Source organism: Vigna angularis, chromosome 2, assembly GCF_016808095.1.
Source record: "Vigna angularis cultivar LongXiaoDou No.4 chromosome 2, ASM1680809v1, whole genome shotgun sequence".
NCBI lineage: Eukaryota > Viridiplantae > Streptophyta > Magnoliopsida > Fabales > Fabaceae > Vigna > Vigna angularis.
The window spans coordinates 50101900-50246078 of NC_068971.1; the positions used below are offsets into that span (position 1 = coordinate 50101900).

At 32.2% G+C, this 144179-nt stretch overlaps 15 protein-coding genes and 1 non-coding gene across 22 annotated transcripts; 7 read left to right on the top strand and 9 right to left on the bottom strand.

Annotated features, from left to right (window-relative positions):
- Nucleotides 1–7521: 7521 nt before the first annotated feature.
- Nucleotides 7522–12142, top strand: LOC108328946 (lipid phosphate phosphatase delta). The gene is made up of 8 exons (XM_017562863.2): nt 7522–7953; nt 8073–8168; nt 8246–8320; nt 8424–8554; nt 8864–8967; nt 9064–9192; nt 9482–9597; nt 11614–12142. Exons 1-8 carry the CDS (start codon nt 7786–7788, stop codon nt 12019–12021), a joined length of 1227 nt encoding a protein of 408 aa, XP_017418352.2. The 5' UTR covers nt 7522–7785; the 3' UTR covers nt 12022–12142.
- Nucleotides 12143–12650: 508 nt separating this feature from the next.
- LOC108328947 (serine/threonine-protein phosphatase PP2A catalytic subunit) lies at nt 12651–24653 on the bottom strand. The gene is made up of 11 exons (XM_017562864.2): nt 24409–24653; nt 23230–23286; nt 22797–22880; nt 22414–22485; nt 15340–15411; nt 15098–15138; nt 14447–14513; nt 13626–13817; nt 13423–13512; nt 13224–13331; nt 12651–13136 (listed from the first exon to the last, which is right to left on the bottom strand). The coding sequence occupies exons 1-11, from the start codon at nt 24499–24501 to the stop codon at nt 13071–13073; spliced, it is 942 nt and encodes a 313-aa protein (XP_017418353.1). The 5' UTR covers nt 24502–24653; the 3' UTR covers nt 12651–13070.
- Nucleotides 24654–27007: 2354 nt separating this feature from the next.
- On the bottom strand, nt 27008–28196 carry LOC108327644 (strigolactone esterase D14-like). The gene is given in 3 exon segments (XM_052873922.1): nt 27008–27286; nt 27288–27632; nt 27781–28196. Coding segments are annotated over 3 exon segments (813 nt in total). The 5' UTR covers nt 28161–28196; the 3' UTR covers nt 27008–27198.
- Nucleotides 28197–34844: 6648 nt separating this feature from the next.
- On the bottom strand, nt 34845–50568 carry LOC108328991 (uncharacterized). Of its 3 annotated transcripts, XM_052873925.1 has the most exons (17): nt 50153–50568; nt 49793–49927; nt 49561–49640; nt 48977–49060; nt 44995–45079; nt 44486–44646; nt 42414–44358; nt 41292–41415; nt 41105–41207; nt 39754–40069; nt 39443–39598; nt 38856–38994; nt 38191–38267; nt 37303–37442; nt 35724–35832; nt 35279–35431; nt 34845–35193 (listed from the first exon to the last, which is right to left on the bottom strand). In XM_052873925.1, the coding sequence occupies exons 1-17, from the start codon at nt 50318–50320 to the stop codon at nt 35116–35118; spliced, it is 4053 nt and encodes a 1350-aa protein (XP_052729885.1). In that variant the 5' UTR covers nt 50321–50568; the 3' UTR covers nt 34845–35115. The 3 variants fall into 3 exon arrangements, with proteins under 3 accessions (XP_052729885.1, XP_052729884.1, XP_017418430.1); XM_052873924.1 differs by having other exon boundaries at nt 41105–41415; XM_017562941.2 differs by having other exon boundaries at nt 34845–35431; nt 41105–41415.
- Nucleotides 50569–54119: 3551 nt separating this feature from the next.
- LOC108327645 (uncharacterized) lies at nt 54120–57389 on the top strand. The gene is made up of 2 exons (XM_017561330.1): nt 54120–55049; nt 56745–57389. Exons 1-2 carry the CDS (start codon nt 54120–54122, stop codon nt 57387–57389), a joined length of 1575 nt encoding a protein of 524 aa, XP_017416819.1.
- A 2154-nt stretch (nt 57390–59543) lies between these two features.
- Nucleotides 59544–63532, bottom strand: LOC108329137 (eukaryotic translation initiation factor 3 subunit C). Its single transcript, XM_017563196.2, has 4 exons — nt 63408–63532; nt 63214–63265; nt 61304–63106; nt 59544–60664 (listed from the first exon to the last, which is right to left on the bottom strand). Exons 2-4 carry the CDS (start codon nt 63235–63237, stop codon nt 59669–59671), a joined length of 2823 nt encoding a protein of 940 aa, XP_017418685.1. The 5' UTR covers nt 63238–63265; nt 63408–63532; the 3' UTR covers nt 59544–59668.
- A 3060-nt stretch (nt 63533–66592) lies between these two features.
- On the top strand, nt 66593–75829 carry LOC108326799 (rhomboid-like protein 15). Its single transcript, XM_017560364.2, has 13 exons — nt 66593–66896; nt 67253–67418; nt 68976–69279; nt 69658–69690; nt 69776–69867; nt 69967–70040; nt 71344–71435; nt 71532–71601; nt 72824–73002; nt 74758–74806; nt 74904–74960; nt 75406–75480; nt 75582–75829. Exons 1-13 carry the CDS (start codon nt 66855–66857, stop codon nt 75585–75587), a joined length of 1239 nt encoding a protein of 412 aa, XP_017415853.1. The 5' UTR covers nt 66593–66854; the 3' UTR covers nt 75588–75829.
- Nucleotides 75830–77732: 1903 nt separating this feature from the next.
- LOC108328341 (MATH domain and coiled-coil domain-containing protein At3g58270) lies at nt 77733–79637 on the top strand. Its single transcript, XM_017562199.2, has 3 exons — nt 77733–78067; nt 78173–78327; nt 78547–79637. Exons 1-3 carry the CDS (start codon nt 77928–77930, stop codon nt 79395–79397), a joined length of 1146 nt encoding a protein of 381 aa, XP_017417688.1. The 5' UTR covers nt 77733–77927; the 3' UTR covers nt 79398–79637.
- Nucleotides 79638–81281: 1644 nt separating this feature from the next.
- On the bottom strand, nt 81282–84826 carry LOC108329251 (uncharacterized). 2 transcript variants are annotated; one of them, XM_017563385.2, is made up of 9 exons: nt 84390–84826; nt 84109–84309; nt 83866–84004; nt 83464–83534; nt 83202–83232; nt 83032–83099; nt 82830–82909; nt 81884–81983; nt 81282–81721 (listed from the first exon to the last, which is right to left on the bottom strand). In XM_017563385.2, the coding sequence occupies exons 1-9, from the start codon at nt 84529–84531 to the stop codon at nt 81627–81629; spliced, it is 927 nt and encodes a 308-aa protein (XP_017418874.2). In that variant the 5' UTR covers nt 84532–84826; the 3' UTR covers nt 81282–81626. The 2 variants fall into 2 exon arrangements, with proteins under 2 accessions (XP_017418874.2, XP_017418873.2); XM_017563384.2 differs by having other exon boundaries at nt 82830–82942.
- On the top strand, nt 84646–84718 carry TRNAR-CCU (transfer RNA arginine (anticodon CCU)). The gene has a single exon. It is a non-coding gene; the product is annotated as a tRNA-Arg (tRNA).
- Nucleotides 84827–84961: 135 nt separating the features above from the next.
- LOC108329250 (probable glutamate carboxypeptidase AMP1) lies at nt 84962–89963 on the bottom strand. Its single transcript, XM_017563383.2, has 10 exons — nt 88843–89963; nt 88108–88350; nt 87557–87709; nt 87316–87414; nt 86995–87082; nt 86751–86834; nt 86550–86638; nt 85749–85862; nt 85499–85630; nt 84962–85413 (listed from the first exon to the last, which is right to left on the bottom strand). The coding sequence occupies exons 1-10, from the start codon at nt 89773–89775 to the stop codon at nt 85234–85236; spliced, it is 2115 nt and encodes a 704-aa protein (XP_017418872.1). The 5' UTR covers nt 89776–89963; the 3' UTR covers nt 84962–85233.
- Nucleotides 89964–91799: 1836 nt separating this feature from the next.
- Nucleotides 91800–97044, bottom strand: LOC108329370 (uncharacterized). Its single transcript, XM_017563543.2, has 4 exons — nt 96894–97044; nt 94446–95533; nt 93319–93596; nt 91800–92832 (listed from the first exon to the last, which is right to left on the bottom strand). The coding sequence occupies exons 2-4, from the start codon at nt 95489–95491 to the stop codon at nt 92045–92047; spliced, it is 2112 nt and encodes a 703-aa protein (XP_017419032.1). The 5' UTR covers nt 95492–95533; nt 96894–97044; the 3' UTR covers nt 91800–92044.
- A 1427-nt stretch (nt 97045–98471) lies between these two features.
- On the top strand, nt 98472–99877 carry LOC108328206 (40S ribosomal protein S28). Its single transcript, XM_017562035.2, has 2 exons — nt 98472–98607; nt 99478–99877. The coding sequence occupies exon 2, from the start codon at nt 99479–99481 to the stop codon at nt 99674–99676; it is 198 nt and encodes a 65-aa protein (XP_017417524.1). The 5' UTR covers nt 98472–98607; nt 99478; the 3' UTR covers nt 99677–99877.
- Nucleotides 99878–101475: 1598 nt separating this feature from the next.
- Nucleotides 101476–104115, bottom strand: LOC108326820 (amino acid transporter ANT1). The gene is made up of 3 exons (XM_017560395.2): nt 103527–104115; nt 102453–103100; nt 101476–101885 (listed from the first exon to the last, which is right to left on the bottom strand). Exons 1-3 carry the CDS (start codon nt 103740–103742, stop codon nt 101502–101504), a joined length of 1248 nt encoding a protein of 415 aa, XP_017415884.1. The 5' UTR covers nt 103743–104115; the 3' UTR covers nt 101476–101501.
- A 6093-nt stretch (nt 104116–110208) lies between these two features.
- On the bottom strand, nt 110209–112267 carry LOC108327978 (uncharacterized). 3 transcript variants are annotated; one of them, XM_017561733.2, is made up of 3 exons: nt 112110–112267; nt 111872–111925; nt 110209–111136 (listed from the first exon to the last, which is right to left on the bottom strand). In XM_017561733.2, exon 3 carries the CDS (start codon nt 111134–111136, stop codon nt 110351–110353), a length of 786 nt encoding a protein of 261 aa, XP_017417222.1. In that variant the 5' UTR covers nt 111872–111925; nt 112110–112267; the 3' UTR covers nt 110209–110350. The 3 variants fall into 3 exon arrangements, with proteins under 3 accessions (XP_017417222.1, XP_017417224.1, XP_017417223.1); XM_017561735.2 differs by having other exon boundaries at nt 111872–111907; nt 112110–112260; XM_017561734.2 differs by lacking the exon at nt 111872–111925.
- Nucleotides 112268–119489: 7222 nt separating this feature from the next.
- On the top strand, nt 119490–122719 carry LOC108328013 (probable E3 ubiquitin-protein ligase BAH1-like). 2 transcript variants are annotated; one of them, XM_017561780.2, is made up of 7 exons: nt 119490–119784; nt 119859–120069; nt 120877–121121; nt 121223–121471; nt 121586–121723; nt 122221–122279; nt 122359–122719. In XM_017561780.2, exons 2-7 carry the CDS (start codon nt 119901–119903, stop codon nt 122465–122467), a joined length of 969 nt encoding a protein of 322 aa, XP_017417269.1. In that variant the 5' UTR covers nt 119490–119784; nt 119859–119900; the 3' UTR covers nt 122468–122719. The 2 variants fall into 2 exon arrangements, with proteins under 2 accessions (XP_017417269.1, XP_017417268.1); XM_017561779.2 differs by having other exon boundaries at nt 119491–119784; nt 119876–120069.
- Nucleotides 122720–144179: the final 21460 nt, after the last annotated feature.

Below are 144179 nucleotides of genomic sequence, written 5' to 3' on the forward strand. Positions count from 1 at the left end.
TGACCAGGTCTGCCACCGCACCAGAGAACGAAAGAGGCTTGTCCATGACAGAACGAAGAAAGCGACGCGGCTCCATCGTAAGCGACGAACGCAAGCAAGTCGCCAGCCCACCTAAACCGCAAAACAGAGTCGCGGCTTTACGCATCTCGCCGTCGTCGAACCAGATTGAGGGAAGAGGAAGAAGGACGAAGACCAAAGACCGCCGCTGAAGGAATAAACCAGAAGCTCCGTCCTTCGCCGGCGACGAACCAGGTCGAAGAAGTCGAACCAGAAACACAGAAAGCCCCAAATCTCTTCGCACCAGAAACCCGCGACTTCGCTCATCTTCCAAATTTAATCCCAAATTGAATCCTAATACTTTAAATCCCAAATTTCTCTCAGATTTTTAATCCTAAATTGAATCCCAAATTCAGTTTTATTGAACCCTAAATCCCTTTTCAGAAAACCATATTTTTTTTCAACTTAAAAAAGAGCCTAGTCATGTTTTCTCGGTGCCAACCACAACTTCAAGCACGAGTGGCTTGTAATCAGCAGATTTGTAGTTTTTGACATTGTGATATAAGCGAGAGTTACTGTGAGCAGCACTCGTGGTTCTTTGGAAAAGATGAAGAATTTGGCACGAAGAGACCATTTAGATTAGAATTGAATTTTTTTTTGAAGTTAAGAAAAAATATGTTGTTGGCCTCTCTAAAAACTTTAGTTTTAGTCTTGCAATTTTTTTTCAAAAATTCATATTATTATAATTTTACAAGTTGCCAAATTCCACGTCTCATCATGTCACGTGTTCAAAAATTGACATATCACTCTCTCATTTGTGCAAAAACTTAACCCCGTTAACTAAATTTAACGGCAGGGGGTTAATTGACTTAAATTAGCACTTTTAAGGACTCAATTGGGGGATTCTAATAAGTTGGGGATCAAACTGAGAAAAACCCACATAAATAGTGATAACTAAAATGTTTAAACCTAAAAGTTTAAAAGTTTTTATGTAATTTTGTTTGGTTAGAAATAAGAACATTAAAATTAGTTTTTTTTTTTAAATTTTGGTTTAATTTGGTCTTTTAATTTTATAAATACGTAAATTTAATTTTTTTTAACCAAATTTTAGTTATATATTTAATATATTTCTGTTTTAATATTAACAGAAAAAATATGTTTAAAATGTTAAATAAATTTAATAATATTTGATTAAAAAATTAAATTCTTAAAAAATTAAATAGAATCAAAATTTGAAAAAGAATTAATTTCAATTTTCAGTTAATCTAATTTAGAAATCAATATATATTTAATCTTTTATATATATATATATATATATATATATATATATATATATATATATATTTGAAATTTAAATATTTTAAATTTTGACGATTTAAATTAAAACACATCAAATCATAAATCATTCAAATATCATCATAAAATATTGTTTAGTACGTCAAAAACATTTAACATATGCAAATTATAATAATTATATCTATTCAATTTTAAATTTTGAAATCAAAATATAATAAAATAAAAAATAATTTTAACATAAGAATTACAAATATATTAAAGTTATATATTAAACAATTTTTTTTAGAGATCAATTGGATTTAAACCTACCATCTTAATAACACTACTACATATTGAAAATGTTGAGATCGTGATCAATCAGTCGGTTGATCAAATTCAGTTCTGCAAAGTGACGTTTTAAGTGCGTTTTAAAGCGATTTTAGTTTTGAATTTGGCTTTATTGAAACATGTAGTCAAGATGTTAGAAGGAGAAAATTGATTTCATTGAAACGTACATTTTAGTTAAAATGTATTTTTAATTAAACACATGATTATTTATGAAATGTCAGATGATACCACAACACTACTGATATGACAAATATAAAACGAAAACATCATATTAACATATCCTAAATGTATCTTTGTGTTACAATTACGATCGATGGTCCTATCTTACATCAAGTCAAGCCAATGTTTTTATAAATTGTATAAAAGGATATAAAATAATATTCAGCTATAACGTTTGAATTTAAATTATTTAAAACTAAAATTTAACGGATCAATCTATTTAGATAAATATTAATATTATTCTTTTGCTAGATTTTTTTTCAAAATATAAAAATTGCATATTCATTCATCTTTATTAATATTGAAAATGTTTAATTTATGTAAACAAAGGTCAAAATTTTAGTTTATTGAAAGATAAATTTGCATTATATATTATTATTATAAAATATACTTTTAACTTCTTACTATAAAGGTCTATTGAAGTTTAAAAATAAGTTTATATTACATATGAACAATGTACACTTAACCTTATAAAGTGTAAACTATCTATTTTTTCACTGTCCCCATACTCAGGACTGGGTATCGTTAACTAAATTATACTAAACTATAGTTAACTATATTTTTAATAAACTAAATAAACTAAACTACTTAGTATAATATTTAACTGTACTGTTTAATAGTTCAGTTTTGAAAAACTAAACTTATATCAATTACCTACTAACTGAATTGGATTTTGTATTTAAAAGTTAAGTCTATTATTAACTACAGAGGTAAATAAAATATATAATGATAAACTCTTGAACCATGAAATCAAAGAAAATTGAGAAGATGATAGTGTTCCAGTCCATATCTATGTCTAGTTAATTTTTGTTTAGATACAAAATAAGGAATATATACAATTTATTAAAAGGTAATGTTTATTTAAAATAATAATATAAAAACTTTAAAATAAAGTATAAAACAAAGTTCCTGTATTTGTTGACAAAAATACATTGATTAATTAAATTATACATCAAAACATAATTAAATTATCTTAATTTAACTTTTATTTTAATTATAATAATTGATACTTTTTATTTTAATTTTAAAATAAAAATAACTAAGGATCATATTTAAAAATATTAAAAATGTTAAATATTTTAAAATATTAATTTTTATACTGAATCAATATTTTTTAGCCAGAATTTATTTATTTTAAGTTGAGTTAGATTAGTTGAGAATGAAATGATACAGTATCTCCAAAAAGCGACTGATTTGCGTGAATATGAATTTAAATAAATAAAAACTAAGTATTTAAAAATGAATAAAAAAATAAGTATTTAAAAATGAGATAAGATTAATACTGCACGTAACTAGGTTGGTTTTCCATTGAATTATCCATCTAACTTACAGTTGTAGAACAAAATGAAAGTAGAAGTGATAGGAACTCACTAAACACAAATAAAAATCCAGTTTTCAGTTAACTGCACTAAAAATATAATAAGTTCAGTTTTTCTAAACTGAACTAGATATTAGTATAATTAATTTTTAGTTAAAATAGATTAGTTTTTTTTAGTATAAAATAGTAAAGTTAACTATAGTTTAGTATAGTTAAGTTATTTTTGCCCGGCCCCTACCCATACTTGTAGTGGTAATAGTTATAATTTTCATAATTTATAACTAGTTTTCAAAAAATTTTTACGATTGACTTATTGGTTGACCAATTAGTCTTTGAATTTGTTAAAAGAGGAGCCACTGTATTTAGAAAAAGCAAAAGTCAAACACGAATATCAATCCACAGAACATAAAAGCAGTTTTTATTTTATTTTTATGCAACAGTGAAAAAGTTAATACAGCAAGGTTAATTCACAAATTGCTATACAATACATGGATAATTTAGATTTTTTTTTTCATACCTGTGAAAAAGTGGGAAGAAGGTATCAAAGTTCTAAAAAAGTTTTCTCAAATATTATATGTTAAATTGAACGATACAATACAAACCAATTATTCATAAATAGATATACATAGATACAATCCAATAAAGTGATGCAAACTAACTTCGGGCCATGAAGTCAACAATGGCCATACATGGATACTGGTAGTGGGCTTCCTCCTACACCCCCATTGTTTTCTTCGTGCACCTTCAAAGTTTCAATATGACAAAATCCGGTTAATTGTGAGGGGTGGAGCACCGGATTATAAACTCTGGTCATATGAACTGCGCAGCTACTAATGCTGGTAAATGGCTACTGTTAGCTCTTTGACCAACATACAAAATAATACAAATAGTAAAATGGAAATATGAGGATTGTCTTTTTAAGAAACTTTATGTAATACTAAATAATCGCATAATCAATAACTAGACTAAATAATAATTTTATAATTTGAAGTTATGTGTAAGAAAGTAAATTGATATAATATAAAGTAAAGGTAAACTTTGGAAGTTAAGCATTAGATGATAGAAAATATTAGCAACATGGAATGATATTGTTGGAGTTAAATTTCATTCCTTCACTTATGCATGTAAACATATAACTTCTCTTCATTAAAATGTTAAAATTAATTCATAAGTTTACCCAAACCATAATCTCTTAATAAAATGAGTCTCGGTTTCTTTATTTAGAATCAATTCCTAATAAACAAACCTACTATGTGAATTAGAGTTTAAGAAAACTAATGAATCAAACTTCATTTCTATATACAAGCTTCATAGTATCTTGTTTTAGTTATAACTTTCAAAATATATTTTCCAACACCTAATAAAGAGAGTATCAATTGAGTGGTCAAACCAAGCAAAAATACAATAATACTAACATTTAATGGACAAGGCATATATATATAATTTAGGGAACCAATGTTACAATATGATTTTTGTTTATACACTTCACAATCACTAAAAATTGTTAATCTTTTGATCCTTGTAGATCTTCTTAATGTTGTTTTACTATCTTGATGAGAAACTTGTTGTTCAATTGGTTTCTCAACAACTTGATCTATCTCCAACAATTTGTGAACACACGAATAACTAGCTTCTTAACATGCTATTGAACTAAAGAAGCATGGATGACTATCAGTCTATCATTTGATTAAGAGGATTAAACTTCATTACGATTATTCTCAATTAAATCACTTCCCTTAATCAAGTCATTTATAAGAGACTTTATATTTATTGATTCCACAATTATAGTGTTATGAGATGGATAATAAAAAATTACAACATTTTGTACTTTTCAACATATCTAATGAAATGTTAACTAAAAGTCTTAGGTTCTAGTGTCTTCTTTTATAGATTATAAAACGTCACTTCAGACGAGCATCCATAAATGCGTATATGTTGTAAGTTGGGTTTCCAACCTTTGAGTAATAGAGAAAGTGTTCTTAAAACATCTTGGTTAGAACTCAGTTCACTATATACACAATTTAAGTGTTTCAATCCACAATAATTTAGGAAGTTTTGCATGACTCCTCATGTTTCTCACCATATCCCTTAAAATACGATTTCTTCTTTCTACCACAAGATTATGATCTAGAGAACCATACATAGTGTATTGACAACAATCCCATGTTCTTGATTTTATTTTTTGCAAATGGACCAAGTTCATGTGCACTCATAATGTATCTACCATAATACTCTCCACGTATATCCAATCTCTTGATCTTAAGTTGCTTTTGGGACTACAACTCTACTTCGGCTTTAAAAACTTTAAAGACATATAAGTTTTTATCTTTGGAATAAAATAAGTAAAGATACAAATATTGTGAATAATGATATATTAAGGTGATGAAATATATCGAATTATTTTTAATAGATTTGAATTCCCTAAGCACTTTTTTCTTTCTAGGGTGGCTAGTTTCCTTATCCTTAATACAATCCATATAAGTTTCAAAATTAGAAAAATATAAAGTGCTAAGTAATCAATTATTTATTAATTGTTTGATTCTTTTAATGGAGACATATCTTAATATCTTATGTCATAAATGAGAAATACTCATTTATAATACATCTTTTTAACCCAATAGAAACATATATTGAACAATAAACAACATAATTTGTAATTTAATATAAATAAACATCATCACAAAATTCACCAAAACTAACAACTTTTAATTTATTCAATTAAGTAGAACCATATTCCATTAAATTAAAGGAAAATGAAAATCGCAAAATAAAAATTAAGTTATTACCAAAAACTAGAAAAAAAAAAACTTTTCTAAACACAAAATAAAGCCACTCTTTAAATAGACTCTTCACCCCTGTCGTACTAACTTGAGTGATTTTATAAAAAGAAAAAAGAAAAAAAAATGCCAATTGGTGTGCATAATATTATTGTTGAGGAAATTTCCAATATTTGATTAGATTTTGAGTGGCCTAACAGAAGGAGGAAACAAAGTTTGAATGCATTTATTGCATCCTATCTGTCATCCAATATGAACTAACTAACCCTATTACTTGGAGCCTCTCAATTAGTTATCCATCACAATCGACAATCTCATATTCTCTCTATTTTTTCCTATCACCAAAACTTTAGGAAATTTATAATTAAAGCTACTAAATTATAACAAAAATATAAATTGGATATTAGTTAATTAATATTTAAAATAAAATTAAATTGTAGATCTATTGTTGAAACCATAAAAATGATATAAAATTTTGCATGTGGGAAATTTTACATCATACGTAATATTAAAAGACCCACACAAATATAATACAAGATTTTAAAATAAGATGTTACACTCTCAATATTAAAAGAACTTGAGTTTGAAAAGATTAATATATATATTTTTTTATCAATGTTAGTCATTCATTAAATAAATCATAATCATAACGATAGTACAAGTTCTATCCTCTTCACATATATTAAGAAATAAATAATCTAGTCACCTTGTTTTATTAAAATATTTTACCCTCTCCTGCAGTAATAATGAACACATTAAGTTATTGTTCCACTTAGTTAATTTGTAACTTATGATACACGTGATCATTAAGCAATATTTTTCTAGTTTATGACTGATAATAAAATAGCGTAGATTAATGTAAATATTTATTTAAGATGATATTTAAATAAAATTATAATAATCAATTAAAAAAATTAAGAAGAAAAAAACTCAAACAAATGAGCGAAATTTCAAAATAAAAAATCCCATGGCATAAATTTCTCACCTATAGGGTGGACTATCTTAATTTATGGCTCATCGGTTGTCCATCACAATGACCTCTAATAGAAGGTATGATTGCATTTTTTTGAGGATTTCTTTTAACATAATCATGTGTTGTTCCAAAATTTCATTTGTAATTGTGTTTTATTATTGTGTCTATCAAGGTTGTTTGGTTTCTAAGAAAGAATAGAAAAAAACAAAAATCAGTTTGGTTTCAAATGCTGAGTCATGTTCAACTGTTTTATCAAGAAAAACGAATTTGCAGATACACCCCACATCTCAATCTCATACTAGGACTCAAATATAATTTACTGAAATGATATTAACATGCATGAAATAAACAAATCTTAGCTGTTCATTATTTTGTTAATATATCTAACGGTAAATTTTAATGTCTCACGATTTCACTGCTTCACAGGATCCATGACCTTTTTCACTTAAAAGAATTTCCAAGAAATGAAAAAGAACAAAGAAGATTTTTCTACCATTAACGCGTTGGAATATGAAGCTTCTTCACTGTTCTCCGCCAGCCAAATTCCACCGAATCCGTGGACTATAGTCCAAAGAATATAAAAATTCATGGCTCACAAATATCTTCCCTGTTTCTCATTATTCAAAAGCAAATAGAAAATAAATAGAAATAAAAATTTTCACCCTTTTCTCCTTATTTTTGGAGCGATGTAAAGAAATAAATAAAGTTGAATTGTATGAAGAATAGTTTCCTCTAACTTCCACGCTCCAATTTTGATTCAGCCATTCATTTTCTTGCGAGTCTCCTTTGTTTTTCTTTCTGGGTTCTTGGGTTCCTCTCTTCTTCTCTTTCCCCAAACCAACACCCAGAAAGAGGGAGGGAGAAGAAGAAGAAGAAAAATGGAGGGTGAGGGTGCGGCAGTGTGGCAAGGTGCGGTTTTGGGTGGAATACTTTTCTGGATTGTTTTTGCTTCATACCTCGACGTTACTCGCAAGCTTAGATCTTTCTTTCAACCTTGGGTTTCTCATCATGTTGAAACTCAAACCTCTGTTGTCCTTAAGATCCAGGTAATTCTCAAATTCCACCTTAATTGCCTTCGATTTAAACATAGTTTTTTATTCTCTCAAAGCTCTGAGCTTTTTTAACTTTTTGGTGTACGAGTTGAATTTTTCTTTCTGGGGTGCAGAGTTACGGGTTTGGGTTCCTGGATGCACTTTTCTCAGGGTTGTCTTGCGTTGTTTCTGTGCCCTTCTACACTGGTTTTCTCCCTCTGCTGTTCTGGGTACGAACTACATGTTATGTTGGTGATGTCAGACATCTGAGAATTTGGCTTTGAAGAATTATATTTTGTTTGTGTAGAGTGGACATGGCAAACTGGCGAGGCAGATGACGTTGTTGATGGCGTTTTGTGATTATCTTGGTAACTGCATAAAGGTATTTGTTGTTTGTTCGCTTGTATTTAATGATTCAATTCAACATTGGATTCGGCCATTTGTTATATTATTAAATGCTTCTGGTATTATTTGTCACTCAACAGGATGTGGTTTCAGCTCCAAGACCTGCTTCTCCACCTGTCAAGAGAGTAACTGCCACAAAAGATGAAGAAGAGAATGCGTTAGAATATGGATTGCCTTCTTCTCACACCCTCAACACAGTTTGCTTATCTGGGTATTTATTATTCTTTCTTTTTATTTTCTTTTATTTCTATACCATATTCTGAGGCATGTCCTTAAAGTGAGGAAGTGTTTATGTCATGTTATAAAGGTTCCTAGTCTGTGGCAAGGTGGCTGTTGAACTTACTTTTCTTCTTATGTATTTTCTAGTTCAAGGAAAGAAAGTAAAAATTAAATGAAAAAGTAAAGAGGTGGAAATGTGTTTGCAATGTTAGATTATCTGTTGAGAGAGATGAAACTTTTGCTTTCAACTCTTTGTGGTTGTCATTAATGGATTACTTTCCTTGGAACGGATGTTTGTCAGCTACCTTCTGCACTATGTTCTGACTCATACTCAAATTCAAGGTGCCTATATTACTTATCTTGGAATTTCTCTTGCCTTCATGCTGGTGCTTCTCATTGGTTTGGGTAGGTCTTCTATCGCTTTATTTACAATCATTAGCAGCTTCCTCTTGTTGGTCTATTTCACTGCAAAACAATGATATTTTTTTGGTATTTTTGCAGGAAGAATTTATCTTGGCATGCATAGTGTGGTTGATGTTCTTGCTGGCCTTCTTGTTGGATTGGTGATCCTTGCTTTCTGGCTTACGGTTCATGAACACATAGACAGTTTTGTGATCTCAGGACAAAATGGTATTCTTACTTCTAATCAATAAATTCAGCAGATGATAACTTCGCACTTTATTATAATCACAGCACTTGATGGTGTTCAGATTGTAGAAACTACATTATTTTTTTTACATTAAAAAACTATATTCTCAAGGTATTAAAGATTTCCCCCATGATTTCTTAAGCATTTTTTGCTTATAAAATGATTAAAACTATGTAATTTTTTATGTAGAACTTTCTCCACCTTTTAGTTTCTGCGATCTTGACAATTAGTCTTCGTATTCTATCTCGATTTAATCTGTTTTTTCTGCAGTTACATCCTTTTGGGCTGTCTTGAGCTTCCTCTTGCTTTTTGCTTATCCTACACCTGAACTTCCAACTCCAAGCTTCGAGTTTCACACTGCATTCAATGGTGTTGCACTGGGAATTGTAAGCACTTAGCTCACCCTTAGACATCATCTAAATTTGTTTCATTTTTCTTCCTTTATTGTAAATGAATCTACACAAGATCAAGTAACATCTTCATAGTATGAGGATAAAACAGTTAGAACATAATTAATGAAAACAGGATTTTGGAATATAACACTCATTTAAAGTCATAGACCTAAAGATGCCCTTGTCTAGACAACTTTCAACATTAACAGCAACACCAGATCAGAATTTAAAATCTAAGTGGGACTCTATCTGATTGGTTTGGATGGTGACTTCACTGAATTGACATAAACCAGCCACCTTAAATCTGACATTATTCCTCTAATGGCATATAGTAGTAATGTTTAGGTGGAAATGCTTCATATCAATTTATGCAAAGTAGCTAGAACAGTGTCTTTGAACGTTTGATTTGGTCAGGGATAAATGCCAAGTTGATCAGGTTCTTGACCATGATCAAATTGTACACAAGACTTGACAATGTTATTGAAGGAAAAATAGGGAACCCTTAAACAGTGTCTGAGTAAGCCGTTACTTAGGAATTGTAGCAGTCTTTAGAAAGTGAAGTAAGGGAGCCAAATGGGGAACTAAGAGTAATGATACCATGACACACTTTGACATTCATTTGACATAGGCTACAAGGGTAAAATGGTCAAAAAAGTGTAAACTTTTGTATTGTTTCAATAAAAAAGAGAATAAAAAGTAAGTAAGGGTAATGTCAAATTAATGTTAAATATTTAGGTGTGTCAAAGAATCTTTAGTCGGGAACTAAAGAGTTATTGTTAGTTAGTTTGGTCAGAAAGCTATATCGGTAGAGCTTAGGCTGTAGGGGTATTTGGGGAAGTTAGGATCATGTTCTTTCTCAGGATTTGTTTTGATAGTTCTCCAATGTCAACTCAACATGCAAAGGGCCACAGAAGGGTTGTGCTATGTTTTTTTTTTGATTGAATTACTATTCCCTTTAAATTTATACATTCTGATTTGAATAAAATAAAAATACTTAATTTATAATGATTAAAAAAGCTAGTCAGTAACATTTAATTGTACTAATTTCATTTAGAAAATAAATGTTTTTCTTATTTTGTTCTTCTTTGAACTTGTACTTGATTTATATAGCCTAGAATAAAAGAGTTATCGGGAATAAAACCCTAAATAAGCGAACGTCATTTAGAGATTGTCTCATAAAATAAGATAAAAATAGTTTATATTTGTTCAATAAAATTAAAATAAATTGGAAATATTTATCCAAAGTAAAAGATGACAAATTTTATAATTAATTATAAAAATACTTAGATTTTAATATTTTTATAATTTATTACATATATTATTCATTTTAGTATAATTTGATTATTTACTTTGGCAATTATAATTTTATATTTTAGAAAATTGTAGAATGAATAAAATAAATAATAAAAACTGTGATAAATGAAGATATATAACATTTGCGATATATATTATGTAATGACAAGAAAGAGAACTAATTGTGCCTTAAATATGGTTGTAACCGCACTATTGGTAGAATTCAGAATAAAATAATTCTATAAAATTTTATTGGTTCTTGTCCCAATTGGATAAATCCTCAAATTGTTTGGACTTTCTTCATTGTTACAGTTTAATATTTGGAATACCATCTTTTCACATGTTTTTTGAATGTGCCTTTGTTCAGATTCTTTCCTTGTTAAATTATCTATTTTTTCTTGCATAGTTTTTTCATAGTTTTGGAAATTTTAAATTGTGCATCACTGTCATTGGAAGTGAGGAAAAAGTTATCTTCTCGATCATTTTAGTTTCTACGGGAGGAAAATTAAAATGTTCCGTGAATTGACATTAGAATGGTAATAGAAACATTTAGTAGAAGAATAACCCCTTGTAAGAGTGGTATGGGTTCTTGCGAACGAAATGGTGTAAGCTTGAATAGCTTGACACCTGTAATTTGTTCTTGAAGATTTTGACAAATATATTTGATCCTAGCGTTGTTTTGTACTGTATGGTTTTATAAATGCTGGTGTTCTTCAGGTGGCTGGAGTACAGCAAACATACCATCAATTTCACCATGGCGACGTTCCTCGTTTGTTCTCTTCAGAACTGAGTGTGCTTGTATTTGCGGGAAGGATGCTGGTGGGCATACCTACAATTCTAACCGTGAAATTCTGCAGTAAGGCTCTCGCAAAATGGACCATTCCTATGGTAGCAAACACCTTGGGCATCCCAATAAAATCAACCAGCTACATACCCACATTGAATGGATCCGCTGCAGTGAAAAAGTCTGATAAGCTCAAACAAGGTTACTTGCAAAAGCTTCTTTTCCGGTATAAGTATAAGGCATTCGATGTTGATACCGGAATTAGATTTCTTCAGTATGCAGGTCTCGCCTGGTCTGTAGTTGATCTAGTGCCGTCGCTTTTTTCATACATGAGTTTGTGATCACACGCTTACAAATTTTGGAAAACTTCTGTATAGCCAGATGTCATGTCATTGAAGAACATAACAGTAGTCCCCCACACGGTTTAATTTTAACGTGAGAATCCGTTCCGGATGTTTACAATTTTTGCGCAAAAATGTAAAGATTTTCCTCATACATATTAATTCGCCTTCAGATTACTTTTTCTTGCAACTAACTCCATGCCCATAGCACGGAAATAAAAAGGCCTTGCTACTCCTATTCTTGTCCGGAACAATACCTTTGAAGTTGTAGTCTTGCATCCTATCTTCCGATAAAACTAGAGACAGAAACCACCAAATAGATGTAGCAAATTCAATTTTATTTTACTTTTACCATAGCCCCACATCATACACAGCGACAGTTATATTTTACAAAAGCTCCCTAATTTAATTAATATCAATATAAACGACAAACACATCGTGGCAACAAGTCTATCTAGGTGAGCGGAGCTAACCTCAATAAGAACCCAAGAATCGTATATTAACAGCAAAATATCACGAAAAATATATTGAGAAAGATGAAAGATAGCAGTGGTAAGTGGAGGCTAACTTCAGATAAGCGTTAATGATAAGTTGAACATAAGAACAAAACTGAATCACTATCATGCAACTTAAACTGAAAAATGATAGAACTTAGCAAAAACATCCACGAGACAAAAAAAGTCCAGTCATATAGCCTGTAAAGCCTTGAATTAGAGTTACTGAACATGAAAAAAAAAAAAAATAAAGAGGGGAAAACAAACAAAAAATATCCACATTTTTGCTGGAACAATATGAATTCTGACATAGTCATCATCTTGGCGACGTATCCAGACAAGGTGCCCCAGCAAGTTCTCGAGTGTAACAGATCAGTGGAAAGTTACCTGCCTATTATACATCAAAGCAGTCTTTGGACAACCCCAAACGGACGGATGTGTATATCAATGGAGATAAATGCTTACAGCAATCTCATGATGAGGAAGCGCGCAACTACCTGAAATTAGTGCAGTAGAGGTAACAATGATATACCGGTATGACATTCAACAGCTACCTTATAAGAAATAATCAGGCGTTCTACGAGTCACATCAGGTTCTCCTCTCCTAGGCGCAGGTTCAAACTGCAAGAAATTCAGACAATCCAACGGTCAAGACTAAGTTCACAATATGTCACCACATAAATTATATTTTGAATGGCCGAAAAAGACCTGAATAAATGTGTGTCCCTTGCAGTCATCAACCTCCAATATGGAAGCCATGTTCCCACATCGGTAACAGTAGTTTGGCGCACTAAAAATGGTAACCACCTTTTGTTCCTGTTCCAAAATAAACAATGCACATCCAAGATTTTACACCTATAATTCTAAAAAGAGCAAATGGAAGGGAATACATCAGAACAACAATTACATGAGCCCAGTTAAATCCATCCATAACCAGCTGATGAGCTCTAGCAATCAACTTGAGGCTGTTTGTGTGATTAAATTGTTCTGATATATCCTGAAAGAAATAATGTCAATTCGAATAAAAATCAAAATAATAATAATAGATCTCTAAATGCTTCAAAGTAAGAAATTCAATAATGTAGAGTACGAAAATAAAGCTATGTTTACCTGGCCAAAAGTATATCCAGCACCTCGAGGAGAAATTCCCCAGCCGCATCTGTCATCTGGGTCAGACCACAATAGATCACACATGGGGCCTTCATGAGGAACTTCTTGAACACGATCAAAGTTCCGTATGTTATCAAGGGTCTCAATTGAAGGTGAAAGTCCACCATGCAAGCAGAATATTTCTGATTCAACCTGGAAGGAAATATATTAAAATAGCACCCGGATGATCAAAAGCCTCCAACTAAAATTTTAAGTAACAATGTCTAATCTCAGCTAAATGAGAGTTGTTCAATAGTCAGTCTACATTTTAGAGCGTAATAAAGACAAATTATATCCGTTGAGAGAAATTACTAGATAATCATGTCTAGTTTTGAAAATTAGAAAGATCTTTTGACGGAAACAGGGTTAAAAAACTTGCATATCTAGAAATATAATATTATCGCATTTATGCTTCACCAACTACATGTATTTGTTAAAAAACTTATCACTTCATATAATATCCCACGAAAATTGAAACATTTTGTACACCAATGTAGGAAAGTCTATTGGTTGTGAGAAAAGTACAGCTCAGATAAGGCGCACGACATGACAATATAAGGAGCAATGTTAGCATAACGTTGATTTTAACTTCTTGAGGAAGCAGCCATGCCATGTTTAAAGATAAATGTCACATGTAAAACAAGTGGACATCTGAGTTCTTTGAACCTTTTGATAAAAAGGCAAATACTAACATCTATGATATCACAAAAAAATGATGCAATGCATTCAAAAAATTCCCCCAAGTTTTAAATTTTCAACAGGGTAGGGAAAAGAATACTAACCAACGCTGTCAATGGGAAAAAATCAAAAAGATCTGTAAAGGTCTTCCAAACATTAGCATTACCATACCTGCACATAAATAATAAAAAACAGTAACTGTCACGAAAGTGAAAAAAGAAACACGAAATCATATTGTATATAAGCTAGAAGCGAAGTATCTTATTCTGTTCTCTCATTACCAATGTTAACAAGAACATAGCACATTAGCCATCAATATGATATCTTATACCAAACAACCACTATCACATCACCACTACGTACTAAGGTAATCAGATGCCCCATTGTCACACATCCATCAATATGTAAAACAGAATTAACATAAAAATTACAGCTTAACAAGTTACATGACACCAAATCAACAGCAAGATTCAGATGCTCATCCCAGAATTACAATTCAGTACATTAAACTAACAAGAAACTAGTTAAACAAGTTCTCAAGTTGGTATTCAAAAAGAGCCTATTGCAGGGAAACGAAAAAGAATTCCTGTACGGTTGTCATCCAAAATGAAATCTGAGTGACTCCATCATGGTAAAAGTAGTAAAATTGAATCAACTAAAAGATCGTACACAAACAAATCTTTCTCTAGATAAAAATATCTCATGTTTGTAACTTTTGCTCCATAGAACCTATAATGAAGGTGTTGAAAACTCACTTTCGAAGGCATTCATCATAAAATCCATACACTTGAGTAATCTGCATTAACCACCGATAGAAGGAAAAATTAGTTCAACAGATAATGAACATCAAACGCCCATACAAGTCTTCAATCACAGATAAAAAAGTTTAGAAACAATTTATCATCAAATATACAAGCCTAGCTAATTTCTGTGCCATTCACAAATAACTACGAGATCAAAAAAGTTATTTTAGTTTGGAAAGAGTTCAAGCACAAACCTGACGGCTCTCATGGTTCCCTCTAAGAATAGTAATCCGCTGAGGATACCGCACTTTCAGTGCCACAAGGAGCTGTATAGAATAACTAATTAGCATGTCTAACATACACTGTCAATAAAAATGAATTAGAAACAACAATATCAAACAAAAGTAAATATCAATGTAACTTCATCTCACTCTGCATCCCAACTTAAAAGGAAAATTACGTGATCTAAAATTATCACAGCATGACTACATAAGTAAACATGGAGAAACTCTTGAATGCTGTAAACAAGTGAGCCTCTTTCTAATAACTGAAAAGAAAGTTACTAGATGAAATATCAAGATTCAGAAAATTCTTATGTTGCTACAACTATCAACAAATGTCAAAATCAGTAAAGTTAGAAGATGAATCCCGAAACATCTACTGTAAGAAATTCAACCGCATGTATTAGTTGCAGGTTTGAGATTTCATCAAAATATGACCTTTTTCAAAACCACTACAATGCCTAAAATTGTATGTGAAACTACTTAATATGTTATTCACAAGTTGAAAAAACTAATCCTGAAAAATGATTTTAGAATAATGCAAACTTTATACAATTTTAATGCATATTGTTAGATATATTAGACTATTAGATAACTTATCTTTATCTTTTATTTGTAAGTAGTTTGTTTTATTATTTCTTATTTGTATTTTGGATTTAGCCCATATTTCTTTTATTATAAATACAATACTTGTATGTATATTCATCCCAATGAGAGACTAATCTCATATGTAGTTTTTTACTATATTGAACATGGTATCTAGAGCCTGGTTCTTTTAGGAAAAAATTTCATCGCCCTTGCCCACTAAAACCACCGCCATCGTTGTAGTTATAGCCACCGCTCGCCACCGTCACCAGAGCATCAGTTTCGATTGTCTCGGCCAGGCGATCATCGTACCATCAACGACTCCTACAACGTAGCTTCTACGTGCTCTCACGCGTCTCTCGAAATTGCATATCTGCTCCCTTTTCTGCCGCGCGTGGTTGTGCGTCCCATCTCCTCTCGGGCAACTATTCAAAGAGCTGAGCTCGCCTCTTTCTCCTCTTTCAAGATTTGTGCTTGGAGAATCTTAGATTTTTAGGGTTTTTCTCTCTCCTGTTGGTCCATGGCTTCTTTCGCTGCGGTCTCTTCTGTCACTGGTGTGTCGTCCATATATACTTTTTCTCCAATGACAAAGATGATTTTTGTTAGTTTATTTATAGTCACGGCGGCTCTTCAACAATGGTCTCTTTATCAACTAAATGTCAACCATGTGTTCCTCAACGGTAATTTGCAAGAGATTTATATGAAACAACCTTTCGAGTTTGTTGCTCAGGGAGAGTCTTTGTTAGAATAATTACTGTTATATATCATCATTAAGGCTTGTCTGCTAGACCACTAATGAGTCGTACCTAGAGGTCTAGTGCAGACTCTTGATGTTCCATGTACTCTTGTGTTTTCAATATATATAGAAGATAATGAGAGGGATCTGTGAAGCCCTCAAGAATATATTTTCTCAATTTTAATCTCAAGTTGGTATCAGAGCAGGTTCATCCTGCTCTGGTTTCTGTCCTGGGTTGTCCACCAGCATTGTCATTGTTGTTCGCATCTGTCCGGTGCCCTTTGTCGTTGTCCGCGGTTGTCTTGTCACTATCTGCAGCTGTCAATTGCAGTTTGAAGCTCTTCAACTTGGTTCTCTGCGCTCTCGCATCTGTCCACCGCTGTTCACCGCCGTCCGCCGTCACTGTTTCGTCCGGCGACCACTGGATCTGATTCGTCTCTTCACGCGACGACCACCCCCATCGATGCCGGAGTCTGATTCTCCTCCACGCTCCACCACGCGCAGCTTCTTTGTGCGCTGCGAACAGGTGCGTACTGTTCACGCACCGCCCTCTGCCCGTCGAAAAGTCACCGTGACACCTCCATAGCTGTCGCCTGAGCCTCCTCTCTTTGTTCTGACCCTCAAAACCTTACTTCAGTGAAGTCCAGAAGCTCCCCTTGAAGAAAACTGTAAGAAACCCTTAGGGTTTTCTAGTTCCTCACTGTCGCGCTTTTCCTTCTCCTATTTTTATCAAGAATGGCGTCTGGAAGTGTTCTTTCTTTCTCTGGAAGTCCCTCAATTACTTCCGAAAAGCTAAATTGAAAGAATTATCTGTCTTGGTCTGCTGCCGTGGAAATGTGGTTCCTCGGTCAAGGACATTATGACCACCTTGAGCAGGATGTAAGCCAAGTACCTTCTGAAAAAGTTGAACAATGGAAACAAGCAGATTTCCAATTGTGTGCCCTATTGTGGCAATCTGTGGAACCCCGACTTTTGATATCTCTTAGAGCCTTCAAAACGTGTCACTCTTTTTGGAAGAAAGCTCAAAGCATTTATGCTAATGATATTCAACGTCTCTATGATACAGCAAATAAGCTTGCATGTCTCAAAATGACAGACCATGATATGGTCTCCTTCATGACTGAAGCCCAAGCAGTTGTGGAAGAGTTGAGAATGTTCTTGGAAGTGGAATCTTCGGAAGACATCAAGAAGAAGCTTGAAAAGTATTATATGGTGATGATCCTACGTGCTTTACATCCAGATTTGAATCATATCAGAGATCAGCTTCTGACAAGTCATGAGGTCCCTTCCTTGGAAGCCTTGACCACACGTCTTCTTCGTGTTCCAGTGCCTCAATCTCAGGAAGCTCATGAAACAATGGAACCATCTGTCATGGTTGCCACGCGAGGAAGAGGAGGACGTGGCACTAGAGGAGGAGGACGTGGAGGTCGGGGACGTCCACAGTGCACTTACTGTAAGAGGGTGGGTCATACCCAAGAAAACTGCTACTCCTTGCATGGTTTTCCTTCAAAAACAGCCAATATCTCTAAGGCTGAAACTCCCACTTCCAACTCCAAGTTCACTGAGGAAGAGTATCAAGAGTATCCGCGATTAAAGTCTAACAGCTTGGCACAATCATCTCAATCCCCAAGTACATCCACAGCTTGCATTTCTCAATCCATGGAAGGTCAAAATTCATGGGTAATTGACTCAGATGCTTCTGATCACATCTCTGGTAATACCTCATTGTTCTCAACCCTTTCCCTCCAAGAAAAACCTCATTTCATTACCCTTGCAAATGGCTCTAAAACTTGTTCAAAGGGAGTCGGTCAAGTCTCCCTGTCTCCCTCTCTAACTCTGAAATCTGTTCTTTTTGTCCCTTAACTGTCCATTCAATTTAATTTCCTTAAGTCAATTAACCAAAATGTTACATTGTTCAATAACTTTTGATTCAAAATCTTTTGTTATACAGGAGTGTGGCTCGGGGAGACAGATTGGAGAAGGATATGAAGCTAGAGGTTTATACCATTTTAGATCTCGTCCACGGGTATCCTGTGTTGCAACTCTTCCCCCTAAAGTGTTACATGACCGATTTGGCCATCCTCACCTATCAAAGTTAAAAAAGATGTGTCCTGAACTTAGTGGTCTTCAGACTTTAGAATGTGAGTCTTGTCAACTAGGAAAACATGTTAGATCTGTCTTTCCTAAAAGGTCTCAATCAATGTGTAATTCTAGTTTTTCTATTATTCATTCTGATGTCTTGAGACCTAGTCGCGTCTCTTCTTTTGGTTTTAGGTATTTTGTTACATTTATTGATGAGTATTCTAGATGTACTTGGGTTTATCTAATGAAAGATCGCTCTGAATTATTACCCATCTTCACATCCTTTTTGAATGAAATCAAGAACCAATTTGGTCAAGTAATTAAAATCTTAAGAAGTGATAATGCTAAAGAGTATTTCTCATCCACTTTGTCTGCAATCCTTAGCTCCCATGGTATTTTGCATCAGTCCACTTGTCCTCATACACCCCAGCAAAATGGTATAGCCGAAAGAAAAAATAAACACTTGGTTAAAACTGCTCGTACCCTTTTGCTTGGTGCCCATATTCCTGTTCATCACTGGGGGATGCCATCTTAACTGCATGTTTTCTTATTAATAGGATGCCCTCCTCTCTCAATAATAAAGTCCCTTTCTCCATTCTCTTTCCCAATGATCCTCTCTTACACACCCCTCCTCGAGTTTTTGGTTGTGTATGTTTTGTTCACGACATGTCTCCGGGGCTAGACAAGCTCTCCGCTCGTGCGATCAAATGTGTCTTTTTAGGCTATTCTCGGCTTCAAAAAGGGTACCGGTGTTACTCTCCTGAAACCAAGAAGTACTACATGTCTGCCTATGTTACATTCTTTGAACAAACACCTTTCTTCTCTCCATCTATTCAAGATGTTCATATCCTCCAACAGGTCCTTCCTCTTCCAGTGGTTGAGTCCAATATCTCCAATGTCTCAGTCAATCCAAGTCATGCTCAAGGTCCTCCCGAACCTTCCTCTCCACATATTGATATCTTCCAATACAGTACCCCGATGGGTAGTCCTCTTCCAGAAAATGGTGGATCTCCTCCTTCAGATTCTTCTCCCTCACCGCCTCCTGCCACGCCTCCTGGTGAAGATGATTCTGGTTGGCCCATTGCTCTCAGAAAAGGTACTCGTTCCACTCGAAACCCTCATCTCATTTATAATTTTCTTAGCTATCACAGATTGTCGCCCTCCTTTTATTCCCTTTTATCCTCACTATCTTCTGTGGTTATACCCAAAAATGTGAAAGAAGCACTTGATCATCCTGTATGGCGACAAGCCATGATTGCAGAAATGCAGGCTCTTGACCACAGTAATACTTGGGAGCTTGTGCCACTTCCCCCGGGCAAAAAGGCTGTTGGTTGTCGATGGATATATGCAATTAAAGTCGGCCCTAATGGTGACATTGATAGGCTAAAAGCCTGACTAGTTGCAAAAGGATACACTCAGGTTTATGGCCTTGATTATTGTGACACCTTTTCTCCCGTGGCCAAGATGACTACCATTCGTCTTTTCTTCGCAATGGCAGCAATTCGTCATTAGCCACTTCATCAATTGGATATCAAAAATGCCTATCTCCATGGTGATCTTGAGGAAGAAGTTTATATGGAGCAACCTCCTGGGTTTGTTGCTCAGGGGGAGTCTGGTATGGTTTGCAAATTGCACCGATCTCTATATGGGCTCAAGCAATCACCACATGCTTGGTTTGGAAAATTAAGCTCCATTGTTCAAAAATTTGGGCTAAAATGCAGTGAAGCAGATCATTCAGTCTTTTATTATCATTCGTCTCTCGGGAAATGTGTTTACTTAATAGTATATGTTGATGATATAGTCATTACAGGAAATGATACTGCTGGAATATCTCAATTGAAGGAGTACTTGTGTAGACATTTCCAAACCAAGGATCTTGGAAGCCTCAAATACTTCTTAGGCATTGAAGTAGCTCAGTCAAAAGATGGAGTTGTAATCTCCCAAAGGAAGGAAGTATGCTCTGGATATTTTGCAAGAAACAGGCATGATTGATTGTAGACCGGTTGACACTCCTATGGACCCAAATCAAAAATTAACAACAGAAGAAGGTGAGTTATTCTCCGACCCGGAGAGATATAGGAGGCTAGTTGGAAAACTAATCTATCTCATTATTACAAGGCCGGATCTATATTTTGCAGTTGGAGTGGTTAGTCAGTTCATGCAAGCTCCATGTGTTGGCCATTGGAATGCTATCATTCACATTCTAAGGTATGTCAAAAAGGCTCTCGGGCAAGGGCTGTTATATGAAGGAAAAGGAAGCCTTCAGGTATCAGGATATTGTGATGCCGATTGGGCAGGTTCTCCTATTGATAGACGATCTACTACTGGATATTGTGTTTTCCTTGGAGGAAACATTATCTCATGGAAAAGTAAGAAACTGAATGTAGTGGCTCGATCAACCGCTGAAGCTGAATATAGGGCAATGGCGTCACTAACATGTGAACTTATATGGGTGAAGCAGTTCCTTCAAGAGCTTAGCTTCTGTGACATCTAGAGTATGAAGATGTATTGTGGTAACCAAGTTGCTCTTCACAATGCATCAAATCCAGTGTTTCACAAGAGAACTAAACATATAGAAATTGATTGTCATTTTGTTCGGGAAAAGTTATTGTCAAAAGAAATATGTACCGAGTTTGTTGGATCAAATGACCAACTCGCAGATGTGTTGACTAAGTCATTAAGGGGACCTCGGATTGAGTTTATTTGTTCCAAGCTTGGTACATACAATCTGTATGCTCCAGCTTGAGGGGGAGTGTTAGAATAATTACTATTATATATCATCATTAAGACTTGTCTGCTAAACCATTAATGAGTCGTACCTAGTTCTGTACCTAGAGGTCTAGTGCAGACTCTTGATGTTCCATGTACTCTTGTGTTTTCAATATATATAGAAGATAATGAAGGGATCTGTGAAGCCCTCAAGAATATATTTTCTCAGTTTTAATCTCAAGTGTCTTCTAGGTTGGTATGTCATCTTCTATATTGTCTTTGTAAATTATTAACAATTTGGTATCACTCGAGTGCAAAAACAAATATTTTCACTAAGTTTTTATGGGGAGCGAAAATTAACTATATTTGTAACAAGTTTGGTACATACGATTTGTATGCATCAACTTGCGGAGAGTGTTATATATATTAGATTATTAGATATCATATCTTTATCTTTTATCTTAAGTTAGTTTGTTATTATTTCTTATTTATATTTTGAATTTAGTTCATATTTCTTTTATTATAAATACAATATTCTATGTATATATTCAACACAATGAGAGATTAATCCCACATAGTTTTTTACCATATTGAACACATATAATTCACCTTTCATCTTAGTGAGCCTTCTAAATACTGACATGTTGAAAAACATTTGCTACTCAATTATCAGGTGCCTTTGCCGCACATTCTAAACCCTGAACTATTAGCTATTTGGGAATAGTTTCATTTTCTGTTTTCAACATTATATAGAAAGAGCTATCCAAACTTCATTGAATACCACACGAGAACAAAATTCCCAACCTAGTGCATGAATTAAAAAAATGACTACCCCACAGAGAGGCTTGGGGATAAAGAGTGAATACCAAATTTTCAATAAAATTAACCATCCAAAAGTTAAGAAAAACAAACAAGTTTATCTTGGTTGTACTTACAGTTACAGTCTCAACTGAATAGTAACCGCGGTCCACATAATCACCCATAAACAAGTAGTTAGTGTCTGGACACTGTAAACAAAACAGGTATATTTAGAATCCATGCCTAAATAATCGGCAAAATATACTATCCAGAAGCTGACAAAAATATATCCACAATGCATTTCAAAAATTAAAATGTTACGGAACTTTTAACAAAGTAATAGGGCCACAAAGGAGTTAATTGTAGTTCCTGAATTTTACAATTTACTCTTCTATACCTCTGATGCACTTCAATCTTCAAAAGCTTTTTCTTTGACAGGTCTCAATTAGTTTATTTAAGACATTCCCCAGCTGAAACAGAAGATTGAAAACAGAACCAAATTTATAGTCAGAAATTATACCTTCCCTCCAATTCGAAACAGTTCAGCAAGATCATGAAACTGCCCATGAATATCGCCACAAATTGTCACCGGGCTTTTAACAGGCTGCAATACAGGAGAGGCATACACAAAAAATAATTAGTGTTCTCTCTCTATAACACAATAAACTAGTAATTAACAGGTGCACAGAAATACAGTGACGTAAAACATCTATACAAGACAAGAAAATTAGATCCTCCTCCAGAAACAGGCATTAAAATAGAAATGACATCAGATGAATGAATGGACGAACCCACACACAGGAAGAAAATCATAAAACTGAAAATAACAAACTTCAATAGCTCATTTATGACTTAAAAAATACATGCAAATCAACGTTTAAGAAATAAGAAATAGAAAATGACATCATTGTAAATGAAGACATAAGTTAAAAGACGGGAAGATAGGGTTGCACCTGAACATTACTTTCATCCATTAAAATCTCCTTGGCCTTCTCACATAAAACTCTGACCTACAGGCAGAGCAGAAAACACAATCATTATTTCTTATTTTATATCTATTTCCCCCAGTGCAATAATACCACAAGAAGTAGTTGAAAATTGAGATAGTTCCCCAAAGAAGGACACGACTGCTTAAAACAAGATATAATGAAATGATGGCAAAACCTTTCCTAACACACCTCACTCAGGTAGCAATCAAATCCAGCAATTTTACTATCTCAGTACAGTTAACAAACTTAGTGAGATAAGATCCTTTGTAAGGAAAGAAAAATGAAACAATCTTGCTGCAAAAGACAGACAATCTAGAAAATACCATTAAAGTAATACCTATACAATGCATCAAGCACCAGCATTCCTTTCCATTAATCTAATACTTCAACCGTAATCAGTGTTAAGTTTCATTCGAAACAAAAAGCCATAGCAAGCCAACACTCATTCCATTAGCATGCCAACAGAGCCATGTCTCTCTTTAAAAATCCCTCACCAACATGCTACTCTATTAAAAAAGGGACAAGTACATTACCGTAGGTGTCTTTGGTATTGTTGTATAATCATTACTGAAATTTCACTCTGATAACCTACGGTGACCTATAAAGCAAACCGTTGTCATACTCATCATCAAGATGAAACTTCAATTCTAACTAGAGAACAGCCCTAATTGCACAAAAATAACTGTCTAAGTTTTGTTCTTCTTGAATTTACCTAACGTTATATTAGGTAAGTAGCAACAGTTCACTTAAAAACAAATTTTTAGTGTCAAACAGTTTCAAGTACATATACGTTTTAGCTATGGCTAGCCTCCAAACGCCTAACAAAACATCCATATACCCTGTAAGAGGACACCGAATAATCTTCAGCAAACGAAACTCGTTAACAACATGCTAAAACGCCTAAAAGCAGATTCCAAATCCGAAAATCGTTTTCCAGTGAACAAACACCACTAATCTCCTAATCGTCCCACATCGCATCAAAACGTAACGAATCATGGCATCTGACGTGAAATCAACACACGCGCTGTTAACAGCCCTCCTATTGAGCGTGAAAAGGTAACAAGTATACAAATCAAGGAAATTTGAATACGTGAGTGGCGTTTTTGTAGGTAAATGAGACAGATCGAAGGAATGGAAAGGAACCTGTTGCTCGGAGAGTGGCTTGCACTGCATTAGCTGGGAGATCTGATCGTCGACATCGTGAGAGGATTCGGAGAGCATGGAATTGGCGCCCATCGCGGCGGTGGAGAATAGGAGCGACGAATCTCCGGCGCCGTTGCAGTGAGTGAGCAAGAGAAGGTCCAAACGAAGAGAGAGGGCGCGTGAAATAACAAACAACTAAATGCTTGATTTGCACGGTGTCCAACAATCCCTTTTTTCTTTTTCTTTTTCAGATCTTTTTCTTTCTCAATTTACCTGTGGAGAGAAGGACTTCACCCCTCCCAATCACGAACGGCCACGTTGTGCTTTTTCTACTTAAAACGAAGTTTATTTTTATATTATTTAATTTCAATATTGGTAATTTTTTTCAACAATTCACTTATATTTTATTATTAAATTTTAAAAACTGTCTAATAAATAAGTAGCATTTTTTAAAATTTCTATAAAGCCAACAAATTTATTATCATATAGTTCTTGTAATATATCATATTTAATTTAAAGGTATAAACTTGTTTTAGAAAATATGTTTAAGTATTTATTCTAAAATGACTTTACGAAATATTACAAAATATATATATATATATATATATATATATATTAGTTACTTTTATATAATTCCAATAATTATTAGATCAAAATTATTTATGAAAAAAGTGGTTAATGAAACTTAAATAGTTTAAAAATATAAAAAAAAATATTTTCGTAATGGAGATAATTTTTTTTATTGATTAGAAAATAATATAAAAATTATGTATGGTCAACATATTCCAATTAATATATTAAACGATAATAACATAAATTGCATTATTAGAAAATCCTTAATCAATAATTATTTATATCTTGTTGTCATATATTTAAATCAAGACGATTATATTATTGAAATATAATAAAAATTAATTCAATGACGTGTTGAAACTAAATTGAAAGTATATAAACTTGATCAAATGCAAGAATAATAATGATTTGTAATTTTTATAATTATTAATTATTTCAAAAGAAAAGTATTATGTGATATTTTAACGTAAAAGTTGATAGTAAAACATTTAATTATTAGATTAAATATGTTTGTATCTTCTAAATTTGAATGCAAAATTATAATTTATTTTCTTAAATTTTGATAAGTCTCAATAACTTAATAATATTATTATTTTTACTTATTAAATGACGATAAAATAATATATTTATTAAAATAAAAGTGGAATAAAATTTAAAATAATAATAAATTTCAATTTTATTTTAAGTTTACAAATTAGAAACATATTTATCTCTTTGTATTTTATTAAAAAGAAATTAAGTAAATTTTTTTGTTAAGCAAAAATAAAAAGGTACAACCATCTTTAATATAAATTAAAAATAAATATATTTCTTAAGTTATATATTCAATGGTTGAACTTAATACCAATGATATAAGAATATAAGAGGAATAATCATGAAAACAAAGTTATGCTTAGAAAATATGAATCTAGTTTATGTAATTGTTTGATCTTAGATGATTATTTATGATAATTTTAAAAAAATTATAATAATTGTTTTAAAATTGTATTGATGAAGTTTTTTTTATTAATTAGTAGTATTCTATAACTTTAATAAATCACCTCTAAATTAGTTAATTACTGTATTAATCTATGTTAAAGTTATTAAATTCTCGTACAGGCAACTTAAATTAACAAAAGTACTTAGTTAGCCTACAATCCAGTATTTATTATAAACAATTTAAATTATTAAATGTAGAGATTTCATTAAATAAAATTAAAAGTTTAGTTTATTTTGTTGTGCTGAGAATAAGTAGGCTATGCCTATCTCCTTCCTTCCTTAATTATTTAGTATTGCCCCTTTTTTTAAGAGGCCAAAATTTCGGACAGACAACGCATGTGAATTACAGTACCATGTAGTTACTTTTTAGTGTAAGTAATTTATATTTAATTTAAAACTAATTAATAATAAAAATATTATATATATATATATATATATATATATATATATATATATTAAAATGAGGTTATATATTTTTATAGTTAAAAAATCTAAGATTAATCTGGCTTATTAACTTTTTCTGTGAAACATAGGAATGTCGTTCTGAGATGCCAAACAGAGATATATCAATATTATGAGCGTGGGAATAGTCAGAACAAAACCCAGTATTATTTTTTTTTTACTCACTCTATTTAGTAGTTGTCAGTTTCTTCTTCCACCTTCCTATTTTGAATTATCAGTTGATTTTCTTAAACGTTTTATTTACTAATCGAATTAACTTAAAATTAAATTTATTCAAAGACCGAAAAAGTGAGTCAACTTTTAATCAACTTTATTTTATTCTATTTTTCTCTTTAATATAAATAAATTGTACATATATTTATCAAATTATAGTATTTTTTTCATCCTTTCATTCTGAAAAACAAGTCATCTAATTTAAGTTAAAAAATACATTCAATATTAAAAAACGAGCTAATAAATAACAATTATAAATAACATAAAGTAACACGGCATCTATTAATCGAACAGTTGCAGTTAATTGTATACTTACATCTAACTTTTTTATTATTAATTAGAATTTGAAGATATAAAAAAGTGACAACAGAATAAGACTACAACATAATATTTTAATTAAAGGTATTTTAAGAAGAAATAAAAAGAAATGACAATAAATTGTAGTAATAATAAATAACTAAACTGCTAGAGACTCCATGTTCCCTAATTAATAGGATTATTCTATTATCATATTTTGTTAACTTTTTAATATTAGGTATCGAAATCATATATCAGACTTTTATGTCACTTGAGAGAGAGTGTATCCTTAAGAACTTGCAGCAACAAAGTAGAAGCTGTCAACTGAGGAAAATGACCTGGTACTTCTAGAATTGAGTTTGGAAGGAGTGCCCAGTTTTTTGTTCATGTAGAAAGAAACATTTACAGGAACAATAGGGTCTTTTCTGGTATGAATTATGGTGCAATGAGGCACACGAACTCGTGACAGAACCCATCTGAGGTCACTTAGAAACACTGTTTTAGCCACACTCAGTGCAACTTCTGGTTTCATTCTTAGCAGACTCTCTTCAAATTCTGCTACTGCAGAAGGATCGTTTGCGCTGATAGCGTATGGAGCGAATCCGTGTGCCCAACCTGAAAAGTTCTTTTGCATTGATTCAAAGATTGTCTGCAGTTCTGATGCAGTGAAGCCTCCTTTGTACCCTTCTTCGTTCAGATACCTAAACAAAGTTTCAACAAAACGGAAAAAAGATATTTGGCATACTATTTTCGAAACTTAACTGAAATTTATCAGAAAAATTGGTTTTTCTGGAAAAATTCACTGAATAAAAAAATTGTTATTGAAAGAAAAAGCAGGAGAGAAACTACCTTGGAGAAGCACCTAGGAGGACTAGATGTTGAAAGAGTTGTGGTCTCTTTGTTGCAGCTAAGGCTCCAATCATGGCTGACATGGAATGGCCGACGTAAATAGTTTTCTTCAAATTGAGCTGATCGAGAAGGCACACCAAGTCATCAGCATATGCATCGAAAGTTGAATACTTGTTTGGATTATAAAGGGAAGAACTTGCATTTGGGGTGAAAGGCAAATCGAAAAGTAGGATCTTGAAGTAGCATGCAAGGAAGGGAATAAGATAATGCCACACAGTTTGGTCTGTGCCAAATCCGTGAGCCAGAACCAAAGTTTGAGTGCCATTTCCACTGAGATTAGCATTTAGAGCATCGACTATGCCTCGGCACACTGTTCCCATGTTTGTTTAGCAATGGAACAGTTAAGGAAGAAATTAATAGAGACATGGTTGTCTGGAGGCTAAATATATAAGACAACCTTATAGAAAAAAAATGGGAAAAAATAGTTCGAAAAAGTGCTCAATTGACAGTATTATGCACGTCACTTTCTATACAACTAAGCAACTTTATATAATTATGAGACGGATGACTTTGCTCGCGCATCCTTTTCACATTAATTTCAATAGTTTTGTTATTTTTGGGAGAAAGATTCTAACAAATAACTCTTATATCAGAAGTAGATTTTAAATTTAATTTATTTGAGAAATAAAATTTATATTATTTATATATTATAAATTGGTATTAATTAATATCTAATGGATGAGAGAGTTTCAATACCTACTATTATTACAAAGTTAGATATAATATTCTTTAGTTCAATCCAACTAATATACAGTCACCAATTGATCTTAATAGAAATAAGATAGTTTTGGTATCCCACTTTGACATCGGATCTACAAACGTTTCTTCTTCAAAGAAATTAGACATTAAAAGTGTGTTTAGTTTGAAAATAATATTTTAATCCTTTAAAATTGTTATTTCAGTCAACAAATAACTGTCATAATAAATAAACTATGCAGAAAATATGATTGTTAAATTCAAGTATTAGTTTTAAAGTTTCATGTTAAATAAAAATAAAAAGTAATTTATTATATAAGGAAAAAAGACTTATAAATATTTTGTATTAAAACTGACGTCAGATTTTTTATATAATAACTTATATATTATATTGGTGGTAAATCTTTTGAATCCACCTCAGTTAATTTTTTTTTCAAGTGATATTTGGTATTAGACTCAAACAATTAACAATAAAAGAAAAAAAATTGAGTAGCATATAAAAAAATCATAAACATTAGTGGTGCAGCTATGTTATATGACAACTCATATAACTTATGGGTAAATATGCCTAATCTATCTCATTTAAAATTTCACAACAATTAAACTATTTTTTCTTGTTTTTAGTTGTACGAATACATTAAAATAAATCGTATCAATTTTACAGTAAAACACTATTTTTTTTTACATATTTTTATTCATAATTCTATTTTTCTTTTTTCTCTGTATTATCCTTAATTAAAACTTATAAATTTTATTTATTTTTTATTTCCATTCATTAGTTTCTGTATTGTATCCAATTTATTTAACTCCTTTTGAACAGAGATATCATTGCATTAAAAATGTTGACAAATGACACAAATATTTATCCATATGAATGAATGATTTAGAGCACAGCATGAATGAATCCCTTCAAATTCAAAGTCCAAGATATTGGCAAAAAAGGAAAAGGTTGCTCAGCCATCACAACCACTTCACAGAATTTGCAGATTTTCATATTAATTACGAACAATCTATCTAGCAATAAAAAAAGAATCGCAATTTTTTTGGTGATTTTTCTTAATGTTTTAAAAAAATTATAGAATGCTTTTTATTTACATTTAATAAGCTATTATAAAACTAAATGTTAATTAATATTTCAGAAAGTATATTCATATATTGTTATTATAGTACGTTTAGTAAAATTGACTTAATTTCAAGTAATGTTATATTTAAATAGTTCAGACACTTTAATATGTATTTTATCTCCTTCAAATTTTTCAATAAGTGTATTAATTGATTACTGATTTAATAAATAAATTGCAAATTTAATCTTTACAAATTTATGATATGTATAGTTAGCGATCGCAAAGATGAACATAACATCTTGTTTAATAATATAAATTATGAAATAAAATATTATAAAATTAATAATGCAAAAATAGATAATTAAAATATATATAATATCAATGCAGTTATCTTAATACAATAATCATAATAATAAATATATATTAAAAAATTAAACAAAGTTAAATTCTTTCAAATGATTTATAAAAAACTAATGTTGTCTAAAGTTTTTTAAAAACTTCTGTACATAAGAATCACTGTCAACAAAAAAAAGTTACAAAATAGCATAGCCATCTTCTTCCAAAGGTGTATTATCGCCTATATCTTTACACTAGTAGTGATCATTGCAAAAGTGATAAACAAACACACAAATACTTAAAACACACGAAAAGGTAAGCTAATGTACAAAAGAGTTATCTAATACCAAATAAGTCATGTTATAGATACAATTTAAGCATAGATAGACACAATATAAGAATATGCACATAAGTAAGATATTCTAAATTAAATTATATGGATACATATATTAACATCAGACTCATTGGAGGCGTGCACTTGTGATTATCTCTACTACTATGCAAAATTATTATCAATGAATTTCACACACAAGGTTAATCTCCTTTACACATTATGCCAAACAAAGCCAATAGACTAGAACCTCTTGATACTATTCACCACATAAAACATTATACTCTATTTAAGTGTGAATGGTTATTAAAGTACAAGAATATACCTCCTTACTTGATTATATACATTAATGCATACATAATGAATGTCACTATTAGAATTTTCCCACAAGATTCCTAGAATTATACTAAACTCATACATTCTCATATTCAATAACAAGCCCATAATAACATTTTCACATTATATATATTAAATCCATGAACATGAATATTATCAACCATTAAAACCACCAAAAACAGTTAAGGAGAAAATTAGAACAACCATTGAAATTGTTCTCAATGACAATGCTCTTCATAAAACTAGTGCTCAAGGCGCTCAAAGCCTGGAGCTAAATTTCTCCTAAGCTTGCACAAGGAAACTAACACTCTGTATCGAAAAAACATGTTATGATTGAGAGAATTTGCCATGTTCAATGGCTCAATTTGGTACTTTTCCCTTAATGCTTTGGTTCAAAATAATTTTTAAAATATTAGAATTTGTACCAATTTACTCAAGTGTTCATATTTTAATTCTCTCGTTCAAACAAAAGATCAACTCAATCAAGCACAATCATTTTAACATCTATTTATCATTGAATCATATAAAATAACCTTAACAATACATACTAAATCAGATTAATAAAAAAAAGTCATTTTATACCCAATTTGATCTAACAGCAAAAATGCATTTGTCAAATTAACAAAACATACCAAGACTAGTTTCAATTACTCAACTAAACTTGTTTAAATAGTTATAAGACAACATCTCCAAACTTACAGGAGATTCTATCTACGCATAGATTTTATATATATATATATATATATATATATATATATATAGATATATATATATATAGATATATATATATATAGATATATATATATATAGATATATATATATATATATAATATCATTTTTTTAACCTTATTTATTTAACATGACACTTAACATTTCAAATAATTATGCATCTTTGTTAACTTTCAATAACTAGATGGTTAAGAGAAAAACAAATATTTTAGTCTATTAATGATTTTCTTTTTCTAACATGATCGACTAAAATTTTTTCTTAACATTTTAAAGAACTGTGAAATATTACTTAACCAGGATAAAAACCATGATACAATTTTAATTTAATTTACAGTAATTTCTTTTTAGTACACTGGCCTTTAAACATGACCAGTTGACTTAATAACAAAGAGTGTGGGTAACTTGACAATCAAGTTTTTCACTCAATATTTTTATCATTATATGCACACGTAAAAGTACTATAACTATAGAAAAGTTTGAGTAAAATACTAATCTTGTATAGCCATAAATGAGTAGATAAATATTAAAAAAATACATTATTTATTAAGAAAATCTAGATATATTATTCCTAAATTATATATATATATATATATATATATATATATATATATATATATATATATATATATATATATATATATATATATATATATATATGTATGTGTGTGTTTTTTTATGGCCGCCTGGTGAAGGTATAATAAAACATTTTTTGTCAATTTTAGAAAAAGAATAATTCCACTTACTTTACTATATTGCTATGTTAAAATAATACCATTTAAAAAAATAAATAATTTTATGATTTGAAATAAATGTATGTGGTCATTATTTTTAAATAGAGATATTATATAATTATTTTAGAGAGATTGTGTAATTACATATTTTATTAAATAAAAAATGTTTCATATGTTAAAAAATAGAATTATTCAATAAAAAAATGTCAAAAAATAGAAAATAAAACAATTATATTTTAAGTTATAATTATTGACATGATAATTTTATTTTACATAAGTAAAAAATCAAATAACACATTTTTTACCAAATAAATTGTGCAGAAAGTGTAAAAAAGTATAAATAAGACGCGTGAACCCGTATTCACAAGTAATTAAATATAACTCAACTTAATTTCATAAAATATATATAATTAACTACTATTTAATAAATAAATTATACATTTTCATATAATAAATATAATTATCCCTTGTCTATTGAAATCTTTTATTTTATGAAATTACAGTTTTTCAACTTCTTAATAACTAATCCTAATTATTGTTACATTGTGTTGTTAAACAAAATTCAACTCACAGAGTATTTAACTAAACTCGATTAACTCACATTAATTACACTTTTATGTTATAAGCATGCATTAAATATTTGTTTTATTTTAATATACAAGGACTAACTTTTATGGTTAAGGTTCTTTGCAGTGATTGTAGAAGCAATAATCATATTGGTTTGAGTTTTTATTCATTTAGCTTCAATCTGCAACCTTTATTGGTTATTATTTTTTATAATAAAATATATTTAAATTTCTTTAAAATATTCAAAGATTAGTTTAATATATTTTTTTAAAATTCTGTTTACTTTATATTCTTTTAATTTGAAATGTGTGATTTGAATTTTTTTTTCCTCATAAATCACTTAAAGAATAAAAAAAATGTGATTTTCAAAATGAAAAAAAAACACAAGAGATTTTATTTCCCCGTACATCACGGTAAGCATAAAGTCAACAGTTGACTTGCAAACCCAATAAAAGCAGCATCAATGCAGCCACCATACTTGCTACACAATTTATTACACCACATTCGTAATTATCTTATAATATATATTTTTTTATAAATTGCATTAATTAATTTTAAAAATTTGCTAATATATATATTAATTACGGATGACAATACACGTTTAGATTGAAATTTTAATCGGTCAATTCGTTATGATTTGCTATTTCATATTTTTAGATAGAAGTTAAAATAAAAAATAGTTTAAGAAAATTATTTTTTGTGTATTATTTGAAAGATGCAAACATATATTATAATTTTTGAATTATTAATTATAATGTAATAAGTTAGCATATAGAAACAATAATTATTTTAATTTATTTGATAAAAAATATCAATCAATCAATTAAAACTTAAAAAATATTCACAACATATTTTAATATATATTTATATATAATTAAAAAAAAACTAGTGAATCAACTTGTTTTTTAATAGGACGAGTCGGAATTTTTAGTCTGTTTTTACATATTAAGCCAAAACTAACTAAACTGTTTACACCATTCATATATATAATTTGTTTTTGTTCTTTGCAATTTGAATGAAACATGACATATTTTGTCGGCTTCAAACATTAAATAGACTATTATTATGTTTTTATTTGGAAGACTGTTTGTACAAGCAAGAGTCATTTAAGTGAAAAAGGCTATTTTAGTGTTACCAAAGAAAGTATGCAAGTGTGAAAAGGTAGCATTGAAGAATATGTTGAAGATTCTCTATGAGATGAATAAAGAAAGTGAAATATAATAATTGAGTTTTTAGAATTGACTTTATAGTTAAAAGCAACTAAGACCTTTGTACTAAGGAAAGGTTTTATCTTTATGAAAGAAGGAATGTTTTAATGATTTGTGGGATTTATAAGGTAAGGATGCTATAGATTCGTTAGACTCAACTTTCTTATTGTGAACTTTGACATTTTGTTATGCCAAACATTTTCAATATATTTTATTCACTTTGATTGTGAATGTAAAACACAACCATAAGTTTTTTCAAGTCAAACATAATACAACGGTAAAATGTGTACACTATCCAAACCTCTCAAATGGTTTGACCATTTTCTTTATGAAAAAAAAAAAGGAAAAATATTTGTTAGTGCTAAGGAAATATCCACCGACTTTTTGTTAGTTGCATCGAATTGTTTAGAATGAACTAAACTTGAAACTTTAATTGGATCGTATCCCATAAAAAAAAACTAGTCTACATTTCACAATATATGTTAAAATTAGTATTTTATGTTTTTTTTATCAATATCGATTATTTTCTCAGCTTACATACTTTATAACTAGAATTCCAATTAAATACAGAATTATGATCTCACTTTTTTATTTGTCTCAGGCATTAATTTTAAATTTTAATCAAATTTAATTTTTACCGACTTCAAATTAATTAAACCTTCTTAGTTTGCATAAACACTTTAGTTTTAGTTTCTCTTTAGTGAGAGAATTCTTTTAGAGGGATTTAGGATTTCATATTTGAGCACAGATTGAGTTTTCGTTGTATTCCTTTGCTCTGTATACTTTTCTCTTTTGTCTATCTCTTCTCTTATTGTGTGTGTGGAGAAAGAGACGGTATAGTATGACATCTTTAAGTGGAACAATCATTCTACAAACTTGTGCCAATACAGTCTACAGATACGACCAATTGCAGATCCAACTACAGATAAAACAACCTTACTTTAAGCAGCAGCACTCTAAAGACAAAATCTCTGGGAATAATGAATAACTACACAAGAACAAGGTCTAAGAAAAAAACTCACAAAAATGATTTTATTTAATATACATGAATTCTAAAACTTGAACATAATAGCTAAGGAAAAAAACTGTTCTCCTCACTAACTAATATACAATTTATGGTGCCAAAGATATTTTCCTACAGTATAGGTTCATGAAAAGTACAACAGATACAGAGACAGAGACCAAGTGATGCCGATGCCGATGCAGAGAGTGCACCTGACGTTGAGGACCAGGAATCTTACCACCTGATTTTTGGCTTCACAGACTTGAGGTCTATATCAGCAACACTTTGAGAGGCAGGCACGCAACTGTTGACGAAAAATATTGTTTGGAACTGCATATACATGTTCCGATTTCTGCGTGCCGTTGTAAAAAAACAGTTGGAAAGTGGAAGGTGAATTAGTTCAGAGCATAATGAACTCGTTCAAGAAGTTGAACCACCTGATTTACAGAAACATTGGGGGGTAGGAGTGGCTTCAAACTTGGTTTTGCTATATCAGGTGGCTCGGAAGACAAAATCATCTTTTGCTGCATACTTGTCAGCTCCAGAAACTGGGTTAACACGTCACCATCAAGTATCTTGGGTACTCCACCCTAATATGAATTAGATGTAAGAAAACATGCTTGGCAACATATTATTTTCAATAGTTGTGTTCCTTTTAAAAATGCTTTATCAGGAAGCTAGTAAAAGGAATTTCCTTCAAATATGCTAAATCAAACATGAATTAAAGGAAAAATAGCACGAATCAAGGATATGAACGGCAAAATCTATTCTATGTAATGATTGAGTCAACCATATTCAATTAGTGAGCAATATTTATTCTAAGAGGAAAATTGAAATGAAAATGAATCATCACATGATAATAAACTGAAGTGAACTACTTACTCGGATTTCACGACGGCGAAACTCGTTATGATCATTTCCTAGAACAGGTGCGGTCAACTGGTGGACAACGAGTCTTTCTTGCACAGCTTCTAATAACTCATATTCTTCCCTGTACACAGGATAAATGGTGTTTCTCATACATATAAAAAACTAATGCCTAAGTAAAAAGCACAAGAGCATCGCCTCCCAAAACTCGTCAAATCCGCTGAAAGGTGCTAATTATATATGTTAATAAACAGCATCTAAAATTTTCACTAGTGCTGAAATTATGGGTTTTTGGTACTGGGCATAGAGACTTCGTATATTCTATAATCCTAAAGGATACTCCAAGATACGGTTCATATATTCTAACAAACAGAATACCATTACAAGTATTCTGTAATGCTAAAAACATTTTTAACATTCACATCTTCAAAACAAAGCAACACGCTCGTAAATGACACTCTACCAACAAAAATTTCCATTCCACAATCCCTCATCAATGGGGGAATAAATATTAACAGCTAATGTATTATCTTTTTATCCGTACATTCAGTTTAACTGAATCCTCAGAGGGCAATCTTATTCTCAGCAGATAACTGGCGCAAATGAAAATTTAGATGGAACTCAATGTTTCTACTTACTGTTTCATGTAATTATCAAGGCTAAAACACTAAATGCAGTAAAGTTAAAAAAGAAAAAGCTCCTATATTGGAACACATGGTCAACCATATCATCATCAAGACAATAAAATATCTTAGTACAAGGATCATCCACATTCCACCCCATGTAAATTGGACTGCAGTTGCAAAAGATTGTGTCAGAAATTAGGGTGAAACTGTATGCACGCAATTATTTTCTATAATGATATACCAGTGTCAATGAGACGAAAATTTACAGATAAAATAGCAATTAAACAGAATTGTAGATTCAAGGTCTGAAGCATAATTTAAGTTGTTATTATTTTTTATCTTCTAAGTCAGAATATTGTTCATTCCAGGAACTATGGTTCCCTTCCCTTCTATTATTCTCTGCCTCTAATTGATTCGCCACTTCTCAGTCTTGAGGCTCTTGTACATATGCAGGTAGTTATGCCTACATTACATGCAAGTCATGCCATTCAGGGTCTATATCCCTGCTCCTCGAAGTATTTAGAAGGTGGCGAAAAAGTCTGTGCAGATTTACAATGGCAATTTAATTGCCATAACATCAACAAGGAATAACTCAATTTAAGAAATAAGAAAAGGTTCTGGTACAATACCAAAAATACAGCTTTAGAAATGGGCATGATACGCAAAAAAACATAGAAGAGTACCATATTTTGGCTTAATTATCTTAATATCACAACTTCTGAGAAAAGCTCTTGGTTTGACTCAAAAAAGTAATAAATGAATTTCTTTTTAATAAAACTCATCCATTCTTTTCAAATGGACCAAGGACCACAAAATGTTTGAAGTCCTTACTTGGTCAGACCAGGAAAGCTATAATAAATCTATCTCTACCAACATCATGCAAGATAAAAAGTTCCAGAATGACCAAACTGAACCCAACTAATGTTCAACTGGATATTTATTGAGTTACTGACAGCATATTTTGGTACCTTGATAAAGGGATGAAGATCATTATGCTTCCTAACAGGGTACTGGCAATAATAGTATTTTGTAGTGAATCAACATTTGTCTTGGGGCCATTGCCGCCTTGCAAAACATCATCAGCTGGAAGTCTGTATGAATATGAGCCCTGAGTAATAAAACATATAAATTACCGAAAAAGCAAATTAAAATAAGAGAGGGGATGAGTACAAGCAAATTGACAAGTTACAGAACAAGTCATCAATAAATCCAACAACAAAATTATCAATATGAAACATAGCAGAGCCCTTCTGGTTTAGGTAGTGCTATTAGTTGCACCAATCACAAAACATATATAAACCATAAAGTATGAGCTACTGCACCAAGACACTTGATGAGTCATTGGAAATACTTTTTTTGGAACACTTCTAAGAGAGATTAACTTTTTTTTATATTATATTTATAAATCACAGTGTAAAATAATGCTTTGTAAGCAATAATTCTAGGATTCAAGTCCATGTATCTGTCTTTATTGGTGAATAGCATTATTTCCATTATCATAGAATCAGAATGCCAGAGAACATTCACCTTTGGTGCATATATCAGACAAAGAAGAAAGGACTATAATTGAAAGAATAAAAACAAAAAGGTTTGTTTGGTATTTTGAGTCACGTATGAAGACATGCTCTAGCACAGTTCACAGTTGGATAGCAGACAATTATCATTGAACAAGTGCTTAAGGAGTAGAATCTCATGTGATATAAAAATTATCTCTTGAAGTGTAATTCACATCACCATTGCAGTGATCGATTACAGCACTGGGCAACCTCTGCTTCAAACAAATCAAATTTTCTATAAAAGTTACGAGATTTAAGGCATATTAATACCCATTCTTCCAGGACATTTAAAGAATATACCTTCTGGACGCTCAAGGCAATCTCAGCCATGAAATAAGCACAGCTTAGTGTCATGTTGCATTCAGTACTTGCATTATCTGATGCAGGTAACCAATAACAAAATATGGTTAGAATCTTACTTTCAGGGGGAATATAAAAAAAAAAAAAAGAACAAATAGCTTTAAGCTTGCTAAAAGGATAAAAATAGGCCGTTTTTTTTTTCAAAATCTTAACCAGCATTGCAACTTGACATGGGCAATATTAACATATCACATTCTATTAAAGATAAAGTCATTTACACCATTAAGCATGGTCCAAACAGCACAATCCAGTCACACCATAAAAGCTGGGTGGTACTGAAGCTTTGAAAAAAACTTGTTACCATACACAAACTACAAGGTCTTACACTCTTATTCGTATTTTCAAATGAAAATGCATTGATTCCACCATTCATTAGGAAGACCACTATGTATGTTACATGAGCAGGCAAAATATTTAATAGAAATTAATATGATGTTCTTCTATTTCATTCATACATAATCAGAAGTAATAGAAATGGGATATTTTGATTAGTAGCAACTGGCAAAACATTATAGATTACATTTTGAAAACCCAGGTACAAGAGAAAACAAAATTTTAAAGATGAAAGTAAACCCTAGAATTGAATTGCACAAGGAAAAGCATACCTTCCAAATGATTTGAACATAAAATAGCAATGCCTCCTTTTCGATCCGAAACAACAGCTGTATCAGCATCCATCAAAATGCAATCAGCAACTAACCTTCGTGATGGATCACAGCAAAGTTGCTCCAATTTTCTAGCTTCCTAGCATAGAACATAGAAACTAAACAAGTTCAGCAGCACTCTGACTTTTCTAAATGAAGAAACGTTATAAAAATAAAAAAATATCAATCATAAACTATTAAACATACAAGATAACTTCTCTTTTGTAAACAAAGATTTCATTAAGATGAAAGACAAAGATAGAATTGAAAGAGGGGATCCTCAAAACTGAAGAAATTGCAGCTGAAAAACCAGAAAGACGGGTTCATAACATGAAAATGCAATGCATACCGATGAGTACTTCTCATTTTGCACCTCAACCATAACACAACAATTTTAATACAAATGGAAATGAAGACAGGTATAAGAGGCACAAAAAATACAAATTCTTTAAGAAGGAAAGGAGTACAAAGGATAACCCTAATTTTTAGTTTAGTCCTTTAATTTAGTTTGAAAAATAAATACACTGAAGACCGCCATCACCACTCACCTCATGATAAGAAAATAAAATGATTCCATCACGACAATCCCCAACTGCAATTCTTGTAAAATGTGCACTCAAAGATGTTATCATGTGGTGCGTCCTTCCCATAGCATACCTTCTCACTCTTTGAGGATTGTCATTAGGGAAACCACAAACATAGAACTGAATAGGAAGAAATTAACGTGATGAGAAGACTGTATAAAGCAAATGAAGATAACAGATACAAAACCTTCTGATTTGGAACCCTTTTGGGAAAGTTAGGAAAGTAAGCAAGTAACAGAACGAATGGAGAAAAAGGCAAGAGATTTGCTACTTACAGCATTGCCAGCAGATGCCAAGAAGTAACGATCAAGATAAGGACAGATTTTAAAAACCACCCCCTGCCATTTTGTTGCATAAGCCAATCGGAACTGCCATACTTCATTTTCATCAAGTTTGATGCCATCAGAACTATTATCATCAGGACTGCTGCCCAGGCTGCTGCTTGATAACTGTTCAGGAGCATATGAAACAATTTCATGGAATGGCGAAGTTTTTTGAGATGATGACCCTCCCTTTGAACAGAATGTCATCGAACCACTATCTGAATTTTGCACATGAACAAGACAAAGAACAAGAAGACGACCCTTGCAACTGCAAAAGAAGCAACCTATTAGAATATGGTAATCAATATGAAGCAACCTATTAGAATATGGTAATCAATATGAAGCGCATAAATTTCAAGAACGGATGCACATATTAACCTTTCAACACCATACATGCAATACAGGGTTATCGAAGTAAATATAAGCAATGTTTTACACTCCCACACTCCCTTTCTTCATGCAAAACTATACATGACATGGGACCTGATATTTTCTTTCTCATGGAGAAAATTCTAAACAAAAGCTAATTGGTTCAGCATTCGCCAGCTCTTAATCAGAAGAATGAAGACATTCTGACCAAACCCCTCTCCTCTCAGACTTTTACATTAAGCCTACATACTTCTTGGTAAAGCTACTAGGTTCAATGCATCTTGGGAAATATCAGTATCTTAATTTCTCTCTTGTAAATTCTTTACGCATTAATTATCTTTGTAATACTCCTGAAAAGACCATTCTGCTGGGTGCTAAATACACTCGAGCATAATCAGAAAATTGCATCTCATTCTGCCACATAAAGATTCCAGGAGCCCACCTGTTTAAATCTCTGTGGAAAGAAGGAGGACCGTTCAGAAGATTACAGTGTACTCTTAAGAAAATTTACATTTGAGACTTCAATGAACAAAAAGTTCAACTGAGTCCCAAACTGGTTGATTTAAGGGCAGTAAGGTAGGTGATGGAACTGGTGTTTACTGGTTATTACCTGAAGCTTCATTAATCAATTATACTACTTATCTTTTATTCATGGCATTATTGCACACTAGTAGGACTCAGTTGTCACTGCAGCATGAATCAAACTCTTCTTTTCGAGAGTTGAGATGTGTACACTCCTTGAGAAGGAACTTGCACGAAGCTCACCAGCAGCTCTGCTCGTTTAAAGTCATAAAAGCCATGTGCAGTTCAGGGAAAATTGGTAGCTAGCAGTTTCACAATTTGATAGTACAAAGGAAAGAAATTCCTACCAATGAGCTTGTGAATTTAGAACAAAGAAGGAATTTCAAAATACAAGGAAACCTAAATGTCATACCTTTCAGCTTCACCACTGGGCATTATGGCTGGACCAGAAGACAGACTAGTTCCAACAACAAGCACTTGCTCACTTCCAACTCTTATTAATTCCATGCACTTTCCTGTTTCACCAAGTTCAAGTCTAAAAGTCGACACTACTGATCCACTTAGGGGATCCACACAACATATGTCAGACAGACATGTACCACAATTCAGGTCAGTCCTCATTACTAGCAACATTTTGCTTTCATCGTGATACAGGACCTTCCTAGGAGTGCCCTCTAAATGAAACTTCTGCATATTAAGTCTCTTGCTGTGAACCATCTCCACCTAAAGTATCAAGTCATAAATACAGTACAAGTCAAAACAGCAAAACAATAAGAACCACACAAAGCATAAAACAAGAAATGAAAACAGTGGTTATTTCTTGGTGAGCAAAAAAGCTATATGTTTCTCATTTTGAATTGAGTATGTAATCTAAACCTAAATCATATTAATTAACGGAACTTATCTGTTTTGGACTGAAAATCAACTAATAATATTTGGAAGACAAGATCATAGAATGAAGCAGGGTCCTCTGGTTTATGGGAATTCAAATGCAGAAAACCATAGAGAAGATAACTCACAACACAATGGTTTCTCCAGACCAATGTGCATCTAATTTTACAACAATGAGAAAGAGAGAAACGAGAGAAATTTGTGATGAAATGAGCGATCCAATGGAGATAGAAAGAAAAAATGTTTTATAAACTGTATGAACTACAACTTTTACCTAACAATTTCCTCCCCTCACTCGGCCCCCACCCATTTCTCATCCCCCCTCCCACACTTGCAAATCTTTCCCGATTATTGCTATCCACTCTCCTGTTACCAGCTGTCCATTTGCATAACTAATTTCTCATCTGACTTTCCCCAACCATTCATTCATAATTTGGTTACTACTTTTACACTAACCAAAATCATTGTAATATGCACCCTTTTCCATCTCAAACCTCCTATATATTTTGACGGTGAGCCCCAAGGGAGTGACATTATTCTCCCTACACTCAAAAATATGAACAATACTTACTAGACACCATTAAGAAACAGGACCAGCAAAAATTAAGAAATGAAATGAGACAATCTAATAAAATTATGGTATATTCACCACCACACAAGTTATATAATTGATAGTAATCACAACAAATATATCTCAGATTTCTCTGTGCATTTAAATATACCATCTACAAGTATCTTCAATGCAATAAGTTACAAAAGAAAGTGCAAACACAAAAATAAAGGAACAAAAAAATATGGCAGCAAGGGATGCTGTCATATGATTTTCTTACCAGATGTAAACAGTTTTCTGCAACAAACAATATTCCTTTTGGACACTCAACAGAGCAAACAGGAGTCACATGTGTGGAAGGTTGAAATGAGATAGAAGTATACGAAAGGCTATGTCTTGCACTATGCAACAACCAAGGCCTATCACTAAGAGCAATTATATCAGCATCCAGTGTGTCACCTAGTGGCACCAAGAAAACTGGAGTAATGCCAATGCGTCGAATGGCAATCAATTGAAGTGTTGAAGGAGGGTCGTTTCTCTTGCCTAAAACATTGCTTGCAGAATTTACCAAATTTATAGAAGATAAAGCAGTATCCACCATATTTATTGGTGATGATGGACATGGTTCCACCGGCCACTCAAAGCGGAGAAGCATTCCATTCCTCAATCCAGCAAGAACATAATACTTATCAACAAATACAAGTCGTACATCTTGAGGTACACAACCACTGATGGCAGTACCTATTGTATTAGTCAATGAAATTGTCCCACAAGCCACTACTGTAATTCCTCCACCTGGTGCGAAAAACCAAATTTCCACAGAGGGCCTGTGTGTACCAATAACAAAGGTTTTACTGATGTCCACTCCACTTTGGAAAGAAGAGATGTTACTATTATTTGCTGAAATGGATGAATTTGATGGTTTTTGCTCAATTTCTTGTCCAGGGATGGAAATGCATGATAATTCATTCTGCAGTACCAAATGTTGCATTTCATAAATTTCATATTGATAAGCTGATAGCAATCTAACCCCAAGGATAAACAAAAAGCATGGGTTAGAGGTTGACACAACTATGAAATTATGCCCAACTGCCCCCAAACTGATACTCACATTGTCTGGAGACCAAGATGTGGAAATAGGAGAGGGCAAAGGGATACCTTCAGAATGAGCAGCTTTAGTGGGCAAACAAAGCTTAACAGTACAGTGGTGGATCTGAACAAGTACACCATCAGTCACAAGGCCACATGCCAGAGTACAGACATTAGGTTCGAAACCAACTGAATCAGTCACATCAGTAAAACTTAACCCAACTGACAATATTCTGGTTTCCTCAACAAACGATAGAACTAGAAAAGAATGATGTGAATCAGTAATTTTCATTCTGACAGTCCAAGTACCAGTTACCCCTTGATATATAGAAGCAGTCCTGTGTAGATTTTCCACATTAATACCATTTCGAATTATCCTTAATGACCCCTCTGGAGCCACACCACAGCAAGCAAACATTTGATCATGCTTCTCATCACGATAATCTACAACTGCCATATCCAAGATTGGTGCAATGTTTTGAATAGGGTTTGTATAGCATAGCCTTCCATCTTCCAATTTCAGAACCACACCATCCCCCATTTCCACAAGGGCAGCTACATATCCACCTTCAACCCACAAAAGTGCTTTACACGGCAGACCTTTATAGAGACACTCAGACAGATTAACTTTAGGGCCTTCAGAATCAAAAAGAACTTCAATCATAAAAAATTCCCCAGTATCTACACAGAAGATCATCCTAGGATCTCTATTATTTTCAGGTGCCCAACTCCATGAGCATATGTATTTGTAGCCTGAATTAGCACCACCACTGTCACTGTCTATGGACATAGGATCATAATCGCTCAGTTCCAACAAAGCACAGGCAGCAACATTAAAGCGTTCATCGTCAACATCGTGTAATTTACAAGAGTCATCCACATAAGTCTGCTCTTCCATGGCATTTGGCAAAATGTTCAAGTTAGTCTTATAGACACAGAATGGGTTGCGGGGATCTCTAAGATCCATTAAGAGAACATCACCAGTCCTGAACAGGAATGCAAGTCCCCCGGAGTTAGGAACTTCAGCAATGTCATATGCCAGAGGCCCAGCTTCAGCATACTGAGAAATAACAAATATTTTGTGTGCTTCAACATTCCATTCCAATAATAGCAATTCATTTTGAAGGGCTCCCCTCCTGTAGTGCAAAAAAATTGCATGCTTCAGTGAGTACACAGCAGAAACAGAAGATAACTTCCATCACAGAGGTGTATTCAAGGCAGAATAAACTTGTGAGTGGCCAACATTGTATCACCTCACCATACCTATTTATAATAACAGCAAGTACAGGATTATGCTCCTTGCTTGGTTGTCTGGAATCTTGTGAAATGAAGCAGATGCTCCAAATGGTACCACGCATACTGGTTCTTTGGATGCTTCTGGAAGAGCTTGCAGTTCCTTCACTTTCCGAAGGATATAGAATTCTCTAGAATTAAGCCAAAAAAATCACAAGCATATTTCTTCAGACATTAATCAAATTATCAAAATTAGACAAAATAAAAAATACAAATAAGATAACAATATATACTGTTACAACATGAAAAGAAAAAGAAAAGAAAGGTTAGTAAAACAAGCCGATACGTTGAACCTTCAAAATTCAATCTCTTCAAAGATCCACCAAAAATCATGCCCTATATGTATGTCTAGTTTATAGCCAATACCACCTTTAAAATAAAACAGCTCTCTCATGTTCATATACAGATTTTGCTGACACACATAAAGCACACTGACATGCAGCGTTTCAAAAATGAAGAATGGTATAGTAATTTTGGACCTCATCAATGATATCACCACTGGACATCGACATAGAAAACATAACCAGCCGATCTTCGTATGCACTAGAAGCAATAAAACAACCACTGCAGAAAGAAAAACATAGGCATTAGTAATATTCACCAAAAGGCTTACCATGCTTTTTTCCGTTTGTCATTGGACAATAAGTATAAAACTATTCATGAGCCTTCATCCAACAACTTAAGATTTTAGATGAGTAAGACCTTGACATGATATCAAACCTGTTTAACCATGAGGTTTTTTATGCTTCAAAACTTTTAAATTAAAGTTGAATACCCACACATGATGGGACCAAGGAATGTATATGCTTTCAAGCACAAGGGACTCTTGTATGAAAAGTTGTGCTAGACATAAAATAATTCATGACCCTTCACCTAACGGGTTCAGTTTTTTAGAGAGTTCGCGAAGAACAAATGTAATCATGAAATTACTCTATTGCGTACACAAGAACATATAGCAAAAAAATTATGAAAATAGCTCTCTAGTGTGTTAACAATACAAGTCACCTAACCGACAGTGAAATAATTCACTGGCATTAGAAACTAGTTTATTGGAAGGATTTAAATTTAATCTACGGGTGCAGTGATAAAGCTTAATGCTATGTATAAAAATTTAGGATTGAGTCTAATTAAAACCTATAAAATAGATTTGTAAGATGATATTTGTACCTCACATATATACTTTTGCTATATTTCTAAAAGATGAAGAATCTCCAACACATCCTTCTCACACCAATGACTATATATCTCAAGGTACAAGATGTTTGTAAATGGTCTAATAGTGGCTAGCTAATAAGCCCATCATACCTGGTAACGGTAAATTTTGATACTATGTGAGAATTTTGGATTGAGCTTAACCCAACTAGTAAAGTTAAATTTGCACTCGATATATACTCTATTATTTAGCCATATCAATAAAGGAAAATCACCAACACTATGAACAAAACATATGAAGACACATGTTTACAAATTGTTAAAAGAATTTACTGGAAGCTAAGTGATAAGAGTATTACTAAGAAACCTCTAATTGAGAAGGTTTACGATAGAAGGAAGTGGGGTACAACAGGAAGGGACCATGTTCCTTGAATTACATGGAGGATTCTTTCTTTTATTTTCCTTCTTTTTCTTTCAATAAAAGTTCCTTTATTTTTCTTCCCCTTAAACTTCTACCATTTGGTATGGCAATCCAATACTAAGCAAATCTCAATCCTATATAGCAAACTGACCATGCCTTCTATTGGGAGCATACAGTTGGAAAAAAGACATTTTAGCAAACAAGATCTTCTTCAATGTTCTTTTTCCAAGTAGCACACTTGGTATAGCTAGGTTCAATACATCTTAAGAACTAGGGGTATTTTAATTCTTCTCTTGTAAATTGTTTGGTTTTAGTTATCTCTGTCCCTTTTATATAAATAAGTTCAATTTACTGGGTGGAAAAAACACTTCAGCACAGGCAGAAAAATTTTCTTTCTCGTTATCTCACATTGTATTAGAGCTCAAAATCCAAGTGCGACTCTGCTTCAGAAAAAAAACTTCCATAGAAGGACTGACCATGCTCTTGAAACTGCCAGAGATTAAAAAATTCAACTAGAATTCCAGTAACTTCCAGTCGCCACCAAAATTTTCTTGCAGCAGCTTGGCATGTTTTACAGGTAGTTTTGCTCCAATGCGTCTTTGATTCAGGGCTGGTTCAAGTCCAACTAATATCATTACCTGTTCACTATGAACAAGTACTGAACTCTTTTTTTTTCATTTTTGTTTCTTTCTGGTTGAAGCTATCATTCAACAAGAACAACAGGAACCTGCGCTAGAATTTCAACATAAGCTGCCAATTTTCTTCTTTGTGAAATTTTAATTGCTTCAACAAATACTTCACACATCTATATGCAATTACATAGCGTAACTGAACTCAACTACGCTTGCATCTAACCATAGGGTTTGTCGGACAATTTGATCTCTAGACTCTGCGAAGGTGAGATTGCGAACTCAGTTAATTATTAGAAAGAGTCAGTCTGGTAAAACACAATGACTATTTTTCAGCAGGAGGAGAGGAAAGGGTAAGAACTCTTCTCATAAGCTTGAAAAACATCATGTACTTGTAATATGGCATGTATAAATATGCTTTCACTGTTTGGATTTAATGTCTCAACCATCTTTCTCATTGATTTGCACTTTTTTTATTCCATAGCTGCAAACCATATAATTCCCTCATGTAAATATTTCTCCACGTATTCTGCTTGTCCCAGCAATAACAAAAAATAGGTGTGGCATGCTTGTATCAGTAGTTGCCATAGGAAATGTTAAAATATATCCATTCACAACCTTAAAAGATGTTCATGTTCAAAACTTATCCATGATCCTTGTTTCCATAAAAAGATACTTACAAAATGTTAAAGCCTCAAATGGGCTATACGGGGTCAGACGGGAATATGGATTCGGTAATTGTCTCGTGAGCCCAGAATTTAGAAGGTTTACACTAAGGAATAGAGGGAAGATAGAAGAATGATGAATTGGCAGTAAGAGCGAAAGGGAAGAAGGCTGTTAGTTATTGAATAGTTGAATGTATTTTTATGATATAGGAGAGAAGGGGAGTGAGGAAGGCATCCTGAAATACCTATGGTAACAGAGCTCTGGGTAGTACAGACATTATTCTACTGAACTTTCCTCAGTCGGAATAATATATGCTACATATATCATTTTTCTTATTCATTCCTGCTATACTTTTTTCAATTCTGTTACTATTGGATTCAGTTTTGTATTAAACTGGTTCAATCTGCCAGATTCAAAGAACAGAGAGCAACGAACTAAGGAGAGGAAGACAAATAAATCCTAGGGAAGAAGATGGAGGCAAGAGTAGCAGCTCAAGAAAATTAAGTACCCAGTCTCAGATTTACTCTGGTGGAAATGGTCTAAGGCATGAGCACCAGGAGAAGTTAATGGAGATGCTGACAAAGGGCATAGAGAAATTACCTTCAGTTGAATATAGTGAAAACTATATATGAGATTAATCTCCCTTGTGTTGAATATACACATAGGGTCCTCTATTTATAATAGAAGAAATGCGGACTAAGCCCAAAATACAAAGAAAAAATAATAGCAAACTAACTAAAGATAAGAGATAAATATAAAATAAAGATAATATATCTAACACCTTTTTCATCAGGATGGAAGAAGCTTCAAGGGAATTGTATGGATGACCACTTACAATAGGTGAAAAAGGTAGAACTACGGATGTTCAACAGAGAAGATTCAACATTTTGAATAGCTCAAGCAGAAGTTTAGTACTTCTGAGTGATGGAAACATGTCCAAGTGTTTAAGTGAACCTCGCATGGCTGTGTAAAGGATCCGCAGTTGCAAAGAAGCCTAATATGACTTAAAAACAACAATATGAATTTCTTGAGACATAGATGGATAAGCAATGGCCACAGCTTAGAGATCTTCAGCAAGTAGGGAGCCAAGATGAGATGACTGCATACAGGAGCTTGAACAGTTAACAGTCCAGGTAAAATGGCTGCCCAACAACCAATATTTTGGGTATTTCATTCAAGGATTGAAATAATAGTGAATCTAGCAAGGGCAATCAAAAGTGAACCATAGCATCAGCCTCGATTTAAATAAGGGATGAGACTACCAGGAATAAGGGAAATTTCGGGTTGGATTCTGCTACACAAAATGGGCTATTTAACTCAGGTTGCACACATATTTTAGAAGTATTTAAATATGATTACAAAAGTAAATTTAAGATCTGGAGATCCTATCAGCCATGTTACCTATTTATTATTAACCAAAGTAATTTATGTGGTTGACCTAGAAGCTCATGTAGACCAATTATGAGGACTTCCCTTATTGTTTTGCAGAGTAATATTTGCTTACAGAATGGAACTGAAACACATAACTGAGAGATGGTAAAAAAGACAAAGTAGATGCTTTCCAAGAATTTCTGTGACCAGAAAATACATCACCTGGAATCAACGGCTAACCTTCTTCCAGGAAGATCCAATGGGTTTCCAGGAATAGACATCTGTATATGTGTTACAGAAACAAACCTACAAAGATGCATAACTAAATTAAAAAATCAAAAAAATTAATTATTTTTGAGTTAAATAAACTTTCAGTACTGCCAAAATTATTGATCCATCATAATAAAATTGATACCACCAAAAAAATTTCAGTTTTTCTGATGCTCAACAACTAATAAATATGTGAATTTGATCCCTGCAATTATTCTGTTACTTTTCAATTAATGGAATAGACATACTGATTTGATAGTGTCATACGCCATATACTTGGAAATAACTTAATAGAATGATTGCATGCAAACATCAATAAAGTTAATCTCAAGACCAATTTCAATATGGATCAATTTCGTAGGTGCCAAAATCTTATTAATATCTTTTTTTTCCACTAAACCCAGTTCCTGACTTGTAAAGAACAGTTGTGACGTTCTAAAAATGCACTAATAAACTGAACTGGAAACCCTCGACCATAACGTCTTATACCAATCCAGTGAAAAAAAAAAGAAGAGACAAAGACAGGGCAAGAAAACCTGTGCATTTCATTGCAAAACGTGAGCAACGACAGCTTCCCAGAATCGGATGTAGCAACCAAAAGGTCTTTACCCCACAGCTACAGAACCAAATAAAAAGGACTAAATAAAACCAACCTCGGCATATAAAAGTAATCCACTCACAACAACAAATAACTTCATCGATTCAGAAACAGGCAGATACAATGGTTTCCTTACAGACTGAGCACAGTTAGCAAACCGAGCTACACACCTGAGGATCACGTGCACGAAACTTCTCGTTCCAAGGCAATATGGCAAGATCTTTGATGGTGCCAAAGACGGGCTGATCACACACAGATTGCACATTCCCATCATCCTCAATAACCACCAATTCAATAGACGTCTCCTGAAATCACAAATAAACAGGAGCAACACAACATGTCATCCCAATCTCAATCAAAACAATATGACAAGAGAAACACACGGCTCGGCTCGGCTCAGTTCAGTTAATTACACCAAATACAAGACCTACTCTACACTGCAGCGTGTAGTGGCAACACACCATAAGGTAGATTTTCCGTAATGTGCGAAAGAAAGAGACAAAAAGGGAAAAGAAAGAGAAGAAGCTCACCTTGCCAAAAATGATGTCATTAGAGGAGGGAGAACGAATGTGAGCGTAGAGGACCTGAAGAACGACGCTTCCTCTGAGGACGCATTTGGAGAGGTAGTAGCGCGAGGCGGAGGAAGAAGAAGAAGGACCAGACTTCGCTGAAGAGCATTCCTCTTCGGAAACCGCCATTTCCGAATAGTTGCCCCTTAGGTCTGAGTTGAGCGAATTGATTCAATTTGGTAGCTGAAAAATTGGAGAGTACGAATAGCGTTCATCGAGAGTTGGATAACATGGTGACGATGATGCGCGCACACAACAACACACAGTTCCAAGTTCAGTAGATGATGATGATGATGATGAAGAAGGAGAAGAAGAGGGCTCCTTTACTTTCGTTTTCGTATTTTTCCTTCATTCATGTCTCAGCAACAAACAATATTGAGACACACTTTTTTTATTTATATTTATTTATAACATATATATATATATATATATATATATATATATATATATATATATATATATATATATATATATATGGGTTTGCTAACTCATTTTTGTTAGTTGATACATTTTAACTATGTGTAAGAGATTTTAAGGTTAAGGGATTTTAAGTTTTAAAAAGTTAAGGGTATTTTAATAATTTTTGTTATCAAAACTAAAAAATAAAAAAATCTCCTAAACCTTTACTCACATTTCTCATGCCTCTCAACCCTTTCTCTTTTCTTACTTCAACCTTTTCTCTTTTTTTCTATCATCTCTATTGTGACTTAATTTAAAAATGAAATTTAATAATAATAAGAAAGAAAAATATATAACACAGTCCTCCAATTAAAAATCAACCTCAATAGCATCAATTATTTTATTATTAAAGTGGAAAATAAATGAACAAACAGAGCAAAAGTAACAAATTGCGGTGTCGCGGGTTGTTGTATGTGGATGAGGAAGAGTATGGAGATAAGAGAGAAACAAATTGGATAAATGAGGAAGATGGATTAGGTTAGGCAAGTGTTTGTGAATTTTTCAATTGAAGCTACAATAGGGATGATAGAGAAAAGGTTGGGGTGAGAAAAGGTTGGGGTGAGAGAGATGAAAGAGAAAGAATTGAAAGAAATGAGAGAGGTGAGTAAATGTTTGAGAATTTCTTTTTTTAGTATGAAAATTATTAAAATACTCTTAACCTTAAAACTTATAATCCATATAAGGGTATTTTTGTTTACTAAAATCCGGTACATATATGTATATATAACAACTGAAAATTATTAAAATGTACCAACTGAAAAACAGGCGTATACGCGTCAGCAAACCCATGTATGTATATATATAGATAGATAATGTGTTTTGCTAAGTTTATTCAATTTTATTGAAAATTCACTCAAATTTTTTAATGTGCAAAGGTTAATATTTGATGTTTGGATTTTTATATGCATTCATGTCATAAATATTTTATACGCTACAATAAAAAAATGTCACAAAAATATTTTTTTTAAATCTAAAAATAAGACTAAATGTAAAAAGAGGTGAAATCTGCATATTGTTTAAAAATATATTGAAATAAAATTTTATTAAAAAGTGCTGCAATTATTATTATTAATACTTTTCCCACACGTTTATCTTACATTAAAACTCAATTACATTTCAAGTTTTCATATTTATATTTTTACTTTTCTGTTTTGTTTTTTAAATTAATGGACTATGCCATTTTAGTTTAAATCTGAACATTTATTTTTATATTTTGTGTTTTTCTTTCATTTTAAAAATTATTCTTAAAATAATTTTGTATTTCTTTCTTGATCTTCAACTTTTCTTTTCATAACAATTAATGTTTTATATGGGTGTTTTGACGCGAGATAAGAAACTCTGTAAATAATAAATTAGATTTAAACAAAAATAGTTGTGTTACTGTAGATATAAATGTAAAATAAATACTAAATACTCGAAATAAAAATGTATCACATATTAACAAGTTTAAACTTATTTATACTAAGGAAAATAATTAATATTTTATTTTGATTTTTTTTAAATCTCATTGAAATATGAACACTACTGTCAGAATTAAAATTAGTTACTTATTTTATTTAGAATATACTTTGTATTTGTCACACTATATAACCAACTTTATGTAATATATTGTTTTTATCAGAATTGTGGAAAGAAATAAACCGTTCGTGTCATGTCATTCTTATTCAAATTCAGATCTCATAACTTTTAGAACATAGATCAAATCCGTATATAGTAATTATACATTATCTATCTATAAAAAAAATACAAAACAATAGGCATAAAAAGTAATCACACGTACTTTTAGAACATAGAATATATGTAGTAATATGTTATCTATCTATAAAAAAAATACAAAATAATAGCTATAAAAACAATCACACGAGTAACACTTTTCAAAACTATATATATATATATATATATATATATATATATTTATTAACTTATGTAATTGACAAAAAAAGTTTCTTATTTATTATAAATTCTAAATTTTAAGATTATAGATATTTGAATAATTTCTTATTTTTTTAATTTTTTATTTTAAACTAAAAAAATTATTAAAATATCATGTGTTTAAAGTAGATATTTTTTTATCAATAAAATTTAGTAAGGTTACATAAATTAATAAATTCCATATATATATATATATATATATATATATATATATATATATATATATATATATAACCTCTTTTAAATAAATTAGACGTAGAGACCTAAAATTGCAACTCTTGCTAATATATATAATTGACACGTGTCTAGATTTAAATATATATTTTTATTTTTCCCCCAAACTATCACTCTATTTTTATTGTTAAACCCTAATAGAAATTCATACATTCCCACTCTCTTTCTTGGCTCTCCCTATGTGATAGGTTTTGAAATCCATTTCTCTGTTTCTCACTCGGTCGTTCGTTATCGTTTAGTCCATATTTGTTCTTGGTTTCAATATTTTATCTTCTTTCTACACTTTTTTTATTATTATGATTGAACTGGTATTTGATTTTTGATCTCTTTTATTTGTTGTTATATGGTTTAGATACATTGTTCTTCAATCTTTACAGCATAATATCATTTTACTATGTTAATAAAAAAAATGACATATATATTATGTTAAAATGTTGTTAGAATATCTATATTAATATATTATTATTTTAATTTTTAACTGGTTTATTATATATATATATATATATATATATATATATATATATATATATATATATATATATATATATATATATATATATATTCTTATGAAATTGTAGATATATTCAACACATAAAAATTAAGAAAAATGATGTAATTTTTCCTGAAAAATTTTACTAAATTCGTCCCTTCATATTTTTGTATTTATAATAGATTATTTTGTTCATTTCATCATATTTTTGTCAAAAACAAAATAGTTAAATTTATCAAATTTTTGAAAGGTGTGCAAGACCTATTAAATTTCTAATTTTATAAAATAAAAAATAGTAAAAGTAAAATTGTATGGTTAAGATAAAGAATTGATATTAAAGGTGAGGGGATGAGGTTGTAGCCTTTCATCACCTAAAATATTGAATGTTCTTTCAATATTGAACTTGTACAATCAAAACCAAAACCAGAATTCAACATTTTAGATCGGAAAATCTTATGTCGGTATGTTTTGTTCTTATTGTAATCTCTTTTTTGAACATTGAAAATTTTGTATATAGAAATTGTTTATTTCATGCAAACATAAACATATTTCAATTGTATCGTAGTTTTAAAAATTAATTTGTGTCATTATCGTCATGTATTAATGTAATTTCATCTTTTATACTTGATTAACGATGATGCTTATGAAATATGTATTCAGTATTGTGAATTAGATCTTACAATCTTTTAATTGACTAATAGTGGTCATTTTATAGATTACAAAAATTATCTTTAAAGAAATTTAAAAATGAGTTCAAAGGTGTTAAACAATACATGGTAATACTTTATCCTTAATGTATAGATATTACCAACAATGGACATGCCTACCATTGATGTGGACCTTGGGCCGGAGAAGTTTGAAGAGGAAAAGCAAGGAGGTCCTTTGTTTCATTGTGATCTTTGTGATACAGAAGTAGTTCACAAGTTGGCACAAATGTTCCTTCCAGGTCTAGCTAGTGCTTGTGTTGATAACACATCAGGAGATCTCTTTAAGACGGCCGGTTCAATAGCTGTTGATATGAGGAAGGAGATGATAGAGTATCTTACCCAAAGAAGTGAATCATTTGTTGCTGAGTCTGTTATATTGGAAGGTGGTCCAGACGATGAAGTATCAGACCATCCTTATGATATTATTTCTAATCTAGTTGATGACTTTGCAAGTTCAAAGAGAAATTTGTTTAGTCGAGTTTCTGGATGGCTACTAAGTGAAAAGAGGGAAGATAATATAGAAGATTTTGTTCAAGAGATGGAAGTAAATGGGTTTTGGACACTTGAGAGGAGGGAAAAAATTGCAGAAACTTTGTTAAAAAATGTTGACTTTGAGAACTCATATCATTGCAACATGAGTTTTAATGACATAGAAGATCTTGTCAATCATAAAGATAATTGCAACTTTAGATCTATAATATGTGAAAATGAGGGTTGCAATTCTAGATTTTGCGCATCTCATCTAAATGACCATGATTCAACTTGTCCTTTCAAGATAATTCCCTGTGAACAAAAGTGTCCTGCTAACATTATGAGACGTGAGATGGACAGACATTGTATAACTGTTTGTCCAATGAAGCTTGTAAATTGTCCTTTTTATGCTATTGGTTGTCGATCAGCTGTAGCACAATGTATGATTGAAAAACATCGTTCAGATGATATTAATTCTCACTTATGGCATTTTCTTAAAGGAATTTACAAAGAAGCATCAGGAGATGATCTCACTCGGCGAGTGAAACAAATTATACAGGTCAGTATACATGTAAATAGTCATTAGTTGAAGGAGCCTACAACTTTATTTTACCAAAATTTAGTATTATTTCTTTTAACTAAATTTTTAAAAAACAACAATAATTTTATACTTGTAAAAGCTTTAAATATAAATTTATGTTTTTGTTATGATTGTTAACTTTATTGTTAAATGCATAAGATTTTAAGACCAATAAAATATATTTATATATAAACTATGTGTTTATCCATGAATATAGCTTACAATAAAATATGTTAAAATTATTCAAACAAAAAGAATTGTTATAAATAAATTATGTAATCTATTATCAAGGCATAATGGAAGAAAATCATTGTCCTTACACTATAACAAATTTTTTAAATAGTAATCAAATTTAGAGAAAAGAAACAATTAGTGAATATATTGACTTGTCTAAACATTATTTTATAAACTGAAAATTATTAATTTTTAAAATAGTTTCAAATTAATTTAAAATCAACAATAATAAATAACTAAAATATTGATAGTAAATGTTAGATACTATTTTGAATTTTAATTTACAAACCAAATATAATTTTTATTAATATCAGAGACTATTTTAAATATAAAAAACTTGTAATTTATAAAATAATGTCTAATTTAGTTAATATAAGCACTAATTTTCTAAATTTAATTGATATTTAATAAGTCTTTTGTAGTGTTAAATAAAATGAATATAACATATCAATGGAAAAAAATATTTATTGTCGTTCCTTTTACTCATTTACATTTTATTTATTTTAAAAAAACTCAAAGCTTTTAATTTTAAGATTTTTCATTTTCAAATATTGATACAATCTAACAAATGCTTACAAATATTATCATTAATTGTAGGTTAGGGACATATCTAGTGAAATAAGTTTGTGACATAACCTAATTAACATTAAATATTGTAGTTGACAAAAGTATATTAATTATTTGTGATGTAATTTGTGCATGCTTCATATCAATTATACTAATATTATATATTCTATTTTATTTTTATTCATATGAATTTAATTGGCACAATGAAGAAAATAATAATTAAATGGTTGTATTTGACAAAGTACATTAATTATTTACAGCATAATTTATTATTTACAACATAATTTGTGCATGTTGTCCATCCATTTTAGTTATAACATTTTTATATGAAACATCTGATTTTTTTTTCTACATAAATTTAATTTACATATGAAATATTTTAAAAAAATCATGCTAATTAGCCTACGTTATATATTTTTTTCACCTTCTAAATGAAATTCTTATAATTTTAGAGAAACAATGGTAGAAAATTTTGAATATGCATATTTCATAATACATATTCTAAATTACATAATAAGTTTTTACATGTATATGATTAAATAACAGTGGTGATAACATAATTATGTCCACTTTGAAGTTTTGACTCAATGATATTTAAGTACAATCAAATTCTAATAGGGCAAGATTTTATATTTTGTCTCATATATTACATCTATGTATTTATTGGGACCATTTCATCAACATAAAGAAAGACCAATGCTAATATAATAGATAAATTATCTTAATTTCATTTTACAAACTTATTTATAATAAAATTGTTAGACTATTATTGTTATTTATAATTTATGTTGTCTATTATTTATGAAATGATGTCATATTTTAAATTTTATTATAATGAGTATTTAAATTTGTAGTTTTGTGTGATAGGCATCACCAAACAACCGTTTAACAGAGGCTAGAGATGTTAGATCTTTAAGCTTCATTGTCAAGGATATTGAAGCTAAGTTGGAACCTTTCAAAGTAACTATTGTGGATAAAAGTAATGTAAAGACTGACGCCAAGAACGGTGAAGAGGAAGGTGGTGAAAATAATATGAAAAATAGTGAAAGAAGCATTACTTCAAATATGGCGAATTCATCAGATAAAGTTGAAGTGAGTGATACACCGAATGTATCACAAAATGAAGATAATAAACCTAGTTATGTTGAAAATGAAGGTCATGAAGAAAGGACACAAACTTCAAATATGACAAATGTATCTGATACTACTAAAACTGAAACTGACATCTTGAATGACAATAACCAAGATGTTGCAACTGCTGAATTAACAACTAAGACAAATGACGAAGAAAGCACTCAAACACTCAACAAAAATATGTCCAATGAGGAAGTTGGTGTAAAAAATGAGGATGAAGCAAAGAATGATACTAAAAGCAAATTTATTGAAGACAATGAGCAAATATTAAATAAAGACAATAACTTCAAAGATAAGGACGACGAGCAAAACATACATAATTCAAAAATGGAAGTCAAGGATGGTGCACAGAATAATGTCAAGGACAAAGATATTGAAGATGACAACTAAAGCAGAGCATAAAAACTTCAAATATACAAAGCTTATGAGATATACTTCCATGGTATTATTAGATATATTATTTATGACAATATATCTAAAGGAGCACATGGAATGAGAACCTTTATTCATATTTTTCATAATGTTCTTTTACTAAATATATATTTAAATGTAGGAAAATGATTTCAATTCTTGTAATAAATTACAACATGCTTATTTTTCTTTTTTGTTTAAACTCTAATATCATTATTGATTATTCTTATCTATATTTTTTTTCTTGATTATTTATACACTTTATGTAGCTAAATTTATTTATATTTATGTTAGTTTTGCTAGCATCACTATTATTTTCTCATTAACTAATGTATAGTAACTTCCACTAAAAAACAAACATCTATTAAGAGAGTTAACTAGTTAGGAAGAGAATCATATATCACATTTATCTGTTAACAAATTTACAATTTAAATAGTTTTTAATGTTAGAAAATCACACAATAGATAAATAATTGCATTTTTCAAGTGAAAGCACACCCACAAATGAAAACATATAAGTTTAAATAAAAATGTATAATAAATTTAATATACTTCGACATCTCAAAATCCACATTCACAAATATTCAATATATAATTTTTTGGAAAAAACTACTAACATTTATGTAAATTTTATGAACAAAACTATAAACATTATCTTACATTGTATCTACTTTTATATTATAACTTGCTTTTATTTATATTCAAAGTAAAATTTTCAACATACTCCCTTAAGTTGAGACATATGTATCTCAATTGTGAACTAAATACTTAAAAATGATCACATAATAGATGACATGATAAGCCTAACTAACAATATATCTCAACCAATTTTTAGGTAACTCTAATATTATATTAAGAAGTAGATTTTAAATATAATCTTACTCAACTAAATTATGAAATTATGTTTACAACTTATATATTTTGTAAATTTGAAATTTGTATATGAGGATTTTCAAAACTTACTATATGTTTAAACTCCCCTAAAATCCATTAAATGTCATAGTGGTAATAAAGTGTTAACTTACCGTATTATAAAAACTTTACTGTGTATAGACCATAAACAATATTTTAATTTGTTGAGGAACCAAATTAAAATATTAAAACTTAAGAAATGAAGTTACATAAAAGGTCATGGTTTCCATGTGCGAACACCTTAGTTATTTCCATTCTTTTCTCTTCATCCTCTTTAAAAAAGAAAATCAAGAAAAAACTTAAAGTGCTTTATAAAGGAAAGATTAATTATCAATCAAATACCACTCTACGGTGATCAATTTAGGTACCTTTATACTTCATATTTTAAAGAGAATTAAAAATTAATCTATTTATAAAAGAATTTATTGTTCATTATTTATTACATAAACTAAAATATACAAGTTTTAGAAGATAGGTTTAGTGTTTTTGAATGATCTGAAGTCGTTGCAATCACAGGATGAAGAATGTAAAAGGACTCGTGAGAGGAGACATCCATATCCTACGTATGTATAATAAAGGAGGCAAGATGAGGATCTTCCTAAAATTTTCTTTATTTTTGCTCCGAATTTATTTTCAATCGTATCATGGCTTCATCGTGGTGCCATTAGTTTAAAACTTCGAGATTGTGTTTACATCAGTGTGGAATTAGGCTTCTGTATGACGCTATTCCTTTTCTGCTACACCGTCCCTTGTTTAGTAGTAGTCCAAGTAATTTTAATGTGAAGTATAAATGGGTGACAAGTGCAAGTCATTGCAAACTTATAACGTTAGTTAATATTTATAGATCTGAAAAATAAAAAGAGAAGCACAACTCATTCAAGCACTTTGAATCATACAATTAAACAGACTAGCATAAACATTTTCGCTGTAACATTTATTTTCACACAAAAAAAAACACAAATTTTGTATAAGTTTCAACTAATATACGTCAGATGCAACAAGCTCTGACTACCGTGTTGAAATTACGACAATAATGCAATATAAACCAAGGTTTTTCTCGCTATATGTGTCGAGAAGAGCCAAATGGTTTGCACTGACCGTGCTATTGATGTAGACAGGTTCATTGGTACTCAAAAATCACAATTTAGGAACCATTCTTCAATGTAAAATAGAATAATGGTTAATCAAAATCGAACAGAATAAACCCTGGCGAAAATAAGCTTTTGTGTATAACAAATCCATAAACATTTCAATGCAAATTTTAGATAAAGTCTACAATACAAGAATACAGAAAGTGCATTAGTCAAATCCTCAAAACTGACGTACGGATGATAATTTTAATTTCTTTAAGCTCGAACACCCTTAAGGCTAACCATGCGTGAAGACGTATCGCCCTGGGGTCCCCTCAATGCAGAACCCCCTTGAGCACTCCTCCCATAACCTCCATCATGATACCGTCCACTCTGGTAGCCACCACCTGTGCCCCGTCCCATTCGATCCCTGGAATAGCCACCTGCGGCTACTTGACCTATTGACCTCCCACCACCACTACCATATCCAGCACGCCCACTGCCTTGCCTTGGCTGTGAAAGGGCCAGGTCTTGCCATCTACCACCTGAAGAGGCTGTTCCACTACCACCGGAAGCAGCCGCGGCATAGTCCTGGCCATCTCTCCGCCTTAGAGGCAGATCCAATCCACCACCACCTATCCTTGCTTCCGTTGCTCTTTCATTGCTCTCTGCAAGGATAGATAATTTCTCTGTCAACTGGAATGCCAATGCCTGCAGCCTAGAGTATTCAACATCTTGGAAAACAACACACCCAGTTGGCTGGTCCCAGCTTGCATGGAGCTCTTCATTGATCATCATTCTACTGACAATACTATGGGTGCAAGAAACAGAGAGATCAAAAAATTTTGAAAGTTGATCCAGGCTCAGGGATTCATAAGAAGAAGCGAAGGTAAAGAGGTATGTCCTCAATGCCTCCTCCTTGATTTTGTCTTTCAGCATTTCAAGCACAGTGTCTCGATTTCTCACAAATTTCCATACATCGAGAGACACAATAATGTCAAAAGCCTTCTGGAAGTCTCCCTTTACGAGAAACCTTGTGGCAGCCATAACATGATCTCTCACATTTTCCGGTGGACCAGTGAATGTTTGCTTCTCGCTGGCCTCAAGCAAGCGACGGAAAGTCTTAGAAATTACCTTGCGTTTAGCATCATGAACATTGGCTGCCATATTAGGAACTTCCAGCAGCATGGCAGATACCAGATGTACTGACTCCAGGAGTTCAAGATTGATGTGCATATGATATGGCATTTGCCTCCTTCTTTCCAACCTTTCCTGAAAGAGGATCGAAAATAGTTATGTTAACATCAATATCAAAATTTAATTCTTACAATTGTAAAACAAATACAACATAAAAAAAATGCATGGGAACTTACTACGCCTCAAAACAGAATTTATCAGCTACATTGATCAGTCATATAAAACTGAAATAACTAATTTCTTTGGACTGTTAAAAGGCACAATATGAAACGTGATATTCTACAGACAGTAACAAGACAATTGCAGAACTAATAGACAATTGCAGCTGAATAACGTCATGCTGAACAAATTATCATCACAACTTCACATTCCTTCACTTCTCTGAGTTCTTTTGCAACACATTATTGACATGATGACAGTTTCTCATGAAAATAGTTACTATTGAGTTTTTATTGTTGTGACCAAATCAGTTAAACAAATTTATAAAATGTAACACTGAAAAGCCTAACTGATGACTAGGAGTGGCATTTTAAAATGATTTTCAAGTTTGAAAATATATATGGTATAAGAAAAATAGCACAAATATAAATGCATTTATACATCTTTCATCCACTCTCTTAGTCACATCACCATGAATGCATTGAATCTTAAGATCAAAACCCAAAAAATATCCACCATATCATAAACATTAGTAAAAAGGGAGGGGGAAAGTACCTGTTCGGGAGTCTTCTCATGATAGCGACTTTGTGACACACCTTGGGCAAGTAACTCTTTTACCCTTCCACCAGAGTACAGTTCAGAGAGACAACCATGAGCTTCAGAAATCAGTCCAATCCGAAAAGCACATAAACCTAACTGTGACATAGCCCTGTTAAAAAGTATCTGCGTTGAAATGTCCATGTGTTGAATACTATCTTGCAAATGACTCATAAGAAGTAGATCACGGGCAATTGAGAACTCATCAAGGAGAGCATGGTGGTATATATCACAGAGCATTGCACGTGCTTTAGTTCGCTCGTCTCCGTACTTGTATATCAATGATACCAATACATCCATTATGGTCCTGCTATTATCAGGGAATGTGGGCTTCCGGGCCACAATCTCTGGGGTAACAATAAATGCAGTAGGAATTCTTGATTCCTCAAATCCTTTTGGCTCCTCACTTGTCTCCCCTGCATCATCTCCATTCTCTGTCAGCTCAGTCAATTTTTTCATTGCATCATAAACTTCTTGCGGTTTGTAGTAAATGAGCTCAACTCTCCTCAAGGCCACCTTAGAGGCAGCTTTGAAATTCCCAACTCTTTCAAGATATTCCTGGACATTTTGAGCAAGAACCAGAAACAAGGGCTCATCCCTGAGTCTCTCAACATAGTCCCGTGTATGAGGATCTATGCACTGCAAGCTCTTGAAAAACTCAACGTCAATTCTTTCTAAGAAAGCAACTAAGTTACCCCATACCCGAATTGATCCATTATAGTCAGCCCCTTTCTGAGTTTCGTTCTCGTCTGGTTCCACAGAATCGTCAACCAATATGTTTGTATGCTGCACTAGAATATCAAGAATGACCAGCATGTTTTGCACACATTTTTTCCACACATTTATGGGCATATGTCCATTGAGCCCAGGATTGACATCAAATTGAGCAGAAACCACACTGAACAGAATTTCCAACTTTTGTGCAGGTGTCTTAGCAACTTTCGTTAAGAAAGTAAGCTGCTCAACCTGTTCAAATCTCCCAGTCCCCTTTCTGCCCCTAGCAGCCACAACCTCTTTGAACTTCTTGTTAACCGAGTCCCATGTGATCTCACTGGGGTCTTTCATAAATTGTCTATCCAATAGCCGATCCTTCTTGCTAAGCTTTTGGTCCCAAGGACCATCACCAGCATCATGCTTTTCATCATCATACTGAGAGGCTTCAGAATCAGATTTTGCTTCTGGTTTCCGAAGCTGCTCTGGCTCAATAATCTCATCATCACTCTCATACTCTTCCTCGCTCTCCTCTTCTTCCTTCTCCTCGTCACTCTCAGGATTCTCCCTACACTTATTAATCAAATCCTCGTACTGTTTATTATTTTTCTTCAGTTTCTGCTTCATGGTGTTCAATGCTTTAGCATTGCTACTGCTCATCTTCTTCTTGGCATCCTTATTAGCCAAGGCCTGAGCCAAGAAATCTTCCAACATCACAAGCGTCTTGATGTAGAGATTCGGAACTTTCACAGACTCAGTGACACGCATAACCTTCTCAAGCTGTTTGTTAATCTTGTCAAAGCTCTCTTGCAGGCTCACCCAATCATTAATCTTCATGGCATTTTTCATCTGATCAACAGTGGAGGCCATCTCCTCGAAACGCTTATCTTTCGCCGACCGCACAACACGCTTCTGCCCATCGGAATCATCACTGTCACTAGCATTTTCCTGCAGGTACCTGCTTGTAACTGCTTGACTAGCAGATTCACCTGTCGCGGTTTCAACCTCCTCGTCGTAATCACTCTCCTCCTCCTCGGAATCACTCCCACCCTACAATTCAGTAAATAACAATGAAAAATAAAAGCTTTCATATATGATAATTTCCTCAACCTAAAGGAGCAAGCAATTAAAACATAGATTGAGAATTTTCTAAATACCTGAGTCCAGAATCTCGAAGCCATCTTTCAGTCAAAAAGTTGAGTAGGGAATCTGCAAATGAACGTAACGGTGTTAACTTCTAACTGTATCACGACGAATTTACAAGAAGCATCAATTCAGATAAAATTGCAGCTATTGAGTTGCAACAAACGTAGAAGAAAAACGAAAACAGCAGCGTTGAATTTGTGCTTACCGCTTCTGAAACTGGCGTGTGCTCCGGAAAACGAGAGACAAAAGCGGCTATGGATTGAAGTCGAAACGCGAAAACAGAAGCCTAGGGTTTGCTTTGTAATATTTGGGCCGTTGGGCAGAACCCAATTGTGAGATGAATAAAACCGAAGTATATCACATGGGGCTTCTTCCTGCACCCCCCCGATTTCACTCATGCCCATTATAACCCTATACATTATAATTATAATTCTAATTATATATATATATATATATATATATATATATATAATATATAAAATATTAAATTAATTAGGTAAGTAGTATTTATTATTGTTATCACCTCGCAGTAAATATTTATTATACTCTTGTCCCGTTATTTATTCTTCCAATGCAACCACAAATCAAGTTCATTTTTTCTCATCTTAAAAAAATGAAGGGAGTTCTTTTTCTTCGCAATGGTATTTCATTTTTTTTTGTTGGTTGAATTCATTTATACTCATACTATAAGAAAGTTCAATTTTCGTTTGCAATAGAGGTATGTATTTCATGTGCGCTCTTTTGTATGGAGTTTTCCAACAAGAATCAACCAGATTTCGTTATTTTTTTTATTCTTTTTTTATGTATCAAATTTTGAAATTCTATTCGAATTTTTTTTTTCAGAATTGGTAATTAAATTTCAAAATTGGTGAATAACAAATCTTAATAAAATCAAATTTCGAAATTTGATGAACATTTTTAAAAATTAATTTCAAAATTCGATAAGCACAATACATAAATCAGATTTGAAAATCCAATTTTAAAAAATATCAATAGATTTAAAATTTCAATTTTGTTTGGATTTGTTATTAACAGGATTTCGAATTACCAAAATCATAACCAAATATTGAAATCTTATAAGATATTCGTAACCAATTTTGAAATTAGGTAGACTCCATGAACCAGATTTTGGTTAACAAAATTTGAATTTCAATAAGCATTTGGTAACTGCATTTCAAAATTCATTAAGCACAACTTTTGTAATCGGATTTTGAAAGAGTAATGGTATCATGACACATTTTTACATTCATTTGACACAGAACACAAGACTAAAATGGTCATAAAAATGTAAACTTTTATATTTTTTCAAGAAAAATAAATAGTAAAAAGTAAGAAAGGATAGTATCAAATGAATGTAAAAAATTTAGGTGTGTCAAAGAATCATTAGTCATTTTTAAATCCAATTTGTCTTAAGGTAAATTTGAAATGTGGTTTATGAATTTGGAGTTGATATTCATTTTAGTTTTTATTATAAAACAAGTGAAGTATTTTATGCTCATGTTGTACGAAGTTAAAGTGTTAGTATCTATGATGAAAAATTATTCTTTAAGTTTTACGAAATCACGAGTAAATATCATTTTTTATAAATGAAATTTACGAAAAAGATTATATCGATAATTTTACAATTGATAAGAGTTTTCCTCCACGTGATGAGTAAATTAAGTTCAAGATATTTCTTTTCATTTTAGTTTTGTTGTTGTGATTATAAAATCGGATAAAATTAATGATCAATTTGAAAAAAAAAACATATATATCCTTAAAATGTGAAATGAGTGAAAAGTAAAAAAAAAAATATAAATATAATATTTAACCTAGTATACCAAGTATAATAACATGTGATTGTCTTTTTAACCAAGAGATAAACCAATTGATAATGGGAATAAGTTGATATTAAAGGTAGTAGTGAATATCGTAACCATGTAATTTGATATTTTCTTTTATTCATTGTTGTTAATTGTTTAAAGACTCATTATTTCATACATACAAAATTGAATATTGATTTATATCATAAAGTTGTTTTTGATAGCAATTTTTTTTTTCATAAGTTTTATAACTGTCTCTTCTCCATAGACAGGAATGGTTAAATTCATGTGATTTACATTTATCGTGATATGTAATTTAGATTTATATTTTTATATATAAAGAATATACGAATTTCTTTTGAATCTATGAATCTAATATATATATATATATATATATATATATATATATATATATATATATATATATATATATATATATATATATATATAAAGATAATTCAGTTATAATAATAAATGAAAATGAAACTTTCAGTAAGAATTATAGTAGGCTGACAACCATATCATTTATTAATATTCTCACCTTTAATAAGGTTCACAACACTAAAATATTTTTGAGATTTGTGAAACTACATTCATAAAAAGTCACAAACAATTTAGGAGAAACACATTCACTCTAATATCCTTCACCATTTTGTGATATTTAACCATTACACTACACTACAAAAAATGAATTTACTAAATTCTGCGTGTGAGTGATGTCCAATTCCTCATTATTCACGACTATACATGTATTTCTTAATTACATGTTATTATCTTAATCTCTTATGTACAAATTTACATACGTAGCATGTATGTGTTTTATATTTACAGTTTTTCACAACAAACTATTCAAATGGCAATGATAAATTTAACTATCTAGATCACATTGAAATATATAAAATACGACTAACATATTAAATAAACTATTATGAATTAAAATTCAATTACTATGACATTTTTAATTACAATCATCATAATAATATTGTATTTTGTTACAAAAATTCTCACCACTTATTTCGAGTGAATTGTAACGATCATTATTATTAAATTTAAGGATTTTTCCATATAGTACTAAGTTGGTTTGATTGGACACGACATAAAGTTATAAGTTGGTTTGATGTCGTTTTTAAGACTATTTATTTATTTATTATAATTTTTATAGTTAAATATTCAATAATGATAATTTTTATCACAATACATTACTTAATTGTATTGTATTCATAAAATAAGAAACATTTATTATTTTTTTTAGAAAAAAAACATCCTTTTAGAATTTATAAACAAGGATAATTTATTTTACAGACAGAATATACAATGTTTATTGACATAGACAATATTTTTTTTTGTAACATTAAAATGTTAATAAAAGAGGTCCTCATTTTATAATGCCGTAAAATATTTATTTATTTTAGTGAGATAATAAAACTAGTTAAAATTTAGTAGTAGTAAACATTATAATTTATACTTACGATAATTTTAATATGTAATTAACTATATAATTATAAATATACTTTATTCGCCGTCCTATAGTCAAATAATAAATAAATAAATTGATAGTTTTATACAAACTAACAGAAATAAGGATGGCGAAAAGCATTATAAACCTTGGCCTTTTGTTTGGAGGTTGGTGAGACTGCAAAATCGGAACGCGCATCCCACAAAGTGAGGAAAAGAGAAGTTGTTTCTACGGCTTTCGCGAGTCAAGTGTGGGGTCAGAATTCATAAGAGAAAAAACCTGAATCAGCAAATCAAATCCAAAACCGGTTATCGGAATCGAAGTTCAAAGATTACCAAATCTGTGACTGCTAATCAGAGCAGTGAGCCAAAGCTGCGAATTCAAACTTGGTTGCATGCGAAGAGCCCGAAATATGAGACCAAACATAGTTTCTGAGGTAATATAATCCATTTCCCTGTTTTCTTCTATCCTCGCTTCGTTTCTGCCGCAATTTTGAGGCACCAGTGTCAACACACTTCACTCAACACTCGTCATTCATCCTAGTAGCTGAACTGAAAATCCTCGTTTCGGGACCGAGATAATTTCGGACATTGTTTCGCTATAGATTCCATTTTGTATGATTTTTGTCTGCAGATAAAGTGACAAAACTCTTTACTGCGAAATTTAAAGTTCGCTGCGTTTCTGTTGGGGATTTGCTGATTATATTAAGTGTTGTTGTAGAATGGTTAGCTAGATATTTTCCTTCATTGATGTTATTCTGGTTAATTGACCTTGATGGCTTAATTGACACAGGCAGGGTTGCCTACTAGGATGAATCAATGGTGGGAAAACATTCCATTTCTCACTTCTGCAGTGGTGGTTGTCTGTGGAGTCATTTACTTGGTTTGTCTTTTGGTTGGATACGATTCCTTTGCTGAGGTTTGCTTCTTGCCATCTGCTGTTGTGTCACGGTTTCAAGGTATACTATTTTAACCAAACTTACACACAGTTCTTTTGGTGTTGCTCTTTAATTAGAATTACATTGTGTTTGGATTCGCTTGTAAGAAGTGGGTAACCTTTAATTTCTGTGTCAATTTCACAGAAGACGGATAAGCTATCACTAGTTGATTCCAATTTAACATGCCTGTCCACATTACCAAATTGGATCAAACATGCACTTTGAGTTTATTAAATATTTTTCAAAATCCTTTAGTGCGAACATTTGTTACGCTGATTATTCAACAGATACTCCAAATTAGAAAATACATATATCACCTAAGGATCTGTATCTATGATTTTTCCAATTCTTTTCACCATCATTAGAATTGCGGTCATACTCAGGGATCGTGTGATTGTACACTCTATGGTGGCCTATCCGATCTGGACTATGAGCATGATTGTTGGGTTGTTGGATTGTTGCAAGATCACAATTTGCTTGGAGTTCCATATCTAGTATGATGAACTACTTGATGTTGTGTTACTTAAGCCTTAGGACTCTCTCATCTAATGATCGGGTTTTTGTATTTGACTCCCTTATCTACGTAAGTCCTAACAATTGATGTTTTCTTTGGGCTGGGCTACAATTGGTAGTACCATGTTGATAGAGTGAAAACCGCTGTGGATATCAGACCTTAAAAAGTGTGTCAAGTTAGGAGTCCTACATTGGGTAGGATGAACTACAAGATGTGGTACTTAAGTCTCGAGACTCTTCCATTTAATAAACTATTCTTCTGTGTTTGATTCTTCATTTGTGCTTAAGTCCTAACACAACAATACCTGTGGAACTGTGGGATTCTCTTATCCTGTTTAATCTTTAGGTAAGACAAAAACTGGGGTTTATCCCATTGACCTGGATTTGAAATACCTAATTATTTCCTTTCCCCTCCGATTCACACTGTAGTGATTATACACTCTTCCCCAAAGGCTTGCAACTCCCAAATCTCTATTCAAATTTGACGTATCATTTGCACCTGCCGACACCATCACCAATGCTCTACAACCGCCAAATGCCATTGTTGTGGGTCTGTTTTGTGAAGAAGAAAAGTCATCCAGCTTCAGCTTCTTCCTTTAGTCCTTCTTTTCAATGTGCAATCATATATTCTTAGTATCTCCCTCATTTGAACCTTGTTTTTGTTTCTTCTTTCCTGATCCAAGAATTTAAATTTATTTATTCTTCATTCTTTTATGTACTTATGTTGGTGGGCCACGGCAATTTATCTTCTTGACGTGGTTGTGCACATGTGTCACTGTGACACCTTTTTCTTTTTCATATTTTCTTTTTTGTCTACTTGGGATTCTGTGTGCCAAGCAGTGTTACATGTTTATATGAAATTGATCTTACATGGTTATATGGCATATAGAAATAAAAATATCTCATGAATTGAATTTTTAAAAAAATACCAACTAAAATTTGTTAGAGCATTATGGTGCTGAATTCTGGACTCTAGACAAGCTTGTACAAACATTATGGTGCTGAAAACTCAACCCATTCACATGACTGGTTTCTTTGCTCAGCATTATTTTTTTTTCCGTGCAGTTTACAGGTTTTATACTTCCATTATCTTCCATGGTTCACTGCTTCATGTTCTCTTCAACATGATGGCTTTAGTTCCCTTGGGGTCTGAGCTGGAGAGGATCATGGGCTCAGTTCGCTTGCTATATGTCATTATTTTGTTGGCTACAAGCAATGCCATATTCCACGTGCTCATAGCACTGCTGGTGGCACACAATCCTGTTCTTACATATGATTACCTCATGAATGAGTGTGCCATAGGCTTCTCAGGTGTTCTATTTTCAATGATTGTTATAGAGACAAGCTTGAGTGGAGTTCAATCCAGGAGGTTGGCTGTATAAATATTGCTGTTGTGCAAGAAATTCACCACTGTTGGGAAAATTCAATTTACTATGCTAATCTCCTTTTTCTTGAAGATAATTTTGCAGAAACCATGTTTTGGAAGCTATTCAAGATACTGAAATATACTATTTTTAATCGAGTTTTCAGAATGATGCTAATGATTATTTTGTTTAATCATTGTCCATTGATTTACTTCACAATTTTATTCTGTTTTATTAGTATGCTTTTGCCAACCAATTCAGCATGCAATGAATTACTTCACAAGTTTTAATAATAAGACACTATACATTCTATACACGTGCTATGCTGCATTTAATTATCATCAATTGGTAAGGCTTCACTAATTTGGTAACTTTTTGTGCAGTGTTTTTGGATTGTTTAATGTGCCTGCCAAGTGGTGAGTTTTATTTTGTTATTGAACTCATGTCTTGATTTTTATCTTGATAATTCCCTTTTGTGATAATTTAACATACTTTGTTTAGGTATGCATTCTTTTTGTTGGTAGTATTCCAGCTTCTCATGCAAAATGTTTCACTACTCGGGCACCTTTGTGGCATTTTATCTGGGTTTGCATGTCAGACTTCAATCTTTTTCCTTCTGTTTTAATTTTTTACTTTTGCAAAAAAAGTAAGCATTTATCTCTAGTTTTATGATGTTATGCTTGATGTTTCAGATACATATGGATTGTTTAATTTCCTCATACCTGGAACCACTTTTTATTCTTCTATTGAATCCTCGTCTTGGCTTGTAAGTATTTCTTTATAATAGGATTTGGTAGTGCACCAGGCCGGCAAACATTTCAATTTTTATTTACATCATATTAGATGAATGCCTTAGATACTGCTAAATGCAAATGAAATACCTATTGTCAAATGCTGTCTATTAACACCCCCTTTTGTGCAAACTATAGATAGTTTTAGTTTATGTGTATGCTATTTTGAAATAAGTTCTGGACTGAGATAAACTGATAGAACCCTAGAACAGGAATTTATTTCAAGTGGTTGTAGTAGTAATGGCATAGGGTTAGCTTCAGTAGTAGGGAGGTGGTTAGAAGGGAGATTCATTCTTGAGTTGTTATTAAAATCTCTTGTCGCCTTTGGGAAATGCTGTAGCTCAATTATAGAAAGGGCCTGCCCTCTGTGGATTGAGAAATCCCATTCACCAATAATAAGTTCATTAGGTTTCTTTTATCTTGCATAGCATTCTTCAAATATTTCTTTTGGGGGTTCTCAACACAAACCAACTTCATTCTCTTATCTGATGACTCTGCCTTTTAGAAAAAGTAATCCTGTGATGTTTTGGGTTTGTTTTATAATACTTTACTTGAGTAGGGTACAAATGTGAAAAGTATTTGGTCTACCAAATTAATGTGAACTCAATCTGTCAAGTATAAAAAAAATATCAATGTGGTTAAAATTTTAACTGTATTGATGTAGTTAGCTCTGAAGTGGTTAGCACATTTGATTTCAATAATTCTCCCCTATGGCGGGGGGCTAACACAAAATAGACTGATGCGCTAACATGTCATGATTGACTGGAATGTGAATTAATATATTTTTATTTTATCTCAGTAACTTATTTTATTTTAAAATTAAGAAATGAAAATGGAAAAAGGCATCCACTAGATATTCATTTTATGTGTTGGAGATTACACATCGATTTTGAAATATGATCAAATTATAATATATAAATAGATACAAACCTTATCTTTTAAGTTGATTTTGTGAGATTAAGTTTAAATTACACTTTCTTAAAATGGTATCAAAATCATAAAAAGTCTATTCTAGTTAAGTTTGTTAGGGCAATTGTGTCACCCACCATCGGGTTCTCCCGTAGTTTTGAAATGTCCTGTCCTTGACAGGTGTGTTGGAAATCTCACATCGACTAAAAAATGACTAAATTAAAATATATAAATGAAAACAAATCTCATATTTCTGGTCAGTTTTGTAAAATTGAATTAAGTTTAAATTCCACTTTTTAAAGACTATGAAAATACATGCACTCACTCAAAATGTGGACCTTTACTAATGTGTATGTTCTGGACTTTCAGTCATCATGTGTGAGACGTCCAAAATTTATCGTTTGCACGGGTGGAAATCCTTCGGGTTATATTCCTACACATACAAACCAAAATTCAACAGGGTAAATACTAAATACCATGGGTTTCACCCCAAATCACACAGATGTCTACAGATATATACTAATCCACATTTTAAAATCTATGCTTTCATGGGGTAGTGGCTTGCTTTCTGGAAATATTTGGAGGAACCTGTCTTCATTGATGCCTCAAAGGGAAGTGTCTACTCAGGTATGTATGTGATCTTATTTTTTTAGTACTTTTGGTGGGCTCTCAAAAAATCAGACATTTGCTGGTGTGGTTGTCATTTTTGCTTTGCTCATTATGTGAACGAATGCAACTGCATTGTTTTTTAGTACTCATTCATGACAAGTGTATGTGGACCTTGTATATGTGATCTACTGATCATTGAATCTGATCAATGTATGTTGGGTTAATTTTATGAAAGTTTGCTAGTTAGTATTTTCCCTGGTTGTGTACATTACCTGTTCATTTTACTAGCAAGTGCAAAGAGTGTGCTTGCATTTAGTCATTTTTTGAATTTCCGGACTGATATTTATCACCTACCATTTATTTGGCAAATTGTTTTTTTTTTCCCTCTTTTTAATGTCTACTAGTACTACTAGTTCTTTGGAAGTAGATTTTTCTAGATATTTAAGCAGCTGGCAAGTGTCCAGGTTTTTGGCCTGGGATGATTCCTTTTATATGAATTAATCTTTTATCTTCAACAGCTCATTGTTCTTAGAAAAACCCATAATCCATAGGGTTGTGGCATCACCAATTGGTATCAGAAAAAAAAATTATGTGCCTTTCTTTGAAAGTTCACTCATTATCGGGAATATGACACGTTCCATAACATGAGTGAGTGTGCCTTTTTACTTGAATGATACATTAGGTCAGTTGTTACAAATTAAAAAGAAGTGATTATGTTGTAAAATTGTTTTTGAATGATTTTTTAAGAAACTAATTTTTGTTTGTTTACAATCACAATATCAATTTGTTATAGGAAGCATCTGATTTTGTGGGTAAACTATTCAAAATAATTTTTGGTTTGAATACCATTTTAGGTTTTTTTAGCTTCATAATTGTTATTTTGTTGAAAAGCTAGAACAAATAGATGACATACTAAAAGAAGTGGTTACTTTCTGAAAAAAACGTTATTTTAACGAGACATTGTAACAAATGAGCTCATTACCTTTCTCATTTCAAGCCGTGTTTATCAACTGCCTTTGAATCTATTGATTCCCTGATGGTTATCAACACCTGTTATGATCGAGTAGTCACTAAATTGCAGTTATGTCAAATTGAACCGAGAAGTTTGAAGTTAAAGTTATATCCCTACCTGAATGCAAGTCATTGTCAATTAGTTTCTTTTATGTATTCATGCCTATATTCTGGTGAGTTGTAATCTTCGACTTATACACATTTGATTGTGTTATGTGCTATCTTACAGTCAACTGAGGACAGTAGGTTCCCTGGGAGGGGAAGGACCCTTGGTTCTGGTCAAGATCAAGCTCCTTCTCATCTTCATTCAGATTCAAATCTTCAAGAAAGACTATTGGAGGATAGTAGTCCCAATAATCCTTTAGTTTCATCCACTCCTAGTAACACTCATCAGTTATCAGAAGGAAGGTACGAGAGATGGTTTGAGCATAATTGATAGCTTATATGGTGGTTGCTTATTTAAAGCAAAATTTTAGTATGCTGACTGACTTCAATCATCATTTCTTATGAAGTTTGAACCTAGAATAATACCTACAGTATTAGGCATAGATTGATAAATTTTTGTTTTTTTCCCCTTACTAGGAATGACAATATTCAACTTGAATGAACCCAATATAAGTTACATGCTTGTAAATGGGTTCCCTGTTTAACATTTAACAGTAAGTTTAGGTTGTCATGTTGATTCTCTAGCCTAAATTAAATTAGTCCATGTAATACATATTGGTGTAGTTATGTATAACTTTGAAACTAATATTGAAAAAGCATGAGAATTAGAGTAGACTTATCTAGTAAGTTATAAATATGTATTCAAATGCTCTATAAATATAACACATACTTGAGCACAATTTTAACTGTAAGCAATTTTAAATAGTTTTCTAGCATAAATATGTTTAACATTAGATGAATTGCAAATAAAAGGCTCCATAAACTATTCAACTATGTCCAAAATTATTGGATATATATATATATATATATATATATATATATATATATATATATATATATATATATATATATATATATATATATATATATATATATATATATTTATATATGTCTGACATTGGGGCGGGATTTCCCCCCGTCCCCTACTCCTTTAATCATTCCCACCCCTGCCGAGGCCAGATATCAGGTTTGGGTTCCCCATTCCCCGCCCTGTCTCATTTTTAAAAAATGTAATTATGCACAAATTGTAAATTAATTTTATTATTTTTTTCATACGACCTTATGAGGTGCTCCACCGTTGCATCCTTGCACAAAGACTCAAGAAATCTGACGTAAAAGGTTAGCAAATAGGTTCAAATCAGTAGGCTTCAGCTTGAAAGATAAAGACGAAAAATAAAGACAAACACATAACTTTCAATATTTTACCGTAAGTTCTAAGTTGCTATTCTTCCAAACACATAATAACACATGAAACTCTTTTGAACTTTCAATATTTAAAAACAGAGTACTAAGTAAACAAGTTCCATTATCAGTCCTTTGAAACACATAATATAAAAGAGACAAGTTCCAAAGGTGCGGGCGGGACAGGACACTGTGGGAATTGCACTACCTATCCCCCCATCCTGAACCCAATTTTGTTTTACTGGGAAATGCCCGAACCAGAACATACCTATGCATGTCAAACGTATAAAGCTTATAACATCTACAGAATAACAAATATATATATATATATATATATATATATATATATATATATATATATATATATATATATATATATATATATATATATATATATATATATATATATATAAAAGATATTTATAGTCCTTTCTCTATGAATGGCTGATTGATGTCGTCCATAAAGTTTATTAATGAATGATTTATTGAGTTGTAAATAGCTTGATTTTTAATCACTGTTTTATTGAAATTAATCTTATTCAGCGGTACCAGTAACTCGGTTGTATTGTATTTGGTTACCCGTTCAATAAACATGTGATGCTTAGGGTAAGATGTAGACACGGACAAGGTCGTATCGTTAGTATAACTAGAAATGGGAATTACACAAATGTATAATCATTAATACCAAAGATCAGTAGATGTCATGCATTGATTATTCAAGTTAAACTGCTATATTTCAATAGGATTACAATTATATTATTCAGAAGTTTGTGTTTCTGTATTAATGATCATACTTGACTTTCTAATTCAATTTAGGCATTCAGCTGTTAATGTAGCTACAACGACTGCTGTTCCACAGCATCAGGTTTCTCTATACATACATACCATGTTTGAAACTCTCCTGTTTTCTTTTAGTTAATTTGGATGGTTAACATTTGCTGTTTTCCCCCCGTTAAATGCAGGGTGCAGTCGTTTCGGAAGAAGGGATTAAAAAACTCGTATCAATGGGCTTTGACAGGGTAAAAAATCAGTTTCCTTATCTTTTCTATGGTTAGAAAATGGCTTGAAACTTTTTAAAACATTCCAGTTTGTTATTGGCTCCTTGCATGTTATGCTTGCACCTCCGAGAACTTTTTTCTCATTCAAAGAGATCCGGTGTTTAAATTTAGTTTTGTTTGATCTCCTTGTGGGTCCTTCTCTCCTGTCTCTTATTGGTATCATTATGAAGATCGATATTATTTTTAACCTAATCACTGTAGCAGGAGTGATGTGTATGTATGTGTATTGAATTTGGCTGAATAGGTCAAAGTTTGTTTGATAAGTGATATCTGAAATAAAACATCTACCCTTCAAATTGTTTTTTCAGATCTAGTGAGATATCTTTCCGATGCTTGTGCATCAAATGTACATTAGAGCCTAAGGCTTAGCTCTATATTTTTAATGCAATTGTCTTGGCTGTTTCAGACGCAAGTGGAAGTGGCGCTTGCAGCTGCTGATGGTAATATCAATGTTGCAGTGGAAATACTCATGAGCCAGCAGGTCCTACTTCATCATTTTTTTATCTATAATTCTTCACGTTTACATATTTATTTATTTATTTATTTTTATCCTGTTTTAAAAATTCTTGGGCTCGTTTGCAGAGTTGAAAAGAAAACTTCTGTTGGATTCTCGTAGAGACTTCCCTGACACTGTTAGTTGAGTATGTCGCTGCACTTTGTTCAATTACTGTCTGTTTAATCTTTGGAACCTACCTACCACTAACAGTTCCTTGACACCTCATAACCATGCAAACTCCAATTAGCAGAATTGAACATATGTAAATTATACAAGCAATATTCAGGAATATTTTGTTTAATTGAAAAAATTAAAATATATGGTTGTGCTTTGATTTTCCCCTCTTTTGATTTTCCACTTTAGTAGGTTTATACACACCTACATAGATAATGCTTCTAGTGCCAGTGAGGGAGAAGTAAAACTTGTATCCATTTCTAAATTACTAATTATTGTTGAGCTCGTAGAAAAACACAAATCTAGTGTTACAACTTAATTAATTTGGCCATGGACTTAAAAAAATACGATACCTACGATGATATTGGTTTAATTTATGAAAAAAAAAATATTTGTTGTGCTACCCAAGAACTCATTTTCAATAATTTTTTTTGGCCATGTTAATCAGGATTCACATTTAATAAATAATTCACAGCAAATGACTTTTATTGAGAATTATGATGGAATGTGTCAATAATGTTTTTTTAATAATGAATATGTTGAGCAGTTTAACTTTTAGAGAAAAAAATGAACTATATAATAGCTTTACTTTATGAAAATAACATTTCTTTATTTTATAATTTTTTAAAAACTTTTAGCAGATTGTGAACTAAGGATATAATCGTCATTCGCCAATTTGATTGATTTACATTCTGCATCTTGCACCATCGTCTAAAATTTCAGAGTTTTATTCTAGACTGCAATTTCAGGATATTTATAACAATGAAAGTACTATCAACTCAATATTCTATAGCAGACAAATTAGTAGAGATGTAGACTCTCAAAGAAAATTGTGTATTTCGCGGTGACTCAATAAAAACTAATTTTAAGGAGAATCTCAAATTCAGAAAATATTTTGAGTATTAAATCAATACACTATTTTTTTTTAAAAAGAAAAAATAAAACTATTGAAAATTTAACTTAAAATACACAATTTAAATTTGCGAATAAAATGAACGAAATATAAATTGACAAAGGTACATGCATGGGTGAAATTAAAAGTTCATCATGAAAGAAATTATCATCTAGAGAGCTTGTTTTTTTTACTCATCTGATTGTCCTACTTTAATTTTAGAAAGGAGAAAAAGAAAAAAGAAAAGAGTATAAAAATTTCTCCCAGTTAAATTTAACTCAGATTATGACAAGAGACTAGAATTCAACATTTTTAATGAAGTGATATTCAAAGAAATCACAAAGAATGATGAAATCAAATAAGAAAATAGCATGTTGCCGTCTCCTTCTTAAAGCAAGTTCATTGTATTATGAATATTGTTATTTAATTATTTTTTGTATTTGTTCTGTTTTCTCCCAAGAATATAACACATATAATCTTCTTTGATAAAGATACGATTTCGAGAACAAAGATTATTATATATTATTATAGAATCGTAATTTTAAATTTTTTCTTGATATATACTCTATTTGATTGTATAAATATCCTTTTGTGAACCAAATAACAGGTTTAAACCAGATCAATTATTTTTTAAAAATAATTATTATAATTTAAAAAGTTAAAAATAACATTATTTTATAATATGTTATAGCAGAAATACATGCGTTTATCGTATATCGATATTTTTATCAGATTAATGATACAGCTCTATGAAAATATATATTTTTGTTAGAATTATTTAAAAAATACATGCAGTAATTTTTAACCAAAAAAAATTATTTATTTAATTTTGGGTATACAAGGTACACGATTAAGCATTTTATTAAAAAAATAGATTATTTTTTTTTGTTAAAAAATATCATTATCCAATTAAAAAAGACAACATAAGTACTTAAAAAATGTATACCCTTTACTTAAAAAATGATAATATGAATGAATAATTAATGGATAAGTTAAATGTTTAAATGAGAGTTTATATACTATTGTTATTCAATATATACTTATTTATTTGTGTTGTTTTCTTCGTTAGAGTAAGAAATTTAATTTGGTGCCCATCTGAGTACATTATTGGCAAAACGGTCCTTTTCTCACTATTAATTATATGTCTTAGAAAATTCAAAGTAAAAATCCACCTTCTTCTTCCTTTCAAGACAAAAGGGTTTACTTGACTTCACTTACATGATTCCACTCTTATTTTTCTGCACACTTCAAATTTCAATCTCTGTGCTTTTGGTGCTTCTCAGGTCAACCCCTGTTATTGTTTTCCATCTTCACTTCGGCAGTTTTCACCACTTTGTATGTTCATCCTTTTGCAGTGGCAGCTTAGATGTCGCTAGCCACTAGAATGGACAGCCAGAGGGAAACCAGTATTTTTTTTGAGACATTCACGTGGAAGATTCAGAATTTCTCAAAACAAAACACCAAGAAACTACAATCCAAGGCCTTCCGAATCCGAGGTTATAAATGGTACTGTCAAATGCTTTTAGTTTCTGTGCTCTTTCTTGTTTTGATCTTAATTTTAGTCTTTAGTTTTCATTATTAACTGTTTTATTCGTCATAATCACCTTTCAGGCGTATTCGTGTGTATCCATTAATGAGAAATGTCGACCATTTTTCGTTATATCTGATGGTTGCGGATTCTTTACCACCCTACGGATGGAACAGAAACACATATTTCAAGTTATCTCTGGTTAATCAATTGGATGGGAATAAGTCGGTTGTAAAGGGTAATTGTTTCTTGATTTTATTTTAAGGTTTTGAGTTAGATATGATGTTAATTTTTCATCTGTTAGATTTAGATTTCATTGTTGTTTATCTCTCTAATAAGTTTCTTCTTATTACGACTGGTATTTGTTGTTCGTTGGATCTGCTATGATAATCTTAAATATTTAGATATTTTGTGGTAATCTTTCGTTAGTTTGTCTTTAAAAATGTGATATTTTCAGAGACTCAGCAGAAGTTCAATGGCGGATATCGTAGCTGGGGCTCATTTTTCGTGAACCGAAGTGTCTTCTTTGACTCAAAGCAAGGGTATCTTGTGAACGACACATGCATCATTGAAGCTCATGTTTGTGTCTCCGATTTTAGTACAATCGAAGTTAACAAGTTGAACACAATCTGTGCAACTTCCAACGCTAAGTTAGGTGATGAAGCAAGAAGAAATTCAGAATCCACACAGCAGGAAGATGATAAAGAAACAGAAACAGAAACATCAGATGAGTGTGAGACGCTTAGTTCAAGCAGCTGTGGATCTAGTCAAACAGAAGGGGAAGTTAAAAGTTCGGATTTGACGCTAAAAGACCTTCTAGATTTGGCGAGTTTAGGGAAAGAAGAAGCAGCTTTTGTTCCACTGTTGGAAGAGGCATGCATATGGCATCCTTCCCTTATAAGAAGCCAGAGGAAAAGTTCAAGATGGTTCAAACTATGGGCATTCACATCCTTAGGTCAAGTTCTATACTTACTAAAGACAAGTAAGGCAAAGGATATGAATGAAGATGCATGCAATCGTCTTCATGGTTTATGGGAGGAACTTGTAAAACATTCGGGATTTCAGTTGTCTTGGTTGGAGCCTTATGTTCAATCTGCATTGGGTATGAAAGCTCATTTGGAAAAGACAGAAGAGGTCAACAAACTGAAAGACAGTGTTGTCACTTTGGAGATCAAAATGAAGAAGCTGAGGGGAGAATTGGCAGCTGCTGAAGCTGAGTTTGAGGTAACAAGGAGGGCATTAGTTGAGGCCAGAAAAGGTTTCATAGAGTTGGATTTTAATACTGAATTAGGTTATGCTATGTTTTAGACACTATAATATTGTATGTATATGGCAAAAGTACAAAAGTAGTGTTTTTTTTTTTTTAATTATTGAAACGCACATTTGTGAAAAAAATTATGAAAATGGATAAGTTGTATCATTTTGATAAAATCGTGTGGATAACATGATTTTAATGTAGAAGTCTAAGGTCACGATTTTTGTTTTTTTAGTATACTTTAAACAAAATTGTATTTCAGTACACTCAATAGTTAGAGTGTATAACTTTAATTTAAATTTTTTTGTTATATTCATTTAATTAATATAGGAATAAACTCAATCTGTATGGCTAGACATGTGTAATATTTTTTACTATGTTTATTTAACCAGAATATATTTGTCTAATATTTATTAATAGACTTGTATGATTTATGAATTAAAAAACTTATCTAATGTATAAAACTAAAGTTGTTTAATAAACATGTAAATCACTCGTCTACATATGTTGTTAAACTCGTTTAATCAATATATCGACAATCTCTTCTAATGTTTTTTGTTCATTTAATTAATGTATTCTTAGACTTGGTCTAATAATTTTTATTACACTGTTTAATACACGTATGAAATGATTTATTTGACATTTTTTATACTCATCTAATTATTGTATGAACAATTTTGTGTAATTGTTTTTGCTATATTTTTCTAATTAATGTATAAAAAGACTTGGATGATATATATTGTTAAAATCATCTAATTAATACATCTAATTACTGATCTAATCACTAATAATATTTAAATCAGTTAAGATAGAAAACACGGCAAGATTCATTTAATTCATTTTTATTCATGATTTTTTTTTAAAACAATAATTTTTTTTTCAATATTATCATTATTCCTCTTTTATAGATTTTCTTTAATAATTTTTGACATTGTTATTCTAATTTTATACAATATTTCATCAATTTATAGTCAACCTATATAAACGATAATAAAATTGGTTGACGGACGAATGAAACTTAAAATCAATCTATTCATCACATAGTCAATTGGATCCATGAGAGTTCGCTCAAATCATGCCAGTATTATTAATTATTATTTATAAATTATTAATTTGGATGAGTAACATAAACGTTTTCAAAAATATGATTAAATCCTCAGTTTTATCTACATTTTCGTAAATATCTTATTCAATCAAATTATTTTTTATAGCTTAAATGAATACGTTAGATGTAAAATTTTATTCTAATAAAGTCAAAGGAATAAAATATATATGTAAAATGATAATTAGATTATTATTTTAAAAGGGAAGAAATACAATCGCGGATTAAAATGAGAAGATGAAAATTACATTTAAACCATTCATGTTTATTCATATATTTAAACTTCTTAACCAATTGTCCCTTTTGATATATTGTTTTACTTTTTTCAAATTAATTTTCAATTTCTTTTAAAAGACATAGTTTATAGATATAAATAAATTTATATCAAGATTTAAATAGCGTTATATAATCAAAATTAATTTTTATAAATTGTAATCATAAAAAGCATTTGTCACGGGAAAACTGAAATATTGGTGTAAAAGAACTCCTAAATAGTGTTCCAATTTGAACTTATTAAATAGAAAAATAGGTATTAAAGTAGCTTTATTCTACTAGATAGTTTAATGTGATCATTAGATGTGAGAATAAATAAAAGCTTGACAATACTTGTGAGTTAAAATTCATTTTCAAGGTATCATCAACTTAAAAAGGGAAATAGAACGTATATTTTTAAAATATCAAAACTCTCTATTTAATTATAAAAAAGAATGAGAAGAGAAAAATAAAATTATGAGAGTTTTATTTTAATAAAAAATTAAGTTAACTTTTTTCAGTACTATCTTTTTTACGGCAACAGAGATATCATGATTTTAATATAAGCCACAAAGAACCAATGTCATGATTAAGTGTACACCTTAAAATAGTAAAAGAAAAAATTCCTGCCAGGGTTGAACCTAACCTCAGTGGTTGTTCTCCCTTGAAATATATTATAAATTACAAATGTAATTTTATACTTTCTCCATGCATGTGTGGCTTGTATCGTAGCCTCATATCAGATGCAAGAGGACGGAACATAGAAAGAATTATGAAAGTACAGAATGCCCTAACACTTAAAATGACTGTTCACTGTATATGTAGTTATTTGCTGAGTTCAATTTCAGGCTCCGTGCTTCTTGGAATATGAATGTCAACGAAAAAGTGAATTAGGAGGTGAAAAACAGTTCTCCGTTGGATCTCGTATCTACAATACTCTGTACGATAGTATACCATCAATAGTCTCAACAACCAATCGGTTCATGCGCACTAGAAGTAACAAGTATGATCTTGTTTTGGGCCCTGAATACACAGACAGCAGCATATTTGAGGCTATACGTGTGACTAAAGGATGGCAGAGAAAGATTTTGTCATAAGTGAGAATAAATCACAAGCAACAGATTGCTGTTTTCCATAGGTCGAATCAGAAGAAAGATAAGGGCAAGGATGGTACAGTAAGACTACCTAATTCAAATGAGGGAATTTCATCTTGGTGGAAGTAGCTGCATCCATTGGTCTTCTTGCTTAGGCTGGAATTAATCTTTTCAACGGCTCCAAGTAGATCCTAGAAGATCAAGTTGCACAGGAACCCCAAAAAAAATCTTAAGGTTAATAGAAATTTCTTACGAACACTTGATTGCCAAGTCAAATTAACCTTGATTTTAAGCTTAACCAAAACCAAGGGAAATAATGGCATAGGTTAGATGCATTACTGAACTTCAGCCCTTAGACCTTAGTATTTTGTCACAGTATCTAGAATCTAAAAGCCTTATATGCTTAAAAAAATGAAGACTTATATAATACATTAAATAAAAGCAGATGTCCTGGAACTTCAACATGACTGGTGCAAGTTTAGACCTTTTAAGTACTGTGCATTTGTTGTAAGTGGTATATAAAGACAATTAAGAAAATATTTACTTTATTCATTTCGCTCACAATAAAATTGCCACGTTATTTTTTTATTTTAAATGTTTAGATAATAATGGTGAAAACAATAAAAATGTCAAGATTACATGCAAAAAACTGGACATCCATGAGGAATAATCAACAACCTTAGTGTATAATCAATCGAGAAACCGTGTTTAGAAAATGGAAAATTTTAGAGATTTCAGCTGGCTTTGCAATAAAAAACTTTCTAATTTCAGGTATATGCTTAAAACAATAACTAACATTTGTAAGTAAGTTATTTTTCCCTTGAAAAAAATAAGCTAATTTTATGAAGATGAAAAGTTGATCACATGATTACTTTCCAACAACTTTTTTCCAAGTTTTACACATACTTTTGTGTTATATAAACAATTATTTTAAAATCACTTCTTCAACAAATTTATTTTAAAAAAATTTATAATGATAATCCATTACTACAATAATTTTTTACAGTATCTCAAAAACACCGCATAAAATGCCTCACCTCCCATGACGCTAGACCCTTCATGTAAGCAGGAAGACATTCAAATTCGCTCTTCAATATCTGTAACCTGGGACTCGGAACTTCAGCTGACTTTAAATTCTCATTCTCTGACACTAATTTTATTTGGGGTAAAAAAAAAACTGATAACAAAACTCCATGTGCTGAAGGATAGAACATTTTAAACAGGAAATAATTCGATTACCAATAGGTAAGAACTTGCTTCCTTCAGACGACACAACAGGTTGATCTTCCTGCCTAAATTCTTGTAATCTGTTCACTCATAGCTTTGGGAATGAGAATCGTGTAGGAATTATCAATAAAAATGCAGAAAATCCGACAACAGTTAAATGATATCCATAATTTTGAACTTACTTCTTCTCATGTTCGTGTGATGACCAATCACCTGAATTCGTAGATGAAAAAATAGTGGAAAAAAAAATGGAATTAGCTACGCAAAATTATTAATTTGAGAAGCTAAGGATAGTTTTCATTTAAACAATAATATTACCAGTACTATTACTGGGAAAAATGGATAAACCTTAACAATAAAAAAACTTGCAACTAATTAAAAGCAGGGCAATGGAATCCTCCCAAATTAACAAGCACGCTTATGGAGGCAAGTGGAATTCACTACCTTCAGATGTAAAGGTGGCTAGATATGCATCTGACAGCCCAAACTTTTTCAAACTCAAAGACTCATCAAGTCTGAAGAGAATTAAGGGAAGTAGGTATTATCATAAACTGAGCAATGACTCAACTGAACGATTATCATATTAATAGTCAACCAATTTTCAGAGCCTTACACACAAATTTCAGGAAATAAAAGCACGAAATTAAATAAAATAATTAAAAATTTGAAAAGACAATCGCATGTCACTCCGAGCCTAAAATCAATCTAATTACAGTACTTCACCTGATTCTGATAAAATCCTTTTGCTATGTATTTTCATTCCGTGTTAAATCTATTTAGAAGCTGGAAATCGTATTAAATTGAGATTTAGTGAAAGAAAGTAAATGAGGCGTAAGATAAGGATACAAAGCATCTTCTTCGAAACTTTTGAAGCTAGGATCGGCCGCGGAGAGTGATCCATAGAAAGAAGACGGACTATCCAATTTGTCTTCCGGATCTTGATACTGTATATCCTCGAATTCATCCTCCTCCTCAATATCAGGAACTGAATCAAGAAAATAAAATTCAACAAAAACAGAGAATCACGAAGCAGAAAGAGGTTAGGTTATATTAGGTGTTTATTTTATTTTTTTTGTGTTTTGGAAGTACCAGTAGTGTAACCGCGGCTCTGGAGATGCTCCTGGAGTTGAAGCAGATCGGAGTGGTTCTTCTTGTACAGTTCGTTGCAGTGACCTAGGAGCTCTTCGAAAGAGACAGTGCCGAAGGACATGGAGTCGAGCATATCGAGGTCGGCGGTGGCGGCGGACACGCGGCGATTTAGGCATTGCGTGAAGATAGACGACGCGGAATCTGTTACGATTATGGAAGAATTTGAATTGAATTTGCTTAGCACACAGACACATGAATTAGAAAAGGAGAGAGAAGAGTACCGAGAGGAATAGGTCGGCGATCGATGGATTGCTTGAGGGCATCGGAAGAGGAGTGGAGGTGGTTGCAGAAAGCAGCCAATGTGTTGCAGAAGCTGGAAATCGGATCCTCCGCCATCGTCTTTTTCCTCTCTCCCAATTGCATTTCAATTTCCTCTTTGTACCTGTCATTTCGAATTTCTCAGTCAAAAATAAAAAGGCGGGATATCTTGTCATTAGTTTTTGATATATATTTTATTATACATTCTTGTGTCATCTAGCGCTCGTAGCTCAGTGGATAGAGCGTCTGTTTCCTAAGCAGAAGGTCGTAGGTTCGACCCCTACCTGGCGCGATTTTTGTTTTATTAAAATTAATTAATTACACTCGACCTAATATTATAGTATTTTTTTGTTTTCAATTCCTTTTGTTTTCTCCACCGAATTACTAAATTAAAACGAAATATGCATTTAGTTTCTTGAAAAAAATATGGGGTGTTGAAACTTTGAAAACAAAAACTCCCTCAAACTACAATTAGTACTAATATTTTAGTGACAGATAGCAATATTTGATTTATTTATTCGTAGCAAAATTCCTTGATGTTTTAAACAAAAAGTAGAAAATCTTGTGAAGATCATTCATTACAAACACAGTCTGCTATCACTGTGTGTACATGTCTTCAAACTGCTGGCAGAGTCATATATATCCATCTCCTATCTGAAACCTTAATATACAGTTATATACCTCAAAATGTGACTACCAACTCTGCTCCTGTAACGGCTGAAAGAAACACTAGTAATATTTACACTCAAAACGTATATGGTTTCATCCATCTTCAAGTTTTTTTATTTTTATTCTGTGCGTGTGGTTTTAAGCTAATTCTCCTGTGAGTGCAGAAGCAGCTCTGCGAATGGCTCTGGCAACCCTCCAGATCTCATGTTGAATTGATGCTAGCCTTTCTGTTTCAGTTACACCAGTAGAACCAGTAATAGAATCAGAAATCCCAGGGAAGAAATTGAGTCTTTCATTGTTGTTTGAAGGCCCATACACCTGTATATAACAAAGTGTCAGGTTTTCATTCACAAAATACAATGATTATGGCTTATTATATTTCATAATTAACAGACACACTCACGAGATGCTTGAACCACTGTCTTCCTTGAAGTCCATCTGCATCCAAGAACCCTTTTTCAGCAAGCATTAGTCTATCATTCAATGCTCGTTTTTTGATATCCACAAAGCCTTCTGTTTCTTGCAATCTCAGTTTCTGCAGTTCAAAACAAAGAAAGACAAGCATAAATACATGGCAATAAGAAACAATTTGGAGTGTTTACTGCATAAGATGTATCATTAAATGAAACCCGTAGCAGTTACTTTGGTTTTACCTTTGATTCATCATCAGCTTCTTTGGCAGCGGAAGCAAATTCTTCAATTGAAAGAGTTAATGGATGTAGGGAAATTTTCTGATCTATCAAGTTGTTCAACATGTTTTTGTACAGCTGCCCAAAGCAGGTAAATATTATATAATCAATTTATGAATGATTTGCAGCTAACATATGGTGCCAATTGTATAATCAACAACATTTTATAATCAACAATAATATTACAAAAACTTCGTTCAATTCATTTCTCAGTGTTAGCTTCAACCCTTTGTTAATCTACTATTCTTTCTTATTAAATAAAAAGGGATTAAATATGTTTAAACTTTAAAGTGAAATTTGAATTCATGCATATAGGAAACCTTGATACAATTTGGTCCTCAAATTTTTAAAATGAAGGATATAGTCCTTTTAACCTAATTATATTAATTCTTTTTGACATTTCAAGCCACATCTCGGGTTGACGTTTGAGTTGTTTATACCATTTGACACGTTATAGTTCAAATGTTAGTCTGAAAGACCATTTAACACGTAAATAAATTAATATCGTTAAAGTTAAAAGGACTATATCTATTCCTTTTTAAAGTTGAAAAACCAAGATATATCAAAGTTTTGAAATATTGTGACGAACTTCAATCTAATAAAGACTAAAAACATATTTAATCTGATAAAAATAAATGTCCTTTAACTAAAAATAGAACAATTAAATGGAATTAAAAAAATCATATTTAAAACATTTCTATGTTTGCTAAAAAAAAATGTTAACTAAGAAGTTAGTTTCAACAAGAGGTGAACATAAATGCACACCTGTAACTCATTTGCATATGAAACGTAATTGAAAGGAAGAATGGGATCGCCAGCTAAGTGAAGGGCTAGAAGCCCCCAAACTCCCGTAACTAATATAACAAAGAACAAAAAGTTACATCTTATGGCTGCCACATGGATTAACAGTTTACTGAAAAATAGAAATGTACACACCATATTATTCAGTTAAAAGAAAAATCTAACCAGCAACATGGCGGTGGAAGAATGGATCTGCATACTCTGCCATCCAGTTATAGGAGTCGAATGCAGTGTGATAGACAGGAAAATCTGAAAATCGGGAAGAGATTATTGCATCACATATTATAAGATATCAAGGTCTATGGATATATGGCATATTTATTAAGCATATTGGACTACAAATCATTTAATTTTGTATTACAAGACTTTACATAAATCAGACAGAGTCTTCTAGAGATGAGGTACGTACCTCTTCCATAATACATATCAATGGATGGAACCCCTGCGTGCTGCACAAATGGAGCAAAATCAGAATCAACTCCACTGAGCCTCTGAATCTGTAATCCAGAAAATGAAAGGTGGTAAGCAATGAGAATATAAAACAAAGTGAAACCCACTTCAAAACCCACATTGTCCTAATACAATTACAAAATTCAAGTGTCTTCATTACAAAAACCTCAGATATCATATCCTACTATTAAAACAAATATTTCATGTAGAATTAAAAGCAATAGAGATAACCAAGACATCATAGTCTCAAAACATATGTTAGACAAGTGCAAACAAATACTTGGCCAGCAGTGACAAAAAGCATTTCGTTATTGCTTCCAGCAGAAGCAGCAGCCCAATTCTCATATATTGAAACACCCTCAGAATCAGGATCCTTGACCTGAAATTAAAGCAAAAGCTGATTGATGTTCAAAATTACTGAACTACTAGGAGCAAGCATGATACATGTGTAAATAGTAAATAGTTATCTATACGTATGTTTGCACATGCATTTAAAACTGATAATAACGTCAAATGAATACCTTTTTTGTGACCTCAAGAATAAGACTGTCTAGCTGAGGAGTTGAACCAACAAAGAAACCAGGGCCCTGAACAGCACAGTCCACATTAAGGTATGCTACAGCTTTGGAACCCAGATTAATAAGGTTTTGTTCAACCCACTCAGTAGATCCTATCTACACAAACAGATAAACTTGATTTAGAGAGAATGTTACAGGAAAGGACAGCATCATTGAAATTAAGCAAACTCGTCTGGTTAGATAGTGAGCATATCTGAAAGCTAAAGAAGGAAACTGACAACACATTGAAGTAAACTGGGAAGAAAATTGTAACCAGTATCAAGAAGAATTTTGCTACAGCAAGCCAAGAAAATAAATTATAAAATAGTTTCACACTGAATATCTAAAAATACTACATGTCACTAGCTTACCAACAACCACTGACACCAGGTTACTATGAGAGCTGTTAGAGCAGATATTCAAAAATATGAACCAAAATCATAAGCCATAAACCTTGGCCATGTTCTACGTCATTCCTGGGTTCACATCAGTTGTTAAGAAGGAAAATTACTTACCATCCCAAATTCTTCTGCATCCCAACTGCAGAGAATTATTGTCCTCCTTGGTTTCCACCCCAAGCCCAATAGAATAGAAAACCGACGAGCAATGTCAAGTAGTGCAGCTGTCCCACTGCTGGGATCAACAGCACCATACGTCCATGCATCTCTGTGGTTTCCAAGCAGAACACATCGATCAGGTTCTTCTGACCCCTTTATGACAGCAAAAACATTTTGAATGTTGGCCACCTTCTTTTCACCCTGAAAAAATGAAAATGGATAAAAAAAATACACCCTAAACACTAGCATAAATGGAAATCATTAAACAAAAACTGACTCTCACTCGTGTTTATGATCCTTTCAAATATATTTAAACTGATGATAAATTTGAAGGTTCACCGTAAAAGAAAGAAGAACCAGTCGACAATCATAGCATGGTTCGCTTCAAGAATGTCTTGTATACCATACTTTTCGCAATTGAAAAGTATTGGCTAAACCAAAGTTAAAAAAATAAAAAACTTTTAAATTTGCTGACTTAGCCCCTACTCGATATCTTTGTCAAGTACAAACTAGTGTTGGAAGAACTGTTTGGTTTGTTTCAGCAAGTACGGGTAGGGCCAACAACTTTTACTGACAAAAATTAGAATGTAAAGAAGAAAAAAAAAAAAACTACTTTTCAAAACCAAAAACGATGACAAGCATTAACGAGACTTTTGGGTCGAGAGAGACTGTATTATACTGCATTCAACTCACCTTGTAAGTGAAATTGAGGATGGTGGGACCCGGACCAACATGCCTGACCTTAGACCTTAGGGTGCCCCTCCATTCAAGGGGCACAGGAGAACCCCCAAGAGAGGACAAAATAGAGTCCGCCACCTCAGCTGATAAAGGCATAGATGGAATTTTGGGGAACCTTTTCAAAACCTCACTATCTTCCAATCCCAGTGTCTCGCCACCCTCAATCCCAGCCCAACCCGGAGTAAGTGGGTCCCCTATTCCTCCCCTCATCACGTGCCCCCTTTCAAACCCCTTTCGCCACGTGTCACCCTCGCCGTAAACCAACACCGCCGCCGCCCCGTGCGCCTCCGCTCTCTCCACTACTGTGCCGCGCCCCATTTCCCCGCCCTTCCGCACCATCACCACGCACCCGCTCACGTTCACTCCCATCGCTCCCAGCGCGCGGTAGTCCCTCTCCCTCCCGTAGTTCGCAAACACCGCACGCGCCTGCACCGCACCCGACGGCGAATACGCGTGGTAGGCCGGAACCACGCCCGCGGCTGCCGGCTCCGTGAGGCGGAGGCTCACCGAGGGGCCTTCGCTAAAATGCGCTGAGAGGGAGGAGTGAACCGGGAAAGAGAGGAGCGTGGTGTAGGTCGCCGTGTGGGTCTTGAGTCCCAATGAAGTGAAGTGGTTGAGGACGTAGCTGGCGACATCGGAGCCGGGTTTTGTTCCGGCGAGGTGAGGGTGCAGGGTGAGGGCGCGGAGGTAGGAAGAAATGGTGGAGTTTGAGGAAGTGGAGAGAAAAAGTTTTTCCACCTGAGAGAGGTTTTGAGAGGAGGAGGAAGGTGTAGAAGACTGAGGGAAATGCAGAGCGTAGAAACCCAGAATGCAGAGTATCAGCACCACCACCATGGTACTCAAAGGTGAGGGCTTTGTTGTCAAAACGTTCATGGGTTTAGGCATCATTTTGTGAAGAAGAAGAAGGAGAAGAAGAAACAGAGTAGACTCTGTTCAAGGAAGAAAGAATGAGTAGACTCTGTTCTTCACTTTTGAATTATTATTATATTATTGTTGCTGTTGTTATTAACACAATTTGGAGTGGCTTTTTATATAGGAAATGATAGGATGGTGATCTTTTTAGCAGGGAAAAAGAGATGCGTTTTGTGATTATTATAAGGGTTGGGAAGAGGTGGATGACAGTGAGAGAGGGTGCACTGTGTGTGGATCCATGCACGATGGAGGTTTCAGTCACAATGTCAATTTGTCCCCAGAACAATCCAAATTAGTCTAACAAGCACCTTTTGTCACTACTCACATCAAAATATTGAGTATCTATAACATCTTTTTCTATTGTAATAAATTATATATATATATATATATATATATATAGAGAGAGAGAGAGAGAGAGAGAGAGAGAGTGAGATGCGTTCAAAAAAAAAGTAATAGTAATATTTGAATTAAAGGATTATATTTTGACTAATAATATTTACTTCCAATATATCTTAAAGAATTATTAAGGTTGAAACAAGTTTTAAAGGTCAAAAACTATTTACAAAATGATGCAGTAGAAGTTTTTGAGATATTTTATTAATTCTTTTTAATAGGACCAACTTTGGACAGACGACATTTATTATAATAAAAGATAGTATTTTGACAATTTTTGTATACAGAATCAATTCAGCGTTTTTTTTATAATATATAATAATAATGTTTTATGATAAGTAATTAAGTAATAATGAACTAGTTCTATACTTTATATATAGATCCTAAGAATATAACCTGAAGATGTGGCTATAAATAATGAAAAAAAGGTGGTGCAGAAGCAGACATGGAAATGAAAGCTTTGCCTTTTTCTTTTTGATATAAGTTTTTGAAAATTGATGTGTGTCTGGTTGGTGCGAAAAGAGAATGAGAATCAATGTCTTGTTTGTGTTCCACTAGGAGATCCATGGGAAAGGGAGAGTGGATGCCCACGCCTGTGTGAGTGGGGTGAGCATCCATTATGTCTGTTTGGGCAGAGATTGTGATAATGGGAGATGAAGAAGCAATGATTATAAAATGGTTTTCTTTGGGCAGAGGAACCTAGGTGAGACCCAGGATGTTCCCTAAGATTCCCCGGAGTCTAAACACAACTCTCCACGTGGGGCCTTTTAAGATTTGAAGCTATTTAACGGAATTCTGATTTGCTAGGTGCCAGCTTACTGGGGTTATCTTATCCGCTAACCGAATGGGGCTTAGGGTCAAGTGGCTGGCAGAATTATGGCATTTTTTGGTGCGATCTGGTAAGCCTTCGCCGTTAGTTCATGACTCAAACAGTTAAAGAAAAGGACTGCATGGCGTTACGCGAGGGCAGCTAGGTAGATAAGATTCAGTTAAGATCATTGCAAGTGACAGCCTTTTCAATGTGTCCCGCCCCAGTGGCTGACCTCCACAGCCAAAAGCAGACATGACAAAACATAAACCACGTGGCTCCCATTAACGTTAAGGAATTAGCTGTTGCTGTTAACATGTCAGTTTTCAAGTCAAGTCTCAGTGATTTTCCTCATCCGTCATGTCAGCTTTACAGTTTTTCTGCCCAAGTTGAGTATATTGCTGAGCCAACGCCATCACATTGAGCAGCTCAATTCTTTAGTTATCCTGCTTGATCCCGGTCATGAAGCCACGGTCACTAGACGGCAATATTGGGATGAAAAATTCACTGCACAAAGTAAATAACTGAAGAAAGTGATGTTATGGCCACCCCTTTTAATTTCCTTCTGTATATAATATAATATATAAAGATAAGGATAATTAAGGTTCTCTGGAACTATAAAAAGCAATCAAAGCACAACTCTCTCAAACACACTGAATCAAAACAATTAAACAGAATCCGTTAAATAAGACAAGGAGACTAGGATGAACAAAGGGTATAGAGATTCAAGACAGAAACTCCATTAAACCGTAAAGCAAAATCAAACTTTAGCAAAGAAGACAACGGGATTACTATTTCATTTTTAACCAATTTACCATGAATGCATTCAAAGTTTTTAGGATATTCAGTTTTGTTCAACGAATGATGGATCCAAACGTCCATGAATACAGAAGACAAAGCACATTGGATCGTTGGCACAACATAACAAATAAAAGCCTCAGCTTAACTACAGACTTCTAACGAAATGTTAATAAAGACAAAGCTGACAGACCCACTCTAACATACAGGAATCCAAAACTTCGGATGAAAAGGTAATTGAAGCTTTCATCTTGCTGCAGCTCTAGCACTCATTGATGAATGGTAATTGGTGCTTCTCTGCTTCCTGTAAGATGTATATACATCATCATACTGACTCACCTCGTTGGGATTAGCAGTGGCCCCCAGCCCTAACCTGCCCGAGCCACTGGATCCAGGTTTCCGTTCTACTGTCCCATCAGCATAGGTCCCTGTCTCTGGATCAACCTGCAAGTTTGGAGGTGGAGGTATACAAGCACCTCCCTTTCGTACTGCTGGCTCCCTCTCAAATTCTCTATCATATTCATCATCTTCATCTCTTGAATCAGAATTCATAGGACCCTCAGAAGGATTTACCTCTCCAATTTCCTTAAAGAATTTTGACACTCTTTGAAGAATTTCAGATGGTGGCACAGTTGACGGCGGTATGATGGTTGGGATATCCAAAGGGCTCAAAGGAGAATATGGAACCCCACTACCGATCTGCATCTTTCTAACCATTCCAGGAATGAGGCCAGGTGGAAATAATGGATATGGTGGCAATTGTTCACCGGTGCTGGATGATGGAGGGGGCAATAAATGAACACCACCAGGTGCTTGGTTAGCGGGTTGAACAGAAGATGGAATAGCCATGGACCCAGGAAAGGCACTAGGAGGAGCAGGATTTGGAAGAAACTGCTGAGCTGCTAGGGATACAGATAGTGACTGTGCTGGAGTTGCATGCTTATCAGTACGATCTTGATCTAAGACATTTGAACCAGAGCCTAACCTATCAGCTTGCCACTGCTGGGCAACATGGTTAGGTGTCTGCAAAACTCCTACAACAGGGAGAGGAGAAGAAACTATAAATACTTCCCAAAATCAAATAATAAATATACTTAAATTAATAAATTTCTTGTTAGCGTCAACAAAATCTTAAGAGAACTAAGTTGTCTCAAGTTTTCATTGATGGCCCGTGTGAGTGAGCATCAATCACAATATCCTGCTTAGTCATTTATTACAAACTAAATGAAAAACATGCCAGAGAAAAAATCAAATCAGCTTGCAACGTTTGAATATATAAATTTACAACAATTGGGACCACAGAAGTTACTGAAATCACCCCTTCCAGCTCCTAAAGGGTCATATGAGGGAGTGAAATTCCATAAAGCAAGAGGGGCATTGGTGCTTTTATTCCCCATATAGGGAAAAAGGCATATTCAAACCAAATAATGTCACACCTCTAGGAAATGATCTAGCTTACTAGAGTTTTCACTGAATTCTGCAAGTCATGAAACATCTTTGATTAAAAAAGAGAAGCTTACCTGCAACTGATTCTGCTGAAGCAGAAGATAAATCCTTTGAAGCCCCAGGAAAAGGATTTGTTTGCAGCCCACCAATCATCTCACCCTTAAGTGAAGATATAGTATCCTGATCGTATACCGTTTTAGAGGCCCAGAATTCCACCATCTGCTGCAATCTTTTCCTGTATTCCTCATTGCTTTGTGGGTTATGATAAATTCTTGCAAGCATGGAGCCTAAAACTGGTTTCAAGGCAAGAGCTTCACTGTCAAGGTCATTGCCGTTTGTTCTCCTATTTAAGCTGTGAAGTAGTGATACAAAAGTCAATGATGATGAAAAGTAGAATCATAGACTCTAGCATCAATGTCAAGAGGAATATCTAACCAGGACGAAAATAAGTAAGAGGGCAAACATCTAGGCGTACTGAAAGCATGCAAAAAAGTACAATTTGGTGGGAAAAAATGCTCTATTTTTATATAAACAGTTAATAGAAAAGTATAGAAACGGTTAACAAAACACCGAGACCAAATACACTCGCATCTTGTCTTGAAAAGTGCATTCATATAATGACTACATACTTTTTGCCTATTTTCACGAGATTTCCGACTATTTTCCAAAAGATTTGGAGGAAGAATAACAATTTTGGAGAAAATGAAAATGTGAGTACGGATAGTGATCAGTAAGAGTAGTAAGTCCTATTAAACATGATTTTTTATCGCAGTATGGTATCAGGAAATTAATACACCAATCAGACAAAAACTGATGGTGGTGAATGTTGAAATGTAATGTTCTTTATTATTATTATTTATGTAGGGGAACCCAACTATTAGGTTAGGGTTTCTTGACCTTTTGTATTCTGCACTACTGTACTCTATAAATACAGTGGTAAATTGTAATAATGACTTAAGAGAAAATAAACTGCTTTTAGCTACTTCAAAGTTCTTCAAGTGTGAAAAATATATACTAATAAACAAGCTTATTTTGACATAACAGAGAGGGAAAAGACCGTGTACACACAATCCACTCTCTCTGACTATTAGACGCACATTACTAAGAGCTTATCAGATGCTAGCCAACCAAATAGTGTTTCTGAAAGGGAAGGAGGAAAAAGAATAATTAAGCTCAATATTGAAATAATAAGTAATGCTACCTGTCAAAAAGGATGTCATTGGCAAGGTATATTATGTGTAACTGTCTCTCGACTTCATCCAATGCAAAGACCCTGTCTCTAAGAGCCTCTGCTAGGGCTGGTGCAAATGGAGATCTCTGCATGAACCAAAGTTTTGCACCTTTGATGGATTCTTTTGTACCATTTAAATTGTTAAGAACGTTACTGAGCTCCATTGCGACATCAGATGGAAGTGGCCCAGAGGGTCCTTTGAAAGAATTGGATGACTGATCATACTCAGGCCGCACAGGAAGCCCAAAAGATTGAGGATGCTGATGGTGGTGTTGTTGATCATAGAACTGTTGGAAAGGAGGTGGGCCTAGCATTGAAGGTGAAGACCCAATTCCTGCAGGATTCATTGGAGAAGCATTTAGAGGAGACGGATTCATCATTGGATTTGGAGGGGGATGGATCATGGGCATGGAAGATGACGGGAAAGGCGGGTTGAATGGACCACCCGGTGGACGAGTTGACAACCAAAGCTTATAACGGTAGTAACTGTGGCCTTCCCCGCCAAAGAGGAAACTATATGAAGGATTATCACGTTGCTTTTCACATATCATAGCCTCAAAGTCGGGGCCGTTTTTCACTGCATACTCAACAAGCTTGTCAATTCGCTTGTGGAGATCCGGATCAGAAGGGGGGGCGACAGGGAGTGGGGCAGAATCATAAAAAGGTGATGGAACAAGAGAAGGAGGATAATGTGAAGGGAATGCAGGTGGTCCTTGGTGCTGCTGCTGAAGAAGGAGATGGGGCGGGGGAGGGGCATGAGGGTGTAATTGTGGAAGTGGCTGCTGCTGCTGCAAGGCATGATGATACGGGAATTGTTGCATAGGGGGGTGCGCAGGACCTGGACCTGGGGGTATAAAAGGAGGACCGTGCATTGATGAAGGAAACTGCTGATGCTGGGGATGAAACCCAAACTGTTGCTGTTGTTGTTGCTGCTGCTGCATATTAGCAGCTTGCCTCTGTTGCTGAGCATATGCCATAGCAGATGCAGCTGTATAATCATGACCCTGACGTTCCATAACCTCAAATGCACTTCAGAAGTATTGTCTTAACAAATGTACCTAAAACCAAAGAAAACTTTAAAACTCCTTACACAAACAAAGCTTTTGAGATGAAAGTGGACACAATTGGGTTTATTGCATCACATATAATCAATGTGTGTATGACAGATAAACCATAATAATCCCAACAGAAAATAAAAATTGAATAATGCAAACTAACATGAAATGCCAAAAATATATCCACAGATTCACATAAAAGCACATGACTATCCCTGAGATTAGATAAAGAATAAATAAATATTTACATCACGCACAGAGAGGAAAAAAGAAAATCTAGTCCAGCAATAATATAAATAATAATTTTTCACCAAATATATGTAGGCTCTGTTCCACAAATTATACATAAGATCTACCAAATATATGTAGGCTTTCGTTGGAGGAGGGCTAAACGAATGTTAAATTCAACATAAGATCCACCAAACATTTGACGATTTTGAACAGTACATGATTTCCGAAGGTCGAACTTCCCAATGAAGAAGATTAAGGAATATAACAAAGGACAAAAAGTATATAAATGGGTAAATCCAACTTAGCTTTTGTTAAACCATTCGGGTATACGCAAATTTACCAAACAAGCCACAAACTTGCCTAAAACAGTATAGAATCAGTCAAACTATGTGATCCAACCCCAATCAAGAACAAAAAATGAACCACAAATTCCATATCACGTAGAAGGCAACAATTCCGGAATGAGGCCGCAAACGCAGTAACAGATAACAATACACTTCACCGTATTTCAAAACTCAAATTGAGAAAAGCAAATCCTAAAAAAAATTCAAATCACGCGAACGGGAAGCTATTGAAGCAAGAGAAATACACAATAAATAACTAATTAGAGAAAAGGGATGAGTTGTTCATATAAATCGATAAATCGATAGGGTGAGTTCTCACCTGAAGTAGAAGACGAGTGAAAACTTCAAAACTTTAAAACTCCTTACACAAACAAAACTTTTTAGATGAAAGTGGACACAATTGGGCTTATAATGACACTTTAAAACTCCTTCACTTCCGTTGTCATATACAGGTGGTTACCATTGATCCTATTATATAATCTAAACCTGACATATGCATTACTCAAAAGTGCTGCAACACTAGAAATCAAATCAAGTCATCATTTCTGAGAAACATAATTGGCTCGATAGGGTTCCTTTACTTGTATTCTAGTGATTAACAAGTTCAGCGGAAGTTTATTCCTTAAATTGTGCCAAAACAACGAAAATAAAAAATAAAAGATAGTCGAAACTCGAAGTATAAACGTTGTCAATTCGGAAAACCTAGCCTAAAGCTTAAAGCCAAATCAAGGGATTTCAAATTCCTGGTTCAAATTAAGAACACTGATAAGCAAACACAGAATATGTACCTGCAAGCAAGTTGCTGAAAATGGCGCTGCAGAGTTTGGCAAAGGGGATCCCCCAAGGGTGAAACCGCACCGTCGACGACGCCAAGCTGGATTATACACTGGTGCTCGCCGAGTTGAAGACACTAAACAAAAAGCCCGTTTTGTTTTTTTGTAGCCAATCAAAGCCCATTATGAATTGTGGGTAAATAAAACGGATAATTGTTAATTATTAAAAGGTGTTTCTCTATACACCTCCAAACGTTTCTGACTGCACCTCTAAGTTTCAAAAATGTCCTCCGCTAATTTAAAAAAAAAATGGATTATCAAATTTCAGTTGTGTTTGTTTTAAGGATGAATATGGATTTTATGAACGAATAAATGAGATAAAGAGTGGATTAAACTCATAATTGTAGTGAAAATAAATGGTGAGAAAAATAGTTGTCTTTATACAGTTATTTTACCAAGCAAAAAATTCATTATCTTACATTCGTAATTGATTATGACTAGGTGCATGAATATAAAATTAATAATAATATTGATAAAAAAAAGCAATAATAATCCACATTTGTTTAATCCTTGTCTGAGTTTGACTTATCTAACACTATCTTCATATTTTTTAAAATTACCAATTTACATGTCTCATAATTTCTTTGATCTATTATAAAATATTAATTAAATAGACAACATGAAGACTACTGGTAACAAAATAATATCATAATAAAAAAAATAAAAAAAAATAAATATATATATATATATATATATATATATATATATATATATATATATATATATATATATATATATATATATATATATATATATATATATATATATATATATATATATATATAAATTTAGACATATCTAAGTGGAGACTCATATTAGCTGCGATATTGTAAAATGTGGATACCACTATATGTTGCAGTAAGTTCTATCCAAAATTTATTTCGATAAAAGAATTTTTTTAAATCTTGAAGTAATTCGTTATTTTTTATTTTATCTTCTTTTGTGTTATTTCTCCCTTAATCCAAAAATTTATTTTTTTATCAATAAACAAAAGTTCCTCATTCAAACTTTTTTTTGAGCTACTTTCATGTTAACTTATATTCCTCTCGTAAAAAAATTACTCGAAAATTTTCATATAATTTTTGAAACATTTCATCAAAAAATAATTTTAAAAAATAAAAACGGTTCAATTATTAATTAAATTAAAAAAAATAAGAACTTTATCTATTATAATGGATTTATTTCAAAGTTAAAATGAAAAACAAAATGTTGACTTGATTTATCAAATCAATTCCCGTTTGAGAAAAAAAATCTCTTATCAATTAAAAACAATAAAGATAATATACATTTTCTCCAAATGCTTAAGCATAAAATAATTTTATATCAAAGGATACAATTTTTTAAAAATTGTGTAAACCAAGCATATGTATGGCGTTTATTATTATGGATACATTGGTCAATAATTAATGCAATAACATTAAATTTTATTAAAAAAAACATTAGTTATGTGTATATATAATACAGAATTACAAAATATATTGAAAAAAATATATAGCATTATTTTATATTACTCGCCACAAAAACACATGACGGGTAAAAATGTCATTGTGCGAATAACTGGGTCCTATATAAATGCTGGTAAGATACAAAATGCTCCCTCTGGTCTCGTGAAAGTGTTAGCAACCATCGCAAAACCCTAGCCACTTTCTTCACTCGTCTTCTACTTCAGGTGAGAACTCACCCTATCGATTTATCGATTTATATGAACAACTCGTCCCTTTTCTCTAATTAGTTATTTATTGTGTATTTCTCTTGCTTCAATAGCTTCCCGTTCGCGTGATGTGAAATTTTTTTAGGATTTGCTTTTCTCAATTTGAGTTTTGAAATACGGTGAAGTGTATTGTTATCTGTTACTGCGTTTGTGGCCTCATTCCGGAATTGTTGCCTTCTACGTGATATGGAATCTGTGGTTCATTTTTTGTTCTTGATTGGGGTTGGATCACATAGTTTGACTGATTCTATACTGTTTTAGGCAAGTTTGTGGCTTGTTTGGTAAATTTGCGTATACCCGAATGGTTTAACAAAAGCTAAGTTGGATTTACCCATTTATATACTTTTTGTCCTTTGTTATATTCCTTAATCTTCTTCATTTGGAAGTTCGACCTTCGGAAATCATGTACTGTTCAAAATCGTCAAATGTTTGGTGGATCTTATGTTGAATTTAACATTCGTTTAGCCCTCCTCCAACGAAAGCCTACATATATTTGGTAGATCTTATGTATAATTTGTGGAACAGAGCCTGCATATATTTGGTGAAAATTTGTTATTTATATTATTGCTGGACTAGATTTTCTTTTTTCCTCTCTGTGCGTGATGTAAATATTTATTTATTCTTTATCTAATCTCAGGGATAGTCGTGTGCTTTAATGTGAATCTGTGGATATATTTTTGGCATTTCATGTTAGTTTGCATTATTCAATTTTTATTTTCTGTTGGGATTATTATGGTTTATCTGTCATACACACATTGATTATATGTGATGCAATAAACCCAATTGTGTCCACTTTCATCTCAAAAGCTTTGTTTTGTGTATGAGCAGGATGGAGTCTCAGGTGAAGCATGCTCTTGTTGTTAAAGTTATGGGTCGTACTGGATCCAGAGGGCAGGTTACGCAGGTTAGAGTGAAGTTTTTGGATGATCAGAATCGTCACATCATGAGGAATGTGAAAGGACCTGTGAGAGAAGGAGACATTCTCACCCTACTCGAATCTGAGAGGGAAGCAAGAAGATTGCGCTAGATGGTTTACATCAAAACAGTGATTTGGTTTTTGTGGTAGTTAGTGGATGCTAAGGGTTATGAGCCTATCTTTTTGTTTTAAATCTGTTTCCATTCGAATTATGGTCTGAATTTTGTTGTTTTTAATCTAAGTTTTCAAGATTGAAGTATGATTGTCTTAATATATGAATTATGGATTAATATATGATTTGGCTTCCATTAATAGCTGGCTATTCCTACTGCATCATTTGCTGTTTAAAAGTTAAAAATCTCTTAAAAGTTTAAAAAGGGTGTCGACTGCTTATCATTAGAATCTTGAAAATGGTGGTCGCTATTGTTGTGAACTTGTGACACTATTATCTTGATTTGTATCTTAGGAGCACTTTGGATAGAAATTCTTGATTAAACGTAGTCTTAACATTGTGACTTTGGTAGAGTAAGCTTTTCTCTGAGAACAATGATTTTGGTATTGTTCTGTAATTCGTTGCCCTTTTACCTGCATTTATTAAAATCATTTGAAAATTGATTAATTGACAATTTTTCTGGTTTCTGAAGATTCGGTGGATCTAGGACATTCTTGGCAATGTTCTATATTTAATTTTCTGTTCTTAATACGTGTAGATTGCACACGAACTTTTTAAAATTTTCTGTAGCAAAAAAATTTTCGCAACTCTTTTTCCCAGGTCAACTCTTCTGAAATGGAAAAAAAAAACGAAACAACCCTTCGGGAATAAGCAACATTTTCAAATCGACAGTTTCATGATAAAAAAAATTTGAATTAACTGTTTCAGAATTTGAGGTGTGATTTTTCTTGAAAATTCAATCCGGATTTTCAATTTTATAATTATAAATTATGTTGTCGGGTCACAATTTTATTTTTTCAGATTATATAATTAGAAGATTTGTTTAAAATTTAATCTCGGATTATATATTTTGAAAGATTTATTAAAGATTTCTAGAAAGTTTAATATACAAAGTAGCATAAGAAAAAACAGAGATATTATAGTCTATTTAACAATTATGGATGTCACAAGAATGTACCAGACTAGGGAAAAACAACCCTCTTCCACTTCTACAACAAAAATTTAAAATAGAAATCAATAGCAGCCTTCACTTTCACTCTTGCTGATTGATTCCCTTCACCAACAACTGATCATGTAGTAGTTGGTCTTTTATTATAGGGGGTTGTTTACTTTAACATTTACTTTGGGAGTTTATGCCAATCAACATAAACAAAGGTATTACTTGGAATACAAACCAAATATGAGTCTTTTGTCTCGAACAACTATGATAAACGTGTCTACTTTTAAGTGATGCAATGTATTAGTGGCAACGTGAAATGGATTTATTATTCCAATTCTAACTGCAAGCGGCTGCTACAATTTTATTACGACATAAGCCAAATTGTACATTAATTTTGCTTCAGATTTATTATTTGTAATGCCTTGCAGTGTTACCTTAGCTAAAAACCTTCACCTACAAAAGTTAATACTCAAGTCCATTATAGTTTACTTCTTCCCATCCATTACAAACAATCTATGTAATCAGTCATTTCAAATACTAAACTAGTTGAGTTCAGAAAAATTGTTATCCATGAGTAAAGAAAGTGATGCTTTGAACCTCCCTCTCCCTTTTCCTCTTTATAGATTAAAAGAATAGTCAATTTACAATTTGGTAAAGGACAATTAGGGCTCTGTGGGACTGAAAATAGCAAAAAGGAGGACAACTCACTCGAGAACTCTGAATCAGACGATTGTGCGGGCTTGCTTTACAGTAAGTTCTAACGCTTAAAAACAATGAATTGAGTTGTGCAGAAGGTTCTACTAAGTAAAATACATGTTTATACATCAAACTCCAACTATTGTGTTGTAAGTTCCATAAATGGCAAAAAATAATCCAGAAAATAATACAATAAAATCTAAGGCTTTACGCCAGAAGGGTAGAGAAGAGCCAAGTAGCTTTAGGTGAAATGTGGCTGGCAAAACAAATGAGAGCATTGCACATAAGGTACTCCCCACAAATGAGGCAAATACACCAAATTCTGGCACGAATGAAGCTATCACTGCCAGTCCAACCACCACAATCGCTCGGCTGATGCATATGCAGATATTTCCTGGTCCCGTTGAATCATTGTTGTTTCTGAAAATGATTTTGAGTTTCCCTTCCACAATCTCATTAATTGGGTGTAACATGATTGGAAGTGTGAATGCAAGCCCAACACATAATCCTACCTGCCATCATACAAAATGTTATACAAATACAACAAAAAATTTTAAGATAATAGAGTCCGGCCTTGGCTTTTCATGCAATCTGAAATGGTATTCTGCAAACTGTACTACGGTAGTAGACATGTCTAAGGAAAAATTACAATATGGGATGTGTATGTGATTAAGGAATGATGATTTCATGTAAAATAGATTAACTGACACAAACTGAAAGTCATAATTATATTATATCATCATCAGATGTTATCAAACACCTTCCAGCAATAGGGTTTCAAACAGATTCAACCAAGTCATATCAATTCTATGTTGCTATTCCAAGTGTTTTCTGAAGTTGCAATGACAACAAGCCTACTGGAATAGTGAGCATGTGATTAATTCACAGAGAAGTCCATGTCAATGACAAATGCAATCAGATGCTTCCTTTCTTTGAAAATTCTAAATTAAACTGGTATAGGAACAGAACAAAGAAAAGAAAAGAAAAGAGAGGAAATAGATCAATATTGATTAGCTAACAACAGCAAGAAAACTATTTCAGATTAACTGAAGAGCTTGAAGTGTGGATGTCTTTACTACCTGCACTGAAAGAGATGACCAATTCCTTGGGAGATTGAGGGTCACAATGTCTCTGGTTTCTTCACCAAAAGCCATGTAACCACAAAAACCAAAAAGAATGTACACAAGAGTTATCCCACCAAAAGTCTGAGCAAGCAATATTGGGAACTTACGTTTATCCTGCATAGAATTCTCTAGAGCCAGTGTCATTCCAAACCCCTCAAAACAAAACACTGCCATGCCTGCTGCAAATGGCAATCCCCCAATGTTGGATGTGATTGCTGTCCTTTCTCCAAATGAAAACCCCTCCCCGAAGGCCCGTTGTACGTCCTCCTTCACCACAATTCCCATAGCCAAGACATTGCAAACATCAGCAAAAATGCTGAAAGGTGCCAAAGCAGATAAGCTCCCTATCCAAGCCAATCCAATCTCAACAGGTACCAACATAAATATGAAGGAGGCCATTGATATGTTCTGGCCTTCAAATACAGAATGAAGGTTTTGTCCAATAAACACAAAATAAGCAATAGATCCAGCACATTGTGCTACCACAATTATAACTTCTGTCACAAACCGACCTAGGGTTCCAAAAGACCTATAACCCAAGTCTCCATATGTGTTTGATTCCCCCAGTGGCTCTTCAGACGCCAATTTGTCTCTGCAATTAACCTGTGCCCAACAAATAAAAACAAAACCTTAAAAAGGCAGGAACAGCAATCACAAAATAAAACATGTACCCAGTAACATTAGTTAACGCCCTTTATTTTCTTTTCCTTTCAGCAAGTCAATGGCACAGTGCATCCCACAATAAAAAGGTATAAAAGGGATCATTATTGTATCCATTTATGTACGGGAAAAAAAAGCAATAATCAATGGCCAATATACAATCATTCATAATACCCTCTGTCCCAAAACCAAGAAGAAAGAAAAAAATCGAAAATTTAGCTTTTACACTGCCTTTTAACACATCTTATGAGCAGGAATTATTCAAAAGGTGAAATATACGTAACTGTTAGATGAGGATAAAGTACTGTGCTCTATCATATTAAAATAAAGGGAAAAAAGAGATTTCTGTGCAACGATTGAATCACCCACAAGAAGAACCATGCAATAGTAAGTGGATAAGCCGACAACAGCAACCCCAAGCGAGCCAGCGACCCACCCAGCGATCCGAAAAGCAAAGGGTAATCCAAGAACTCCAGTTCCGACAACAGTGACTATGATGTTTCCCAAAGTTTGAAGCTTGGAAGCCCTCTTTGAAGGCGAAGGCTCCAGCAGAGGAGATGCCATGTTTGTTTTCTCCCGCTCCATGTTTCTTCCCTGTATGTACGCGATCTACCCAGAGTCTTAACGAGTGACTGAAAACGAGTTCACCATGCGGGACACGTGCCGCTCCTGTCAGAGACAAGATGACAGGGGACGGGTCGTTACAGCGAGGAGAACGAAAAATCCAAAAGGGCTAGTTAGGAACCGAAGTTGTTGGTGATGAATCTATAAATAATGAATGAGTGACCATTGACAACGTTGCCCAACGTTGTCTGTTTCAATTTGATGGGTCGACAACAGAGAAAACACGCAATAAACCCTTAAGAAGTGGTAAAAGCTACTTCCAAATGAGCTCTGTTCTTATGAAACCTTGCTGTTTGCCAGAACATGAAAGAATTATCTAAGCTCAAACTTTTCTGCTAGATCGAAGTTTATTATTTTTAAATCTAACTCAACTCCGCACAGTTTAACTAAATTCCATAAAATCGATTTATTAAATGAGATTTGTATTTCACTTATATTATAAATTGATTACTTCTTCACACTAAGATATAAATATCTCATGATAGTAGAAATTGAATCATCTGATAGTGATTTAATAATAAGTAAAAAGAAAAATGTCTACAAATTTGTTAACTGCTGATACTATATTAAAAAATGAATTTTAAACCTAAGTCAATCTCATATAATCAATTTATAAGATAAAATTTGAATCTCACTTATGTGTTATAAATTAACTTTATTTCTAGTAAAATATTAAACTTCCAAACATCTACGTTATTTATCATGTTAATAAGGATTGGAATATAAATTTTTGGTTTAATAGGTTCGGAGGTCCTTATATTTGTGGGTTCGTTTCAATTGGGTCCTCCAATTTTGAAAGTGATCAATTTGGTCCCTAATTTAACAAAATTGAGCCAATAATACCCTTTCCGTTAAATATAATGGACGGCGTTAACTTTTTAAACATGTGGCATGTTGAGGCATCCTTTTATTTGCAGGTGCCACAGTTTTATTTGAAGGATGCTTCAATATACCACATGTTTAAAAAGTTAATGACGTCCATTGCATTTAACGGAAAGGGTATTATTGACTCAATTTTGTTAAATTAGGGACCAAATTGATCACTTTCAAAATTGGAGGACCCAATTGAAACAAACCTATAAATATAGGGACCTCCGAACCTATTAAACCTAAATTTTTTTGACAATTTGACCGTGTCAATTTTTTACTGTATCAAAATATTATGTATTCTAAATTTAATAAAAAACAACACGTATTAAAATGTGCTTATGTTATATATAATTAAATAAAGAAACTCTTATTCAAAATAATATATACACTTTATGAACAACTACCATTATCACTGTGGGTACCCACCATATATCAGTGATTAATAGTCACTGTTACGAACACCAACTCTATTATATTACTTTTTTAATGAAGGAAATATTATTTGTTTGCTGGTAGTGTATTTATGGGCCTAATTTTGCATTACTTCTATCGAATTCACACATATTAAGTGTATTAGTTAATTATAACAATTTTATCAATTTTCTAATATTTTCCCTAAAGTGTTTTTAATTGTAAAATAAAAGTAATACGATTAAATATTAAGTATTAAATAAAGTCAGAATATTCTGAGAAAAAATATCAATAAATAAAATGAATAGTTTAAATTTTGAAATCAGGCACGGAGAAACATGTCCAATCTTATTATGAACACTGTATATGACCCCATTTATGTCATTATAGTGTAAACACTTGTATTAAATTTTATTACTTTTAAAAGTATGCAAACCAGCTTTAAGCAATTGAGATTATAAAAGCTAAAGCCATTTATTTGATAAAGAATATGAATCAGTAAAGCCATAAACTGTTTATTAAAATATTAATTATACATAATACATTATGCAGTGTGACAACTGATCTCCTATTGACCGACTGGTCAATGTTTTCCAAAAAAAATGTTGAAAAGTTGGTTTTAATTTCAAATTTCTATAAATTAGATGACTTCTTATTATGCCATTGAATACTTTACTGTTAAATCCAATTATCTCAATTCAGTGTATCTATAAGTAAAAATAGATAAAATATATTTATTAATTTTTGGACCATGATTAGATTAGTCTTAATTAAAAGTTGATCTCAAAATTTATAAATACAGCTAAAATTAGTGTATTTATTACAAATTCAAAATTTTATTTTCAACCTTCTGATACATATTCTAAATATCAAGACATTAATTATGTAATATAATACAATCAAGTATGTAAGTAATATAAACACATATTGGAAAAAATTATTTCTTATATTATCCTATCATCTACTTGAATGATACGTCCTTTTGAATTAAAGCTCATAACCATTTTACTAAATATAAGTCGTTATAATCATAAATAAATGAGTACTTAAAAAATGTTATTAGTATAAAAATAGTTTTAAAATGTTAACTATAATTTTAAAATCTTATATGTTTCTTACAATTAAAAAAATAGTTATATAAAAATGAAATTTTATATAATTTAATTAAAAGTTATTTTTAATCGTTTCCATAATCTACAAGAAAATTAATGTTAAATTTTAGAAAATGATATATAGTTTTAATGAAAAAAAATCTACTTAAACATAATTTATATTATATTCTAACGTTATTTAGCATGTTATATTGTGTGCATTAAACACCATATTTAATAAATTGATTTCATCTTAACTCTTTTATTTTTTATGTTACAATAGATATATACAATCTAATTAAATGTTGGGTGAAAAGCAATCATATGAATAATAATTTGTAATTAATAATACACTTAACTTTAAAAATGATAATTAAACGCTAACAAGAAGTGGAATTTAACACGGAAGAGAGTTAGACGAACATGGAAAATAGCTCAAGAATTGTAGCTTCTTGAGTTTATAATAAGAAAAAATTTTAACAAATGAAGTCTAGACAAATAAACTTTAAAGGAATATGATAGTTGTGTCTTTACAATGGACTCTGCATACAATATCTTATAGAGAAACATATAAGGGGATAGAAGAAGTGTATTTAAACTCCTATGAAGCACCAAAGTAATTCCAAAGAAACATCTATTAGGATGAAGAGTGTTGTTGGACAAGTTACCAACAAAGGACAAATTACCCATAAAGGGGATACACTTACAAAATAACTTGCGTGAGTTATGCTTAAATAAAGAGGAAAGTGTGACTCACCTATAATTTTTGTTTAAAGTATTTCATAGAGTATGGAACATGTGTGATAGATGCATGTGAGTGACTAAGGTGCATCATAATCAACCTATAGCCAATTTTCAACAATTCAATCTTTTCAATCTTAATAGTAAGAAAATATCATTTAGAGGGGTATGTGGTTAGCAATTGTTGGGGAGATATGGAAACAAATGAGAAAATTTTTAGGCCACAGGAGGTAAATCCAGAAAAAAAAATTAACTTAGCTCAAGTGAATGTTTAAACCTAGATCAAACGTAAGATTCATAATGTTAAATTCTCATATAGTGATTATAATGACGGGTGTATGTTTCTTTATTTGTTCTTAAAATCTTTGTGAATGGATAATTCCAATTTGTTAGAAGTGTTTTAAGTATTTGGAAATAGCAATCATAAACGAAGAAGATGGCGAAGAACAAAGTCGAAACTAAGTAACTAAGATGAAGAGATCAAAAGACGCATGATTGGAAGGGAGATTGGGTATAGACATTGTGTAAATATCATAAAAAGACAATATTCACCTTCTTGAGAGAAAGCAATATCAAATGACGAACATTAATACCTTCTTTTGGTTAAGATCGGTGGGAATAAAGATGTATATGTCCACCAATGACTAACTAGAGTTAATCACTCCTAATTTTATAAGTATGTGTTGTGCTTTTGAACTCATATGGACTTTCAATCTTGTGCACCTCTATATATATATATATATATATATATATATATATATATATATATATATATATATATATATATATATATATATATATATATATATATATATATATATATATATATATATATATATATATATATATATATATATATATATATATATATATATATATATAGTTATTTTGTAAGGAGTTGCTTTTTTTTTTTGTGTGATTCATGATGCTAAGTTTGTGTACCTCTTATGTAAATAATATCATATACTTTTTGTAAAAAGAACTAGAGCACCCCACAAATATTTTACTATTTTTTTTTTCTGATAAAAAAATAACTTTGTTAAATCATAAGGAATTGATAATATGGAGAAACAAATTAATTGGTAATATTACAAAAATCCATGTTAAACATGATAGAGAAGAAAAAAAAGTAGATAAAAAAAAACTTTAAAGAGTTATATGAATCTCAATATAATTATTGAAACTAATCAAAGTTTAGAAGAAATAAGCAATGATAATTTAAAAATAAATAAATTATGGAGGTCTAATTGAATGAAACTTCAAATAGCGTGAGAAAATTTTAATCAAGGAAGAGATAGTGATTTCAAAACATTCATGTTCTTTAATAAGTTATAGCAATGGTTATTTTCATTTTCTTGATAATTTCTGAACCAACCCGCATTTGTGCATGATGTAGTAGATAAAACAGTTTACAACTTGGATGAGCATATTACAAGTTATTCGTATTGGATGAAATATGGATAAACTAAATCAAACCAAATTAATTTATATTATCTCATTTTACCATCACTAACTCATTAATCTGATATTTCAATCAGCACAATAATCAATTCAACTTCCACACTTCATAGTTATATGAAGATTTCTATTATCTAAACCTAATTAGTTCATCAAGATAATAATCCAAGACTTGTTGTAATGTCTATAATATTTTGTTACCTAATTATAAAGTATTTTAATTTCACATAACACGTGCTCGACAGAAAGGAATCCCACACTCGAAGAAATTGACTTTATAAAATACCAACATAAAAAGAAACATTTTCTTAAAAATATTTTTAAAAAATAAGAATAACAAATAAGATACATAAACTACTAAAAATAAAGATAAAATGAGAAATGAATTAATTTTCTTTCATTTTTTTCAAACGACAAGATAAAACCATCATTATTGTGTTATATAGTATAAATAGATTGGTATCTATTCCATTATATTCTATTCTATCCTATTTCAATCCGTTCCATTTGTTCTTATATAAACATAATCTCCATGGAATGTTGCAGCCATACACTCTACTTGTCATCTCAATATTATCCATTTAGCCTTTCAAATATTATTTTATCTTTTATTTAGTCTTTAAACGAATAAAAAAATTATACAGTCATTTTTAAATATAGATTTAGTCTTTAAGTTGTTATATATATTACTAAGACCAATATAATAGATTTTTCAATACTTAAAAACTATTATTATATATTTTTATTACTTGAAATAGTTTATTTTAGAAATCATTTATGCAAAAATATTTAGGAAGAAAAAAAGTGTTTCTAGACTTTAACCAAATAATGTGTGAAGAATAACGCAAGAGTTAGGTTAGATTTGAGTTTGTCTCATTCGACATCATAAATGAATGGAGCCTATGCTCCATCACTGCCAAAAACCAAAATGTGTTACGTAAATGAAATAATAATTGCACGAGGCACTATTAATACCTTCCATCTAATTTGTCTTCAACAAAACATATTATCTCCATGTCGTAAGAAAATCAATAAAATTAATTATAAAAATTGTACTTAATATTACAATGAACAAAGGCTAATCGGTTGAGGTAATGGTTAATTCTCAATAAATAATTTTTAATACCAACTAATATTGTATTTAATTTTTATTATACGAATCATTATTATTTCTCATAATTAATTAAAAAGATAAAAATTTAAAAAAAAATCAAAACTATATTGGTATCTATAAACCTTGCATGTGAGATATGAATAAACTATATTATTTTTGCGTGGTGTATAAAGCTTCCGTGTGAAATATGAATGAACTATATTAAAATTTGATAGTAGAAATTGATAAGACGTGTTTTGTTTGTGAATTAGATCCCTTGAGTGCAAGTTATGACTTTTTATGACTCGGCTAAGTCTTAAAATCTTGTTTTAGAAGCTTAGGATAAAATGTATAGAGAATTAACATATTTACTTTATTTAAGTTGATTTGGAATGTTGATGTAACTTGAGAATAAAAAAAATGAGCAAATACTAACAGCTGGTTGAGAAGAAAATAAGAATTTTGAGAAACCCATTTCAAAATATATGGAAGGTAACACTGCAATTTTAACAACCTAGTAGTAATCCACGCACCCTCAAAGGAAGGAGTGATATTTGGAGCGCGTTCTTGTTTACAGAAGTGCCTTGATTTGAGGGGGAAAAACGAAAACTAAACCAAGTTAATTGCAAAAGTGCTCAAGTCAGAGAATGCTTTGTGGTGTTGTTCCAAAAGTAAAACTACTTACAACAAGCAATGACAGATTGAAGTGAATGGATGCACCAATCTAAACGGAAGCATTGTTTAGAATGCGTCTAAAAGCTGATGTAATTATTATATGCATAAATCTCAACAAGCGCTGAGACTCAAGTACTGTAAGCTATAACAACATCTAGAAACAAAAGTTTTGCATTTGTACCATGTCTTGAAACATTTTGTACATAGTTTCAAAATTCTAAAACCTTTTACTATGCCTCAAAGCAATATGGCTGACAAACACAGTCCATGGCATGGATCAGTTTCCTGCGAGGTCCCACTGCATTGGCACCCATATCCTTGAGTTTTTTCATGGTTAGATTTACCAGCTGATACTTACCGACACTTTTACCCTGAAAAATTCTCACAAACTGCCCCAGTCCAAGTGATATCAGCCACTTGCTCAGTCCACCAGCTCTTTCAAGCTTCCTCTCCAAATTTGATGCTCTTAAGTTTTTATTCAAAGTTTCCAGGTTGGAGGGCCTTCTTGGTGCAAGTAGTGTTCTGGGCTGCTTAATAACTTTTGATGTATTAGAAATTCCAAGTACTTTATGTGACTTCAAACCATTCATTTGATGTGGATTTTCTGATTCTGTTCTCTGATCTAAAGATGATGGACTGACCACAATTGGTGTAGGTAAGATAGGAGGTGCTCTATTCTCGGTACGAGTCTCTTTTTGGACAGCCAATAAAAATGTTTTTTCATGTTCATTATCTGAAGGATGTGCAGTAGATGTCTCCATGGGAAGCTGCACATGGTTACTTGCCAATTCAGGAGGCATAAGTTGCGTATGATTTGGTCCTTGGTTTGCTGTTAACGATCTCTCGTTGAGAGGCACAGCAGGCACCAGAATGGTTACTCTCTGCTTTTTCACTATAACCCAATCACTATCCTCATGCTCTTTGTCACAGTTTCGAGAATCAACAGGGTCTTGCGAAGAAGTACCACGTTTTTTACTAGGAACTTTTCCTGTGCGCTTCTGCTTTGTTTTCACCATCTGCCAAGAACCCGCACGCCATTAGTAGGTTGTAAAGCATTAAACCGTTAACAAACCTCTAGGTTATTTGATCAATAGTCACCATATAAATGAAAATAAATAGTTAAAGAGTAAGAACAATTAGTGTATGCATGTAAAGGATGCTTATAATGATATTCAACGTAAACTGTCATGTACATAAAGTTGGTTAACTTTTAAAATGCACCTTAAAAATCATATTGCCATATCAACTATGACTTCAGATTAAGTAACAATGCTAGGCTTTTTTAACACCGGTAATGTCAGGCACAAACTAAACTCAGGCAGTCATTTCCAGCACATAATACAAATAACTCTGTACATAATAGACACTCTAATTGTATCTACTTTGGGATTCAATTATGCGTGTAAGAAACTTGATCCGGATTCAGATGAGCACACAGATCAAATTGCAAAGTTAACTGTATCCTCTTTGGAATTCAAATTCAGACGGAGAATAATAATCAAGTCCATAAGGTGCAGATGCAAATGAAATGCAGCAAAAAATTTCAGAGAAGTATCAGAAAAATTCTCTCTGCAATAAGTTACAAATTGGTTGAGTCTTTTTATCAACCTAGAAACAAAATTTATATCTTTGTACTCAAAAACCTGTAGCGCAACCTAGATCATATTTATTATCAACTAATTAACAACAAGAGAGGCTTGATTTTCTTGCACGCAATCGTGACAGTTCCTATGTATTGTCTCATAATATACCTGTATTACTGAAACTCCAGTTTGTTCATTTGTTGTCTGCTACAATGCACGACACTGTCAGGATCACGAAGTAAGTATCACACAACTTTCAAAGCCACATTCTATTGCAGTGAAGTACACAAACCCACGACATGGAAATCCAAAGGATATCGGTGGATAGAGAAAAATGAAAAGTTCCACAGAAATATTCAAACATTGGATGAAATTTAAATAGACAAAAAGAAGAAAGAGTAAAGACCTGGAACAAAATCTTTGAACGAAAACAGAACTAAGCTCTTCCTTCTTCTCTTTCCTCTTTAGCTTCAAAAATTTTGTGCCCTAATATTCGCTTCAGAACTTTGGCAATTTGGGAATCGCATATCTAAGAAGGAAATTAAGGTTTATGATCGAATTAGCTTTATCTTTTGGCCCGAGATATTAATTTTGTAATTATAATATATAAAATTGTCAACGAAAAATTATGTATATAAAAAACTACTAGTATGTGATTACATGAAATATAGTTATTTAAGACAATTAAAATTTATAATTAATAGCTTTTTCTCATATAAAAGAGTAGAGTGTGATTGGAATACAGAATACGAAAATAATTTAAATTAGTAAGCTATATTTTAGATTTTGATAAACAATTTATATTGTGAAGTGGTTTTGTTTTAATAATTAACTAATTTTAAATGTGTGCCTCTACGCGCAGATTGATGTGGTCTTGTGTATTTTTTATGTTAATAAATATATATTATATTAAAATATATTAAATATATATTATATTAAAAGATTTTTAAAAAGTTTAAAAAAATAATAATATTTTTTAAGTTTATAATTAAATTTTTAATAAAATCAACATGAATTTTTTTTTTAAGTTTAGAGAATTAATATATATATATATATATATATATATATATATATATATATATATATATATATATATATATATATATATATATATATATATATATATATATATATATATATATATGGGTTTGCTAACGTCCGTACGCCTATTTTTCAATTAGTACATTTTAGCAATGTGTACCGGATTTTAGTAGACAAAAATACCCTTATATATCATTGATCTAAGTTTTAAGGTTAAGGGTATTTTAATAATTTTCATTCTCAAAACTAAAAAAAAAAAGAAACCTCCGAAACCCTTATTCACCCCTCTCATTCTTCTCAACCCTTTCCCTTTCATCTCTCTCACTCCAACCTTTTCTCTGTCATCCTTACGCCCCAATTGAAAAAATCAGAAACATTTACCGTTAAACAATTTTTCTTTGTAAAGAGTTGAGTCATTGACATATTCACTTTCAGGCAAAGGTTCATTCAAGATCTCTTCAATTTTACCATTTTCATTAGCCTCTCTAATTTCATCATTTCATCGTCTGCATATGTTGAATCATCATCTTTAAAAAAACCCTCCAGGCCAATTACCAATTCCTTCGGATATCATTATGCTTGTGAAAATTAGATAAAATTATATACATTATAAAATGAAAAACTCATTATAAAATCATTTTTTGTAAGAAATTGTTTAACGAGTGTTTCTGATTTTTTCCAGACCAATTACCAATTCCTTTGATGTCATTATGCTTGTGAAAATTAGATAAAATTATATAAGACAAAAATTATAAAATGAAAACTCATTATAAAATCATTTTTTGTAAGAAATGGTTTAACAGCAAGTATTTCTGATTTTTTTTCAGGTCAATTACCAATTCCTTTATGCTTGTGAAAATTGGATAAAATTAGATAAGACAAAAATTATAAAATGAAAACTCATTATAAAATTATTTTTTTGTAAGATTGTTTAACAGCGAGTTTTTCTGATTTTTTTGAATTGGGACTACCATAGGATGACAACAAAAATGTTGGAGTGAGAGAGATGAAAGAGAAAGAGTTGAGAGGAATGAGGGAAATGAGCAAGGGTTTGGGGCTTTTTTTTTTTTTTAGTTTTAAAAATGAAAATTATTAAAATATCCTTAACCTTAAAACTTAGAATCCATGACATATAAAGGTATTTTTGTCTACTAAAATCTGGTACACATTGCTAAAATGTACCAACTGAAAAACAAGCGTACGCGCGCGCGTTAGCAAACCCCATATATATATATATATAGTAAATTGTGTAAAAATTCAAAGGTTATCACATCTAAGAGTAAATTCTCTAAATTTATAAATAATAGATTATACAAAAATATGTTAAGTATATTCGTTATAAATATAATTTAATGTATAAACATATTGGTTTAATGTTTATTGTTAGATTTATATAACTAATGCATCAATATATTTATCTAATATTCATTAGGCTCATCTGTTTAATATATGAACACATTAATCAATATTTGTCTGTTGTGTATTGCAAGACACTAATTATGTAATGAATAAAATTGTACAATGTGTATTAATAGACTCGTATATATTACTATATTCATTTAATTAATGCATGGACAAACATATGTGATAGGCGTTGCAAAACTTGTTTAATCACTAAATGAATAATCTCGTCCAATGTGTATTCTTATACTAGTCTAATAATGCATAAAATGACTTGTTTAATGTTTTATGTATAAAATATTTGCTTAATTAGTGCATGGATAAACTTGTCTAATATGTATTGTTAAATATGTTTAATTAGTGTATGAAAAAAATTCGTCTAATATATATATATTGTAAGATTCATGTAATCAGTGAATTAACAAACTTACCTAATGCATATTCATAAATTCTTATAATTTGTATATGAAATTTTTTGTCTAATTTATATTGTTAAACTTGTCTAATGTATATTGTTAGACTTGTCTAATCAGTATATGAATGAATTGTTTAATGTGTGTTGTTAAACTAATATGATCAATTTTATCGATAACTCATTTAATCAAAGTATTCATAAACTCACCTAATCAACGTATGAAATTATTTGTCTAATATTTTTTGTTATACTCTTATAATCAGTGTATCTACAATGTCGTTTAATATGTACTCTTAAACTCGTGTAATATTTGTTTTCGATACTCATCTAATGAGTGTATGAAAAGACTTGTGAGATGTGTATTCTTATACCCGTATAGTCAATGCATTAACAAAGTCTTGAAATATGTATTATTATATTTGTCTCATAAGTACATGGATACACTTGTATAATGTGTGCTATTAAACTTGTATAATCAGTGTATGTTCAAACTTGTCTAATATGTATTGCAAGACTCGTGCGATTAGTGAGTGGACAAATTCCTCAAATGTGTATTAATAGATTTGTCTAATCTGTGTATGAAAAAACTTGTATAATTTTTTTTTCTAAACTCGTCTTATCAATTTATAAACAAACCAATATAGTGTTTGTTGATAGACTCATCTAATTAACATATGGACAAACTTATTTAATAAGTATTTTTATACTCATCTAAACACTGTACCAAACAATTTATCTAATGACTTTTGTTAAACTTATTTAATTAGAATATAGACAAAGTTGTTTAATATTTCTTCATACTTGTCCAAAGTGTATTAATTACAATACTTATTCAATTAATGCAATTAATGAATGGATAGAAGAATTTTAACTTTAGATACAAATAAATAAATTACGTGGAATATTAAAATATCTATTAAAAAACAACTAAATTACATTAATTATATGAGTGAATTAATATTTTAGTATATTAAAATTTATAATATTAAAAAGAATTTTAAATTTTTGTGATTTGGTATATTTAAGTACTATATTTAATTGTTGTCCTTACTATATTTAATTGTTGTACTTACTATATATTTCTAAACATAATTATTATTATTATTGCTTAAATCAAACTAGTAGATATAATTGACAGGATAATGGTTTGGAAAATTTATATTTCATAAACTAATGACATTACTAAAATAAATTTAAAAAAATATATAAAATATATAATATTAAGGGGTGTGTTATTTATATACACACACACGAGATTCTACGTAGACGGATGATTATTTTTTAGGTAAATATCAATTTAAATTTTACATAAAAACATGAATAATATTCAGTAATAAAAACATCTATATTATAACTTAATATACATGTTTTATTGTTGATAGTTTTTCTTAAGATAAAATTATTATAATTATTATTTTTAAATGATAGCATAATATAAAATAAAATTAAAAAATATATTTTAAATTTAATTTTATTAGGTGACTAAGTAATAAAATATCATAAAAGAAAAAAAAAATAGAAAAAAATAATTAATATCATAAAAATATCAAATGACAAAAACTTCAATTGAAACAGTTATCAACGAACAACTGTGAAAAATAATGTTATTTTTCCGATAACTCTTTTATTATATTATAATATATACGAGATATTAGTTTAATTTTTACATAATAAATAAAAAATAATTGATTAACAAAATAATTTCATGCGTGATAACAAAATAAATATAAATAAAAAAGTTAGTTTTAAAATAAAATAAATAGATGAAAAAGTAAAATAAATTATATGCAAATGTGATAACAAAATAAAATTTAAAAAATAATAAAATAAAATAAATATTTTAAAAATAAAATAAATGAATGAAAAGGAAAAATGAATTTTATACAGATGTGATAATCAAATAAATATAAAAAATTTACAAAAAAATAAAATAGTAAAATTAAAAAATAATAAATAAGATAAATGAATTAAAAAAATAAAATAACTTCTATGTATATATAACAACAAAATAAATATAAAATTTAAAAAATAAAATAAATGAATCAAAAGATAGAATAATTTTCATATACATGTAGAAACAAAATAAATATAAAAAAATGTCAGATAATTAAAAAACTAAATCTTAAAACACTAAAAAAATAGATATTAAAATAATTTTTTCACGTATTATAATAATAAATAATATTGAATTAAAGTTACCATTAAATAGATTAAAAATAATAGAACCAAAGATATAAACAAATTAAATTAAATCGTTCATTGATATCAAAATATATATGTTGAATTCCACTTCTAATATTCATCATAATTTGTTAAATTAGAACTAAAAATATTAGATTATATATCATGACATGTTTAGAAAATGAAAATAAAATATTAGAGCTATCAAAATGGGTAACTCATCTCGACTTTCGGTCCGTTTCACTATGTATTGGTCACTTAATGAACCAACCCAACCTCGTTCACTTATTACTGAGCTAAAAAAATTTGAATCAGGCTCGACCTGGATTAAACGGATTGACTCACTAGATCACTTAATTATAAGTTTTTTTAAATAAAAAAAATTATATATTTTTAATTAAAATCTAAATAAGTTTCACTTTAAAATAATGTTAAACTTTAAAGAAAATTCAAAAAAAAAATATCATATAATTCAAGCGTAATAAAAAAATAAACACAAAAAACAAACAAATAAGTTTTTAATATTTAATTTTGTATTAGTTATCCATCTATAATACTAGAGCATTGAATATATAAATTTGTAATATTTTTATGTCTTGAAACATCTATTTTTTTATCTCATTTACAATATAATAAAAAAAATGTTAACTAATAATATTGAAATACAAAATAATAATAATTAAATTAAATTAGGTGAAGTTCAACCGGGTGAACTGGGTTCTAAGTGAACTGCATAAAAAAAATTATATTTTTCAAATCCAACCCGATTTAAACTCGTGGTAAGCTGAGTTGGCTCACTGATTATCACCATTTTGACAAGAGTATAAAATATATATTTGAGTTTTGTTTCTTACAACTTTAAATCATGATATTATTAAAAGAAGAGGGGGTACACATGCACATTAATATGAGAACAAAGCTTACCATTTCATGAAAAACAACAATAGGATTCAAATGAGAGCATATGGAAAGGAAACTTATGAAAGCATATAGTCATACAACACGTTTCAATAGGCAGATGAATAATACAAAAGCTATAATTAAAATAATTATAATACTAATATATTGATGTATTATACTAAATATAATACATACTTTATGGCTTATTTTCAAATTTTGTAAATTTAATAACATTAAATACAAAAGAGTATAATAAATTAATCCTACTATATATATCAAAGAGATACACTTCACGATATACACTTTTACTTTTCTTATTTAATCTTTAATAATATAATTATTAATTTATTTAATAAAGATAATAGTATTAAATTATTACTAATTTCAATTTCAATTTATTTTTTATCCATTTATTCAACTGATTTTTTTTAAAATTTAGATTAAAATTTAATTATTATTTTTATTTGATTATACTTTTGGTGTTGTATTTTCAAATTAAAATTAAAATTTGTATTAATTTTTTTTATATTTTTTCTAGTAATATTTTGTGGTTTGTCATATCTTTAAATTTGATTAAAATTTGTATTAAAAATTATTTATATTTTATTTGATAATATTTCCGCAACTGACGTTTTTTTTACTAATTTAATTTTTTTTTACTTACATTCTATATTTGATGTGTTGATAATGTTATAACTCTACTTTTTTTTCTAATAATTTTATTAATTATTTTTTATTTTTAAATATTTTTAGCATTATGAATCAAATTAATTGAATTTGGAAAATTATATTTAAAGATACGTATTATACTAATACTTATGAAAAAAAAGTTTAATATATTTAAGTAAGAGTAATTTATTATAATTTTAATGCATATTTATCATTAATTTATAAGTGTTTATGATTCAACATATAATGTTAATATATATTTCAATCATTTAAACTCCACATCACATAAAATTTAATATTTTATAATAGTTTTTATTTTAATTTAAAAATAAAACCGCGGGGATATAATCTAGTAACTTAAATATGTAAAACAACTTGACGAATTTAGTTACGGATTAGTCCATTCAGAGTATTCTATCCGTCATCTCTATAGCAATTTATTCGAAGTTGGAAAATCAAATTGTCTATTATACGTTATGTACAAAAATTAATTATAATCGAGGTAAGTTAAAATCCACTACAGAAAATAATAAAATAATGCAACTCTAAATAGTTATATTTCCAACTTTCAAAGACCTACTCCAAGAATAAAAAACTAACACGGAATATACATCATCAAAAGCATTCAATAAAGTCACTCACTTTGAAGAAATTGGTTAATATTATATAATCCTAACCACTGTACTTCGTTTAATGAGTTCTGTTGACTAATTATATAAGTGAGGTTTTATAGTAATATATATATTTTTAAATAAGATAAATTTATTAGCCCTTTAATAAAAAGTTAAAGAGGCTATTTTAGGAAATCTAAATTTAACATTTTCTGTTTTATTGTGCGGCATAACTTTGAAGATCTTTTTCAATACAAGAGGTAATTAATATCTTATTAAATTTTTACTGAAAAAATATTTTTATATAATTTTTCATAATTTAATAATTTAAAAACCATTTAATATTAATATTTTTTATGAGTTTCATATATTAAATTTATAATTGAAATGTCATAAAGTGTTTATGACTTATAAAGCAGAAAAAAAAAATTGATCGAAAGTTACCGTAAAAAATATAACGGAAAATGTTTATTGGTGAATATTATTTTAAAAAAAAACATATTTGATGTAGAGACGGGTTGTTTTGGTGGGCCAGGAAAAGAAAAGAAACAAAAATTCCGAAATATGCGCGGGTCTCAGTGGCTTTAAACTCAAGTTGCTTTGTTCTGGATGAAGCCTGAGACGACAGAAAATCCCTCGGATGTTTGATTCTCGTACTCACAACATAAATCTTATCGTCATGCTCTCGAGAAACTCCTGCTAACCATAGTCCACACCAACAAGCAACAAAATCCACCATCGGTTATCTCGCCATCAGTTACCTTCTTCTCCGGTTACTCACCCACCACCAATACCTATTATCATTCTATTCTTTATCTTTTATCTCTCAAATTTCTCACTCATCGTCCAAGCAGCTCCCCCTGGTACGCTGTAGAATCAACCAAACGTATTTTCCGCAATCACTGTTATTAATTAATTAATTAATTGTTATGTGAAGTTTCTTTATTCGATTAGGATTTGGAAGTGGGAAAAGGGAGAGATGAAATTCGGGTGTGCATTCAGAGAGTACCTGCAGGAGGAGCGGGAGTGGTTCTTGGGCGAGAAATGTGCTCACGTTGAATACAGCAGGTTGAAGAAAGTGTTGAAGACTTGCAAGAAAGACACCTCTTCAGACAAGGACCTGTTGTGTCAGTGTCAGTCTTGCCCATGTAAGTGTTTCTTTTGGTTTTGAGAATCGCAAGTTCTTCGTTTTTTCGTGAGTTGTCTATTGTCATGTGAAACACACTTGTTTTGGCGTCATGTTAGGTCACCAGGTAGGGCACATGCGTATGTCGTTAACAGGGACCAGATCGAGGGTTGATGTCTTGTTGGGGCTGTGGAAAATTTAACACATTAGATCTTTAGGTTAAGGAATAAAAAGTGAGTGGATATTTCATGTTTTTCCTGTTTTCTCAAGATCCAAGAACAAGAGATACTACTGGCTTTTACTTTTTATAAGGAGAATAACTTCCAAAAAATAGGGGTGGCTGTGGGAGAGTGTTAATGCTGTCAATGGTTTGTTTATAAGGTTGAAAGTTGCTTTCTTTATGATGGTGGAAGAAATGTTAGCAACACTCTCTGTTGTTCTGTTTGTTTCTAGTACACTATTTACAATTGGCTAAAATTAGTTGGAAATCACCAATTTGTATGGGTTTAAAATCCCTAATCAACAAACCCCATTCTTGATTTTGTAGGTTTTAATGAGAGCATTATAAAATAGGAGAAAGTGTGCTTGAAGAGTATGTTGGAGAATGTGTTGTTGACCCTCCTCTAATGTTATTGTGCTCTTCTAATATCTTGAGTGAAATTTTTTACTTATATTCTTTGCAATTGATCAGAGCTTAGGTTATTTTGCAACTAGATTTAGAGCTTGATATAGTTAAAATACTCCTTGATTATTTTGATGTTTCTTTCAATTTAACTGAACTGTATTACTTTCTGTAGTCTAATTATGAACATTTTTGTTTTCCACTTAGTATGTGACCAACAGTTCTTCTCTGAGTTGATGAAGGAAGCATCAGATGTGGTGGGGTACTTTAGTTCAAGAGTTCAGCATCTCCTTCATCTTCACATTTCTACAGGAATACACAGATATGTATTGCGTTTGCGCCAGTGCTTTAAAAGTGATACGCAAACCCTTACTCAAGAAGGGAGGATTCTAATCGAGTACATTGCTATGAATGCTATTGCGATGAGGAAAATACTTAAGAAATATGATAAAGTATGCAACATCTGAGATGATTGTCTAATGTTAACTCTTTTCATTTATACTTCTCTGGTTTAGTTTTTGGGTTCACTCTATCCTTTTCTATTTGGCGTCAGGTACACAGCTCTGTTAATGGGGAGAACTTCAAATCTAGGATGCACGCTCAACACATTGAACTTTTGCACTCTCCTTGGATAATTGAATTGGGTGCTTTTTATCTGAATTCTACTGGACTTGATAGTTGTGAGCTTGACGGAGTCTATGGTCACTTTTCTTGTGATCTAAACATAAATAAAGATGTAATGACATTGGTTCTTCCCGATTCTATTAAGCTCGAGTATTCTCTAACTTGTGCAATTTGTCTGGTAAGTTCCTAATTGTATGCTACACTAGAAAATAAAGGAAAATCTCTCTCTCTCTCTCTCACACACACACACACATATCAGTATTTCTTATAAATGTTTGGATCGTGATGATAGGATCTTGTTTTCAACCCTTATGCTTTGAGTTGTGGTCATATCTTCTGTAAGTCATGTGCTTGCTCAGCTGCCTCTGTGATGATTTTTCAAGGCCTTAAAGCTGCCAGTCCAGAGTCGAAGTGTCCTATATGCAGAGAGGTGTGTATTTTTTCCTCAGCATTGATATATCGGATTAAAAAAAATAAAACTCATGACAGTTGCTATCACGATTGGTAAAGAATCAAAGACAGCATAGAAGTCAATGGTGCAATTATGCAGCTTGATAGGTGTCAATTTGGTGAAGGTTCTTTATGGACCTTGCTTTCCTTTTCTAAATAACTGTATTGATAGGTTTTTCAAACTCTTAAATATCTTCATTTTAAGAGTATCTGACTATAAGATAAGTAGATGCGTTGTAGCCTATCTTGGATAACATTAATCCAGCAAATTCTATTCTTTGTCTTCTCAAAACATAGAATATTTCCACTTTTTCCCTTATGCAGAAAGCGATGGCTTCCTTATGACAAAAGTATAGTGATTATGTCATTTATCCTATTCCTTGGAGCTTTAAAGCATATTCTGATTTGCTTTATATTTTAAAATTTTCAATTATGAAAAGTTGCTTTTGTAAAGGACAAATGCTCTTCTTAATACAGGTTGGCGTTTATTCTAAGGCTGTGCGTATGGTAGAACTTGATCTACTTATGAAAAGAAGGTATTAGATGGTAACATTATCTTTCTTATTCTTATGTGAATAAAGGGCATCGCATTGATATTCAAGAATTTTTTGGCAGGTGCAAAGATTACTGGAGAGAGAGGCTAGCTAGTGAACGAGTTGACACAGTGAAGCAATCCAAGGAATACTGGAATTTACAGTCCACATATGCAATTGGATTTCGCTAGGCTTTTATACTAGAGCAATGGAAACATCTGAGTAGAATACTGTTTGCAGAGACAGAAATCCCTGGAAGAATTACATGACTGAGTTTGCGTTTTTGACTGAACTGTTAGGTGAGGTAGGATTTATTTAGTTAGTTCCTAATGCCTTAGCCATTAGCCTGAAGATGGAAAAAGTAAATAAAGACAAAGACGCATTTCCTGACGGAAGAATAGAAGAATTTCTCGATGAAAAAGGAGACGATTTCTGATTCGATATTTTTTGGTACAGATTTAATTTGACACATCATTTTGCTTCATCGGTGGGAAAAAATATTGGCTTCAATAGGGCCATTTACCTAATAAGTAGGGTAACCATCTACCATATGTTGAATAACTGGCTCAATATGATCGTGACTTAACCTGGATACAACTTGGGTCTAACTAGACCAACTTGTCAGAATTCAATTCAATTTTGTCCATCTTGACGCATGATCACCTTGAATAGACATGGTTTCTGACCAACTCAACTTCAACTTGACTTAGTTATACTAAATTTAAATTTTGATTGAATAAATTTTTTCGTATGTATAAAGATTTTTAGGTTTTTTTTTTCATTTTTGTTTTTAAAAGATATTTTACTTAAAAGTTAACTCATAGGATGATCCTGTTGTATTTTTAATTTCCCAAAATAACTTTATATTAGATTCTTTTGATCGAATTTTGAAATTTAATATTTTTTCATGAAATTTGATGAATGATTTTTTTTTATTGAATTTTAAAATTCGATAAATAATTTTTTTTATCAGGTTTTGAAATCTGATTGAGGATTTTTCAAAGATTTTTATCGTTTTCAAATTTGATGAAGAAAAAAAACTTCCACTGGATTTTAAAATCCAATGAAATAAAAAAAAATGAAGTGTAGAGTTTTTTGAATTGTAAAAGACAATTTTTTTTGAGACGAAGAATGAAATGATTGGAGACGTAACCCTCAATTAAAATGAAGAGAATTGTGTTTCTATAAAATTATATATATATATATATATATCAATTTTTTTAAAAGAAAATATAGTGTAAATTTTGTATCTAATACTTAGAATACTTAAAGTAAGAAAATTTAAATAAATTATTTAAATCGTGATTCATTACTTTGGTTTGTATCAAATTTTAATTTTAATTTCTCAAATTATGTAATTGTCTTTTTTAGTTCTTACAAATAATTGCAAAGATTAATCTTCCGAATAACATAATTATTTTTGTAATCTACAAAAGTTAGTTTTAAGGAAAATAATGTTGGGTTCCTTTTGTCCAAATATTGTTGTTTATGAAATAAATAAAAGACACGTCATCAATTATCACCTATTATTAATTAATTCACCCTAAAATAACATTAATATTTTGCGTATATTTGTCCATAAGATTATGAGTTTTTATCTCTTAAAATAAATAAAATAGATTCGATAGTGAAAATGTAGATTGGTTTTAATGATTGATTTTTTTTTAAATTAGTAATTGTGTTTTTTGGACGGCTCGTAATTTTATTAACTAAAAATATATTAATTTATCTCATTAACGTGTCATAATTTAAAATTTAAATCTGAACTAATGAAAATGAGTTTATGTGAAATGATTTTTTAAATTTCTTTAAAAAATTATATGTTTGGTTTGACTTGGATGAAGCATAACTTGAACGTTAAATTTCTTAGTTGAACCGGTATAAATGTTAACTTGACATTATTCATCTAAATTTAAACTTTGATTGAATAAATTTTTTCACATACGTTTTAAGTTTTTCTTTTTTTCCATTTTTGTTTTCAAAAGGTATTTTACTTTAAAAGTTGACTCATGGGATGGTCCTAGTCAATAAACTTTTTCATGACATCTTAATTTTCAAAACTTTATTTGTTTTTTTTCATCTTGTGGGTCTTCTATCCTTTTCATCGTACACTTTCAATAATTTTATGTTTTATTTCTAATTTCAAAAATTAATTTTAAGTTACAGTTTTTTCATCGAATTTTAAAATTTGATATTTTTTTACGGAATTTTTGAAATTTGATAAATGTTTTTTTATTGAATTTTGAAATTCGATAAATAAGTTTTTCTTTATCAGATTTCGAAATTTATTGAGGATTTTTTAAAGATTTTCACTGTTTTCGAAATTTGATGAAGAAAAAAAAATTTCAATCAGATTTTCAAATCTAATAAAACACAAAAATTAATTATAGAATTTGTTTAATTGTAGAAAAAAAATTTGGAGACGAAGAATGAAATGATTGGACACGTAACCCTCAATTAAAACTTAACTAAATGTTAGATTTATGTATATCTAAAATTGAGAATTGTGTTTCTCTAAAATTATATATATCAATTTCTTTTTAAGAAAATATAGTGTAAGTTTTGTATCTAATAATATTTAAGTAAGAAAATTTATATACAAGTTGGTTCATTAAAAAATTATTTAAATCGTGATTCATTAGTTCCGTTTGTATGAAATTTTAATTTTAATTTCTCAAATTCATGTAATTGTCTTTTTTTAGTTCTTAAAAATATTTGCAAAGATTAATCTTCCCAATAACATAATTATGTTTTGTAATCTACAAAAGTTAGTTTTAAGAAAAACGATGCTGGGTTACTTTTGTCCAAATAATGTTGTTTATGAAACAAATAAAAGACACGCCATCAATTATCACCTTTTATTAATTATTTCACTGTAAAATAACATTAGTATTGAACATGTAAGTTAATTTTTTTTATAAATTCTTATATAATGTTAATGTTTAATAGGAAAATGTTACGAGTTTGGTTTCTGACCAAGGATAATAGTTGAGTCACTTAGAGAATGTAAAATATTATATACTTTTTTTGAGTAGATTTGTCCACAAGATTATGAGTTTTTATCTCTTATAAGAAGTAAAATAGATAATAAAAATGTAGATTGATTTTAATGATTGATTTTTTTTAAGATTAATAATTGCGTTTTTTGGACGGCTGTTAATTTTATTAACTAGAAATATATTAATTTCTATCATTAACGTCGCATAATTTAAAATTTAAGTTTGAATTAATGAAAATGAGTTTATGTGAAACAATTTTTTAAATTTCTTTAAGAAATTATATGTTTGGTTTGATTTGGATCAAGCATAACTTAACATGAAATTTTTCAGTTGGAGCTGTATCAATGTTTATCAACTTGAGATGATGTTAGTTTTGACTTGATTCAAGTTCAACTTGACTTTAGTCATACTAAATTAAAAATTTTATTGAATAAAACTTTTCATATGTATAAAGATGTTTTTAAGTATTTTTATTTTTAATTTTTGTTTTCAAAACATATTTTACTTTAAAAGTTGACTCATGGTCGTGGTTAATAGAGCTTTTGATTTTTTCATATTGTGGGTCTTTTATCTTTTTCATCATACACTTTCAAAAATTTTATGTTGTATTTTTAATTCAAAAAATAACTTTAGGTTACGGTTTTTTCGAATTTTGAAATTTGATATTTTTTTCACGGAATTTTGAAATTTATTGAATGATTTCTTTTTATTGAATTTTGAAATTCGAAAAATAATTTTTTCTTTATTAGATTTCGAAATTCGATTGAGGATTTTTTAAAGATTTTCACTGTTTTCAAAATTCGATGAAAAACAAAAACTTTCATCGGATTTTCAAATTCAATGAAACACAAAAATTAGTGTAGAGTTTTTTGAATTGTAGAAAAAAAAAATTTGGAGATGAAGAATGAAATGATTGGAGACGTAATTAAAGTCAAACTCTATGAACTTAACTAAATATTAGATTTATGTATATCTAAAATTGAGAATTGTGTTTCTCTAAAAATATCAATTTTTTTTAAAAGTGTAAGTTTTGTATCTAATACTTGGAATATTTAAGTAAGAAAATTTATATATAAGTTGTTTCATTAAAAAATTATTTAAATCGTGATTCATTAGTTTCGTTTGTATGAAAATTTAATTATAATTTCTCAAATTCATGTAATTGTCTTTTTTAGTTCTTAAAAATATTTGGAAAGATTAATCTTCCCAATAACATAATTATCTTTTGTAATCTACAGTTAGTTTTAAGAAAAACGATGTTGAGTTCCTTTTGTCCAAATAATGTGGTTTATGAAATAAATAAAAGACACGCCATCAATTATCACCTATTATTAATTATTTCACACTAAAATAATTGAACATGTAAGTTTTTTTTTTTTATAAATTCTTATATAATCTTAATGTTTAATAGGAAAATGTTACGAGTTTGGTTTCTCACCAAGGATAATAGTTGAGCCACTTAGAGAAGGTAAAATATTATATACTTTTTTTTGGGTAGATTTGTCCAGAAGATTGTGAGTTTTTATCTATAAATTTCTTTAAAAAATTATATGTTTGGTTTGATTTGGAACAAGCATAACTTGAACATGAAATTTTCTAGTTGGACCTGTATCAATGTATTTTGCTTTAAAAGTTGACTCATGGATGGTTCTGGTCATAGAGTTTTTGTTTACATCATAATTTTATAAACTTAATTTTTTTTTATTTTGTGGGTCTTTTATCTTTTTCATCATACATTTCTAATAATTTTATGTTCGTATTTCTAATTTCCAAAAATAACTCTAGGTTAGAGTTTTTTATCGAATTTTGAAATTTGATATTTTTTCACGGAATTTTAAAATATCAATGATTTTTTCTTTATTGAATTTTGAAATTCGATATATAAGTTTTTCATTATTAAATTTCAAAATTTGAGGAGGATTTTTCAAAGATTTCTACCATTTTTGAAATTTGACGAAGAAAAAAAACTTTCATTGAATTTCAAAATTCAATAAAACAAAAAAAAAATGAAGTGTAGAGATTTTTGAATTGTAGAAAATAATTTTTTTTGGAAATGAATAATGAAATAATTGGAGGCGTAACCCTCGATTAAAGTCAAACTCTATAAACTTAAATAAATAATAGAACTATGTATATTTAAATTTGAGAATTGTGTTTCTTTAAAATTATATATATCAATTTTTTTTAAAGAAAATATAGTGTAAGTTTTGTATCTAATACTTGGAATATTTAAGTAAGAAAATTTACATGTAAGTTGTTTCATTAAAAAATTATTTAAATCGTGCTTCATCAGTTCCGTTTGTATCAAATTTTAATTTTAATTTCTCAAATTCATGTAATTTGTCTTTTTGAGTTATTAAAAATATTTGCAAAGATTAATCTTCCCAATAACATATTTATCTTTTGTAATCTACAAAAGTTAGTTTAAAGGAAAATGATGTTAGGTTCCTTTTGTCCAAATATTGTTGTTTATGAAATAAAAATAAAAGACATGCCATCAATTATATCCTATTTTATAAAGTCTTATAGAATGTTAATGTTTAATAGGAAAATGTTACCGGTTTGTTTTATGGAACAAGGATAATAGTCGAGTCACTTAGAAAATGTAAAATATTGTATTCTTTTTTGTGTACATTTGTCCAGAAGATTATGAGTTTTTATTTCTTATAAGAGTTAAAATATATTCTATAGTGAAAATGTATATTGGTTTTAATGATTGATTTTTTTTAAGATTAGTAATTGCGTCCGGCTGGTAATTTTATTAACTAGAAATATACTAATTTCTCTCATTAACGTGTTATAATTTAAAATTTAAATTTGAAATGAAAATCAGTTTCTCTGAAATGATTTTTTATATTTCTTTAAAAATTATAGGTTTAGTTTCACTTGGATATGAAATTTATCAGTTGGACCTCTATCAATGTTTAACAACTTCAAGATAATATTAGTTTTGACTTGATTCAAGTTCAACTTCACTTTAGTGATACTAAATTTAAATCTTAATTGAATAAATTTTTCCGTATATATAAAGACGTTTTTAAGTTTTTTTTTTCATTTTTGTTTTTAAAAGGTATTTTGCTTTAAAAGTTGACTCATGGGATGGTCTTGGTCAATGAAGTTTTTGTTGACATCTTAATTTTATAAACTTTATTTGTTTTCTTTATGTTGTGGGTCTTTTTTTCCTTTTCATCCTACACTTCCAATAATTTTATGCTATATTTCTAATTTCAAAAAATAACTTTAGGTTACATTTTTTCATCCAATTTTGAAATTTGATATTTCTTTTACGAAATTTTGAAATTCGATAAATGGTTTTTTCTTTATTGATTTTTGAAATTTGATAAATAATTTTTTCTTTATCAGATTTCGAAATCAGATTGAGGATTTTTCAAAGATTTCCACCTTTTTCGAAATTTGATGAAGAAAAAAAATTTTCATCGGAATTCAAAATTTAATTAAACACAAAAAGAATAAAGTGTATAATTTTTTGAATTGTAGAAAATAATTTTTTTGAAGATGAATAATAAAATGATTAGAGGCGTAATTGTGAGGTTCGTAAATTTTTGGAAGTGGGGCATGGAAATCAACCACCCATTGCATTATTAGAATGCAATAATTGGTGTGCATTATTGGGACAAGTCCTCAAATTCTCGCATTAGAGAGAATTTTTGTGCTTGGGAGTCCCTAATGATTAAATGAACCAAGATTTTACCATGACTGCAATTTTAGAGAGACGCGAGAGCGAAAGCCTATGGGGTCGCTTCTGTAATTGGATAACCAGCACCGAAAATCGTCTTTACATTGGATGGTTTGGTGTTTTGATGATTCCTACTTTATTGACTGCAACTTCTGTATTTATTATCGCTTTTATCGCTGCCCCTCCAGTAGATATTGATGGTATTCGTGAGCCTGTTTCTGGATCTCTACTTTATGGAAACAATATCATTTCTGGTGCGATTATTCCTACTTCTGCGGCTATAGGTTTGCATTTTTATCCGATATGGGAAGCAGCTTCTGTTGATGAATGGTTATACAACGGCGGTCCTTATGAACTAATTGTTCTACACTTCTTACTTGGTGTAGCTGGACGTAACATTCCATGAAGGGGCCACACTTGAAAGTCACGAGGGACATATCACCTTGGCCATTGTTTGTTCACGTGAAAGCCTAACTACAGAGAATGGATTGAGGAAAGTGAAGAAGTATCAGACATAGCCAATGGACATTACTCACTTTTTTGGTGGCATTGGATAGAAAGAAAAACACAGAGACCAAACATAGAGAATTTTTCCAGAGAGAACGTACAGAGCACTCACACGGTCTAATCCAGCTGCACTTTCACTTTTGTTTGCTTGAACTTGATGGAGAAGGAACAACTGCATGGTGAATGAAGAAGTGTCGGTTTTGAAGGTGGGTTCTAGCTAAGCATCATCCACCACCGTGAAGAAGGAGGAGCACATACGTCCACCAGCCAACTGATCCAGTAGCGACAGCAGCTCCATCAACGCAGTCCAGCACGCTCATCTTCCAGGAGAAATCACGGTGAACAGCTAACTTCTCTGTCACAACAGCTCCGTCCAGCAGGTGTCCAGTTTGGAGAATCCACGTCCTTGAGGGAAGAGCGCACGGTCTTCACGTCCAAGCTGGTTGCACACAGCCCCAACATCCAACAACACGCAAGAAGAAGTCCAGCAGCAGACGGAGGCCACGTTCTAGCAAAGCCATGGCAGCAGCTTGGACCAGCACCAGCAGAGAAGTCACGTTCTAGTATGGAGAATGAAGAAGGAAAAGGTTTGCTGCTGTATTTTAATGAAGAGCGTGAAGTTCAAAGTTGCTGGGAGAGAAGAAGTGAAGAGCTATGGAGTTAGAAGGAGATCCAGACACTTGTATTTCTAGGTTCAAAATTCACAAAGGAAGTCTTCAAGAGTGGCCATATGCAGGTGCGGCGGAGGCGAAAACCCTCTCTGGGTTGCCCATGGATGGATCGAAGAAGCAGTGACGCGGAGGCGGGATCGCAGTGGTGAGCAACAGCCAGTTAGTCGGACACGGTGCAGAGACGCCGAGGGGAGCAGACAGATCGGAGGCTGGGTCGAGGTGGCTGGATCAGTGGCGTGATGGTCGATTTGGCAGTGTTGGAGCAAAAAGGGGGTGGTTATGGTGATGGAAGAAGCTGGAGGAAGTGAAGGTGCTAGTCCGGGATATGAGGTTGCGGGTGGTGGACATAGTTGTGCTTGGAAAAACCAGGTAAGGGGAGCTAAAATTGGATATATGAATCGTAGGAATAATATGTTTGATATCATATTAGGATTATTAATATTTTGATGAATAATTTTATGTTTAGAATATCCTTCTTTGCTATAAATCTGTATGGGTAATTGTAGAACTATCATGCTGTAAATCTGGGATAAGGGGTGAAAGGTACGGGTCTCTGGGTTTTTCTCTGCTTTCTGTGCAATTCTGCTGAATTCTGCAGAATGTACGCTCGTCCCATTTTGATGAGTCAAAATTGGACGTTCGTCCAATTTGTGCTCGACCGGTCGGCCAAAGTATATGAGCGTTCGGTTTGGTGCTCTCAGATAACGAACGTTCGCGTTCGTCATTGTTAAAGTTAGAAATCTTAAACGTTCGTCCTTAGTCAAGTTACCTCATTAATGACGAGCGTCCTCTGGCTGAACGAGCGTCCCCTGGCTGAACGAGCGTCCCCTGGCTGAACGAGCGTCCCCTGGCTGAACGAGCGTCCCCTGGCTGAACGAGCGTCCCCTGGCTGAACGAGCGTCCTGTCTGAACGAGCGTCCTGTCTGAACGAGCGTCCTCTGGCTGAACGAGCGTCCTGGCTGAACGAGCGTCCGCGTCCTGGCTGAACGAGCGTCCTCGGCCTGGCTGAACGAGCGTCCTCGGCCTGGCTGAACGAGCGTCCTCCTTTGTTGGACGAGCGTCCTCCTCTGTTGGACGAGCGTCCTCCACTGTTGGACGAGCGTCCTCCACTGTTGGACGAGCGTCCTCCACTGTTCTTGGTATTCTGAGACTCTGATTGTAAGCGTTCTGTATTAATGATAAGTAGTTCGGTTTTATTTATGTTCTTTCCCAGATAGAAATTGTCCATAGTGAACGTTCGGTATTAATTTGATAGTCTTAAGTTCCAATCTTGAGCGTTCGTTATTATCATGTGATTAGTAAATTATAGCGTTCAATCTGGAATATGCTTAGGTTAGATTATAAGTGTTCGGTCTCGATGATGTATCACTCAGATAATGTTCATCATAGGCAGTGTTCGGTGAGATTTGACCTTTTAACATTTGTTCAACTGGGGCTCAACCTGGCGTTCGGCTTCGAGCGTTCGGTCTAGTGTTTGATCCATGTTTGTTTTAAGAGCATTTGGTTTGGGTCCCGAGTTTCAGTGTTCGGCTCAATAGTTCATTGATTTCCTAGCGTTCATTCAAATAGGATCTAATCAAACAGTGTTCAGTGAATAACGTTTGGCAGATAGCGATCGTCCAGTAGCTTTCGTCCATTTGAGTTGGTGAACAGTGCTCGTTCAAATGTATTCTACTTTTAGTATTGGATTCTAAGTTGGCTGAATCTATGCGTATAAATGTTTGGAATATAGGATATAATGTGATATGTGTAAATGCATGAGGTATGATAATTATTGTGATGTATGTATTCTATGACATTGATATGAGATCATGCATTTATGCATGATATGAGTATTGTGGGGAGGTTTTGTAATGGTATCATATGAGTTGAGGAACGAGTATGGTATGAATCTCATGGAGAGATTCTAAAATGTTATGTTGTTAGTGTATATGTTGATGTTGAGGGTCCCGTAGTTGGAGGTTATCCTGATACTCTAATAATTCATCCAGTCTCATGTAGAGAAGGATGAATTATGTGGTGAGAGGAGCAGGAGGTCCTGGTCTATGTGCCGGTGTTGGACATAGTGAGGGGACTAACCTTGTGAATGGTATGATGTATTTTGGAAGTGTATTTGTAAGAAAAAGTAGGAGTCATCACAAGTGCATAACCTTCCGTGACCGCTCATCAACGTATCATCCGGATGAATGTCTAGTAAGAATTGTGGTAATCTGGTATATAGGGATGTCTGAGATAAATTTTATATGATGTTTACATCAAAGCATTTATGCATGTTTTATAATTGTTGTGTTGCATGTTAGCTAACCCTTACTTATTTGTGCATGTATCGGAAAAATCTTATTTTTGCGATGATCGTATAACATTTTTGTTGTACGGGAGCAGATGAAGGATTGTCGCGTGATCCGGTGCGAATGAAGATAGAGATGGAAGACCAAATTAGAAAGATTCAATGTTTTATATTTGTAGTTAAATTTGAGCTTAAAATATATGTATAGGGTTAGGTATGAGGTTACGGGGTGTTACTGTAAATGTATTATTATTATATTTTTTTGTTGAGTTTGAATTTGATATGGTGAATTTTTGGGATGTTACATTGATGGTATCAGAGCAGTTCATCCTTAGGATGACCTTTGTGTTGTGGGTTTACCATGTATTCTCTGTGAAGAATTGAGTGTAACTGGTATGATTTACCATTTCCTTTGAGTCTATATAGTAAGGTGTGTATCTAACTAGAAGTTTTAAGAACAGAAAATGTCTTGATAAGAGTAATGAGGGTGCACACTCGTGACTTTTACCAAAGATGATTTTCCTTTCTTAATCCTGAAGGTTAGAGTTAAGAAAGAGTTAGAGTTTTAGTGTAGTTTTCTATAATAATTTCTGTTTTGTTCTTGCTTTTGTAGTGGTGTATTATGCTTTATAGTAGTAGGGGAATGCATATTCAAGGACAACTTGAGTTGTATACCTTTAGTGAATTTGGTTTAAGCTTGTGAGACAAGTTCTTTCTGTTACCAATAAGGAGTATTGGTAAATCTTGAAGAAATTTGTTTTGATGATGTTACAAGAAGTTTTAGTTGCAGAAGATATTAGAATTAGTTAAAAGCAATTTGTAGAAATTAAATGTAGTAGGAAATTCTTGTAAACCCTGTAAACTTACATTTTTAACTACAATAATCGATTATGATGAAGCAATAATCGATTATCACAAGTCATACTTGAATAATCGATTATCACTTCATATAATCGATTATCACATCTTTGAAAACCTATAACGGACTTTGAATAATCGATTATCACTTACAATAATCGATTATTCATGGCAGTTGGGAGCTGACCTTTGGCATTCAGTGTACTTGGCTATATATTTTGTTTTGGAGAAATTAGAAAAAAAACGTTGTTTTTGAACTGAGAAAGCTTAGAACACTGTGTGTCAGAGGAACGTTCTCAGAAAGCTTTTTGTTCATTGTTCCCTTGCTTGGTCTTGTGAAAGGAGAGGCTCGCGTATCGTGTGTCGATAGTCGGAGCAGACTCTCTTCAAGTTAGCAAGGTGCTCTGCCTGGTCTTGTGAAAGGAGAAGCTTGTGAATCGTTGGTCGATTGCTGAAGTGGTTCTCTTCAAGTTGGTAGAGTAGTTCCATTCATTTTTATTGTTCATTATCTTGTAATCTGTTAAACAATTTTTAGTGAAAAAGGTTAATCACTATTTATAGTGATTAACGACTGGACGTAGAATCTTTTGATTCGAACCAGGATAAAAATTCTGTGTTGTTCTTCTTATTCCCTATACTTATTTTATTGTACGTACATCAACCGTTTGGAAATTTGTCTCTAAGAAAATTAAATTTCTAAAACGAACCATTAAACTTGATTTGTGACCGTAACACGCTTTCTAAGTATTTTATTCCGCTGCGCGACTCTATAACGATACCGATTGTTCCGACAATTGGTATCAGAGCTTGCTTTGATATTCTTTCAAATCTTTTCGAAAATGGCCGGTCATCAAACTCAAGTATATGCCGAGGGTGCTTCCATCAACAGACCACCACTCTTTACTGGTGATAACTATGCATTCTGGAAAGTCAGAATGGAAATTTTTATGGGGTCTGTTGACAGAGGCATCTGGGAAGCTGTACTAAATGGTCCCTATATTCCTAAAAGAACTGTTGATGGTGTAGAAGTAGAAAAACCATACTTTAGCTGGACTCCTGAGGAAAATAGAAGAGCCCAATTTGATATTAAGGCTCGTAATATTATTTCATCTGCTGTTGTACTTGATGAATTTTATAGAATTTCAGTATGTAAGACAGCACAGGAAATGTGGGAGGTCCTCAGAGTCACACATGAGGGTACAGACGACGTGAAACGTGCAAGGAAGAATACACTCATCCAGGAGTATGAGATGTTCAGAATGCAACCTGGAGAACCAATTTCTGATGTCCAGAAGCGTTTCACTCACATTGTGAACCACCTAACAGGTTTAGGTAAGAATTTTGACACTGATGAATTGAATGTGAAAATTTTGAAATCATTAGACAGGTCTTGGCAACCAAAGGTGACTGCCATCTCGGAGTCTCAAAACCTCACTCAGATGTCAACGGCGATTCTCTTTGGAAAGCTTCGTGAGCATGAGCTTGAGTTGAGAAGATTGACGGCTGAAGAAGATCAAGGCAAAAGAAAGACACTAGCCTTCAAGTCCGAGATCTCCAAAGGAAAGAACTCTAAAAGGATTGAAGATGATGACTCCGATGATGATGAAGAAAACATGAGTCTTATGATTAAGAAGTTTGCAAAATTTATGAAAGCCAAGGGAAAAGACAAATACCGTGAAGAAAGGAAAGAAAATCATGGATCTTCTTCAAGCATTAAATGTTATGGATGTGGAGAAAGAGGTCATGTGAAGACTGACTGTCCAAAAAATAAGAAAAGTGAAGAAAAGAAAGAAAGAAAGTTTCCAAAGAAGAAGAAAGCTTACATAGCTTGGGAAGAGAATGCTTCTAGTTCTTCAAGCTCAAGCGTTTCAGATGAAGAAGCAAATTTGTGCTTAATGGCAGACCTAGAAGATGCAGGAAGCCAAGTAAGTGATTCTAGCTTAGAGTCAAGTAATGAGTTTGACTTACAAAAGGCATTTCTTGATTTGTTAAATGAATCTGAAAAACTTGATGTTGCTCATAAAAAGCTAAAGAAAGAGCATAATGAATTGAAATTGAGATATGAAAAAGTTCTAGATGACGAAGTTGTTTTAAGAAACAAAGTTAGTAATTTGGAAACTAAATTATCTGAATCTGATACTATTGTACATCCTATTGAATGTCTATCATGTAAAAGTCATCTATTTGATATTGACATTCTTGAGCACTTACTTGCAAAGGCAACTAAGTCTAAATCATATGCCAAAACAAACTTTGAGAAAAGCAATGCAAGAAGTGGAAACACACATCTACACAAAAAATCTAAAGTGATAAGAACCCGTAGAGTTTGGGTAGAAAAAGGGACTTTTGTGAAAAATAAAGTGTATAAGGCTTGTTGTTTTTACTGCATGAAACTTGGTCACACCTCAAACAAATGCAACATCAAACACTTTGGTGTTCCAAATGGTAAATATGCATGGGTTAAAACTGTAAAATGATGTATGTTGGCATAAACTAACCCCAAGGACCCATAATAAGATTGGGGACCTAAAGTCTTGCTCAAATTTGTTTTGTAGGAACTTATTAAGTCAAAAAAGTCACTGTGGTATCTTGACAGTGGTTGTTCAAGACACATGACCGGTGACAAGAAAAAGTTCATTTCTTTTGAGAAGAAGAAGCAAGGCTTTGTGACTTATGGAGATAACAACAAAGGTAGAATCATTGGAAATGGAGACATTGGAGGAGGAAACACATTGACTATAAAGGACGTATTATGTGTTGAAGGTCTCAAACATAACCTCCTAAGCATAAGTCAATTATGTGACAAGGGTCTCAAGGTAACTTTTGAACGTGATAGATGCACCGTATATCTTAAAGATTCTACTGAAATTGCTTTGCAAGGTGTTAGGCATAATAACATTTACTTGATTGATATTGAAAATGCATCTAGTCATAATATAACATGTTTAGTTGCTAAAGAGGAAAACCCTTGGCTATGGCATAAAAGAGCTGCACATATACATATGCAACATTTGAATAAATTGATTTCAAAAAATCTTGTGATTGGTTTGCCAAATTTAAAATTTGAGAAAAATAAACTTTGCTCTGCATGTCAAAAGGGAAAGCAAACCAAATCCTCATTCTCATCTAAAACTATGATTTCAACATCAAAACCTTTAGAACTTCTGCATATGGACTTGTTTGGTCCATCTAGAATTAAAAGTTTTGGTGGAAACTACTATGCTCTTGTGATTGTTGATGATTACACTAGATTTACTTGGACATTCTTCTTAACCCTTAAAAATGAAGCTTTTAAAGCATTCAAATCGTTTGCAAAACGTGTTCAAAATGAAAAGGAATTGAAAATCAAAACCTTGAGAAGTGATCACGGTGGTGAGTTTGAAAATGAATCTTTTGAAAAGTTTTGTGAAAAACATGGAATTGCTCATAATTTCTCTGCTCCAAGAACTCCCCAACAAAATGGTGTTGTTGAAAGGAAAAATAGGTCATTAGAAGAACTAGCTAGGACTCTTTTAAATGAATCAAATGTGCCAAAATACTTTTGGGCTGATGCAGTTAGTACTGCTTGTTACGTGTTGAACAGAATGCTAATTAGGCCTATTCTTAAGCTAACTCCCTATGAACTGTTTAACGGTAGAAAACCAAATGTATCTCACTTGAAAATCTTTGGATGTAAATGTTTTGTTTTGAATAATGGTAAAGATAATTTAGGCAAATTTGATGCTAAATCTGATGAGGCAATCTTCTTAGGATATTCTTTAACTAGCAAAGCATATAGGGTGTTTAATAGAAGAACCTTGACAATTGAAGAATCAATGCATGTTGTCTTTGATGAAATTGTGGACCTTGAGGTGAACCCTCTTGAGTCAAATAAATCAATTGCAGGTGATGAGGATTATTTGAGGGAAGCTCTTGAAGAGATGTATCTAAATGAAAACTATCCACCAGAAACTCAAAATGAACATCAAGTAGTTGATCCTAAAAGCTATCAACAACCAAGAGGACTTTCTCTGGACAACATCATCGGAGATATATTAAAAGGGGTAACTCCTAGACACAATCTTAATAATTTCTGCTTAACAGTAGCTTTTGTGTCTCAGGTAGAACCTAAGAACATAAAGGAAGCTCTTCAAGATGATAAATGGTGTGTTGCTATGCAAGAAGAACTTAATCAATTTGAAAGGAATGATGTTTGGCAACTCATTCCTAGACAAGATGATCTTCAAGTCATTGGAACAAAGTGGGTGTTTAGAAACAAGCTTGATGAAGATGGAAACATCACAAAGAACAAAGCCAGGTTAGTTGCAAAGGGCTACTGTCAAGAGGAAGGTATCGACTATGATGAAACTTACGCTCCAGTAGCCAGGTTAGAAGCAATTAGATTATTACTTGCTTATGCCTCTTTGATGAAGTTTAAATTGTACCAAATGGATGTGAAAAGCGCATTTTTGAATGGTTTTATTAAAGAAGAGGTATATGTTAGTCAACCTCCTGGTTTTGAGGATTTTAAATATCCTAATCATGTTTATAAGTTAAAAAAGGCCTTGTATGGTCTTAAACAGGCACCTAGATCTTGGTATGACAGACTTAGCACCTTCTTGATTGAAAATGATTTCTCTAGAGGAAAGGTTGATTCCACCCTATTTATTAAGAAAGTAGGAAAACATATCTTGATTGTTCAAGTATACGTAGATGACATTATTTTTGGGTCTACAAATAATTCATTATGTGAGGGATTTGCACAAATCATGCAAGGTGAATTTGAGATGTCTATGATGGGTGAGCTTACCTTCTTCTTAGGGCTGCAAATAAAGCAAATAGATGGGGGGACTTTTGTCTCTCAAACTAAATATTGTAGAGAAGTACTTAAGAAGTTTGGTATGGATACTTGTAGAGAAGCCAACACACCTATGGCAACGTCTTGCTATTTAGATAAGGATGAATCTGGTGAAGGGGTAAATGAAACCATGTTTAGAGGAATGATAGGATCCCTACTGTATCTAACTGCTAGTAGACCAGACATTATGCAAAGTGTATGTGTGTGTGCTAGGTACCAAGCTAATCCTAAAGAATCTCATCTAATTGATGTCAAAAGAATTTTGAAATACCTTAAAGGAACCACTTCTTTTGGACTCTGGTATCCATCTGATGCTTCACTTAGTTTAATAGGTTATTCTGATGCAGACTATGGTGGCTGTAAAATTGATAGGAAAAGTACTAGTGGCACTTGTCATTTTCTGGGTTGTTCTTTAGTGTCTTGGCATTCAAAGAAACAAGCTTGTGTAGCATTATCTACTACTGAAGCTGAATACATTGCTGCTGGAAATTGTTGTGCCCAAATCTTATGGATGAAACAGCAACTGGAGGATTTTGATATCTTCCTTGATCACATTCCTTTGAAATGTGATAATACTAGTGCTATCAACCTAACTAAGAACCCCATAATGCACTCAAGAACTAAGCACATTGAAATTAGACATCATTTCTTGAGAGATCACATTCAAAAGGGAGATTGCCAAATTGAATACATTGACACGATACATCAATTAGCTGATATCTTTACTAAAGCCCTGCCTAAAGATAGATTCTATGAGCTTAGAAGAGAGTTAGGGGTATTAGACATGTCTTAGACTCCACATTTATGGTTCTTTGCAAATTTTCAAAATATCAGCGTTAATAATCGCTTATCATCAGGTCATAATCGATTATTCCAAACCTGGGATACATCCTCTACACTACCATAATCGATTATGAATCTTCAAACTCATCCCTGGAAAATCATGAGCAAATAATCGATTATCTTCATACATAATCGATTATCGCACAATTTCTGGAACGAGACCAATGAGCAGATAATCGATTATCACTTACGATAATCGATTATCACGCTACCAGTTTCAAAAATAAAGCCGTTAGAGACTCCATAACGACTCAAAACGGTCATAAACGGCTAGTTCTTCCCTTCTTCTTATAAATAGGCCTCGATAATCGATTGTTAGCCATCTCTTTGCACCTAGAAACTACTGAAATCAAAATCTTGAGCTTCAAATCCCTCCAATTTTGCTCACTCTCTCAAACTATCACTCCCTCAACCTTTCTCCATGGCAGATTCAAGGAGACATCGCCGCAGAGCTGTTGGAGCATCCTCTTCCTCTCAACCACGTCCGGCAACGATTGATGGATGGATTTCAGATCAAGAAAGACATGCGGACTATGTTTCTTCCTGGCAAGAGAGACGCATCATGGCAGTAAAGTATATTCGCCTTGATTTTTTCGGTTTCTATGGATTTCAATTTCCAGTGCTGTTTAATGATCAAGGACTCTCAAATCTGGTGGAGCAAAACAGTTGCATTTATCCCGATCTCATCAGAGTGTTCTACTTCAACTTGCGATATCGAGATGGGATTATTTCCACCAAAGTCAAGGGTGTCCCTATAATTTTAGATGATGATGTGTGGACCAACGTTGCCCACCTACCCATCTGGGATGATGCTGTCAAAGTTCATCTCGGACTCCAAGATTTCGATCGCTTATTGACCTTCCAATCCTTCCTACGTCACCCTGAACAACAGACTAATCGAAGGCAATTGCTTGTTGGAGGTTTCAAGGTTGAAGAAAGGATGATTCACTACTTACTTGTCTGGATCCTCTGTCCTAGAGCAACCAATCATGCTCAATGCTCTGAACAGGATCTACTTCTTCTATATGGGATCCTGAATCACATCCACATCGATTGGCCTGCTCTCATTGCTGACACTATGGTAAAAGCTAAGAAATCCCATTCTTATCACCTTCCTTATGCTCTTCTTATTTCTAGAATCTTGGAGTACAAAGGGGTCAATATTGAAGGAGAACTTGTCCAAGCCACTCAAGTTGTTGGCTCGGAAATCGGCGACACTACCTTTCGTCAGATGGGATTCATTACTAGAGGCAGGGTCCTTATTCACAAAGATGATGATCATCCTGATGTAGTTGAAGATGATGACATGGACACTCATATGGCTGACCCCGTAAGTGCCGCTGCTCCGTCTGATGCTGGACCATCCAACATACCCTCCTCTTCCTCAATTTCTATGGAAGAACATTTTGCAAGGTTATCTAAACAATTGGAGGATATGAGTCTTGCACAAAAGACTCACTTTGAGGCGATTTATGATTGGCAACGATCTGTTGATGAGCACATGGTTGATCAATTTCTTGATCTTGATGTTCGCCTATCTAACATCGAGAATCATCTCAACATTCAACCTCCCGAGAGATCTCCTAGTCCTGAGTTTTAGATATAGGTTCTCTGTAAGACTGTTTTGTTGTTTACTTGCCATTTCATCTATGTTATAATTCAGTCTGTTATGTGTCCTCTTCCAATGTAATCTTTATTTTCATAAATAAAATGATCTCTTGATTATATGCATCCTTTGATTAATTAAGGGGGAGATCATATTTAGGGGGAGCCTTTAACATCTGATCTTTTTGCTTCTGATCAAAAAGGGGGAGAAGTATAAATTATTACAGGTATTGCTAACCTTGTTGTTGTTTGTTAGCTTGTATGTTTTGCAGATAAGCCAAATTTGCTTTTAAAATTGAATTTTTGATCATCATCAAAAAGGGGGAGATTGTTACCAATAAGGAGTATTGGTAAATCTTGAAGAAATTTGTTTTGATGATGTTACAAGAAGTTTTAGTTGCAGAAGATATTAGAATTAGTTAAAAGCAATTTGTAGAAATTAAATGTAGTAGGAAATTCTTGTAAACCCTGTAAACTTACATTTTTAACTACAATAATCGATTATGATGAAGCAATAATCGATTATCACAAGTCATACTTGAATAATCGATTATCACTTCATATAATCGATTATCACATCTTTGAAAACCTATAACGGACTTTGAATAATCGATTATCACTTACAATAATCGATTATTCATGGCAGTTGGGAGCTGACCTTTGGCATTCAGTGTACTTGGCTATATATTTTGTTTTGGAGAAATTAGAAAAAAAACGTTGTTTTTGAACTGAGAAAGCTTAGAACACTGTGTGTCAGAGGAACGTTCTCAGAAAGCTTTTTGTTCATTGTTCCCTTGCTTGGTCTTGTGAAAGGAGAGGCTCGCGTATCGTGTGTCGATAGTCGGAGCAGACTCTCTTCAAGTTAGCAAGGTGCTCTGCCTGGTCTTGTGAAAGGAGAAGCTTGTGAATCGTTGGTCGATTGCTGAAGTGGTTCTCTTCAAGTTGGTAGAGTAGTTCCATTCATTTTTATTGTTCATTATCTTGTAATCTGTTAAACAATTTTTAGTGAAAAAGGTTAATCACTATTTATAGTGATTAACGACTGGACGTAGAATCTTTTGATTCGAACCAGGATAAAAATTCTGTGTTGTTCTTCTTATTCCCTATACTTATTTTATTGTACGTACATCAACCGTTTGGAAATTTGTCTCTAAGAAAATTAAATTTCTAAAACGAACCATTAAACTTGATTTGTGACCGTAACACGCTTTCTAAGTATTTTATTCCGCTGCGCGACTCTATAACGATACCGATTGTTCCGACACTTTCCTCGAAGGTAGGAGCTATAAGACTAAAAGTTAAGCTTCGGAGAGGGAGTGAGGGTATTGGAGTTTAGAAGTGATGTTTTGAGTGAAGAAAATTTCAAGAAACAAAGTCAGAAGATCTTATATCGTTCGCAAGAAGTTTAGAGGTTAGATTAAGGAAGCCGTGGATAAGCATGGTTGTAGCAAAGTTTGAGAATATAAGTTGGGTTTAGTATATCAGTGACGTCAGCAGTCAGAAGAAATGGAAGTGTTGGTGAGAAACGGAGTGACGCTGTAAGAGTTTGGTAAGATGAATCTAAGTATCTATAATGGTTGGAATCTGAACAAGAAAGTGATGGATGGCCTAAAGTTTAAGTTAAAAAAAAAAAAAAAAAAAAAAGAATAGGAATTCTATAGTGAACTAAGAGGAATAAGTATAAGAAAGGAAGTAGAAGGAGAAGATTTCGAGAGACAGTGAGACAAGACAGAACATGAGGCCTTTGAGGAAGAATGAAGTATTGTTAGGATCTTAGATTAAGTGAAAATTTTGAAAGAGATGATGAAATTTTATCAGCAAGTAGATTATTCAGAGCTATGGTTAGTTGGATACAAAGGTATGTCTCTGTCGATCGGTGTCTTGAGGGAAAACCTCCTGGAAGATGACAGTTGCTTCTCAGTGTTATCACTTATGGAAGCGACTCAAGTTTCAGATCTTGCGGCGCAGGAGAATCGGAGTGTAAACCTCGTGGTTGTGAATGACTTCTTAATTTTCCTGAAGAAGTTTCTGATTTACCTCCTTCACGTGAGCGTGAAGATCACCTTAGTACTGTGTTTGAGGTTGAGAATTGAAGACGAACTGTCAAACGAGTCAAAGTCACTTGGAATAGTATAACAGGCAACCCTATCTTGAAGTTAAAGGACGATATGGGAGAAACCTACCTTGACTAGTTCTGATAGGCTTAATTTTCGAGTACGAAAATTTTTGTTGTTGGGGAGAATGTGAGGTCCGTAAATTTTTGGAAGTGGGGCATGGAAATCAACCACCCATTGCATTATTAGAATGCAATAATTGGTGTGCATTATTGGGAGGTATTATTACTGGACGTAACATTCCATGAAGGGGCCACACTTGAAAGTCACGAGGGACATATCACCTTGGCCATTGTTTGTTCACGTGAAAGCCTAACTACAGAGAATGGATTGAGGAAAGTGAAGAAGTATCAGACATAGCCAATGGACATTACTCACTTTTTTGGTGGCATTGGATAGAAAGAAAAACACAGAGACCAAACATAGAGAATTTTTCCAGAGAGAACGTACAGAGCACTCACACGGTCTAATCCAGCTGCACTTTCACTTTTGTTTGCTTGAACTTGATGGAGAAGGAACAACTGCATGGTGAATGAAGAAGTGTCGGTTTTGAAGGTGGGTTCTAGCTAAGCATCATCCACCACCGTGAAGAAGGAGGAGCACATACGTCCACCAGCCAACTGATCCAGTAGCGACAGCAGCTCCATCAACGCAGTCCAGCACGCTCATCTTCCAGGAGAAATCACGGTGAACAGCTAACTTCTCTGTCACAACAGCTCCGTCCAGCAGGTGTCCAGTTTGGAGAATCCACGTCCTTGAGGGAAGAGCGCACGGTCTTCACGTCCAAGCTGGTTGCACACAGCCCCAACATCCAACAACACGCAAGAAGAAGTCCAGCAGCAGACGGAGGCCACGTTCTAGCAAAGCCATGGCAGCAGCTTGGACCAGCACCAGCAGAGAAGTCACGTTCTAGTATGGAGAATGAAGAAGGAAAAGGTTTGCTGCTGTATTTTAATGAAGAGCGTGAAGTTCAAAGTTGCTGGGAGAGAAGAAGTGAAGAGCTATGGAGTTAGAAGGAGATCCAGACACTTGTATTTCTAGGTTCAAAATTCACAAAGGAAGTCTTCAAGAGTGGCCATATGCAGGTGCGGCGGAGGCGAAAACCCTCTCTGGGTTGCCCATGGATGGATCGAAGAAGCAGTGACGCGGAGGCGGGATCGCAGTGGTGAGCAACAGCCAGTTAGTCGGACACGGTGCAGAGACGCCGAGGGGAGCAGACAGATCGGAGGCTGGGTCGAGGTGGCTGGATCAGTGGCGTGATGGTCGATTTGGCAGTGTTGGAGCAAAAAGGGGGTGGTTATGGTGATGGAAGAAGCTGGAGGAAGTGAAGGTGCTAGTCCGGGATATGAGGTTGCGGGTGGTGGACATAGTTGTGCTTGGAAAAACCAGGTAAGGGGAGCTAAAATTGGATATATGAATCGTAGGAATAATATGTTTGATATCATATTAGGATTATTAATATTTTGATGAATAATTTTATGTTTA

Bases quoted from the DNA above. Each gene is read 5' to 3' on its own strand.
- LOC108328206 (XM_017562035.2), top strand. From the start codon at position 99,479: ATGGAGTCTCAGGTGAAGCATGCTCTTGTTGTTAAAGTTATGGGTCGT.
- LOC108328991 (XM_052873924.1), bottom strand. From the start codon at position 50,320: ATGGCGGTTTCCGAAGAGGAATGCTCTTCAGCGAAGTCTGGTCCTTCT. The intron at 40,070-41,104 runs GTATGACATTTA...CTTCTTTTGCAG, and splicing joins CCCAGTGGTGAAGCTGAAAG to TTGCAAGGGTCGTCTTCTTG. The intron at 35,432-35,723 runs GTAAGTAGTTCA...AATTCATATTAG, and splicing joins TTCGCCGTCGTGAAATCCGA to GGTGGAGTACCCAAGATACT.
- LOC108329370 (XM_017563543.2), bottom strand. From the start codon at position 95,491: ATGGAACGTCAGGGTCATGATTATACAGCTGCATCTGCTATGGCATAT. The intron at 93,597-94,445 runs GTAGCATTACTT...ACTACTTCACAG, and splicing joins AATGACATCCTTTTTGACAG to CTTAAATAGGAGAACAAACG. The intron at 92,833-93,318 runs GTAAGCTTCTCT...TCCCTGTTGTAG, and splicing joins TTCAGCAGAATCAGTTGCAG to GAGTTTTGCAGACACCTAAC.
- LOC108328946 (XM_017562863.2), top strand. From the start codon at position 7,786: ATGGAGGGTGAGGGTGCGGCAGTGTGGCAAGGTGCGGTTTTGGGTGGA. The intron at 9,193-9,481 runs GTATTCTTACTT...TTTTTTCTGCAG, and splicing joins TGTGATCTCAGGACAAAATG to TTACATCCTTTTGGGCTGTC. The intron at 9,598-11,613 runs GTAAGCACTTAG...GGTGTTCTTCAG, and splicing joins ATGGTGTTGCACTGGGAATT to GTGGCTGGAGTACAGCAAAC.
- LOC108328341 (XM_017562199.2), top strand. From the start codon at position 77,928: ATGTCGCTAGCCACTAGAATGGACAGCCAGAGGGAAACCAGTATTTTT. The intron at 78,068-78,172 runs GTACTGTCAAAT...ATCACCTTTCAG, and splicing joins CGAATCCGAGGTTATAAATG to GCGTATTCGTGTGTATCCAT. The intron at 78,328-78,546 runs GTAATTGTTTCT...TGATATTTTCAG, and splicing joins GAATAAGTCGGTTGTAAAGG to AGACTCAGCAGAAGTTCAAT.
- LOC108328947 (XM_017562864.2), bottom strand. From the start codon at position 24,501: ATGGGCGCCAATTCCATGCTCTCCGAATCCTCTCACGATGTCGACGAT. The intron at 22,881-23,229 runs GTGCAACCCTAT...CCTGTATTGCAG, and splicing joins TGGATGAAAGTAATGTTCAG to CCTGTTAAAAGCCCGGTGAC. The intron at 22,486-22,796 runs GTATAATTTCTG...TTTTGTTTACAG, and splicing joins TGTTTCGAATTGGAGGGAAG to TGTCCAGACACTAACTACTT.
- LOC108326820 (XM_017560395.2), bottom strand. From the start codon at position 103,742: ATGGAGCGGGAGAAAACAAACATGGCATCTCCTCTGCTGGAGCCTTCG. The intron at 103,101-103,526 runs GTGGGTGATTCA...TGTTGGGCACAG, and splicing joins ACTATTGCATGGTTCTTCTT to GTTAATTGCAGAGACAAATT. The intron at 101,886-102,452 runs GTAGTAAAGACA...GTATGATGGCAG, and splicing joins GGTCATCTCTTTCAGTGCAG to GTAGGATTATGTGTTGGGCT.
- LOC108329251 (XM_017563384.2), bottom strand. From the start codon at position 84,531: ATGCAATTGGGAGAGAGGAAAAAGACGATGGCGGAGGATCCGATTTCC. The intron at 84,005-84,108 runs GTACTTCCAAAA...TTCTTGATTCAG, and splicing joins GAGCCGCGGTTACACTACTG to TTCCTGATATTGAGGAGGAG. The intron at 83,233-83,463 runs GTAGTGAATTCC...CTACGAATTCAG, and splicing joins AGCCACCTTTACATCTGAAG to GTGATTGGTCATCACACGAA.
- LOC108327645 (XM_017561330.1), top strand. From the start codon at position 54,120: ATGGACATGCCTACCATTGATGTGGACCTTGGGCCGGAGAAGTTTGAA. The intron at 55,050-56,744 runs ATACATGTAAAT...GCATCACCAAAC, and splicing joins AACAAATTATACAGGTCAGT to AACCGTTTAACAGAGGCTAG.
- LOC108328013 (XM_017561780.2), top strand. From the start codon at position 119,901: ATGAAATTCGGGTGTGCATTCAGAGAGTACCTGCAGGAGGAGCGGGAG. The intron at 121,724-122,220 runs GTGTGTATTTTT...TTCTTAATACAG, and splicing joins AGTGTCCTATATGCAGAGAG to GTTGGCGTTTATTCTAAGGC. The intron at 122,280-122,358 runs GTATTAGATGGT...ATTTTTTGGCAG, and splicing joins GATCTACTTATGAAAAGAAG to GTGCAAAGATTACTGGAGAG.
- LOC108329137 (XM_017563196.2), bottom strand. From the start codon at position 63,237: ATGGCTTCGAGATTCTGGACTCAG. The intron at 63,107-63,213 runs GTATTTAGAAAA...ACTGAATTGTAG, and splicing joins CTTCGAGATTCTGGACTCAG to GGTGGGAGTGATTCCGAGGA. The intron at 60,665-61,303 runs GTACTTTCCCCC...ATCCTCTTTCAG, and splicing joins ATGAGAAGACTCCCGAACAG to GAAAGGTTGGAAAGAAGGAG.
- LOC108329250 (XM_017563383.2), bottom strand. From the start codon at position 89,775: ATGATGCCTAAACCCATGAACGTTTTGACAACAAAGCCCTCACCTTTG. The intron at 87,710-88,107 runs GTAAGTAATTTT...CTGTTTGTGTAG, and splicing joins ATGCAGAAGAATTTGGGATG to ATAGGATCTACTGAGTGGGT. The intron at 87,083-87,315 runs GTATTTGTTTGC...TCTGGATTACAG, and splicing joins TTTTTGTCACTGCTGGCCAA to ATTCAGAGGCTCAGTGGAGT.
- LOC108327978 (XM_017561734.2), bottom strand. From the start codon at position 111,136: ATGGTGAAAACAAAGCAGAAGCGCACAGGAAAAGTTCCTAGTAAAAAA.
- LOC108326799 (XM_017560364.2), top strand. From the start codon at position 66,855: ATGCGAAGAGCCCGAAATATGAGACCAAACATAGTTTCTGAG. The intron at 69,691-69,775 runs GTGAGTTTTATT...TACTTTGTTTAG, and splicing joins TTTAATGTGCCTGCCAAGTG to GTATGCATTCTTTTTGTTGG. The intron at 73,003-74,757 runs GTACGAGAGATG...AATTCAATTTAG, and splicing joins CATCAGTTATCAGAAGGAAG to GCATTCAGCTGTTAATGTAG.